Raw genomic sequence first — 144,179 nt, 5'->3', positions numbered from 1 at the left:
GATTAGACTCAAATGAGCAATATGCATTGAAACGCTGGGAGTAACCAGCGTTGCTCTCCATTGTTAGTGTTACCAGTAACGTTAACGTTATTTCTGACTGTTTGCTAGTAATGGGAGTGTTTTGCTAACTAGCCTAGCATGAGAGGGAACGCGTTTGAAGTTTCCATAGTAACGCAGTCGGGTCCAGCCCGGTGAGATCACTTCCGGCGAAGCGTGACTGTCCGATAGCCATACGCCCATTTCACGCCGTGGCCATCTTGGATTTTTAAAAAACCAAGTGGTGGGAATTTAGCCACGCCCCCTTCTTACTCAATCGGAAATCAATGCAGCCGGGGCCAGCAGCAAACATGGTTTGGACTTCCAACCTCGAGCACCTACCGTCATTTACCACAAATGACATCGAAAAATGGGCAGAGAACGGGCGTCGGATCCCAAGGGATGGGGAATGGGAGAATATGAAAACTAAGCTGGATCTTTACTTTTTCGAGTACTTTCTGCCTCTCCTGTGCCAGTGAGGAGAGATACACACACAGGGCTGTATTCAAAGAAGCTGTTTAATCACAATAAAATAAAAAATAAGATACATTTCATTTTTATACTGTAGTACATTCAATATTTATACATTAGATTGTCCCATCTACAATATTTTCATTCTTTGTCCTTTAACAAAACTGTTGGTTCATTTTAAACTAAAATATGTTCGGTCAACTGTAATTCTGTTGTAGTAAACTGGAACTCGCTACCAACTCAAATCATCAATTGTTTACTAAACTAAGATAGTGATTGCTCATCTCAAGGTGTGGGCTAAAAAATGGGGCTACTGAAATGAAGTTAAATATGTTTCAATCTATCTAAGGTTTGTGTGCACTATTTTCTTGTCAGCTGAATTTAACAAAGGTTTAAAACAGTGGTCCCTGAAAATTTGTTAGGAGAGCACACACAGTCCACAGTTGGTTGACTGTTCCACTTAGTGAAAGGGGTATGACTCCATCAAAAATGTGGTACTCCTTTATGCGTCTTATTGACCGTTCGACGTGTATTCTCAAGCCAGCAATACTCTGTGTGTCTGTGAGCTCATCACAGCTAAACTGTCCACTTGGGCCTAAAAATGCAGGGATGACAAGTTTTACATCTATTTCATCGAGCAGGTCTTTGATAAGGAAGCCCTTATCGGCCATGACCTCATCACCTGACTCTAAGAGGTCCAGAACACCTGACCTCTTAGTTATCTCCTTATCAGAAATACATCCTGTGTATAGATTACTTACCAGGCTAACTGACCCTGAGGGAGTGATCCCAATTAGGGATTTCAGTGTAGTGTTACTTTTATAATGGTAGTATGTCATGGTGTTCAAAACCTTCGAACTAGCTGTCTCGATGCGGATCTCTGTGCAGTCTAGTATCACTCTTGTGTTTGGGTAGAATTCCCTGAATACTGGTGGCATTAGCTCGTCTACTGCTGCTCTACTAGGCCATATTGGGAGGGTCCCTAACATAAAGAGCAAATGGTTGGCCCACGTCGTACAGTTCCTGCTGACTGTGGCCGGCGACACATTGAATCGTACAGATAAATCCAGAGCAAAAAAGCCCTGCCTCACACGGCACAAGAATAGGAAAAACTGATCAATCAGCGATAAATGCTCTGCATGGAAGCCAGACACAGAAATGTGTTCTAGGTTATGGCTGTTCCTTTGCATTTGAGTCCATCGCACCACGGATTCTGCAGTAGGCTGTAAAGCTAGGAAGAGTGCTTTGAGGGTGTGGTAATCCTTAAAACCAGTGTAAAACCTGATCAGATTAGGCGCACACTGGAAGCGTTCTAGACCAAAACGCTCACTTTTCAGCTTTTTATGTTCGTCCTCCAGGAAGGCGATGCGTTTCTTTACTGCATCAAGCTGGTCTTCCACAGAAAGGGGCTTCACGTCGTAGTCATGATCAGGTAGAGTCGCCCAAACCTCACTGGACACATGAGGATATGTCATACATGTGGGAAGCAATGTAAATCCACACATTTTCCCTCTTATCAAGATGATGTGTCAGAACAGAGCTATCCACTATTGAAAGATTAGTGAATATATACACTACCGTTCAAAAGTTTGGGATCACCCAAACAATTTTGTGTTTTCCATGAAAAGTCACACTTATTCACCACCATATGTTGTGAAATGAATAGAAAATAGAGTCAAGACATTGACAAGGTTAGAAATAATGATTTGTATTTGAAATAAGATTTTTTTTACATCAAACTTTGCTTTCGTCAAAGAATCCTCCATTTGCAGCAATTACAGCATTGCAGACCTTTGGCATTCTAGCTGTTAATTTGTTGAGGTAATCTGGAGAAATTGCACCCCACGCTTCCAGAAGCAGCTCCCACAAGTTGGATTGGTTGGATGGGCACTTCTTGCGTACCATACGGTCAAGCTGCTCCCACAACAGCTCAATGGGGTTCAGATCTGGTGACTGCGCTGGCCACTCCATTACCGATAGAATACCAGCTGCCTGCTTCTGCTCTAAATAGTTCTTGCACAATTTGGAGGTGTGTTTAGGGTCATTGTCCTGTTGTAGGATGAAATTGGCTCCAATCAAGCGCTGTCCACTGGGTATGGCATGGCGTTGCAAAATGGAGTGATAGCCTTCCTTATTCAGAATCCCTTTTACCCTGTACAAATCTCCCACCTTACCAGCACCAAAGCAACCCCAGACCATCACATTACCTCCACCATGCTTAACAGATGGCGTCAGGCATTCTTCCAGCATCTTTTCATTTGTTCTGCGTCTCATAAACGTTCTTCTTTGTGATCCAAACACCTCAAACTTGGATTCATCCGTCCACGACACTTTTTTCCAGTCTTCCTCTGTCCAATGTCTGTGTTCTTTTGCCCATCTTAATCTTTTTCTTTTATTGGTCAGTCTCAGATATGGCTTTTTCTTTGCCACTCTGCCCTGAAGCCCAGAATCCCGCAGCCGCCTCTTCACTGTAGATGTTGACACTGGTGTTTTGCGGGTACTATTTAATGAAGATGCCAGTTGGGGACCTGTGAGGCGTCTGTTTCTCAAACTAGAGACTCTAATGTACTTATCTTCTTGCTCAGTTGTGCAACGCGGCCTCCCACTTCTTTTTCTACTCTGGTTAGAGCCTGTTTGTGCTGTCCTCTGAAGGGAGTAGTACACACCGGTGTAGGAAATCTTCAATTTCTTAGCAATTTCTCGCATGGAATAGCCTTCATTTCTAAGAACAAGAATAGACTGTCGAGTTTCAGATGAAAGTTCTCTTTTTCTGGCCATTTTGAGCGTTTAATTGACCCCACAAATGTGATGCTCCAGAAACTCAATCTGCTCAAAGGAAGGTCAGTTTTGTAGCTTCTGTACCGAGCTAAACTGTTTTCAGATGTGTGAACATGATTGCACAAGGGTTTTCTAATCATCAATTAGCCTTCTGAGCCAATGAGCAAACACATTGTACCATTAGAACACTGGAGTGATAGTTGCTTGAAATGGGCCTCTATACACCTATGTAGATATTGCACCAAAAACCAGACATTTGCAGCTAGAATAGTCATTTACCACATTAGCAATGTATAGAGTGTATTTCTTTAAAGTTAAGACTAGTTTAAAGTTATCTTCACTGAAAAGTACAGTGCTTTTCCTTCAAAAATATGGACATTTCAATGTGATCCCAAACTTTTGAACGGTAGTGTATATATATATATATATATATATATATATATATATATATATATACACATATTATACAATGCAGTAATCTACATGTTTGAAAAATTGTATTGTACTGACAGTAACAACTCACCTATCTCCCTCATGTTCCTCTTCATGTTCCTCTTCATCTTCTTCCGCTATTAAGTCACCAATGTGACTACAAACAGGAGCAAACATTTTTGAAACGTCAAGGATTTATCTCTTTCCCTTCTTTGATAGGAGTTGCAGGATGGTACACAGCAGTACGACATGTTACTTCCAGCAGTGTTTTCAATGAAGTAAGAAGGGGGCGTGGCTAAGTTCCCACCGCTTGGTTTTTTTTTAAATCCAAGATGGCCACGGCGTGAAATGGGCGTATTACCCTGGGTCTGGCGAAGGCGACACCTGCATTATTCCTTATGTCCAGCAGGGGGAGACTCCACGAAAAATCAGTGATAACGGGCTTTTTTGGGGGGGAGTTGTTCCCTATCCGAAGCGAGGGTCTAAGGACAGGATGTTGTGTTGCTGAAAGCCCCCTGAGGCAAAGTTGTGATTTGTGTTATTTGGCTATACAAATAAAATGGACTTGAAATATGAAACAAGTTGTAACAATAGGAACTATTGTTAGGAACCATTGTTTAGTTCCTTGTTTACACAGGGGTCGTTTAGGTTGTTGCACCTGGAATAACGGACCGAGCATGATGCATAACCTTACGTGCCGAAGTTATTATTAAAGTTTATAGCCCCGTGGGGTTGAAACTAGTTGTAACGTCTCATTAGTAGAAGGTAACAACACACTTTAACATGGTGGCAGCGGCGGACGACTCGGTTTGAAGTTTGGTGCGGAAAAGTTTCTAGGAGCGGGAGAGCGGTTAGTGTTCCTAAGCAACGTTCAGTATATGTTAGCATTAGCTGCTAGCGTGAGACTGCCGTGTGACATGGATGGGCTTAAACCACCGCAAACGTTACGTCTGGACTCAAGCAACCTTTCGAGGACATGGAAGACCTGGAGGGACGAGTTTGCTCTGTATGTGGATTTAGCCATGGCTGACGCCGATGACAAACAGAAGGTGAAACTGTTCAGCTATCTTGTCGGGGAGAGCGGCAGGGAACTTATGGACACGTTACTGGGCGACACACCGAAGGATGCATGGACGTTAGATGACGTTATCGAGAAGTTTGATGATCACTGCGACCCCAGCGTTAACGAGACTGTGGAACGTTATCGTTTTTTTACAAAAAACCAGGGCACCAGTGAAAATATAGACCATTATGTCATGGAACTGAGAGTGTTGGCAAGAACATGCAACTTTGGGACAGTGAGAGACTCGCTCATTCGGGATCGGATTGTGTGTGGAGGTAACAACACAATCGTAAGAGAAAGACTGCTCCGAGAGAAAAACTTGACACTGGACACATGTTTGCAGCTGTGCAGAGCCGCTGAGCTCTCAAAGGACAATGTGAAAACCATCTCGGGATCGATGGTGGAAGAGGTACATGCAGTGCAAGGAGCACAGTATCGGAAACAGACGAGCAACACTGTGGAGTGCAGATATTGTGGAAAAACGCATGAGAAAAGTAAACAAAAGTGCCCAGCGTTTGGGAAGAAGTGCACAAAGTGTGGAAGAGAGAACCACTTTGCAGCAAAATGCAGAGTAAAACCGGAACTAAGGAAAAAGAAATATGTGAGTAAAATAACAACTGAATCTGAGAGTGATGAATATGAAGATATTATCACCTGTGTAAAAGAAACTGAGAAAATGAAGAAAACTCAGCTTCTCTATGCTGGCATGCTTCTAGGCAAGGACATGATCAAATTCCAAATAGACTGTGGTGCCAGTTGCAATATCATCCCAATTAACCTGCTGAATCCAGATGCCAAATTAGAACACACGAAGAGTGTACTAGTAATGTACAATAAAACCAAATTAAAACCACTGGGAAAATGTAAAGTGAAAATAAGAAACCCGAGAAACAACAAGCTATATCGCTTAGAGTTCCAGGTGGTGAATGCAGCTGGTACAGTGCCTCTGCTGGGTAGGAGAGCAAGTGAGGCCATGAAATTGATAAAAGTGCAATATGAAAACATCATGACAATAGACAGTATTGTCACAACAGAAACAACAACAGGACAGTGGATAATGGGACAAATTAAAGATGAGTATGCTGATGTGTTCATTGGCGATGGCTGCCTCGAGGGAAAATACAAAATAGAGGTGGACAGCACAGTGAAACCAGTACAGCTGCCAAAGAGGCGGGTCCCAGTCGCCATGATGAAACCACTGAAGGACGAGCTACAGGACCTACAGCAAAGAGGGATCATAACACCTGTGGAATGCAGTACAGATTGGATCAGTGCAATGGTGGTGGTACAGAAACCAAGTGGGAAACCAAGAGTGTGTATCGATCCCAAGCCTTTGAACAAAGCTCTAAAGCGCAGTCACTTCCCACTGCCAACCATTGAGGACATTTTACCGGACTTGTCAAAAGCAAAAGTGTTCACAGTGTGTGATGTCAAGAGTGGATTCTGGCATGTGCAGCTGGAGGAGGAGTCCAGCTATTTAACAACATTTGCCACTCCATTCGGACGTTACAGGTGGCTGAGGATGCCAATGGGGATAAGTCCGGCCCCAGAAATCTTTCAGAGAAAGCTCACACAAGCGCTGGACGGTGTACAGGGCTTGTACATTATAGCTGACGATGTACTGATCACAGGCCAAGGGGAAACACAGGAGGAAGCTGAGCGTGACCATGATGGAAAACTGAGACTGTTTCTTGAAAGATGCAGACAAAAGAACATCAAGCTGAACAAAGACAAATTCAAGCTGAGACAAAAGGAGACCACATACATTGGACACCGCCTGACGGCTGATGGACTCAGGGCGGATCCAGAGAAAGTGCTTGCCGTTGAGAAGATGCCGGCACCGACTGATGTGAAAGGAGTGCAAAGGCTGCTAGGTATGGTAAATTATCTAGCCAAGTTTTGTCCCCACCTCTCAGACCAGTGCATAGTGTTGAGAGATTTGACACACAAAAACAGGGAGTGGAACTGGACAGCACAGCATGAGGAGGCTTTCCTCAAATTGAAAGAGACTATAGCAAAGGTCCCAGTACTGAAATATTACAACCCAGATGAGGAACTCACAGTGCAGTGTGACGCTTCAGACACAGGTTTAGGCGCAGCGCTCATGCAGATGGGTAAGCCAATAGCATTTGCAAACAGAGCACTCACTCAAACAGAGCGTGGGTATGCACAAATAGAAAAGGAGTTCTTAGCAATGGTTTTTAGCATGGAAAGATTTCACCAGTACACATACGGCTGAAAAGTGACGGTGCAAAGTGATCACAAGCCGTTGGAAACAATAGTGAGAAAACCTCTACTAAGTGCACCCAAAAGGCTGCAGGGAATGATGCTGCGCATACAAAAGTATGATCTAGATGTAGTATATGTGCCAGGTAGAGACATGCTGCTAGCAGACACTCTGAGCAGAGCTTATCTTCCTGAGAGTGCACCGGATGCAGAACTAGAGACTGTCAACATGGCACAACACTTACCTATCGCAGCAGACAGGCTACATGATATACGATCTGCCACAAAAGAGGATGAAACACTGCAGCTTCTCATCAAAATGATGCAGCAAGGATGGCCTGACGATAAGTCAAAAACACCAAGGGAAATCAAGCCCTACTTCTCATTCCAAGAGGAGTTAAGCCACCAAGATGGAATAGTGTTCAGGAGTGAGCGCGCTGTCATTCCTGATGCATTGAGGAAAGACATCACTTGCCGCCTACACGCATCACATCTGGGTGTGGAAGGATGCCTACGGAGGGCTAGGGAGTGTGTCTATTGGCAGGGCATGAACGACCAAATAAAATCATATATAGCAAAGTGGGACATCTGCAGATCAATGGACTTAAACAACAAAAAGAAACACTAATGTCACATGATGTGCCAAGCAGGCCGTGGGCAAAGGTGGGCACGGATCTGTTCATGTTTGAAAACAAAGACTACCTCATAATTGTTGATTTTTTCTCAAATTTTTGGGAAATAGATTACCTGGCAGATACCAAGTCAACCACAGTGATACGGAAGCTGAAAGCTCATTTTGCCCGCCAAGGTATCCCAGATATTGTAATCTCGGACAATGGCCCACAGTATTCGTCACAAGAATTCCAGAAGTTCAGTCAACTGTGGGGATTTCAACATAAAACCTCATCACCAGGTTACCCGCAAAGCAACGGCAAAGCTGAGTCAGCTGTTAAGACAGCAAAAAGACTCTTGCTCAAAGCCAAGGCTGCTGGACGGGATCCTTATCTCGCCCTTCTGGACCACCGCAACACACCATCACAGGGTACTGATACCACACCAGCACAGCGGCTGCTCAGTCGCCGTACCAAAACACTACTGCCAACCAAGGCAAGCCTGTTACAGCCGAAAGTTGAGCAGGTGAAACAGGATTTACAAAATAACCAACAACGGCAGAGGGCATACTACGACAGGTCGGCTAAAGACTTGGACACGCTTGCCCCAGGTGAATGTGTGAGAGTTCAGCCTCTCGCACCCCACACTGGCTGGAGAGTGGGCAAGGTGCTGAGGCCGGTCGATAGGAGATCCTATGAGGTCCAGCTGCACACGGGTGGTGTCATCAGGAGAAATCGCAGACACCTCAGGCATGCACCAGGGGCAATCTTCACTGACACTATGGACATGGAGATCAGCAGCCCCAGTCAGCCAGAGAGTGTTGAACCCGGACATTCAGAGAGTGTTCCTTCTCGCAGTGTCTTAGCAGGAAACAAAACCAAGGACACTGGTGACAGGGCCAACCCTGTTACCACCAGATCAGGCCGCTCTGTTGTGCAGCCGCAGCGATACAAAGACTTTGTGACCTCACATAGATGAATGGATCTGTAGCACTAATGGACTTTGGGGGGGGGCATGAATGAAAAAGAAAAAAAAGTGAATCACAAATGTTGTGCAAATGTATTAAAGGTTCTAAAAAAAAAGAAGAAACTGAAAAGAGAAAGGATGTAACAATAGGAACTATTGTTAGGAACCATTGTTTAGTTCCTTGTTTACACAGGGGTCGTTTAGGTTGTTGCACCTGGAATAACGGACCGAGCATGATGCATAACCTTACGTGCCGAAGTTATTATTAAAGTTTATAGCCCCGTGGGGTTGAAACGAGTTGTAACGTCTCATTAGTAGAAGGTAACAACACACTTTAACACAAGTGTCCAATATAAATCAAGTGCGACAAAAACAAATAGGAATGTATATATATTTTTTGTATATATGTGCAAATATCAAATAACTACAAGGCGAGGTTATTTCTGAGCCACCCCTGGCATAGGTATCTCAGTCCTGTTATCCGGTGTTTCACTGCATTCGAGCAGGGATGGCGTGTCAAACTAATGACGCCGTTTACAGGCTCCATCTGGGAGCCGTCAGCTCCCAGTGTGTGTGGTGGTGGTGGTGGGGGGGGGGTCTTCCTCCACGTCATGCTCTGAAGAGGGGCTGGGGGCCTTTGAAGCCGGGGGCGGTGGACCTGGGTGGGGTGGAGTGCAGTGATGTGGTCTTGGCTGTCACACTGTGCGCTTTACTGGAGCGTTGTAATCGCATGCAAGGTGAGAGCAGGATGCACAGCACCAGAAGCAGATGCCATGGTCCTTCAGCTAAGTTTTACGCTCCTCTGATGTCTTCATCCTGAAGCCCCGACACTTCCTCAATGGATGAGGTTTATTGCGGACTGGGCAGTTTTTACTAAGACCATCCTTGCTGACGGCTGAATCTGTGCTGGGGGAGGCCTTGGGGGTTACCTCCATTTTGTGGACAGAGATGGGCATTCTCCGATGGCTGTGCTTGGATGTGGGTTTCTCAACTTTTGGATAGTCGTTGCTGGGAATGGCAAAACTGGGGTCGTGGCCTTTGCCTCATAACAGATGAAGTTAGTGAAATGCCAGAATGGAGGGAAGGAGGTGTTTTCTTCTTTGTATTTCATGCCTCGAGAGATCCACTTCTTTTGCAGATATTTGGGCAGTTTCTCCTCTGTAGGGCTGATACCTCTGGCAGTGTCCAGTTAGGCTAGGCCAGGTAGGTAGCCATCTTCTCTCGCAGCCTGGAGATCCATTAGGAGATCTCCCAGTTCCCTTAACTTGGCGGAGTCTTTATTACAGATTTTAGGGAAGCTTTCTAGTTTTTTTTGAGAAGAGCATTCTCAATAATCTCAGAGGCGTCATAACACTCCACTACCCTTTTCCAGGCCATGTCTAGTGCTGTACTGTCTTTGTCTAGCTCAGCGGTCGGGAACCTATGGCTCGCGAGCCATATATGGCTCTTCCGGTGACGGCATATGGCTCCCAGACAATTTTGAGTTGAAAATTAATTTTTTTTCAAAAAAATCAGTTTGGAACTGATTTTAAAATACTTGTGATATTTCTTAATAATACTGTGTCATTTTAAAGTAAACAGAAATTAGTTTTGAAGATAAATTTCACGGGTCACGGGTCACCCGTGGGTCGGGTCGGGAACCAATGGCTCGCGAGCATGTCCGGGTCATTGTAAAGGTGAAGAAATCAATTTTATCAGATAGCCAACTAGTTTATCCGCTTCAACCCTTGTAACGGAAAAGATGGCGAAAAGACAAAAAGACGATGATTACCGTGCATTCCAGGCTGCGTGGACAGAGGAATTTGCATTTGTGGAGAGAGCAGGATCTGCGGTATGTCTAATATGCAATGATAAAATTGCATCGATGAAACGGTCAAATATAAAGCGGCACTTCGATACGCACCATGCTTCATTTGCATCGAAATATCCAGCGGGGGACAGCAGGAAAAGGGCATGCGAGGAGCTACAGCGGAGAGTGCAGACGAGTCAGCAGCAACTACGTGTGTGGACCAAGCAAGGTGACGGGAATTCCGCTAGCTTTGCGGGGGCTTTGGCAATAGTAAGGAATGGAAAGTCATTCACAGATGGCGAGTATGCCAAAACATTCATGCTTGATGTGGCCAATGAACTGTTTGATGACTTCCCAAATAAAGACAAGATAATCAAACGAATAAAAGACATGCCCCTGTCAGCAAGAACTGTGCACGATCGTAGCATCATGATGGCAAATCAAGTCGAGGAAACACAAATTAAGGACATAAACGCCGGGACATACTTTTCTCTCGCGTTAGATGAGTCAACAGACGTTAGCCATCTATCTCAGTGCAGTATCATTGCCAGGTATGCTGCAGGTGACACACTGCGTGAGGAAAGCTTGGCTGTTTTGCCAATGAAAGGGACAACAAGAGGAGAGGATTTATTCATGTCTTTCATGGAGTTTGCTAAAGAAAAAAAACTACCGATGGATAAACTTATTTCTGTCTGTACTGATGGTGCACCCTGTATGTTGGGGAAGAACAAAGGATTTGTAGCGCTTCTCCGTGAACATGAAAAGAGAGCCATCCTAAGTTTTCATTGCATCCTGCACCAGGAGGCGCTTTGCGCTCAGACGTGTGGCCAGGAGCTTGGCGAGGTGATGTCTCTGGTCATTCGAGTGGTCAACTTTATTGTTGCCCGAGCTTTAAATGATCGCCAGTTTAAAGCTCTGTTAGAAGAAGTTGGGAATCATTATCCCGGTCTGCTTTTACACAGCAACGTGCGTTGGTTGTCAAGGGGGAAGGTGCTCAGCCGTTTTGCAGCTTGCCTGAGTGAAATCCGGACTTTTCTTGAAATGAAAGGCGTCAAGCATCCTGAGCTAGACAACACTGACTGGCTCCTGCAGTTTCACTATCTCGTGGACATAACTGGCCATCTGAACCAGCTCAATGTGAAAATGCAAGGTATTGGAAATACAATCTCATCCCTTCAACAAGCAGTGTTTGCATTTGAAAGCAAGCTGGAAGTCTTTCTCAGGGACATTGAAACAGGTCGTCTTCTGCACTTTGAAAGACTGCAACAATTTAGAGATGCATGCTTAGCAAGTGACTCCACTCAACATCTGGATCTCCAGCAGCTAGCTGGCTTTACGTTCAATCTCCTGCAGTCATTCAAAGCACGTTTTGGAGAATTTCGTGCGCGCACTGGTCTTTTCAAGTTCATCACTCATCCACATGAGTGTGCAGTGGACAAAATCGACCTGACATGCATCCCCGGGGTCTCTATCGGAGACTTTGAGCTGGAAGTTGCTGACCTGAAGGCATCAGACATGTGGATGAGTAAGTTCAAGTCACTTAATGGAGAGTTGGAAAGTCTTGCGCGACAGCGAGCAGAGCTGGCGAGGGAACACAAGTGGACAGAAATTAAAAATCTTCAACCTGAAGACCAGCTGATTCTTAAAACTTGGAACGAGCTTCCTGTGACATACCACACAATGCAGCGTGTGAGTATTGCCGTATTGACCATGTTTGGCTCTACATATGCATGTGAACAGTCTTTCTCGCATATGAGGAACATTAAGACCAACCTACGCTCACGTTTAACTGATGGAAGCCTCAACGCCTGCATGAAGCTCAACCTCACCACGTATGAACCAGACTACAAGGCCATCAGCAAAACCATGCAGCACCAGAAGTCGCATTAAAAGTAAGACATATTTAATTTATTATACGTTAAAAATACTATATGGCTCTCAATGAAATATATTTAGAAATATTTGGCTTTTATGGCCCTCCCAGTCAAAAAGGTTCCCGACCCCTGGTCTAGCTGGAGGGTCATCTCTAATCGGATTTTGTCTAACTTAATTGCATTCGCTTTCTTTGTAAGCTATATGCACGCGCCCGTGCAGCTTCCGCTCGTGCACGTCGCCTATACTGTGGCTGCCGCTATGCTGGCTGACGATGCAGACCAGGATGATGATCGTGATGAACCGGAATGTCTTGAGCCTGACACTGATGCTTGGTCTATCGTGGTCATGTTTCCCTCCGCGGTGGTACTGGGCTTACTTTCCTCTGCAGGGGAATTGGCTTATGGTCTTGGTACATGGTGTCGCAGAATCCGTTTGCAGTCTCCCACCATGAAACGTGTTTTTGCTTGTAGGACTTGTCGTCTTTTCACTGCACTGTTCTCACTGTGTGCACCAGCACCACTTTACCAGCCGGTCGAACTCCACCCATTAAATGCAGAAGAGTCAGGATTCGTCTAGTTTTCAGCTTTAACAAGATGCCGGGGTGCAGTCACGAATGAGGAGAGAAAAGAAGATGCTTTCACATGAGCCAAACAAACGATGGCAGCAGGTTAAAGAAGAACAGGTCTGTCACGGGAGAAAAGTGGTCAGCACTGAACTTGCTTCGTTATTTCACAGCTCAAGGGAGGGTCATATTACCTACTACTACTTTCGGCTGCTCCCGTTAGGGGTCGCCACAGCGGATCATCCGTTTCCATTTCTTCCTGTCTTCTGCGTCTTCCTCTGTCACACCAGCCACCTGCATGTCTTCCCTCACCACATCCATAAACCTCCTCTTTGGCCTTCCTCTTCTCCTCTTCCCTGGCAGCTCCATATTCAGCATCCTTCTCCCAATATACTCAGCATCTCTCCTCCACACATGTCCAAGCCATCTCAATCTTGCCTCTCTTGCTTTGTCTCCAAACCGTCCAACCTGAGCGGTCCCTCTAATATAATCGTTCCTAATCCTGTCCTTCTTCGTTACTCCCAGTGAAAATCTTAGCATCTTCAACTCTGCCACCTCCAGCTCCGCCTCCTGTCTTTTCGTCAGTGCCAATGTCTCCAAACCATATAACATAGCTGGTCTCACAACCATCTTGTAAACTTTCCCTTTAACTCTTGCTGGTACCCTTCTGTCGCAAATCACTCCTGACACTCTTCTCCACCCACTCCAACCTGCCTGCACTCTCTTTTTCACCTCTCTACTGCACTCCCCGTTACTTTGGACAGTTGACCCCAAGTATTTAAACTCAGATGTCTTTGTCACCTCCACTCCTTGCATCCTGACCATTCCACTGTCCTCTCTCTCATTCACGCATAGGTATTCCGTCTTGCTCCTACTGACTTTCATTCCTCTTCTCTCCAGTGCATACCTCCACCTCTCCAGGCTCTCCTCAACCTGCACCCTACTCTCACTACAGATCACAATGTCATCCGCGAACATCATCGTCCATGGAGACTCCTGCCTGATCTTGTCCGTCAACCTGTCCATCACCATTGCAAACAAGAAAGGGCTAAGAGCCGATCCTTGATGTAATCCCACCTCCACCTTGAACCCATCCGTCATTCCAACCGCACACCTCACCATTGTCACACTTCCCTCATACGTATCCTGCACCACTCCTACATACTTCTCTGCAACTGCTGACTTCCTCATACAATACCACACCTCCTCTCTCGGTACTCTGTCATAAGCTTTCTCTAAATCTACAAAGACACAGTGCAACTCTTTCTGGCCTTCTCTATACTTCTCAATCAACATTCTCAAAGCAAACATCGCATCTGTGGTGCTCTTTCGTGGCATGAAACCATACTGCTGCTCGCTGATCGTCACCTCTCCTCTTAACCTAGCTTCTATTACTCTTTCCCAAATCTTCATGCTGTGGCTGATCAACTTTATACCTCTGTAGTTGTTACAGTTCTGCACATCGCCCTTGTTCTTGAAAATCGGTACCAGTATGCTTCTTCTCCACTCCTCAGGCATCCTCTCACTTTCCAGGATTGTGTTAAACAATCTAGTTAGAAACTCCACTGCCATCTCTCCTAAACATCTCCATGCCTCCACAGGTATGTCATCAGGACCAACTGCCTTTCCATTCTTCATCCTCTTCATAGCTGCCCTCACTTCCTCCTTGCTAATCCGCTGAACTTCCTGATTCACTATCCCTACATCATCCAACCTTCTCTCTCTCTCATTTTCTTCATTCATCAGCCCCTCAAAGTATTCCTTCCACCTTCTTAGCACACTCTCCTCGCTTGTCAGCACATTTCCATCTCTATCCTTGATCGCCCTAACTTGCTGCACATCCTTTGCAGCTTGGTCCCTCTGTCTAGCCAATCGGTACAAGTCCTTTTCTCCTTCCTTAGTGTCTAAGGAGGGTCATGCCACTGAGCCACTGAGGATGCACAAGCCAGTGCATCCTTAGTGCCGGTCCCAAGCCCGGACAAATGGGGAGGGTTGCGTCAGGAAGGGCATCCGGCGTAAAATCTTTGCCAAATGAAATATGCGGAGGGTCATATTACCTGCTGCTATGGAAATATCGCCGCTAGGGGGAGCCAAATACAAACGAAGGCACATAAATGGCCGGGCAGACTTGCGTCTTGGAAAAAAGGTATACTGCTTTTTGATGTTTACTTTCTCAGAAGGAGACGTGGTACCTAGGGGTGTTAACATTTATATAACTGATGGAACGACCTGAGTATGTGAATACCCGCAACCTTCACTGCTCTCACAAACACGTAAAAGTGACGTCCAAGCAATACACATAAAAACAAACCGAATAAACGTTATTATTCATAATTCTTCAAAGTTCTGCATTACACTGACCTGGGACAAGGCAAGATGAGCAGGAAACATCCCAGAGTGAGCAGTTACCTTTTCCTGCATCTTTTGGCAAGATATACTGAGGCTTTGTAAAGCCGCTTCTTTTCTTCACCGAGGGAAGCGGTGCGGCGAGCTGAGGCCTGAAGAGAAGCCTGGTGTTAAGCAAAGACAAGCGACGACTGACTGTCACGTTTTGACCGCGGAGTTTCAAGACAAGCAGGTTTTTCTGACACCAAACTGATCCTGAGCTCCTCCTTCCCAAGAAACCAACAACGAGGCACAGGCTATAGATAACCGACACCATTCAAAGTGCAGAAATATATCTGATTATTGGTTTTGGTAATAATAATAATAATAAACTTTATTTGTATAGCACCTTGGCTAGGCCACACACATACTATAGCCAAGACTGCAGCTTCAAGGACAGTATGCACCATGTGGGGGACTATGTTTACGTGGAGCCTGCTGGATCCAACCTCCGTATTGTATTTTTAAATCACGTCAGGACACAGCGCTGTCGCTCGACACAACCTCTCCGTGGCATTCTTTATTTAGACTGACACAGCATCAAAGGCAGACCCGATCAAACAACCCAGAGCCCGCAGGCATCACCAATCGATCCCAGCACAATAGAACAGCACCAAATCAAATGCAGCACTGTCGATGTGTGCATACATAACATTCCCCCCCCCCCGGCAGGATTTCAAACATGAAAGGTTGACACAAAGTCCTCTAGGTGGCCAGGGCGTAAACGTGTGCGAACAGGTCGCGGGGCGGCCTGAGGCTGAGCAGGCCGAGGTGGGGAGGGAGATGGCAGGGGAAGCTGAGGCCCAGAAATGTCTGGGGCCCATGTAGGAGCTGCATGAAGCCCCGGGGCGTCTCGCCATGCTGAGGGAATGGCTATGGTTGTGTCACCAGCTGTGTGTGGCGGAGCTGACACCTTCCGTAGACGACTGGAGTGCCACCGAGTGCCATCGCTGAGGAGGTAAGTGGCTGGGCCCAGCTGACGGGTGACTTGGAGAGGAGAGGACCGGTATGAAGCCATTTTATTGTCCCTGTGGGGCCTGCGGACCCTGACCCAGTCTGACACATTGATGTCTGGCACCCTGGTTCGTTTTGACTGGTCAAACCGTTGCTTCATCCGCGTCTGCTGACGAGTGACTGAGGCTCTGACCCCAGAGGGAGGTGCCTGAGGTGTGGAGGGGCGGAGCCTGTCAAGGGGCATGCACAGTTCCCGGCCTAGCATGAGAGAGGCTGGGGAGACGCCTGTGGTCGAGTGCTGTGTGGCCCGATAGTGCAGCAGAGTGTGACGGATGGCCTGCGTGAAAGAGCACCCTTGGGCCATGTGTGCTCTGAGGCCGTTCTTCAGTGACTGGTGAAAACGTTCAACGCCGCCATTGGCCTGGGGGTGGTAGTACGCAGTGCGTATATGACGGATGCCCTTGCTTTCGAGATAAGCAGTGAACTCAGCAGAGACCAGCTGAGGGCCGTTGTCAGTGGTGATGGCCTTTGGGAGGCCCCAGCGAGAGAAAAGAGAGTCCAGGAAGTCGATGATGATCTGTGAGGTCACAGTGCCGGAAGTGGTGAGTTCAGGCCATTTTGAGTGTAGATCGTAGGCGACCACCATGAAGCGTTGGTGGTGGGGAACTCCATGGATCTCACCACAAATGTCCAACTGCAGGTGTTCCCAGGGCTGAGAGGGCCAGGCGAGAGGTTGCAGGGGTGGGGGAGCCTGGTGGCCAGTCTTGCCACTCACAAGGCAGGCAGAACAGTCCTTCACCAGAGCCTCAATATCTCTGTCTATCCCCGGCCACCACACCAGGTCTCGGCAGCGCTGTTTCAGTTTCACAATGCCCAGGTGGCCTTCATGCGCCGTATTCAAAACACGTGCACGGAGAGCAGCTGGGACCACTGTGCAAAACCCACGTGCCACGCAGGTGTCGTTCCAGCAGGAGAGCTCCTGTCTGACTCGGGCGAACGCAGCCAGCTCCTCTGGGACCTTGTGAGGCCAGCCGTTCTGGATGTAGGTGCGGAGCTGGGAGAGGACAGGGTCCTGTTCGGAGGCTGCCCTCAGCTCCTGCAGAGAGACAGTGGCCTGGAGGGGTGTGTGTAGCATTTGGACAATGTCCTTTTCCACACAGTCAGTGTCCGTCTGTGGAGCTGGGGTGGAGACAGAGCGAGAGAGCAGGTCGGCGACAACATTGTCTCTGCCTGGGGTGAACTGCAGGCTGAAGTTGTACTGGCGGAGGCGGTCACACCAGCGGTGCAGCCTCAGGGGTTTGTGGCCTGTCCCAGATGTGGACAGCAGCGCTGTCAGGGCCTGGTGATCTGTCCTGAGGGTGAAGGAGCGGCCATAGAGGTAGAGGTGCCACCTTTCACAAGTCCAGATACAGGCTAACGCCTCACGCTCACCCACGGAGTACCGCTGCTCGGTCAGGTTGAGGGCACGGGAGGCGAAGGCAATGGGCTTCTCCACACCGTTCTGGGTTTGAGACAGCACGGCCCCTATCGCTGTGGCTGATGCGTCACAGGTCACAAAGGTGGAGCTGGAGATGTTGAAGTGAGCCAACACTGGTGGTGAAGTCAGTTGAGTCTTGAGATCACGCACAGCGTCACTGCATGCCTTTGACCACACCCATGGCTCGTCCTTACGCAGCAGCTGGCGCAGGGGGGCTGTGGTCGCAGAGTACTGGGGAAGAAACCTCAGGTAGTAACTTGTCATACCCAGGAAGGAGGCGACCTGGGCGGCCGAGCTGGGCTCAGGGATGGCCTGAATGGCGTCCACGTTGGATTGCAGTGGAGTTACACCGCTCGCTGACAGCCGGAACCCCACGAAGTCGATGGCTGGCACAGAGAGGACACATTTCTCAGCATTGAGAGTTAGCTTGTGCTTGGACAGGGCTGCGAAGACCATGTTAAGGCGCATGGATTTCACTGGTGGGCCCGTGTACCACTATATCGTCCAGATAAATGGCCACGCCCAGTATGCCAGCCAGCACGGAGACCATGATTTTCTGGAAGCAGCTAGGGGTGGAGCTGAGACCGAAAGGCATCCTGGTGTAGCGAAACACTCCTGCATGTGTCACAAAGGCTGTGAGGTTTCGGCTGCTGGGGTGGAGGGGCACCTGTAAGTACCCCTGTCTGAGGTCGAGCTTGGAGAACACCTCAGAGCCATAGAACTGAGCAGTGAGTTCCTCTGAGGTGGGCAGTGGATACTTATCAGGGACCACTGCCTTATTTACTGCACGTAGATCGACGCAGACACGCAGGCCCCCCGACTTCTTCTTAGCCACCACGAGGTTTGAGACCCAAGGTGACGCGTCCACCGGTTCAATGATGTCAGCTTCCAGCAGTTGTTGCAGCTCGGCGGAGACCCCATCACGGAGAGCCAACGGGATGCGGCGCAGTGGTTGGATGACAGATTTCACAGCAGGGTTGAGGAGAGGTTGATGGGTGAAGGCGGAGAGGCAGCCCAGCCCCATAAACAGCGATGGCCACTTCTGCTGCCAAGGTGTGGCGACAGTCAGGATTGCTGCCCCCCTTGTGTCTAAGAGGGAGAACCCCAGAGCGGAGAACAGGTCCAGGCCCATCAGGTTGGCCCCACGGCGTGCCACATGAAAAACTGCATTGGGCACCAGCTTGGTTCCATAGCGGACAGTCACTTGGAGAGAGCCAACCAGATCGATTTTGGAGTCACCATACCCACAGAGGACAGCTGAGGGTGCGGACAGTGGCAGTGAACCGAAAAATTGACTGTAGGTATCAACATTCAGGAGAGACACACTTGCACCGGTGTCCAACAGCAGGGGGATGCACACATCATTAATGTTGACTGTGCATGATTTGAATGACACTGGCCCAGAGCTCACCTTGTGAATGACGGCGGTTGAAGACTGGGGGGTGTGGCCCTCTGACCCAGCCGGGGAAGATCGACAGACGTTGGCAAAGTGATTGTGCTTACCGCAGCTACGGCATGTCTGGCCACGGGCAGGGCAGTTCTGAGCCCTTGAAACATGAGACCGAGACCCACAGTTACCACAGGACTGTTGAGGGCGGGGCCGAGAACGCCGTCGTTGCAGTTGCAAGACGTCCCCAGTGGAGTCGGCGCCCGCCTCGCTCTGGTTGGGTTGCGTCCCGAGGGGCAGCCGTGAGTAGAGGGAGGAGTCGTTGGCAGCTTGACTGGAGGTGGCCACTTGCTGTGTATTTAGCATAGCAGCATACTCAGCTGCTCCCTCAACCTGTAGTGCGATGGTAATTGCTCTGGACAGCAGCAGATCGTCTTTTTCCAGCAGGAGAGTCTCACGCACCTTTGCGTTGTTGGTGTGTTCGATTAGCTGGTCACGAACCATCTCGTCCTGAAGCGCGCCAAACTTGCATGAGCTAGCTAGCCCTCGCAAATTAGCTACGTACTGCCGCACAGACTCACCAGGCAGTTGGTGTCGCTGACGGAATATAAATCGCCGAAGGAGGGCACTCTGTGGAGCAGCGAAATGGGTGCTCATAAGTCCCACAGCTTCGGCAAAGCTTGTGACGTTCCCCAGAGACCCGAGCACACGATGACCCTCTGCTCCCAAGCAGTGTAGCAACAGAGCCATCTTCCTAGCCTGGCTCACGTCGTCGAGCCCTGAGGCGATGATGTAATTTTCAAAACTATGTAGCCAGCGAGTCCATGGTACCGGAGGCTCGCCAGGTAATGCCAGGAAGGGGGCAGGTGGTGGGAGGGAGATATCAGCCATCCTCGTCGCCAATATTGTATTTTTAAATCACGTCAGGACACAGCGCTGTCGCTCGACACAACCTCAACAACCTATTTACAACACAGAACAGACACATTTCGAGAGTTTAACCCCTTCCTGTCACATAGGCTTGGCAGCACAGGCTCCGAGAGCGACTAGGCTGCACACGGTAGGACTGACGGCTGCTCAGAGAGGCCTGTGTGCTACCTGTTTCCACCGGTCATCAAAGTCGTAAAATAGGTACCACACAGGACACAATCACTACTTTTTGGGTTCTTTATTTATTTATTTATTTATTTATTTATTTTTTGTGTTATCACTCTAAATTGCATTGAGTAATTAAGTTCCGCTTTTATGGTTTAGGCAGAAAGATTTAATGAAAAACAAATACAAAAAAACCAAACAAACAAATCAAAATATGACCACAAAAGCCCACTGGACAAGGAAATGAGGTGACAAAAGGCAGGAATTCCATCCATCCATCCATCCATTATCCAAACCACTTATCCTGCTCTCAGGGTCGCGGCAGGGATGCTGGAGCCTATCCCAGCAGTCACTGGGTGGCAGGCGGGGAGACACCCTGGACAGGCCGCCAGGCCACCACAGCCCCCCCCCCCCCACACACACACACACACACACACACATTCACCTGACCTACATGTCTTTGGATTGTGAGAGGAAACCGGAGCCCCAGGGGGAAATAATGATAATAATAATAATAATAATAAGACCTGGAGATTGAAATCAACAGGATGTGGGGAATGAAGACCGAAACAGCACCAGTGGTCATTGGAGCTCTGGGACTCATGAAGAAGGGAATGGGAAAGTTCACCAACCGTATCCCAGGCCGTATCCACATCCATGCAGTCCAGAAGGCCGCCCTACTCGGACCAGCCCACATATTACCACGAGTACTGTCAATCAAGTGGCATCTGCCCTATAGTGCCTCAGGTCCATAGTTTGGACCCGGCTCTACAGGATGTAAAACAGGAAACATGAAAGAAATAATAATAATAATAATAAGAAGAAGAAGAAGAATAATGATAATAATGATAATAATAACAATAATAATAATGACAATGATAATAATGATAATAATAATAATGATAATAATGATGATAATGATAATAATAATAATAATAATAATAATAATAAAAATAATTCATTTATTGTAGAAATTGCAGGAAAGTGGAGACGGCCAATTTCTCTCATTGACTACACGAATGCAGGTGTCATTTATTGTCCCGTACACATAGACATATAAAGAGTAGACGCCGCATTGGCTGTTGGGGCGCGAGAAATACGGCCACCATCTTGGACCGGTCAGACCCGCTGGCTAGCGGGTCTGACCCGCTGGCTAGCGGGTCTGACCCGCTGGCTAGCGGGTCTGACCCGCTGGCTAGCGGGTCTGACCCGCTGGCTAGCGGGTCTGACCCTTTAGTCTAGCGGTTAGCGATGTCTCCTGCAGTGCGGGCGATACGGGTTCGCTTCCCGGTCGCGGCAGTTCCTGTGGTTACGTTGTCCCCCGAATTCGCTACATTGGTGTCAGAAGTGGATGGAGCGACCGTAAGGCCATCGGAAGCGTATGCGCCCTGAGGCGTGAAGGAGCTGATATGCTAAAGCGCAGGGACGCGCTTCCCGGAGGAGGGGGGTAGTGTAACGTGCATGGATAAGAAGACACGCTGGCCGCTAGCTCGCGGGTCTGACCCTTTAGTCGAGCGGTTAGCGATGTCTCCTGCGGTGCGGGCGACACGGGTTCGTTTCCCGGCCGCGGCAGTTCCTGTGGTTGCGTTGTCCCCCGAATTCGTTACAATATTAACGTTACTGATATTATATTGACCAGCGAATTTTACACAGGTGGCACAGACTGTATTGTAACATGCATGTATAAGTAGACACGCTGGCCGCTGGCTCGCGGGTCTGACCCTTTAGTCTAGCGGTTAGCGATGTCTCCTGCGGTGCGGGTGACACGGGTTCGCTTCCCGGCCGCGGCAGTTCCCGTGGATGCGCTGTCCCCCGAATTCGTTGCAGCATTATTCCCATGTAATCCATCCTAACAACAGTAAAATACGGGAGGACCGGGCCGGAATTAACACGCCGCGAAATTAGCACAGAGCTTTTTTCCAAGGAAACAAAACAGGTGATGCAGTTAAGTCAGTGTGTGTGTTTATAAGACCTCTCCTTTCCCCCCAAACACTGGCGCGATACGCAGTTATTTAAAACAGTTATAGAGCGAAAGCTGTCCTGTGACGTGTGCCGTGCCATCATCACGTGACGAGAGCTGCCCGCCCGCCACCTTCTGGCCCTGCAACACAACGGCGGGCGGCGGCCTAGTGATTCCATCACAAGGCACAGGGAAGGTCTGATTTCATTATCTTGTTTTAAAAAATATTTTTAATCTTTGTATATTAAAGTTGCATTGTTATTTGTTCTTATTTTCTCTGTTCTGTGAAGTGTCTTTGAGCACTGTGTAAAGCGCTATATAAATATAATGTATTATTATTATTATAAGGTGCTGAGAGCTGCAGAGAGGGTGGTTCGCCAAGCTGCAACAAAGCAAACTCCAAAGCTGTCTACAGTCACCCACATCGTCCGAGAGGAGATTGGCACGGAGGAGGATGTTTCTCTGCTTGGGGAGACACACTGAGGAGACACAGTTTGGCATCGACAACCACCACTACAACTTGTCGTCTTCGGTTGTGTCTGTGTTTCTCAAGATAAGGTTGCACCACATTGCAAAACTCACCTCGCTTGACCTGCAGAAAGGGAGCACGAGAAAGAAACTCTGCAAAACAGGTCTCTTTCAAGGGTTTTAGGGGTTTCATGTCAAACTTTAATTAGCAACTTTTATTTTTTCCCCTACATTGTTATGCTACATTGTTTATATATTTATCTCTCTTTAAAATATATATGTATATCTGTATTTATTTTTTATTATTACATCATACTATTGGATATAACTACGATATTATTACAGTATTATACCACTTTATTATACACACACACACACACACACACACTGTATACTTCCTACCCTCACATGTAAATATTTTGTGTTGTTGTCAGTGTCTACGTTTGTCCATTGTGTGTAATGTACTGGTCACCTATGTAAGCAACTTTGTACATGTGTAAATATGGTTTGGGGTGGGGATTTATATATATTTTCATTTTCTCTGATATATAACATATATTGTTGTTATATATACTGTAGATATACACTACCGTTCAAAAGTTTGGGATCACCCAAACAATTTTGTGTTTTCCATGAAAAGTCACACTTATTCACCACCATATGTTGTGAAATGAATAGAAAATAGAGTCAAGACATTGACAAGGTTAGAAATAATGATTTGTATTTGAAATAAGATTTTTTTTACATCAAACTTTGCTTTCGTCAAAGAATCCTCCATTTGCAGCAATTACAGCATTGCAGACCTTTGGCATTCTAGCTGTTAATTTGTTGAGGTAATCTGGAGAAATTGCACCCCACGCTTCCAGAAGCAGCTCCCACAAGTTGGATTGGTTGGATGGGCACTTCTTTGAGCAGATTGAGTTTCTGGAGCATCACATTTGTGGGGTCAATTAAACGCTCAAAATGGCCAGAAAAAGAGAACTTTCATCTGAAACTCGACAGTCTATTCTTGTTCTTAGAAATGAAGGCTATTCCATGCGAGAAATTGCTAAGAAATTGAAGATTTCCTACACCGGTGTGTACTACTCCCTTCAGAGGACAGCACAAACAGGCTCTAACAGGTACTATTTAATGAAGATGCCAGTTGGGGACCTGTGAGGCGTCTGTTTCTCAAACTAGAGACTCTAATGTACTTATCTTCTTGCTCAGTTGTGCAACGCGGCCTCCCACTTCTTTTTCTACTCTGGTTAGAGCCTGTTTGTGCTGTCCTCTCAAGGGAGTAGTACACACCGGTGTAGGAAATCTTCAATTTCTTAGCAATTTCTCGCATGGAATAGCCTTCATTTCTAAGAACAAGAATAGACTGTCGAGTTTCAGATGAAAGTTCTCTTTTTCTGGCCATTTTGAGCATTTAATTGACCCCACAAATGTGATGCTCCAGAAACTCAATCTGCTCAAAGAAGTGCCCATCCAACCAATCCAACTTGTGGGAGCTGCTTCTGGAAGCGTGGGGTGCAATTTCTCCAGATTACCTCAACAAATTAACAGCTAGAATGCCAAAGGTCTGCAATGCTGTAATTGCTGCAAATGGAGGATTCTTTGACGAAAGCAAAGTTTGATGTAAAAAAAATCTTATTTCAAATACAAATCATTATTTCTAACCTTGTCAATGTCTTGACTCTATTTTCTATTCATTTCACAACATATGGTGGTGAATAAGTGTGACTTTTCATGGAAAACACAAAATTGTTTGGGTGATCCCAAACTTTTGAACGGTAGTGTATAATGTGTTCATATATTGTTTATATATTTATATAGCCTAATCATATATTGTTTCTTCAACTTATTAAAATAGCTGACTTTACTGCCACTATCTGCTTCTGCCTCTCTATCATATTTTAGCGTGTGTAGGTGTGTGTGTGTGCGCGCGCGCGCGCGCGCGCGCGTGTGTGTGTGTGTGTGTGTGTGTGTGTGTGTGTGTGTGTGTGTGTGTGTGTGTGTGTGTGTGTGTGTGTGTGTATTTATAGTGAGTGTTTTGCTAAATACCGTATTGTTCCGAATATAAGACGACCCTGATTATAAGACGACCCCCCCTTTTTTCAAGACCCATTTTTGGAAAAATACCTTTTGAAGAGCAAATATTGGTTTTATAAAGAAAAACATTATATTTGAAAATAATGATAATAAAAACACATTGAATAAAAAGAGGCAGTCTGTTTAACAGCTTTTAAATAAAATTATGTTTTCAATATATTTTAGATGGAATTGTCACATTTAAATAAAAAAATGTAAACACATTTGTAAATGAATGACTTATGGTATTTAAATAGCATACAAATGAAAATAAACTGTAGTCTATTGAGACTATCCATCTCATAGTGAAAAAATAACCATTTCAACATTTCAATAACTGCATTAACCATGGAAGTGGTCTAATTTTAGAACGGTCTTGAAACAAGTCTGACTGAGTGAGAATGTATGTTGACATTCAAAAGTCTAGACCTCGAATGTAAGACGACCCCCACTTTTTCATACGTATTTCCAGGGTAAAAACCCCGTCTTATATTCAGAACAATACGGTAGCTACCTATCATACGTCACACATATCATATATCAGAATATTCTATTACTGTCAAGCCAACTATGAATATTAAAATACGCCAAACTGTTAGAAGACTAGACTAATACTTTATGTCTATCTCTGCGCAGATGAAGTGGATTATTAAACCGTTATAAAGAATCGTACTGACTACCGAACTTCTGCTGGAGGGAAAAATGCAGCCTCCGTTTATTCGGTAGTTTTGGGAGAAGAAGAAAAATGAACGGCGTCTCAGTGACGTAATCAATCCGCGCATGCAAGTGCAACACCGCCCACTTGTGGACAAACAAAGTCGTAAACAAAATAATAGTACACAGTAACACATAGTCATACAAATACGCTGGTGTCATATCTCAACACAAACCATGTGTCCTGTATCATAGCTACATGTATGACGTTTTCAGCAACAAAAAAGGTGTGGAAATCAGTTTGGTATTCAGCGAGTTATGCTGGATTAACTGCGCTGACAGTTCATTTCGCCTGCCAAACACATTACACTGAGTGGAGCGGGTGACCGCTCCAAGATGGCGGCCCCACGGCTCGTCAGCGCCAGTAGGCAGCAGCGGTCGATGCGGCGTCTGCTCTTTATATGTCTATGACTGTAACCTACAAAAAGACTCCCTGGCCGACTGCCAATGGGGTCGGCCCCCTGTAGTCGAGCGGTTGGCGATGTCGCCTTGTGGTGCAGTACACTCGGATCGAATCTCGCAGCGTGCGGAAATGTGCTTGCTTATAGTAATTACGAAAGTAAACCAAGCCCAAAGTTTGGAGGTCATTTGCTTCGGATAAACTTTTTGAAAAACGCGCAGTAGTTAGCCATGTCGCCTCGAAGTATGAAGGTCCTGGGTTCGAGCCCCGGGGTAGTCCAAACTGGGGGGGTCGTCCTCTTTGTGGAGTTTGCATTTTCGCCCCGTGTCTGTATGGGTTTCCTCCGGGGGCTCCGGTTTCTTCCCACAGTCCAAAGACATGTAGGTCAGGTGACTCGGCCGTAACAAACTGTCCCTAGGTGTGTGTGTGTGCAGGGGTTAAAGTGGGATTTGGTAAGTGGGGGATCTCTGTATTAGAGAGGTGGGCAAAAGTGCGGGAGTGATAGGTAGCTAGCTAACGTTAGGCTAGCTAACCACTGGTCCAGTAGTCCCGACGTTAGCATTGTTAGCTAATAATAGCTACCGGTAGCTAACGTTTGCTAGCTAGTTAGTTATTTGAATGAAAATATTGCATGGCCAGAGCTAAGGTTGGACAAACATAACTAGCTAGCTACCGGTAACGTTACCGGACGCTACCGATAGTTAGCTTGCCTAGCAGCATTCAAACAACTAGCCAGCAACGTCAGCAACTAGCTAGCAACGTTACCGGGTGGAAGATAGCTAGTTAGCTAGCTAGCTAACGTTACGTTCGCTAACGTTAGTTGCTTGAATGAAAACCACAGCAGAGCCAGACAAAACTATTGGAAATACTATTGGAAATACACTGAAGATACTCACTCTTTATGCCCCCCAATCCAGGATAATAGTGCAGATATCAGGTTGACGCTCTCTCGAGTCTTGTCTGCCTGGTGCGGTGAACTGACCCTGACCCGTGAGTGTGAAGCCAGTCTCTTTTGATGTCAAGTCTGGTGAAGCCAGACAGCAGGCAGGTGCGGGTCACGTGAGGACGCGATATCATTCAAACTTTTAGAAAAAGTAAAGTAGTATAAAAATAGAAGAACGACTTCATTTGCGAGTTATTTTGTAATGCTTGTGAATTGGCTGCATCATGTTTTTTGTTTTAAATTTTACCGTGACAAAAAGGTTGAAATTACTCCTGTCTACAGAGTGCCGGATCTCAGCTCCGGCTGACTTGGGGGAGGAGGAGGGGAAGTGCCGGTGTCGGGATCCGGGTAGCTCCGGCCCACTTTAATCAGTGTGTGTGTGTGTGTGTGTGTGTGTGTGTGTGTGTGTGTGTGTGTGTGTGCGTGCGCGTGCGTGTGCGTGTGCGGTGTGGGGGGCGTGGCCTGGCGGCGTGTCCGGGGTGTCTCCCCGCCTGCTGCCCAGTGACTGCTGGGACAGGCTCCAGCGACCCTGGGAGCAGGATAAGCGATTCGGCTAATGGATGAATAATTCTAGAGGATAATAATCAGACATAGCTGGTTGGATCATTTTGATCCCAGATCTAACAGGGAATAAACATCTCCCATCACTAAAACCTGCGAGAAAAAGGGAGGCCCATAGTCACGTGAGGTATCATTTTAACACCCCCCCCACACACACACACACACAATGTCTCTGTGGAGTGAAATCATACTTCCACTACCGATAGGCTTTTTATTGACATTACTCTAAGTGTGATACGACTGCAGGCGGGCTCAGAGGACAAAACCGGTCCACTCTTAACTTGGGTTTACACAAGCAGGACTGGGGGCGTATAGGATGAGGCCGTGCTTTCGACATAGCTTCTTTATTTTAAAGCAGGCCAATTTGCTCAGGGCACGAGGGGAGATCTCCGCCAAGTATTTGGGTCAAAAACAAAAAGCAGAGGCTGCAGCATAAGATGGGGAGGGTGTAGCGAGAGAGCGAGAGCGAGAGAGCGAGCGAAAGAGCGAGAGAGAGAGACAGGGGGTGGATAAGAGGATGAGAGGACACCACGGCTAACAAACAAAAAGGCTTTAGAAAACATGGACTTTACCCACGTGAATCAATATTCTAGCCCTGAGCTTCCTGTTGAGCAAAGAGGCCAACTTAAAGAAGAAAAAGAAAAAGAGGGAGAGCGCTGAAAGACAGAGGAGGTGGAGGGAGGGCTGATGGATGTCATCTGAAGGAAAAAGGTTCTCATTGGAGGCAAAGAGAAAAAGAATCTCTCCGCACGTTTATAGTTTGGGACAAAAAACCAAAACCGCAACAAACCCATCCAACAAGCTGCAGGAGTCTTAGTCCGGCCTTCCAGCTCGGTACCGAGGATCAGGCTCTTACGGTAGGTGTTGAGCAGATAGCGGGATGATAAGACAAGATAAAGGGTAAAATGACGTGATGAATTGCTGAAGTTGTGGGTGAAAAAAGACATCTGCTACGCAGTGTGGTTCTGTTGTTCTGCACAAGGGTTTCCTTGGATTTGTCCGTGTAAGAAATAGCTCCGGGTCTGTTTTCCCATCTGTTGTTTGTCAGCAATTCCACAAAGAAGAACCATTTGAAGTCAACTTATGCTGATGCACAGACCCACTTTAAGTTAAATGTTGTGTGATTTCTTAGCGCCAAAATTGTTTTTGCTTGCTAAACAAATAAATGATTAGATTAATAATGTCAGAGGGCATGATGTTTTCTATCACCAGGTCAAAAGTCAAGAGAACCCATAGGGATTTTTTAAAAATTTAGTTTGTTTTTCAATATTTCTCATGAGAGAAACCAGAGTCAAAATGTTGGATATTTCTGCAGACACTGAGTTAAGAAATTATTGTTGGTTACATATTTAAGATACTGAAGTTAGGAAATGGGACCCAGTACCAAATAAGGATTTGGGATGCGTGTGATGCCATCTTCACGCTGTCCTGTAGAGGAAAAGGGGCCAGAAACAAAGAAGGCTCAGTGAACCGTTTGGCGAACAGTCAGTTAATCTCTGTGCAAGAATATACTGGTTAAAAATTAATGAAGGAATATCAAACAAATAAACTTCTTTTTGCATGATAATTATCATACAAAAGGAGCTGTAAAAATCTGACTGAAATTTAGATTCTTTTCAAAGTAAGACCATTTTATCATGAATAAGTGTCTGCTGTTGGCTGTTACTATTTTCCAGACTCTGGTGTTGGGTGCAGTGGTGTTGGATTAGAGCTCTTACAAGCAGAATGATGCACTCCAAGCTGAAGTGGCTGATCCTTATCCAGCTATTGCTAAATGAGCAGGCTCTGTGCCGAGCACCTCCTCCTTTGGCAATGAAGAACACTCTACTTCCCAGCACCACGGCTCGGGAAGCAGGGGGAATGGCCAAACAAGGCCAGCAGTCTCTACTGGGGTCCCAAACCCAGCTTGGTCTCCAATCTGAAGAGAAGGGTAATCCTAAATACATGGCTGCACAAAAAGACGACAGAGTCCAGTCAGCCAGTCTCATGGTATCCAATCTCAGGGCAAAGCTTGTGGCCCAGATGCAAGATTACGTCCACATTCATGGGAATGTTAACTGTGAGGACTTGATGTCTGCTACCACCATTGGTGAACCATCCTCCAGCTTGTTCCCCAAGGGGCTTCTGGGCCTCTCTCTGGTGCCCGTGTTGGCAGTTGCAGGCTGCCAGAATGAGGCGCAGACGCTGGTTCTCGAGCTATATGACCTGCTGGGAGTGAGTGATGCACAGGAGCTTCTAATGGAAGTGGAGGGTCTGATAGAAAGAAGGATAACCCATCCTACAGCCACAGCAGCACCCATCTCAAGAATGTTGCCTGCGGAGAGGGTACAGACAGACCACCACTTGGAAGCTGTGATATTCAACATCCAGCAGTTGGCCGCGGCTGGGGAGGACAAGATGGGACAGGAAACATCTGAAGATGGGCTGCAGATAGAGCTGTGTGACAGCTGGACTAGGCTGAATGGAACTATGCTGATGGGAAAGGCTGTGGAGGGAGGTGACCTGGATGAAGCAGTGCGGGCCTGCGAGAGTCTTGGATACCGGTGTGCCGGTGTAGCCCATGGTGGACTGGGCAAACCTGGCAGGTACAGGGTGGTGCTGAAGAAAGGCAGCCGCATCATGCCCTCAGAAACCTCTGAGTCCGAATGTTGGATTCTCCAGTGCAACATGGAGGTCGAAGAGTCACCCCATGCGGCGGCAGGCAGACGGGCAAAGCGAAACTCCCATAGGAACTGCATCAACAGAAGGGAGGAGCGTGTCTACAATGTGGTTGAGTGGATCCCTGCGGTCAGTACCCTCTACAATCTGGGCACAGCTGTGTACTATGCTTCAGTCAATTGCTCTGAGACAGCCAAGGAGAGGGCCATCCTGAGCGCTGTAGATTTTGGCACCGATGCCCTCATGGCTGTGACGGGGGGTGCTGCCGGGGTAGCGGGCTATGCTCTCGGTGCAGGGGTGAAGACCGGTGTGAAGGCGGGTATAAAGTATCTGCTCAGCTCTATGAAGCAAGAAGAGGACCTGATGGTGAACCAGTACAGCTGGGAGGAGGGGTACATCACCATAGAGTAGACTGAATTCCTATTAGACCAAGCTCAATCTGACTTTCTTGTAGCTAGCTCCTGCTTGGAAACATTTCTGAGGCCATTTTTACAAAATGAGGTCACATGGTAATTTGTTTGTTTTTTTGTTTTTTGTTTTTTGTTTGGTCAGCTGATACAGTACAATAATTTGCTGGTTGTGGGAAAATGGGTCACCTTTACAGATTTTATATAATCAAAAAATTGAGAAAAAACAATTGGATTTATGATCACTAATTCATTGATTATTAATTGATTATTCAGCAGTGTTTGATATGGATTAAAGCTTTTTCTTTGTTTGCATGACAGCAGACACAAACTTGATTTTTATACTGTTTGTAACAGTTATATGCAGTTGCAAATAACAGAAATGCTGTTCAAGTATTCAGGTTCCAAACTACATTGCCCGCTTTACGTCATCCATCCATCCACCCAATATCCAAGCCGCTTATCCTGCTCTTAGGGTCGCGGGGATGCTGGAGCCTATCCCCACTGGCATTGTAGTGGGGGGGGGGATGGACCTACTAGGGCCCAGAAGGGAGAGGGGGGGGGGGCTGGGGAAGCCTGGAATTAAAAGTTTGTTTCGGTTTGGAAATTATTTCTATTTTCATTTCCAACTAATTAGTGTCATAACTTCAGTTAAAATTGGCTCAATGCATCAGTTGAGGGACTTAAAGAAAAGAGTGGAGGCTCTCTGAGGCCCCTCTCACCCCTTACAAAAGGTGCAAAATGGTTTAGTCCGCCTCTCACGAGCATCTCTCAATGCAGCTCATCTAGTCCTGTTGCGAGTGACTGCTGATACAAGCACAAGCACAGAGTCACTGTTGAGTAATTTCTTCCAAAAGAAAGGTGAGCTAGGAGCTTTTGAAATAAAGGTGGCTAGCTAACTCCTACTACCACAGCTAGGTAGCAGCTAGCTAGCTAACTCTTGACTCTTACGACATGAACACAGTAGGAGTTAGCTAGCTAGCTAGTACTGTAACACACACAGTATCCTACATTTATCAGCATCATAGCTACAATGTCATATGAATTAATATCTATGAACATCACCTAGCTTAACATGAAACACATAATATACAGTATGCTAGAACTAAAAAAAGTGATGCGTGAGAGACAAAAGAGGAAAGGGGCCCACAGAGACTGCTTATGTATTGTATAGGGCCCAGAATTTTGTGCTACACCCCTGCCTATCCCAGCGGTCACTGAGTGGCAGGTGGGGAGACACCCTGGACAGGCCGCCAGGCCACCACAGTCATGTGTAAAGGTTTTAGAGGCAAGCCAATCCACAAATAAATGGAAAATAGTTCTGCAGTGTTAATAGCAGATAGTAAAACTAGTTTGTAATAATAAGCCTGTATATGAAAATATACTTGGAAAATAACCCACTCATCCCAGCTTTTGGAACAATAATAACATTTTGTGTGGTCATTAGACAGTAGTTGGTGAACTATTCTGACTTTTAACATTAGAGAAGAACTGGTCTCAGGGAACCAGGCCCTCCTGCCTTCCAGACCTATGTTGTGCTGCCCCATCAACACTGTCTTTCTGTATCCCTGCCCACTCCTCCCACCCTGTGCATACAGTCACCAGGTCTGACTCAGTTACCCACAAGTGGTGTAACTGCAGGGACTTGTGTATTAGTACTGCCTTTCTGTGTTTTATTTATCGGTCAGAAATGTTGATAAAGTGCATTTTAAAACTGTGTGTGTGTGTGTGTGTGTGTGTGTGTGTGTGTGTGTGTGTGTGTGTGTGTGTGTGTGTGTGTGTGTGTGTGTGTGTGAGTATCTATCGCTCTGGAAATGTTTCATCATCGTCATCATCATCATCATCCCTACAGAATGTTCATGAGCACAGTCATTTTGGTTCTTTCCTGCCTCGCTAGTTTTACTTATTTCTCATCATCAGGGATCTGCTTTAGGCTCCCATTCCTTTAAACGGTGTTTAGCTGCCAGTATTACATTATAATGTAGAATGTTATTTTACATATACTTAAATGTTGAATAAATATTGAATTGAGTACACCCAGTCTGTCAGAAGTCTCTTGACACAGAGAAATTTGATGTTAACTTGTTCAGGCCGAAGAGGATAATGGAAATTCATTAACCAATGAATAAATTCATTTTGAATTGCACATATCCATATCTGATCAATCCTCTAGTTTTCTTTATATCAAGAGCCAACAGCAAGCATTTATCAGCAATACTGCTATGCACCTGCTTTCCATCCATCCATTATCCGAACCGCTTATCCTGCTCTCTGGGATGCTGGAGCCTATCCCAGCGGTCATTGGGCGGCAGGCGGGGAGACACCCTGGACAGACCGCCAGGCCATCACACACAAGCAAACACACACACACACACACACACACACAGGGAGAGCATGCAAACTCCACACAGAGGACGACCCCCAAGGTTGGACTACCCCGGGGCTCAAACCCAGGACCTTCTTGCTGTGAGGCGACCGCGCTAACCGCTGCGCCACCGTGCCGCCCCCACCTGCTTTCAAGAGACAATTTTCACTCCAGGGTTATTAATTTGGTGTTCATCCTTAAATATTTTAAAAACAGCAATGACTCCATTTCAAAAAATATTGCAATTTGTAAGCAAAACTCAAATGACAGCTAGCCACAGTCCCAATCACAGTTGTTCTCGTTTGTCCTGCTGACACTTGCGGTGATAATAATAACCATGCGTATATGACCACTCCAAACCCCAGAGATCCATTCGAAGTTAAACATTCACCGCTGGTTATCATTTAAGAGTTCGATCAGAGTTGCCAATTCTCACGCCTTTGGTGTGAAAATCATGCTTTTGGGTTCACTCTCACACACTTTGCAAACAAATCTCACACCAGCGGCTCCAGTCAAGGCTGCAAGACTCAACCAACCTCAGAACACACAGGCTGGGAGGGTTACTTTATAAATGTATTGTAACGTGCATGGATAAGAAGACACGCTGGCCGCTGGCTCGCGGGTTTGACCCTTTAGTCTAGCGGTTAGCGATGTCTCCTGCGGTGCGGGCGGTACGGGTTCGCTTCCCGGCCGCGGCAGTTCCTGTGGTTGCGTTGTCCCCCGAATTCGCTACATTGGTGTCAGAAGTGGGATGGAGCGACCGTAAGGCCATCGGAGGCGTATGCGCCCTGAGGCGTGAAGGAGCTGACATGCTTAAGCGCGGGGACGCGCTTCCCGAAGAAGGGGGGTAGTGTAACGTGCATGGATAAGAAGACACGCTGGCTCGCGGGTCTGACCCTTTAGTCGAGCGGTTAGCGATGTCTCCTGCGGTGCGGGCGATACGGGTTCGCTTCCCGGCCGCGGCAGTTCCTGTGGTTGCGTTGTCCCCCGAATTCGCTACAGTATTCTGTTACGATTACAAATTACCTGTCGAAAGATGTATTCAGTAACTTACTCTACTCCCGCTACTCCCGGTCCTTGTATAACCAAGTTGAAAGCTGCATTCTCGGCACAAAGTTAGACATGATTTCGGTGGGCGTTGGAGTCCGCCAAGGTTGTCCCTTGTCTCCAATTCCGTTTGTGATATTCACGGACAGGATCTCAAGGCGAGGACCCAAGGTGAGGAGTGTGTCCGTTTTGGGAACCTCAGAATTGCATCTCTGCTCTTTGCAGATGATGTGGTTTTGTTGGCTTCACCAGAAAGCAACCTTCAGCGTGCGCTGGGGCGGTTTGCAGCTGAGTGTGAAATGGCCGGGATGAGAGTCAGCACCTCTCGAGTCTGAGGGCATGGTTCTTTACCGGAAAATGGTGGATTGCTCCCTCCGGGTTAGGAGATGAGTTGTTGCCTCAAGTGAAGGAGTTCAAGTACCTCAGGGTCTTGTTCACGAGTAAGGGTAGGATGGAGCGGGAGATTGACAGGTGGATTGGTGCAGCATCAGCAGTAATACGGACGTTGTGCCCAACCATTGTGGTGAAGAGGGAGCTGAGCCGGAAGGCAAACCCTCAATTTACCAGTCAATCTTTGTTCCCTCAGCTATGGTCATGAGCTTTGGGTAGTGACCGAAAGGGTGAGATCGCGGATACAATCGGCTGAAATGAGTTTCCTCCGTAGGGTGTCTGGGCTCAGCCTTAGAGATATGGTGAGGAGCTCGGACATCCGGAGGGAGCTCGGAGTAGAGCCGCTGCTCCTTCGCGTCCAAAGGAGCCAGCTGAGGTGGTTCGGACATCTGATTAGGATGCCTCCTGGGCGCCTTCCTTTGGAGGTTTTCCGGGCACGTCCAAGTGGGAGCAGACCCCGGGGTAGACCCAGAACTCACTGGAGGGACTACATGTCCAATCTGGCCTGGGAGCGCCTTGGAGTCCCCCGGGAGGAACTGCAGGGCGTTGCTGGGTAGCGGGACGTCTGGAGTGGCCTACTTAGCTTGCTGCCATCGCGACGCGCCGCGACCCGACCCCGGTGGAGCGGCTGATGATGAATGAATGAATAACTTTAAGTATCACAATATTAAAGTAATGTAATCTGGTTATTCAGTTACTTTTGGATTACCTCAATGCCAAATATGAAAAAAGACAAAAATATCAATAACATGACTTCCAGTTAAGTGCATCTTGTCAGACAACAAAACAATGGTAACCTTAGAAAGGACAGTGGGGACACCAAACTTTTGAGCGTCAAAACATGTAACAAAAAGGCAAACAGACAATGCTGTTTTATTTTAATACATAGATTAAAGGCACCTACACCCACCCTGTCTGTTGGGCCTGCTACACGAATTACGACCGGGATTTCACTCCTACCTAATACGACCATGGGCGATGAAAATGACCGGCAGTTATTGAACTCTATAGTATGTAAAGATAAATACCCAATTGAGATATTAATGCATTACATATGTTAGCATGTCTGTTATGAAACTAACTGACACCAAAATTAACATTTTAACAACTATAATACTATTTTTAAACAATTTAAACTTCAGAGAGACATGGCTGAACTTGAATAGCAAACTTGAAAAAAAAATTACCTGAAAAACAAATCCGAAAACATATATTGCTAATCTAACAAACGTAACAAGGCCTATAAAACATGACAAGTAAAAAAAAAAAAAAAAACGGAAAATAAATATTAAAACAGTCCCAAACAACGACCGGAACTTAAAAACTACTAGAACGACCGTGGGCGGTCATTTTGACCGCCGCGGTTTTTAAACTCTATTTTCTTTCAAGATAAATACCCAGTTGAGATATTAATGCATTACATATGTTAGTATGTCTGTTATGAAACTAACTGACACCAAAATTAACATTTTAACAACTTTAATAATATTTTTCAAACAATTTAAAATGGCGGCTGTCCAATGCCTGTAGATGCTGCAGCGCCTCGGTGGTAGTCATGGTGCGTCTGTAACGGCGTCTGTAACCAGACATGTTGGACATCATCACACATCAAGTTTAGACTATTTCTTTCCACTGGAGGGCGCTATTGTGTTCCCAGGACATAGCAACGAACTTCACGAAGGAAATCACGCGACAACACACGTCATACATACTGACATGACGCGCACGATCACGCGCAAATTACGAGACGGTCATGTTGACCGCTCATGGTCGTTTTAGGTAGATGTTATCGTAACTTTTTTGCGCGATTGATCTAAAACTAATTTTAATGCACATATATGCAATTTTAGGAGAATTTAGGGAGCGGCAGGTCTGTATCTCCCCCCCCCACAAAGTTATTAAACTTTGAAAATCCAAAGCTGTCATAATGACCGTCTTGGTCGTTCTAGTGTTAAGAGTATCCAGTGTTTTATTTTTTTTTAAATCAACAAATCAGGTGTCCACATACTGACCTGTCAAAAACAACATTATAAAGGCAATTCAGGCAGCAGGCCTCTAGATTCCAGATTAAACAAGCTATGTCTCTACTTATCCCACATTGTCCCACACAAACACTATTTGTCCCACATTTGGTTTGTTGTTGGAATGTGGTCACCCTACATGCAGGTTAGAGTAAAACGGTCCCAAAGAGACAAGTCTGGGCAGCTCGTTAGTACGGTTGCCTTACATACTTTGCTGCCACTCCCGACTTCATCATACAATGCCACACCTCCTCTCTTGGCACTCTGTCATAAGCTTTCTCTAATTCCACAAGGACACAATATAACTCCTTCTGGCCTTCTCTATACTTCTCAATCAACATTCCCAAAGCAAGCATCTCATCTGTGGTGCTCTTTCGTGGCATGAAACCATACTGCTGCTTGCTGATCATCACCTCTCCTCCTCTTCACCTAGCTTCTATTACTCTTTCCCATATCTTCATGCTGTGGCTGATCAACTTTATACCTCTGTAGTTGCTGCAGTTCTGTGTAACGGGGGCAGTCCTATGCTGTTCTATGCTGGTCAGCCTGCTGCATGCCCGTCACTCTCATCAGTAGCTCTGCGTTGTGTTCTAGTTGTGTGGGGCCCCAGGTGTTGTGGGGGGCCCTCAGTCTCTCATCATCATCATCATCATCATCATGATCAAGGAAGGAGCGGGGACACACAGGACTCTATTTGGCCCACCTTGCCATTTATTTTGGTTTCAAACCCTTCGACAACCGTCCAGTCCTCCAGCGGGAGCGGTGTTTCTTACGGACGTGGGGGTCGAAGTTCAACCACTGCCCGGACTCCACTCGTGTGCGTTAGAAGTAGAAACCGTCCACGGGACTCCGATGTAAGAAAGGATAAACAAGTATTTTATCCCACAGCTTGCAGTATCTTCTTACAGGGATACTCAAGGTTACGTTCTCCTCAACCAGCAAAACTGTCCCACGGTAAGAAACACGTGTGGCTCGGCTCGATTGCTGCTTGAGACTCCTCCCACAAAACAAAAATGGCCTCTCCCGCGTTCCCTCTTCCGTGTACCCACAAGACCTCTCTCTTAAAGCGACAGTACATGTATATGACGGTCGTTGGAAAACATACATAAAAGTAAATAATGACATAAAATAAAATGTAGTAAACACAAATAACAGCACACAGACAGGATTTGGTGATATTTCATACTCAAACAAAATAAAATAAAAACATTAATTTTAACCTGGTTACATCTGCACATCACCCTTGTTCTTGAAAATCGGTACCAGTATGCTTCTTCTCCACTCCTCAGGCATCCTCTCACTTTCCAAGATTGTGTTAAACAATCTAGTTAAAAAAACCCACTGCCATCTCTCCTAAACACCTCCATGCCTCCACAGGTATGTCATCAGGACCAACTGCCTTTCCACTCCTCATCCTCTTCATAGCTGCCCTCACTTCCTCCTTGCAGTTCCACCTCACTTGCCCCCACATCATCCAACCTTCTCTCTCTCACGTTTTCTTCATTCATCAGCCCCTCAAAGTATTCCTTCCACCTTCTCAACACACTCTCCTCGCTTGTCAGCACATTTCCATCTCTATCCTTGATCACCCTAACCTGCTGCACACCCTTCCCAGCTCGGTCCCTCTGTTTAGTCAGTCGGTACAAGTCCTTTTCTCCTTCCTTAGTGTCCAACCTCTCATTCAACTCACTATATGCCTTTTCCTGTGCCTTTGCCACCTCTCTCTTTGCTTTACACCACATCGCCTTATATGCCTTTCTACTTTCTTCATCTCTCTGACTATTCCACTTCTTCTTTGCCAACCTCTTCCTCTGTATACTTTGCAGTACTTCCTCATTTCACCACCAAGTCTCATTGTCTTCCTTCCTCTGTCCTGATGACACACTAAGTACCTTCCTAGCTGTCTCCCTCACTATTTCTGCAGTGGTTGCCCAGCCATCTGGCAACTCTTCACTACCACCCAGTGCCTGTCTTAACTCCTCCCTGAACTCCACACAACAATCTTCCTTCTTCAACTTCCACCATTTGAAGATTCCCTCTGCCTTCACTCTCTTCCTCTTCTTGGTCTCCAAAGTCATCCCACAGACCACAATCTGATGCTGCCTAGTTACGCTCTCCCGTCACCACCTTGCAGTCTCCAATCTCAGATCGCGCCTCCTGCATAAGATATAGTCCATCTGTGTGCACCTTCTTCCACTCTTATACGTCACCCTGTCTTCCTCCCTCTTCTTGAAATATGTGTTCATCACAGCCATTTCCATCTTTTTCGCAAAATCCACCACCATCTGTCCTTCCACATTCCTTTCCTTGACACCATACCTCCTCATCACCTTTGTTCCCTTCACCAACATGTCCATTGAAGTCTGCTCCAATCACCACTCTCTTCTCCTTGGGTACTCTCTCCACCATTTCATCCACCTCACTCCAGAATTCTTCTTTCTCTTCCATCTCACACCCAGCTTGCGGAGCATATGTGCTGATAACATCACACCTTAGATTTCCAGCTTCATACTCATCACTCTGTCTGACACTCACTTCACCTCCAGCACACTGTTGACACACTCTTCCTTCAGAATTACCCCTACGCCTTTTCTCCTCCCATCTACCCCATGGTAGAAGAGTTTGAACCCACCTCCGATACTCCTGGACTTACTGCACTTCCACCTGGTCTCTTGCACACCGAATATCTACCTTCCTTCTCTCCATTTTATCAGCCAGGTGTTTCCCTTTTTCAGTCATAGTGCCAACAAAGAGCCAACATTCAATGTTCCAACTCTCACTTCCACACTCTTACCCTTCCTCCTCTCCCACTGCCTCTGGACATGCCTTCCCCCCTCTCCTTTTCTTTCAGCCAACAGTAGCATAGTTTCGACCAGCAGTACCTGTGGTGGTCATTGGTAACCCAGGCCTCGACTCATCTGGTATGAAAATCTGATTAATGATCTGCATATTTGATTTGGCAAAGGTTTTACGTCAGATGTCCTACCTAGCACAAACCTCCCCATTTATCCGGACTTGAGAATGTACTGGCTTGTGCATCCTCAATGGCAGGGTTCTGTAACTATTGGACTACAGTTAGTTTTTTAAAAATCCTGATTACGTATCGCCTGTTACTGTATTCTGTTACTCCCCAAGCCTGTCAGAACATACTTCTAAACAACTGTTTTTCCATTTTGCATGATAAGATATGATAGAATAACCATAATTATGAAAATACCGTGGACTGGCTATTGGAAGGTAAAGCTGAAATGACATCTGTGAGGGCAATTTGTCTGCCATATAATCATATACGATGTTTGCTTACTTTTAATATTTGACCATGTTTAACTTTAGTCTATATTGCTTGGATAGATGTTTAAAGCTCGTGTGTAGCAAATTGAAGCTAATGCTAGAAAGTGTCTTCTCCATGCGAACTAACAAAGGCCTCTTGTTTAACTGTGAGTAGCTACTCAAAGAAGGTTGAATCAGTTCACCTGGATACAACTTTTATTTTTATTTTGTATCATATCTGTCAATCAACGTTGTATCCAGAGGAACTGATTCAACCTTCTTAGATTTTCTTTCCTGGATTACTGAGCATGCATCAAGACACTGTGAGCAGCTACTGGTGGCTGATAGAGGAATGTATGGGGAGCTCACTCAAGTGAAGGTCTGAAGGAACAGCCCTGGAGAATTATGAGCTGGAAAATAAGGTGAAGAGGAGACCTGACCTATGAGTTCATTGAGCAAGTTCTGTTATCCATTAGGATGACAGTCTCACAATAAAGATGAGCTACTTCCTCCGCACAGTACTAGGGATAAACTCTGTGTACATACCATTGTGACCGTGACAGTAATCATGTTTTTGCTGCAGGGAGTGCGCTCTGAGATCAGGGCAGGGTTTTAAGCCAGCAGCCATACCAACATGTACTCTGGTTCTGCTGAACGACAGAAGCTTGGCTAGTACTTGGATGGGAGACCATCTCGCTAAGTCTTATGCACTATTGGCCTGTCCTGTTAATGTAATTGCCACTCGCCACATTGGTCCATCCACTGTAGCTGCATTGTCCAGCAGCTGCCTGAAGTCTTGGCTCCTTTCACTGTTAGAGACAGACTCGTGAAAATCTCACTTGTAACTTAAATGTGGCCCTCTTTACTCTCGTTGATCCAGTTGTAGCTCTCACTACCAGAGCTAGGTGACTAAAAAGGCCTACATCCTGGTTTAGCGATAAGTCATGTGCTCTTAAGCAGGTCTGCAGGACACTGGAACGTAAACGGCACACATCAAAACAGGAAGTTTTTATCTATCTCCACATGATTGTTTATTGAAATACAATCATGCTTTATCTGCTGCGAAAGCAGTGTAGCTCTCTCGCTTAATCAATATTAATAAGCATAATCCCAGATTTCTCTTAGACACTGTATCTAAACTTCCTAAAAAGCAGCCGTCTACTAGCTGCTTATTACTCATGGCCGATGAATTTCTAGAGTTTTTCTGCAATAAGGTTGATGAGATCATACACAAAATTGCTCCTTTATCCAGCTACTCCTGCAGATCCTGTCTTACCAAATTCATATCTATACAATGAGTCACCGATAGTCCCTGTTATTGCAGCTTTTGAGACTATCTCTCTTGATACTTTGACTAAACTCCCGTCAGCTTCTAAAGCAACCACTTGCTTTAGAAGTAAGTAGTTGCTTTAGAAGCAGCTACTTACTTCTGAAGACCCTTTACCAGCAAAACTTTTTAAAGACCTCTGGCCTTTCCTGGGACCTACAGCTCCTGAAATGTCGTCTCTGTCTCCAGGGTCCAGTTGAGCGGTGTCAGGGTAGTGATGGGGGCTGCCAAACAGCTGTTGTTCTTAATGAAACGCCGATAGAAATTGACAAACCCCAAGATACATTGAATCTTCTGGCGACTAGCAGGAGCTAGCTAGTCTGCTGCTGCTGTGACTTTGGCAGAGTCCATCCGCACCTGTCCCTGTGCAATGATGTTACCTAAAAAAGACATGCATGTTAGGGTTAATACTCCTGCCTGTGCCCCTGAACAAGGCAATGGAAAGAAGAACTGGAATTGGTCCCTGGACGCTGCAGCTGCCAACTGCTCCTATAAAATAGTATGGGTGAAATGCAGAGAACAAATTTCGTTATAACCTGTGCAATGGCAAGGAAAACAAATATTAAAGTAGCTTAAAAACGACACGGTAGCAGCATGAAACTCACATTTCTCAACTTTGACAAAGTTTATTCTTCACCAGACGATGGAGTTCTTGGTGACTGTGGAGCTGGTGCGAGTTGTGGTCCCTGGAATAGATTAACATATCATCTAGCTATACAAACACAAAATGTCCAATCATGTCTCTAGAAACATCATTCACTGGGGCCTGGAAAACAGCCGGGGCTTTAGTTAGACCAAAATGCATCACTAAGTGTGGAGTGTTGACGAGATCATACACAAAATTAGTCCTTCATCCAGCTACTCCTGCAGATCCTGTCTTACCAAATCCATATCTATACAGTGAGTCACTGACAATCCCTGTTATTACAGCTTTTGAGACTATCTCTCTTGACACTTTGACTAAAATCCTGTCAGCTTCTGTGGCGGACACTAGGGGCTGTGCCTCTCACCCAGCAGGGCTGTGAGCTGGGGGCGTGGTTTACGTTGGGGGTGTGGTTTACGTTCCCGGGCTCTCTGGCGCAAGGTTGTTCCTGTTTCAGTTTGGTTTTGGAGCTGAGGAATAAAGTTCAAACTCGCCTTCGTCTCCTGTGTTTTTCCTCATCCTGCCACAGTATCAAGGACAAAACCCAGCATGGATTTAAAATCCACCACATTGTTCTGGCTGTAAACCTGTCACAGGTAAAGGCTCACATCCCACCGGTGGGATGAGGGAAATGTAAGGGCTGCCTCGCTGTTTTTATCTTGGTCTTTTTGTTTCACGTTTCTATCTCAAAAGTCCATAATCATTAAAAAAAACACACACAGGAGACGAAGGCGAGTTTGAACTTTACTCCTCAGCTCCAAAACCAAACTGAAGCAGGGACAACCCTGCACCAGAGAGCCCGGGAACGTAAACCACGCCCCCAGCTCACAGCCCTGCTGGGTGAGAGGCACAGCCCCTAGTGTCCGCCACACTACTTGCTTTAGAAGTAACTACTTACTTCTAAAGAACCTTTACCAACAAAACTTTTTAAAGACCTACAAACACAAAAGGTCAAATCATGTCTGTAGAAACATCATTCACCGGGGCCTGGAAAACATGTTCTCATCCCCCTCTTTGATGCTAACTAGGTGGTAGATAATGTGGACATCCAACTTAGACAATATCTTGGCTCTGTGAAGGGGGGCAAAAGCAGAGCTAGATAGAGGCAACAGATATTTGTTCTTAATGGTAATATTATTTAGCCCATGAAAGTCAATGCATGGTCTGAGTGAACCATCTTTTTTACCAACAAAGTAAAAACCTGCACCCACCAGAGAGGAGGAAGGCTAGAGTGCAGCCAGGGAGACTTGGATGCATCTCTCCATGGCCTCTTGTTCTGGCTGGGAGAGGGTGTGTAGCTGGCTGATGGACAAAGGTGCTGCGGGTTGCAGGTCGATGGCACAGTCATAGGGTGGTAGGGACATGACATGGTGTTTGCTGAAAACAGGGGCTAAACGGTGATACACAGAGGGACCTGTGGAGAGGACTGGGGGCTCAGGAAGCGACTGGGAAACAGAATGAGCAGGGACAAGAGCAGAGCGTAAACATCTGATAAGACAAAATGAGCTCCATGACATTGCCTTACCGGTAACCAGTCGATCTGAGGGCTGTGACGTTTCAGTCAAGGGTCGCTGAGAACCAGGGGAGCATGGGGGCTGTCAATTAGGTGGAAACTAATTCTCTCCTGGTGGTTTCCGGAGAGACAGAGGGCAGGAACAGTCTTTTCTGTGATGCGGGCAAGGAGTTGGCCATTTAAATAATAATAATAATAATAAAATAATAAATCAATCTTATATAGCGCATTTCTAACACTCAAAGTTGCTTTACAATAAACGGGGTGAAACAAGACAACAGATAAACATGACACAGACATACAGGGGTGGATGGGAAGGGGGGCTACGAGAGGGAGAAGCGGCAGCAACACACGATGCCAGCAGTACTCTCCCACTTGAACACATACAAAGGGGCAAGAAACACAAACAACAACAGCACTGTGGACGTTGATGTTGTGTATGGGTTTACTCCCGTAGCCTATTCCTCTCCCGGGTAATCCACTAGGTGGCACTATTTAACCCATAGCTGGGGGCTGGTTCGTGGGCATCAGGGAATATCCACACACCGGTGGGCCTGTGTACCGCACGTCTAGGGGCCAGACCTCCTCCGAGTCCCTTGTAGTTCAGCCAAGGTCCAAGGTGTACCCAGTTACTGTGTGTCGCCACGGGGAGGCGCTACATAGGGCTTGCTGTTGGAGAGGCTATGTACTGGAAGAGAGAGACTTACATACTCGGCTCTCCTGTCCGCATTTCTTCTTGCCAGCGGTGAAGGTTGAGAGTGAGATGGGACAGGCACAGAACACCACACCAACACCCTAGACGCTTCACAACAACCCCACTTCTTACACAAGTTTGTCACGCACACATTTAGGGAATTGACTTCCAGTGGTGGGTTGAGGGTAACAGTGTTCAGCACTAGCTGCTTGGCCAGCTCTTGATCCAAGAAACTTTTGTTGGCAGCCGAGTCCAGGAGAGCTGTCAGCGGCCCTGCCACATCAAAGTAGCGTCCAGCTGGGGGTGAGTGGGAGATGAGCAAGTGGTCCAGCTCAGCAGTATTTGTCCCGCTACTGCTGAGCCATTTCTTTTGCTGGGCGTATGGGACATCCAGCTATGAAGTGGCTGGCCAGGCCGCAGTATAGGCAGCTCTGGGTGTTGAACTGCTGCTGATGTTCCTCCGACGAGAGGCGAGTTTGGCCCAGCTGCGTGGTTTCAAGGTCAGGGAGAGTCTGGGGAGCAGAGGCAATCAGTGGAGAGGAATGAGGTTAGGAGGCAGAAGATGGGACAAAGGTGGAAAGCTTACACGTCTTCTCCCGCCAACGCCCCTGAAGGCGGTTGTCGATCTGGATGGCTGATGCGATTATCTCATCCAGCCCACTGAGCTCCTGTCGGTACACCAGCTCATCCTTGATGTCCTCGTTGAGCGCGTGTGGAAATGCCCCCTGGAGAGATCCATCATTCCAGCCACTTTCAGTGGCGAGGGTCCGGAACTCAATAGCTATGTCAGCCACACTGTGGCCTTGTCAAAGGGACAGGGGTCTTTTCATGGCGTCTTTGCCACAGACATGGTTCTTCCATTTCCAATGAGAAGTTGCCATACGAGGGACAGGCAGCAGATTTCTTATCCCATATTGCTGTTGCCCAGGAAAGCACTTGACCATGCACAATCACTGGTGTAGGAGTGGGGCTGTTGTTCAAAAACCACAGAACACAGCATCAGGAAGGCTCTGCAAGCCCTGGGGTTGCCCCGGAGTGGGAACAAAAAGCTCATGGGGCAGGGGCGGGGGACTGGAGGCTTCTGGGGAGCTCTGGGTGACCATTTGGTTTTGGACATCTGTGAGAGACTGAGTGACGGTTCTGACTTAGTCCGTGGTGGTCTTTAGGGTCTAATCATGCTGCTCAAGTAGCAAACCTGGTTTGGGAGTGCTTGCTGGAGCCTGTCTGTGTTAGATGGGTTCATACTGGCCAGATTGTACTGTTAACGTGACAGAGGCTGAACCCAATTTGCTTACAGATAACTCAAAGACAGGAGTAAGATAAAAGCAATGGCTTTTATTGCCAGGGTTGGGAGCAGGTAAGGAACTGGGATTCCAGTGGAGACCGCAGGAGAGGGATTAGCTGGGGCGAAGCCAGGTGGAAAAGGACTAGTGAGGGAATCGAGGCGCAGAAAGGGAACACAGAGTCCGGGAAGATGCACAGGGGAGGGGGCCAAGACCAAGGAGGTGGGAAGACAAGCGGGGCTCCACGGAGACAAACTGAAGACCAGAGACAAGGGCTGACAGAGCAGGCAGGATGAGCAGGCACTATGATCTGGCAAAGCGGATCTGGTAAGGCTGGATTGATAAGGAGCGAGTTGATTATGGCTGATGAGGTGGAAGTAGTGGACCTCTGCTCTGCCTGCAGCACGCACACACACACACACACACACACACACACACACACACACACACACACACACACACACACACACACACACACACATATTGGCGGCCACTCGGGGTCGAGTATGACTGTCCTCCTTCTAGGTTCTTGTGGATGTCCTTGTGGGAGGACGCCTGGGCGTGACAGTTTTTTTTACATGGAGAGGCTGATGTGCCTGAAGCCACCACTCGGTCCTTGGTAGGGGGTGGCTAGAGTCTAATGGCATGGAGAACCAAGACAATTGGGGACCACTCTCTGCTGCAGCCTTCATCCGCCCTCACTATCGTTGCCTCCCTCCGATTCCGCTGTTGAGGTCTTTGTTGGATCGTGCTTCATCTGGAACCTCCCCCGTAACCTATCCACCTTGGGTGACCCTACCAGAGGAGCTAAACTCCGGACGCCATAGTTTCATATGCAAATATGGGCGTGACCACTAACTAGAGTTTCAAAGGCCATGTGTACTATTAACAGAGGTTTGGGGAATAGTTGCAATCACAGCATTGTAAAATTGTGAAATGGTGACAGATGTACTCCCCCCCCCCCAGTTCAAGGCCACCATCCAACATCAGTAGAAATGAGAGGAATACTCTCCAGCGGACAAAGGCACTGTTGTTTTAAACCAGACAGACTATCATGAGGAAGTTATGACGTTACTTAGCGACATAAATACTTATGAGCCCCTCAAACGAGATCCAGGCAGTGGTTACAAGAAAAAAGGTGATAGATTGTCTGAAGCTGTTAGAAGAGGACAATGCTATTGACAGAATGTTGTACCACAGATTATACCCAGGGGGCGCTACACCTAGTCTATATGGTTTACCTAAAATACATAAACAGGATGTTCCAATACGGCCTATTGTTTATATGAATAACTCAGTGACCTATAACATCTCTAAGTTTCTTGCATCTATTCTCAACCCGTTGGTAGGCAATAGTGAACATCTCATTCATAACACTATGGATTTTGTGGATAAGGCCATTATGGCGAGGGATGAAACAATGATGTTAAGTCTCTCTTCACGTGCCTTCCTGTTGATGAAGCAGTGGAGGTAGTCCATATGAAATTACAAAATGACCCCACCCTTAGCAATAGGACCACTCTTAACACTGACCAAGGGTGTCTGCTCCTGAAACTGTCTTCAGTCCACGTACTTCACATACAGGGGGCAGTACTAAAGGCAGAGGCATGGGTGTGCTATGGGTTCCCCAGTCTCACCTGTAGTGGCCAACTTGTACATGGAGGAAGTGGAAAAGAGGCTCTGATGTCCTATCCAGGGACACCACCTAGCCATTGGTTCAGATTTGTGGACGACACCTGGGTTAAAATTCAATCTCAGGATGTAGCGCATTTCACCGACCACATGAACTCTGTGGACACCACATCAAGTTCACCAGGGAGGATGTGGAACATGACAGGTTAGCCTTCTTACACTGTGACATTGCAGTTGTGATGGGGGACATTTGATCGTTGATGTTTACTGTAAACCAACACATACTGATCAATACTTCAGGTTTGACTCTCATCATCTACTGGAGCACAAACTAGGAGTCATCAGGACGCTGCACCACTGAGCTGACAACGTGCCCATCGACACGGTGGCCGGGGAAGAGGAGAAATCCCACATTAAACAGGCCCTGGTTAAGTGTGGTTGTCCTAACTGGGTGTTTGTCAAAGCAAGGAAGACAACCAAACAGTGCACCGGCATCAGTAGAGAGGAGAAGGACAACAGCTGTCTAAGTGTAAACCAGTGGTGATTCCGTATGTGGTGGGAGTGTCTGAAAAGCTGAGATGCATATTTTCCAAACACCACATCTCAGTTGCTTTCATACCCCAAAAACACGCTGTGCCAGAAGATGGTCCACCCCAAGGATCAGGTCCCCCGGCACAAACAGAGCAATATAGTATACACTGTTAAGTGCCAGGAGGATTGTCGTGACTTGTACATTGGGGAAACCAAACAGATGCTGGCCAAGAGGATGGCACAACACAGGAGATCTAACACGCCAGACCAGGACTCCACAGTCCACACCATCTGCAGGCCCATAACCACTCTTTCAGGGATGAGGATGTGCACATCCTTGATAGGGAGGAACTCTGGTTTGGAACTGGTTTGGTTTGGAACTCTGGTTTGGAGCTCTGGTTTTAATGGGGAGTCAAAGAGACCATTTATGTGAAGAGGGAATGACCATCCCTGAACCGGGGGGGGGGGGACTAAGAGTACAACTGTCACCATCTTACAATGCTGTGATTGCAACTATTCGCCAATCCTCTGTTAATAGTACACATGGCCATTGAAACTCTAGTTAGTGGTCACACCGTATTTGCATATGAAACTGGGCGATGGTTTTGGTCGTAGGCAACTGTATCGTACTGTATTGTTATAAGGGGTGGGGATACCTGCAGTCAGTTTAGCCTGAAGATGTTGAGTTGAGTGATGAAACGAATCTGTCTGTAAATATTGTACCCAGATGAACTGACTCCACCTTCTTTGATTCCCAGGTGGATGTATGAACTGGAGAGAAGTAGAACTGTAGCGGTCATTGTTGCTTGTGTGCCGTTACTGTCACAGCCTCTCGCCCTTGACATCAAAGCGATCGCCCTTGACACCTGCTACACCAGCTGACACCTGCTACACCAGCTGACACCTGCTACACCAGCTGACACCTGCTTACCCCCCCTTCACCCCGGCATGCCAGCTGGCCATCAAGCAATCGCCTTCACCCTTAAAAGGCCTCCACTATGGACCAGTCTTCGCTGGAACATCGCCATTCATGGACTTCTGCCTGCCTGCCTACCTGCCACTGAGCCAACTCCTGCTCTACCCCCGGGATCGGTCACTTCAATAAAGACTTGATTCTTCCCTTACCTGGTTGTCCAGTCTGCTTTTGGGTTCTTTCCTGATACGTGACAGTTACCTCAACAGTAAACAGTCCACAGCCTTGTAAAAGGTGTATCTATGGACCAAAGCTAATGCAGGCAGTCTAATGTGTTACAAAATTCATCAAACTATACCATAACACTGTTGTGCAGTAATATTGATTGTTTGTTCAACAGACGCATCAGCACATAGGCATCACGTTTCAGTAGTTTGTTCGGATGGAGTTGTTTCCAATACACGTGTTTACCGCTGCACCAGTTGGTGCGACCCAACCGATAAATGTGAACAGCATAGTGATACCTACCGTACCACTGTGCTGACATACTATCCAGACTGGCCGTTGTGGCTTTATGGTAGGCTATGTGTAATTATCAAAAGCTTAAATGCACATTTGTTTTTTGTTTTGTTTTGTTGTTGGGTTTTTTTTTCCTCTTCAGGGACTCACTGCATGGAACACACTTTGATATGAATCCGATCATCTAAAATGGAAAACGTTTGTTGTCGCTATCGCCGCTCCCTCTCTTCATTCATTCCTCTAGCTCGCTCGACCAACGCTGCTCTCCGTCGCTGCCCGCGAGCGGGCGTGACTCGTATCTACCGTTCACTCAGACCGGGCAGCGACGGGGTCGAAACCAAAACATCACGTATTCGGCTGAGCGTTGAAAGTAAACGAGAAGTCGATCATATTTCACAAGGCAGCAAACCATTCACTGCTGATCTCAGCGCAGGAAAACTGCAGGGACCAAATGACCCTGTTTACACTTGGTTTTAGGATGTGTTTTTAGGCGATGGGCTCACAAGTGGACAGTGAGACGCATCGCCGTTTACACCTGTGTCTACCGGGCGTCTCCAAACGCGTCCTGCTGACCACTTGTGATCAGATTTCCATACTCGGGAGAAGAAGAAGCAGAAGAAGAACAAGAAGATCTCCTGTTGCGTCCTTGTCGGGGACGCACCAGGACGCATTAGCGTTTACACGACAAAACGTCAAATGCGTCCCAGACCACCTCGGCAAGTGGTTTGAGAAACCGGTTGACAAAACCTTTTGGTGGTTGTTTACGCTTGTATTTAGCGCTGTCCACTTGTGATCCGATCGCAAAAAAAACGCATTTTAAAACCAAGTGTACACGGGGTCGAAGATAATCCTGTTTATTCACCTCACCACCACGCGGACGTGCCATAGTGTCCAGTAAAATTGTCAGAGTAGGATTAATCACAGTCACAGCTGGAAACCGTCATCACAGTAGCTGCAATAAAATGGCTGAGGTGTTTTCTTACCGCCATTTTAAGAATGCAAGTCAACCAGATGAGCAGCCATTCATCTTCATTCATTTTATATCATGAAAGCCACGACATTTATTTCTTTTTGACAGGCCTGGAGGCCTGGAGGAACAACAGTGCAGGTTTGATTTTAAATACGAAACCCAGGTGGAAGATGAGCCAGTTGACATTTGTGGGTTTACTTGCAGGTTCTGAGTAATGCGGAGGACTGTCTCAAACCAAGGATGCTGGTTAGTGTGTAACCTGCCTCCCCCAGATGGCTAGCCTAAAATGACAACCTATTAAGGGAGAAAAGTTGCAGATTTCAAATTTAAGCTCCATTCAACTGATAATGGTAACAGTTGGCGTTAAACAGCAGCCTAATGACAAGATAAAGCCTACTGATTAAATCTGGACTAAAACATCAGTCACTAAAACTAGACTAGAATTAAAATTAAGTTCCACTGACTAAAACAAGACGAGAACTAAGGTAAAATAAATGACTAAACTATTTAAATGGCTAAAACTATTTATATATTTCAGGAAAAGACTGAGACTACAGCGAAATCGAAAATGAAACCAAATAATCTTTGGTGAAACGACGTAAAATAAGATCAGATCAGATCAGCTCAGATGTGATACATTATTGTCATTGTGTACACACAACGAAATTTCGTTGGGTTACTCTGAGACCAGCAACACTAGAGAAGGTAAGCGATTTAAAAAAAAAACAAAAAACAAAATAAAAACAAGGACAAACAGCATTTAGTATGAATAAGTGAGGCAGTAGAAATGATGACGAGACAGGAGAAGACAGCAGCGGCTTTTAAAGTTCATAGTAGTGCATGGGGTTACTGCACATAAAATGGTCCATATTGCAGCGGCTTTAGTAGCAGTTAGTCCTCAGCAGCTACAGGCAGGTGTGTATGTGTGTGTGTGTGTGTGTGTGGGGGGGGGGGGAGGCTACAGCTCTGGGGAAGAAGCTGTTCCTCAGCCTGTTAGTCCGGGTTTTGATGGTGCGGTATCTTTTCCCCCATGACAAGGGAACGAACAGACCTGGGTCTGTTGCGTCTTTGCTGATGTTGCTGGCTTTCCTCTGTAGGCGGCCAGCATACACCGCGTCCAGGTCCGGGAGCACAGCTCCCACAGTCCTCTGTGCTGTCCTTACCACCCGGGCCAAGCCCTTCCCGTTCTGTGCTGTGCAGCTGGCCCACCACACTGGGACACACTGACAGAGGATGCTTTCTGTGGCGCTTCTGTAGAAGTTGACCAGCAGCTGAGAGGGGAGACCGGCTTTTTTCAGTTTCCTGAGGAAGAAGAGCCTCTGCTGCGCTTTCTTCACCAGGTGGGAGGTGTGGAGTGACCATGTGAGCTCTTTGGTCATGTGCATTCCCAGGAATTTGACGTTATCCACAATATGCACCTCTTCGCCGTTTATGTGTAGTGGGGGTGGGGTGGTCATCCTGGATCTCCTAAAGTCCACAACGATCTCCTTTGTTTTACTGGCGTTCAGGACCAGGTTATTGTCTGAACACCACCCAACCAGATGTTGGACCGCCTGTCTGTAGTGTGTCTCCTCGTTGTTGGTTATGAGCCCCACTATAGTGGTGTCATCAGTACAAGAGATGTTTCATAGACATATGGAACCAGGAACACTTCAGGAATCAGGGACACTTCAGGAACCAGGAACACTTTAGGAATCAGGAACACTTTATTCGTCATTTCACGAAACACATCCAAAAACTACAAGAACACACATATGAAACACATCTATCAAATTAGTTGTATCGATTTGTAAAAAAATAGGACCCCACCCCTACCCCCGAAAAGGCCATTAGTTGGCCCATAAATCTTCAGGATTGCAGCTTTTATTACATTATTATTATTATTATTACTATTGTTATTGTTGCTGTTGTTGTAACGATCACGGAACTCGTGTATTCAGCACCGCGGGCGACTGCGTTAACCAGTCAACTAAAGGGTCCGACCTGTTAGCCAAGGACTACCGAGCCTATATATATTGTAACGTGGATGGATAAGTAGACACGCTGGCCGCTGGCTGGTGGGTCTGACCCTTTAGTCTAGCGGTTAGCGATGCCTCCTGCGGTGCGGGCGATACGGGTTCGCTTCCCGGCCGCGGCAGGTGTGGTTGCGTTGCCCCCCGAATTCGCTACACTGGTGTCAGAAGCGGGATGGAGCGACCGTAAGGCCATCGGAAGCGCATGCGCCCTGAGGCGTGAAGGAGCTGATATGCTTAAGCGCGGGGACGCGCTTCCCGAAGAAGGGGGGAGGAAGGGGGAAGACCCATACAAACTTGTGTCTTTTCTGACTTGTTTGACTTGCAGTCATTAAAAGCTTACTTGTTAACTCCGAAAGGGTGTCTAAGAAGTCCATTATTTAACCACGTCACAATATTCATCCGTGATCGTTACATTGTTATTATTATTATTGTTGTTGTTGTTGTTGTTGTTGTTGTTGTTGTTGTTGTTGTTGTTATTGTAGCGAGTTCGCGTCTCGGCCGCGGCAGTTCCTGTGGTTGCCTCCCGAATTCGCTACATTATTATTTAACTGAATAATAACAATTTAACAATAATCTCCATAGCCTTTTTAACCTTTTAAAATGCGAAAATCTCAATTTGAAATTAAACTGATGTGCATATTTGAAAATCACTATAATTCGGAATACGTATCTGAGCTAAATTCGATGGTCCGGGTCTGACAACGCTCCAGCATACTACACCTGTCTTCTGGAATATTCTAAACGACCGGAGCAAAATACAGATGGGCGCCGAGTTTTATTCCACAAAGATCGCGGCGGGCTGGCGGCCATCAAATGAAAACACCGTATTTCCGTTGTCTTGTTTCGGAGACGTCGCTTTCACAACGTCATTTCTGGGAAATTTTCAGATAGAAGTCCTATAAGTTTCTATTTCGGTATACCCGCCCCTTTCCTGAAGATTGTCAAGTGAATCGTCCAGTAGTGCTTGCGCTTTTTTGCACGGGGACAGCCAATCAGCTATTTACAATCCCCTCGTTGGAAACCGTGTGCGTCGTCCTGAAACCATTCCGGCGCTTGACTGACGTTAATGTCACTGAGCCAGGATCCAAAATGGCGCCCTAACACGCTGGCGAAGAAGCAATTGGGCGGGACAACGGCACAACCAATCAGGCAGTGGCCGGGGAGAGAAAACAAGGAAAATCATATTAGACGAAACCAGACGTGTGTCGCCTGTCGGGCCAGTGTCATCAAAACGTTGTCTACGCCGGACTTTGAAAATCCCGCGTCGTCTAAGCCGGACTTTGGAAAGATCCAAGTGAAACGTCGGTGCGCGGGTCGGTGTTGACTGAGGCGTCGGGAGCGAGGTGAGTAACGGTCTTCTTGTTGCTGTAACGCGAGTCTCTCGGCATAACACGTATCGGCCTGTCCGCACGCCAGGCAGCTCGGTGTCGGGCCTAATAGTGACGTTTCTGAAGTCTGACCGTAGCTTCACAGCACGAAAGAGCAGCCTCGCACCGGAGCCACGTTTTGCAGCATGGGCGGCGCTATTAAGAGGCAACATTATCACTGAAAAAAAAAGGGTAACGTAGATCAGTGTTTCTCAACCCAGTCCTCGAGGACCCCCTCCCTATCCTTCAGATTGTCATTGTAACCCTGCATAGGTAGCTCTGCTTGTACTTACTCAACCAATCACCTCACAGCACTTAATTATGCAAGGTGTGCAAACTCTTGACATTCACTGCTGAATTACTACAAACAGGTACCTATTCAGGGTTGCAAAGAAAATCTGCAGGATAGGGGGTCCTTGAGGACTGGGTTGAGAAACGCTGACGTAGATCCCCAAAATCCCAATGCATCTGTGACAGATAGCTCTCATGTCTGTCGTTAAACGCGTCGTTTCACACGCGAATGGACCACTGAGGTGCATATGCGGTCATGTCTTTATAAGATGGGATACATCTCCCGTATGGAAATCCATCCTCTGCGTTTAACCCATCTTCTCACACCCACGCTGGAAGCCGTGGGCAGCTGCAGTAGTTCTTTCCGTCGCCTTGGTCAGCCTGACATGCGTGTCTCTTAGATCAGTGTTTCTCAACCCAGTCCTCGAGGAACCCCTATCCTGCAGATTTTCATTGTAACCCTGCATAGGTAGCCCTGCTTGTACTTACTCGACCAGTCATCTCGTAGCACTTAATTATGCAATGTGTGCAAGCTCAGACATTCATTGCTGATTGGTTGAATAACTACAAACAGGTGCCTATTCAGGATTGCAAAGAAAATCTGCAGGATAGGGGGTCCTTGAGGACTGGGTTGAGAAACACTGTCTTAGATGGTGGGAGGAAACCGGAGCACCTGGAGGAAACCTTTTAACCTAGGACCCTCTTGCTGTGAGGCAACATTCATAACCCCCGCAGGGGTGTAGCACAAAATTCTGGGCCCTATACATAGGCAGTCTCTGTGGGCCCCTTTCCTCCTTTGTCTCTCACGCATCACTTTTTGAGTTCCAGCGTACTGTATATTATTTACAGTCACAGCACACTGATCTATTTTAACCTGACTTAACTATATGGCAGTGACTGAAGAACTGGACAGTATCACTTGAAACTTTGGTACATCTTAGGGTACTGATGCTGCTGACACCCACGATGTTTACTCCACAGTAAATGCCCACTGTCGGGACGTCTTGTTTGCGGAGTCATTGAGTCATGTTGTCTTCTCTCCCTTTCCTTTTCCGCTTTTCTTTTCTGGAACCCAGATTTTGCTTTCCTTGGGAAAGACACGACTCTGTGCTTGTATCAGCAGTCACTCGCCACAGGACTAGATGAGCTGCACTGAGAGATGCTCATGAGGGCCAGACTAAACCCTTTTGCACCTTTTGTAAGAAGTGAGAGGGGCCTCAGAGAGGGCTGAGAGGGGCATCAGAGAGCCTCCACTATTTTCTTTAAGTCCCTCAACTGATGTATTGAGCCAATTTTAACTGAAGTTATGACACTGATTAGTTAGAAATAAACATTTCCAAACCGAAACAAACTTTTAATTCCAGACTTCTCGAGCCCCCCCCCCCTTCTAGGCCCTGGTAGGTCCTTCCCCCTTTTCCCCCTCACTACATTGCCGCTGAACCGCTGGGCCACCATACTGCCCATTTATCTTTTATTTTCCCCTGCACTCGGGGTCACGGGGGTGCTGGAACCTATCCCAGCAACCATTGGGCGGCAGGCGGGGGGACACCCTGGACAGGCCGCCAGGCCATCACAGGGCCCCCCCCCCGACACACACACACACACACATTTACACCAAGGGAAAATTCAGCACGGGCGAGTCACGTGGCCTATACATGTCTTTGGACTGTGGGAGGAAACTGGAGCCCCCCGAGGAAACCCTCAGCTCAAATTCTCCCCCTTTCTTCTGGAACTGTGCATTGTCCCAGCGACGTACTTGTTATACTGTTTACTGAAGCAAAGAAAACTCATATGAATGCAAACTATATGGGTGTATTACTTAGATGACACACTTTACAGTTAAAGAACAAGAAGTAAAGTTTGTACGACACTCTTGATAGACCAGCTTTGAGGATGTCTCCTAAGCACGTCTGGATTTTTGCAGGTGAGTTATGTTTTGAGATCAACAGTTTATTTGGTGACTTGGGGCTAATCCAAAACCTAACCATATTTCTCACATGAGTCAAATTGGGTAAATGATATTACAACTCATGGACATCTGGTCAAATGTTGATCTGGGAACATTTTTCACTTACTTTTATTTATTTATTTTTAGCGCTTGGGGCAGTAATTTAAATTTCCCTAACATTCCGGTTCAGTTTAACTAACATTTTTCCCTGAGCGACGTAAAGGAATTAAGTATATGTAGGAGTGATGCCATAATAAAAAAATAAAATAAAATAAAATAATTTGGGTTTAAAAGAGTAAAATGTCAATCGAGGTGAAGTTGTGAACTGACCTAAATTGACCGTAAGTTGCAAGACTTTTGCAACTGGACAGACTGGTGATCAGACTGGTCCTTTGAGGTGCGCACCTTGCGGAGGAAAACAAGTCAAGTCAATTTTATTTGCATAGCCTATTATCCTAAATTTGCGTCTGAGCTTTACAGCAACACAACATTCCGCCCTTTGACCCTCGCATCAGATAAGGAACAACTCCCTAAAAAACCTGTAACAGGGAGAGAAACTAGGAAGAAACCTCAGGGAGAGCAACAGGAACAATCAGGAATCAGGAACAGTTTATTGTAATTTCTTTCATGTGCTTGAGTACACAAAGGAAACACAATTCCATTTCCCCCAGCCCGCAACAGGGCGACACAAAAGACAAAAACACACAGGCCAAATTTCCCCAAAACGACACCACCAAAAACATAGAAAAACAGAGAACAAAGCAAAAAATAGGAACAGCTCAGGACCTGAGCCACATGACCAGCATCACTATGTAGGCCTGACAGGAGGACGGACTACACATGCACACAGGGGAGACTCACATCACACCATTCACATAGACAGGAGAAGAGACGAGAGAAAACATTAGTCACACATTGTAGTGAGAGAATGATATAGCATTGGAACAGCATAAAAAAACATATGGATTTATAAGATGTATATATATATATATATTAAAAAATGTGATGAGAAGGATGTCAAGCAGTGTTCAGGTGGCGACCACCCTATCACCTTGGATACTTGAGAGGAGGACAGACGGCATGTGCACACCATTCACATCATGTGCACACCATTCACATACACAGAAGAGAAAGGAGAAGACGTCATTCAGAGAGAGAGGAAAGACGTGAGAGAACACAACAGTCTGCAATAGTCAATAATCTATACTCTATAATCTCATCAGCAGAACAGTGGTTGGTAAATTCATTGAGACAGAAACCGACCCACCATGCAGTACAGGTTGTGAAGTAATTGCTCAATTTAAAGACAACTAATTGTAGGTTAAGGGAAAAAGATGAGTTTTAAGTTTGGATTTAAAGGACTCAACAGACTCTGATTGTCTGATGGCAGCAGGCAGGTTATTCCATAAGAACGGGGGCCGGACAGGAAAAGGCCCTGCTGCCACCAGCTGACTTCTTTTTAACTTTGGGTACACACAGGAGCCCTGTATTTTGAGAGCGAAGAGCTCGAGATGGCATGTAAGATTTAAGGAGATCAGACAGGTGAGATGAGGCAAGCCCATTAAGGATTTTATAGGTCAGCAGAAGCACCTTGTATTCTGATCTAATATGGATAGGAAGCCAATGAAGGGAGGCAAGAATTGGTGTAATATGGTCAAATTTCCTAGTTTTAGTTAGGATTCTAGCAGCAGCATTCTGAACCATCTGAAGACTTTTAGTACCAGCATGTGGCAGACCTGAGAACACAACATTACAGTAATCAAGTCTGGATGAAACAAAGGCATGTATTAGAGTCTCTGCGTCAGCCATGGACAGGAAAGGCTGAATTTTCGCTGTTATGTAAGTGAAAAAAGGCAGTCTTGGTGATTTCTTTAATGTGCTTATCAGAGGAAAGGCCGGGATCAAACGTAACACCAAGATTTTTGGCTGCCACAGTTTGCGAAATCACTGAGTTGTCGATTGTTATTGTTACTTGATCAAATTGGTGTCTGTGTCTAGCAGGGCCAATGACCAGCATCTCAGCTTTATCTGAATTTAAAAGCAGCAAATTTAGTGACATTCAAATTTTCCCAGCAGCCAAGCAGGCATCCAAATTAGTCATTTGAGTATGATCATCAGCCCTTATAGGCACATACAGCTGAGTGTCATCAGCATAGCAATGGATATTTATTCCATGACTGCATATAATTTGGCCAAGAGGTCAAATATAAAGAGAGAAAAGTAGAGGACCAAGAACTGAGCCCTGACATATGCCATATTTATCGTCAGAGAATTTCAATCTAATCTTACTATAGCAGACATAACGTGTCCTTCCAGATAAGAAGGACTTAAGCCAAGGGAAAGCTAAGCCAGAGACACCAAAATTACAATTTATTCTGTTTAATACTATCCTCAGGTTAAGGTCTAGTGTCCTCAGGTTGAGGAGAGCCTGGAGAGGTGGAGGTATGCACTGGAGAGCAGAGGAATGAAAGTCAGTAGGAGCAAGACGGAATACCTATGCGTGAATGAGAGGGAGGACAGTGGAATGGTGAGGATGCAAGGAGTGGAGGTGATGAAGGCATATGAGTTTAAATACTTGGGGTCAACTGTCCAAAGTAATGAGGAGTGCAGGAGAGAGGTGAATAAGAGAGTGCAGGCAGGGTGGAGTGGGTGGAGAAGAGTGTCAGGAGTGATGTGTGACAGAAGGGTACCAGCAAGAGTTAAAGGGAAGGTTTACAAGGTGATAGTGAGACCAGCTATGTTATATGGTTTGGAGACGGTGGCACTGATGAAAAGACAGGAGGTGGAGCTGGAGGTGGCAGAGATGAAGATGTTAAGATTTTCATTGGGAGTGATGAAGAAGGACAGGATTAGGAACGATTATATTAGAGGGACAGCTCAGGTTGGACGGTTTGGAAACAAAGCAAGAGAGACAAGATTGAGACTGTGTGGACATGTGTGGAGGAGAGATGCTGGGTATACTGGGAGAAGGATGCTGAATATGGAGCTGCCAGGGAAGAGGAGAAGAGGAAGGTCAAAGAGGAGGTTTATGGATGTGGTGAGGGAAGACATGTATAGGTGTCTGGTGTGACAGGAAGATGCAGAGGGCAGGAAGAGATGGAAATGGATGATCTGATATGGCGACCCCTAACGGGAGCAGCTGAAAGTAGTAGTAGTAGTCGTAGTAGTAGTAGTAGTATACAGTGATTAATGGTGTCAAAGGCTGCACTGAAGTCCAGCAGTAGAAGCACAGAGGTGGAATCGGAGCAAGTAGAAAGATACCCCACACCTGATGCCCTAGCGCCGCCTATGTTTTCTGGTGACAAATGAGGGCTGATTGCCTTCTTTTGTAGGTCTGCCTTTTGTATTTCTGCAGCTGTGACAGGTAGGCTATTGCATTTTACTTGTTCCATCCATCCAATACACTACACAACCGCTTACCCTGCTCTCAGAGTTGCAGGGATGCTGGAGCTATTCCAGGAGTCATTGGGCTTTTTACTTGTTGTGTATCAATATTCAAAGACGATGCATATTTAAGAAGCACGTCTGAAGCGAGGCGATACATACATGAACTACATTTATTTGTGTCTCTTTACCCCCTAACAATATGTCATGTTTCATAACTTTATTCACTCCAAAGGTGTATATAAGGACAGAGGACAAACTCTGTCTCTGTCACCGTCACAGACTCACTACAACACACACAGAGTTTCATATGTGCTGTACGTCAGTCTGATGTAGGTGTTTTGTGTGCTTGCTGTTGTGTTTGTGTGCAGTCTCTCTACCAGGATGGCCCAGTGGCAGCGACTGAATCAGCTGCATGCTGTTTACCGGCAGCAGTTGCACGAGCTCTATGACAGAGATTCCTTCCCCATGGATGTTCGGCATTACCTAGCTTCCTGGGTAGAGAAACAGCAATGGTGAGACAGCACTTCGTCTTTCGTTTCCGATGTTACTGCCCCCTTCTGTAGTATCTGTGAAGGGTCATCCGATAATTGAAGAGCCCACTGTATCAGTTGGTGTTTGCTTACTGTCCTTTAGGCTACGTGCGGCCCGGGACCATGATTTGGCCATGGTACTGTTCCAGGTGCTGTTGGAGAATCTGGACATCCAGCACAGCCGCTTTGTACAGGAGGAGTCATTTCTGATGCAACATAACATCAGACGCTACAAACAGAACTTTCAGGTCCGCCCAGTGGCTTCACTCACTGCCTGCCAGGCCTTGTGCCGTAACAGCAGCATCACCTCTTTCCTTCTATGGGCTGTAAACATGGAAAATGCGCTTTGAATAAGTAGCAGTTTTTACTGATTTTGATCATCACCTTTCTCTCACAATAGTAGTTGATAAATAGTAACTGGTAGCTCTTGTTTCCCACTTGCTTAAAAACAGAGTCTAGAGAGCGTCCGGGTAGTGTAGCGGTCTATTCCATTGCCTACCAACACGGGGCAACATCATCAGTTCGAATCCCCGTGTTACCTCTGGCTGGGTCGGGAGCATCCCTACAGACACAATTGGCCGTGTCTGCGGGTGGGAAGCCGGATGTGGGCGTGTGTCCTGGTCGCTGCACTAGCGCCTCCTCTGGTCGGTCAGGGCGCCTGCTCGGGGGAGAGGGGGAACTGGGGGGAATAGCGTGGTCCTCCCACGCGCTGCGTCCCCCTGGTGAAACTCTTCACTGTCAGGTGAAAAGAAGCGGCTGGTGACTCCACATGTATTGGAGGAGGCATGCGGAGCCCTCCCCAGCTCGGCAGAGGGGGTGGAGCAGCGACCGGGACGGCTCGGAAGAGTGGGGTAATTGGCCGGGTACAACTGGGGAGAAAGGAGGGGGGGAATCCCCCCCTCCCAAAAAAAAATGTAGAAAAAAAATCAGATTTTTTTTGGGCAAACCACAGCATTCAGTCTTTAGAAAGCAATTTATGAATTCATCGAAAGTTGTTTTTTTCTTAGCGCTTGATCCGAGATGTGATCTGATGCTAGCGTCTGACAGTTGAAGTGGATTTTTTTGCCTGTATTTGTGGAAGAAATCAGTTCCCTCCTCAGTATCCACCCATTCCCCCCACAGAGGTTCCAGGAGGAGCCGTGTACCTTGGCTGGGGTAATCCACTGGTTCCTAGAGAAAGAAAAGGAGATCTTGCAGAGCGCCGAGCTGGCCGAGCAGGTAACGGTACCAGAATTTGGTGACTTTTGCCACTAGTCAATAAAAATACCAACTGAAATATTCAAACCTACGAATATTACAAAGCCATAATGAACTCAATTTGCCTATTTTTTTCTTACGTTGACATATTACCGCTCATTAACTAGTAAGACTACGCGCTTGAGGCCCTGTACTCACTCACGAGGGAAACTGTCTCCCTGAAGTGGGATGCCGTATCAAGTTGAACCTTAACTTACACTCTTAGCTTTAAGACTCCGTGTCATCATCAAAACCCCACCCTTCAATTCTCGGGCCTTCATTTTGTCCTAGGTCCAGTTGCTGCATGTGGAGCAGGAACACATGGAAACGGACCACCAGAACCTCGAGCGTAAAATGGCAGGTCTCAAAAATGACGTGCAGGTATCGCGATTCTCTCTGACTGCTCATTTGGATTGTCTTGCCATTCTGAGATTTCTGGAAGTTCTGGATTTATGGTATATTATTACATCGTGCAATTATCAATAATTAAGTGCACTTCTTTTCCCTACACATTCGGACTTTCAGTGCATGGAACGTACTTTGATTTGCCTAGAGGAACAACAGGATGAGTTTGATTTTAAATACAAAACCCATGAGATGGAAGGTGAGCATATTGAGATTTGTAGATTTACTTGTATGGTCCGAGTAATTTTCCACTAGAGGTTAAGGATTTTGCTTACCTGATTTTGCTGTGTTTACTTTGGAAAGTGTGATTCATCTAACATACTGAACTGTGCTGCAGCGTTGGCAAATGAGGCCGCAAAGAGAGACCAGTTGGCGGTTGTGCAGATGCTTCTCAACAGGGTGAACACCTGTAGAAAGGTATGATGAAACTCGTGTTTTCACGCAAGGCCATCACTTTCAAGCCTCAGATTTTCAGATCTCTTTTCCTGTCTAGTTCTTCTGATGTTTTTTCAATTCTTCCCTTCCTTGTGTTTTTTTTGCCCTCCAAGACAGTGCTGTCAGATTTCACCAAGATTTTGGACAGGTCCGAGGAGCTGAAAGTGATGTTGGTGCAGAAGGAGTTGGTGGAGTGGCAGAGGAGGCAGCAGAGAGCCTGCATTGGAGCGCCAGACAACACCTGCCTGGATCATCTCGAGAAGTGGTATGGTCCACTTGCCCCTGTCTTAGTGCAGCCTCTCCACTGCCTGTCTAACACTTACACAGTTACACAGTGTACCGACACACCCCCGTCTTAGTGAAACAGTTTCCCTCACAATGTCCTGGACCAACATTTATAGACCTGGCCCCGTATTCCATATAACTCAATGGAAAATGCATCGCGGCAAGAAAATCCAGCGATCAGAGCTCATTCCTAAAAACACCTTGACGGTGGTTGCTGCTGACACACAGGTGACCCGCAGGTCATCAAAAGGAGGCAGCATGGAGTCCGCGGTGGTGTAGCGGTCTAAGCATCGGCTTTGTGTCGATGCAGTTGCCCACTGGGGACCGGGGTTCGCGCCCCGGTCTCGTCAGATCCGACTATGACCGGACTCGATGAAGCGGCAATAATTGGCAACGCTGTCTTCGGGAGGGGGGCGGAGTCGGCTTGTGTTTGTCACATGAATGCGTCTCTGTGTGTGTGGGGAAAAAGCAGTGGTTTGGCCTGGAGTCGCCTTGTCACGAAAGTGGGGAGGCGGTCTCCTTTGAGACTGCCGGCCGGAGAGACGCAGTTGGCGAACGCACACAGTGCGAGGGTGGGTGTTTGAACTAGAATAGGGATCGATTGGCCACTAAATTGGGAGAAAAAAGGGAAAAATCAGAAATAAATAAAAATAAAAAAAAGAAGGCAGCATGGTCAAAAATGTGCAAGCAGCAGTGGCGGCTGGTGCGACTGTGTGGACATTAAAGCGGCTGTCAGGTGTACTGCGCCAAGGTAAATTGCACCCCCCCCAACAATTGTTAGCACCAGCCGCCACTGGCAAGCAGTATAAACAAAATGAGACGCTATTACCCACTATATATTTATAGATAACGCCTCGTGTTGCGTTGAAGCGCTTCTTGGATATCCTGGTGAATTAATATGTACCCTGGCCTACTCCCATTGCTAACATCCCTGCTATGTTCTCCCCCTTTGTCAGCTTACAGCGGTGGTTGCTTGTTGAATTGAGTAATTGTACTTCCAGGTGGTGAACGGTTGATTTTAGTGAGTGTATCGACCTTGATCAAGGGAAGAACAGAGTACAGTTCAGAGGCACGTCTGTTTTCTTCAGATTAGAACAAAAAATGCAACAGTGTTTATAGTATGCCCCTTACAAAAAACCCTTATACAGGTCTGTGAATGTTCTCATTCATCCAGGTCACGGTTATCCAAAGGAGTTGAATCAAGTGCAACTGGATATATACCAAGTACAGTTGCACTTGATTCAACTCCTTTGGACCCCTTATACAGGCATCCGGGTGGGATAGCGGTCTGTTCCGTAGCCTACCAGCACAGGGATCGCTGGTTCGAATCCCCGCGTTACCTCTGGCTTGGTCGGGCACCCCTACAGACACAATTGGCTGTGTCTGCGGGTGGGAACCTGAATGTGGGAACGTGCCATGGTCGCTGCACTAGCTCTCCCTCTGGTCAGTTGGGGCACCTGTTCGGGGGGAGGGGGAACTGGGGGAATAGCGTGATCCTTCCACGCATTATGTTCCCCTGGTGAAACTCCTCACTGTCAAGTGAAAAGAAGCGGCTGGCGACTCCACGTGTAGCAGAGGAGATGTGGTAGTCTGCAGCCCTGCCCGGATCAACAGAGGGGTGGAGCAGCGACCAGGGCGGCTTGGAAGAGTGGGATAATTGGCCGGATACAATTGGGGAGAAAAAGGGGGAACATTTTTTTTAAAACACAAAAAAACCTCCTTCTACAGTGATTACATGTCAGTGGTGTTATGTCAACGATTATCATTTTGAATTGCTTCCATAGTTTCCCCCGTTTTGATTACAAGATTGAAACCACAAAGGTAACTCAAAGGAGTTTTCAAAGGTAACTCGGACTTTGCCAAAAAAAAAAGCATTTCACTGCTCATTGTACTTGTACATGAAGCATGTGACAAATAAACCTTTGAAATCTTGAAATCAAGGACCTATCAGACGGGACACAAGTCTGGTCATAGGGGAACGTGACACACAAGGGCACAATTGGGAAAGCTCCTCCGAGAATCACCACCCCTCCGAGAATCGCCACCTTAACGTGGTGGAGGGGTTTGGGTGTCTCGGTGATCCTGGGAGCTGTGTTGTCGGGGGCAGTAGCTCCTGGTAGGGTCTCCCATGGCAAATTGGTCCCAGGGCAGGGGCCAGACTAAGAGCGATTCCCAAGAAACCCAATGAAAGAACACCAGCAGAGCTACTGCACCTCGCCTGTAAAAGGGAAACCGGGGCCCCCTCCTGGAGCCAGACCTTGGAAGGGAGCTCACTGGCGAGTGTCTGGTGGCCGGGCCATGGCCCATGGGGCCTGGTCGGGACCAGCCCAAAAAAAACAACATGGAGCCCCCAAACCGTGGACCCACCACATGCGGGGATGAGCATTGGGGTAGGGTGCAGTGCAGGCCAGGCGGCAGGTGGGGACTGGGGCGTGCCAACTTCCGGCATCACAGATTGGTCCTCGGGTTCTGGAATATCGCCTCTCTGGCAGGGAAGGAGCCTGAGCTGGTGCGGGAAGTGGAACAGTACCAACTAGATATAGTTGAGCACACCTCCACACGTAGCATGGGTTCTGGTACCAAATTCCTGGAGAGGGGCTGGACTCTTTACTTTTCCGGAGTTGGTTAAGGTGACAGGCGTCGGGGCAGGTGTGGGGTTACTCATAAGTCCCCGGTTGAGCACACAGGGCCGACACATTCACACCTAGGCACACTTGGTGAAAAAAAGAAAAATGAACAGAGAATAAATCACAAGAATAAATCCCAGCAAAATGTTCACTAAGGTTTCCCATATGGGGCCTAAGCAAACAAAAGGATCCCAGTCACCTGAACTGTAGCATTCTTCTTTTGATGTGTCAATCTGTTTTTTTGTTATTGTCAACGCTATTGGTGATATTTTTGGTCTGTTTTGGAGCACCGTTAGTCTGGTCCCTGACAGTTGTACTTGTAGAGCTGTGGTTGTACCATGTACTGACAGATCTGTAATTTAATCCAAGGAGGATGGCACTTCATAAATAGGAATTAAGGCACCTAAGAATCGTGTCCAGGAAGTTTGGTGGTGATTGTGGAATATGTTATCACTTCTTTTACATCTGGTAATTCTCATGAATTGGTTGTGAGGTCTAAGGGCTGGTCCAACTGAGGATAGGGCACATCTACCTGTCCAGAGAAGAGGTAGGGAGGTGTAAGGTGGTACTCCACACACACCCAATACTTTCCTATTGTATCAGTAATGGAGCAATTGTTATCAATGCTGCCTGAAAGTCTACCTATGGCAGTTGGAGATATAGTACATACCTGAGAGTTACCTCTCCCTGTACCCTTGTAATCTGATATATTAAATATCCGAGAGCATGAGTATTTATCTACCATTCCCACCGCAGCACACGCACCTGTGGCATTATGATTTTTGAAACATGTAACATGTCTAAGGCCAGAAACAGTGATTCTAAAGCCTGAGTGATAATCAGTCCTTGGGAGAGTATGTAAGCCAGGGGTGCCCAACTCCAGGCCTCGAGGGCCGCAGTGTCTGCGGGTATTTGTTCCAACCATGCACTACACCACCCGATTTAACTAATTAGCTCACCTCTCGAACCAAGGAGGGAAAGGAATTAGTTAAATCGGGTGGTGTAGTGCATGGTTGCAACAAATACCTGCAGACACTGCGGCCCTCGAGGCCTGGAGTTGGGCACCCCTGATGTAAGCCATGTGCCCTGGTGGGCAAAAGATCGACAAAGTCAGGGTTTGAAAGAGCCTTCGGGATTCTTTTCTAAATTGACTCTCTGCCCAACCTCCCACCATTCGCTGAATTGAAATCTTGGTTTGAGGAGCGATTTGGGACACTGCTCTACCATCAGGGTGCAGCCACGAGCCCGACTTGCTCTGTGCGCATCCTTTCCTCAACCATAACCAGCGCATTGCCCTTAGAAACGGGATCATCAGCACCTGTGTGTTCAGCACATTTAACAATAGCCAATTGAGTAGGTAACAAGATTGCCTGAAGAAGGATTTTTGATAAGCGTGCCATGCTCAAAGGAGGTGCTGTAATGTGTGGGCTTGAGAGAATTGACAGTTTCATAGCAGAGAATGACAGTTTCATAGCCAGATTGTCTGGAAGCAGCTGTTTGCATTAGTTGGACTACAGCATGAGTGGCATAGACTACGCAGTCATGTGCTCAGAAAATAGGCGTTGACCTCTCAATCATTTCAGAGATGGTTGCAACAGACCTATGACAGGCAGGCACACCCCTTACAACAGGTGATATCTGAACTCTGAACGGAATAGTAGGCTACAGGTCTGTGCTGAGAACCATGCTTCTGAACAAGAATCCCATTAGCGAAGCCATTTGTTTCTTGCAAATACAGATGAAAGGCCAGTGTGTAGTCAGGCAGACCGAAGGCTGGAGCAGAAGTGAGAGCTGCTTTGAGTTCTAGGAATGCCTTGTCCATGTCAGTGATGCACGTAAAGGTCTTTGGGAGATGAGGGTGGCAGCTCTCGAAACACTGTTCGCCATTCCCAGAAAAGAGAGCATGTGTTGCTTGGTGGTAGGTTTTGGGGCAGAGAATAGGGCTTTCACTCCATCAGGTGGCTAAAGTCTTTGTCCTTGTGACAATAGGCGACCCAGATATGAGACAGTGGGGAGGCAAAACTGAAATTTAGGCAAGGAGGCTCGGTAACCAGCATTGGCTAGATGAGTGAGGCGCTTTATTGATTATCCAGCAAATTTTTATAGCTAGATGGAATCGGATCAACACTGTAAAAGGCAGTGCAATGAAATAAATTCAACTGAAACATTGGCATGAGTTGAATACCGAGTAGAGGGGAGGTTTTACATAGTTGTATAATATTCTGGCTGAGAATATTAGAGAGCCTTTGAGACTCTATTGGCCATGAGTACAGACTGTAGTGTTGTCACGATACCAAAATTTTGACTTTGATACCAATACCAAGTTTAGTATCACGATACTCGATACTGAAACAATGCTTGAAACTGAAATGATACTGATTCGATACTCGACACCGAATAGGTCAGAAACAGAATGTCCACAAGGGTTGACCACGTTTTTGAATTCACAGTTTATTAACAACTTTGTAACAGTCAGATTGCTGGGAAAGTCCAAAACAAACTTGTTTTTCGCTGGATCTACAAGTCAGAAAAACATTTAGTGTCAAGTTCAGAACACTTTCAACTTGTAAGGGAAGGTGCGATGTTTACCTCAGTTTCAATGGTAAAGAAAATAATGGCTGCATAGAACCTCTACAGCTCTCATTGGAGTGAATGGAGTCTGTTCCTGCTCTAGTCTGCTAAGATGGAAGGACAGTAAGCCCGCCAAGGCCGCACTTTGTGTAGCTCACATGACAAATGACAGGAAGTGAGAAGGACCTGGATGGTCTCTTGAGATGTCTCTGGTGTAAGTTGGAGCACCACATTACTGCGAGGCAATAATGGTGCCGCAGCCGCCAAGTGTCATGGGAGTAAAGTAACGAGCACGAAACCGTCCAGACCCACGGCGGTGTTACACCGAAATCTGTGATCCTTCAGATTATGTGACCATGCTTTTAAAACACGCAACACACCGGCAGTCACTGAACTAATATCCGCGGGGGCAGTGTGTATTTTCGGAACAACGGGCCTTCGGAGCCATGGCCGTTTGTTTTTGGGGTACCGGGCTGTCGGACAAATTGCCTTTTGGTCCAATGGGACATTTTTCGGACTATTGGGGTTTCGGAATAATGGGCCGTCGGAACAATGGCATGGCAGCACATGTAGCTAGTAGCCCTATACTGTTTAGCTATTCAACCGTTTTAACAAGCACCAAAATGACACCCCCAAATAAATGTAGCTTGATACATTTGTCGTTTTGGAACTCGGATTTTCTAATGCGTTTGTCCTGCTACTTATGATACAGAGTAGACCTGACACTGATACGCTACGTATCTCATATAACTCAGCAGCTCATCACCATCCTACCAGCTGGCTAGCCAGCTAGCTTATTCTCTCTAACCTGTCGTGTTTTGTACTCCTTGGAGAGGTCTTGGTGTATGTCACTGAGGCGCTTGGCGAGGTTTGAAGAGTTTCCTCCTTTGCACGACACTGTTTTATAGCATCTTTTGAACACAGGCCTCGTTATGTCAGTGGGTTCACCGTCAGTGCTTCACCCAGTACTTCAATGAGTTTCCGGTGTGGGAAGATGGCGGCGTGAACTCACGTTTGCAGCGGCTTCACCCAGTACCGACCATGCGGTGTCTTTGTCCATGTCTACGTCTAAGTTTGTGAAGTATTTATTTTGATCTTAAATTTTACTTTCTTTCTTTTTTTTGTTTAATGGCTGGGCGAGTTGGCGTTGGATCGGCTGGGAGAGCTTGGTCTGCCGCGTCCAGTGGGCCCAAGGACCACGGCCTTGCCTGGAACTGTGCACGGAAAGGAAGTGCCGAGGGCGGTCTGACGGGACGCAGAAGCAGGGCAGGCTAAGCTAACTGCTAGCCCATACAGACTGGCAATTTCGATAACACAGAGGGCGGTCTGGCGGCGGCCTCGCCTAGCATTGACTGTGTTTTAGTGTCGTCGTGTGGAGTGCGGGGAGGTGTGTCGAAGGTGTCTGACTGGGGGAGCCGGCGTTGGATCGGCTGAGGGAGCCTGGTCTGCCATGTCCGGTGGGCCCAAGGACCGCGGCCCTGCCTGGAGCTGCACCAGAAGAGGAAGCACTGAGGGCGTGCGGAGCACCCTCGACAGCGGGGCAGGCTAAGCTAAGTGCTAGCCCATGCAGACCAGCAGGTCATCCTGGCTGGTGGCTTAGTTAAGCAGTACAGGGCGTGGAGGGGTTATTTGTAACTCTGAAGATGGACACGATGTTTGCAGTTGTGAGTCAGGGGCGTTGCTTCTCTCTTGAGTCGAAGCTGAGGCTCACGCTGCATCAACGGTGACGGACGCACAGGCGCGTGTCCCCTGACCATAGACCGTACATGCGCCTGACCGGGCTACCTTGCTAGTACTGCCAACTAGTGGAGATTCAGACAAATTATACATGTCATCCTCTCGTTCACCTTCACTGGAGACACATTTGACCTACAACAAGTACCGAACGTTGGGAAATTCTAATACCGAACCGTTTTTAATAATAAAAAAAAATGTTGATAAAGTACCTAAATTTTGGCAACACTGACAGAATGTACCTTAACAATTAATTTGGAGGCTCGGTGCAATTTGCCCTGTGGTATATCTTAATATCGACTATCATTCGTTCATCTTCAGCCGCTTCTCCGGGATCCGTCGCTGTGGCAGCAAGCTAAATAAGGTACTCCAGACATCCCTCTCCCCAGCTCCTCCTGGGGGATCCCAAGGCATTCCCATGCCGGACATGTAGTCCCTTCAGCGAGTTCTGGGTCTACCCCGGCGTCTCCCCCCAGTTGGCAGTGCCTGGAAAACCTCCAAAGGAAGGTGCCCAGGAGGCATCCTAATCAGATGCCCGAACCACCTCAACAGGCTCTTTTCGACATGAAGGAGCAGCGGCTCTACTCCGAGCTCCCTCTGGATGTCCGAGCTCCTCACCCTCTCTCTAAAGCTGAGCCTAGACACCCTACAGAGGAAACTCATTTAAGCCGCTTGTATCCGCGACCTCACCCTTTCGGTCACTTTTGGTCACTATTGACCATCAGGCGTACAATAAATGACTGCGTTCAACTTGCGCAGTGCATCTGCCCCCAAAAGGCCATCCGGTGAGGTTTCGGGGATTAGAAAGGTTTGATTAAAATGGTTACCGGAAACATTAGCCGTTGCTGCTTGGGATATAGGCTCTGTAATAGGAATACCAGCCACGCCTATACTGTGGTAACATGTTGTCTTTTCACAGCATCTTTTGATTTATGGTTGAAAGGGTGGCCCCACTCTCCACCAACATCTGAACTCCTTTGCCATCAACTTCAGTACTCGTTACATGGCAGTGGCTATCATTATGAATTCCTTCCACGTCATCGATGCAACTTTTTACCTCTGTGATAACCTCCTAATCAACACCACTCTACCGCTTGTCTTTTAGGTTTACCTGCGTAGCAGAGTGCCTGTTCCAGGTACGCAAGTTTCTTATGAAGCTAGAGGAGCTGATGGGAAAGTTGTCCTATGAGCATGACCCCGTAAAGGCCAAGAAACCGATTTTGCAGAAGAGAGTTGATGCCATTCTGACAGATCTACTGAAGAGGTATTCCTCAGAAAGACTGTCAAGTTGATATTTTTCCTTTCGGTCTTGCTCGTGCCTCTTGTAGTACAGAAAATGATTGAATACACTTTGCTGGTATCTGTCAAAGCGCTTTCGTGGTCGAGACTCAGCCGTCGATGCCTCAGGGTAAAGGCCCCTTGGTCCTGCGCACAAATGTCCAATTCTCTGTGAAGACCAGGTCAGTGTCACTCCTTCAAGACATCCCCGTAACTGCATATTAAGCTGTTGTTCGTACAGGACCTCTTCTAAATGATTAATCAATTTCCTTTCCAGACTTTTGGTTAAATTTCCCGAGCAGAACCATGCCATGAAGGTGAACGTGTCCATGGACAGGTAGGATAAAACCAGTCGTTCTGTTCTTATCAGCGCCTTCTTTTTACCACACACAGACTAGACCTGGCTCCTGACTTGGAGCAGTCATAGACTAATGATATTTTAATGCCCCCATGTGGTTGCTTTCCTCTGAAACGTGTCTGTGTTCTGTCCTCCTCTGCCTTAGGGAGGCTCCCCAGATAAAAGGGTGAGTAGTCTTTTTAAACAGCTGCTGTCATAAAAAGTCAGATCACAGATGAGTCTTATGCCCCTTTTCCACTGCATGGTTACCAGCTCAACTAACTCTACTCTACTCGTTTTGTGTGTTTTTTTTTTGGTTTTCCATTGGGCCAAAGTTAGGGATAGTACGTGATACCAGGTACTTTTTTTGGTACCACCAAGTGAGCTGAGCCGATATTAAAAGGTGACATGAAAATACCACTATAAATAAATAAATAACACATAAATATATGTATATTTATTTGAATAACTTTGTTAAAAGAAGCACTCAATGGTAGGGAAAGTGTTCAACAAATAAGGAGCAAAATAATCTGGATTATTTGCTTATCTTAATCCTTCAAATCCTTAATCCTTAAAATAATCTGGATTATTTATTTAAATATAAATAAAATCTTAAAAAAAAAGTAGTCAGCATGCTTACAGATGACCAGCGGGGCTTCGCCGTGAGGGGATTCTATCTGCAGTGGAAAACCACATCCCCAGAAATAAGGCGAGTAGAGTGGCGTTGGGCCGGTACCACGCAGTGGAAAAGGGGCATCATACAGCTGTTGTGTTGGATGTGGCAGACTTTTGACAAAGCCGTGCGTGCCTTTAGGTACCGGCGTTTTAATGTCCTTGGAACGAACAGCAAGGTTCTCAACATGGCAGAGAGCCACAGCGGAGGCATGGTGGCCGACTTCAGACATTTGGTTAGTGGTGTTACATTTGATTGGTTTAAAAAGCTTCAAATGATGGTATCAAATATGGACTGATCACATCATGGAATCAAACGAAGCCTTGAAACGCTCAGTGATGTGATGCATGGCATCACCTCAACTGTTTATTTCTTTTACAAAATGCACTTCTGCAGCATTAGATGAACAGGTGATGGTGTGTTGCTGGTAAACAAGTCCCTGTGTTCTGTGCTTTCCTAGACTTTGAAGGACCAAAAGTCTGGAGGAGGAGGAAAGGGCATCAGTGAAGTGAGTTCACGTCATCTCTCTTTTTTGGGGGGGGGGATTTCCCCCCTTCTCTCCCCAATTGTACTTGGGCAATTACCCCACTCTCCCGAGCCGTCCCGGTCGCTGCTCCACCCCCTCTGCCGATCCGGGGAGGGCTGCAGACTACCACATGCCTCCTCCCATACATGTGGGGTAGCCAGCCACTTCTTTTCACCCAACAGTGAGGAGTTTCACCAGGGGGACGTAGCGTGTGGGAGGATCACGCTATTCCCCCCAATCTGCCCCCCTCCCGAACAGGCGCCCCGACCGACCAGAGGAGGCGCTAGTTCAGCGACCGGGACACATACCCACATCCGGCCCACGGTTTATTGTGTCTGTAGGGACGCCCAACAACGTCGGAGGTAACACGGGGATTCGAACTGGCGATGCCCGTGTTGGTAGGCAACGGAATAGACGAGACTGTTCTCCACCAAAAAACGACCCCATAGGTGGTTTGTACAAGCAGATTATTACAACCTATAGTTACGTGTTAAGCTACTTTCTCTCGGTCCTCCGTAATGATAATACTGTGGCGATACACAGTTGAGGGTAGATTCACCAGGGGCTGCTGCTCCTTTAAGGCGGACATTCAGAGTGCTGACGTAGGCACTGCTTAGAATTTCTGGGGTGGAGCCAGGTTTGCAGCAGCCTAGCGGTTGGTTAGCTGGTTGCCAGCAGAGATTGTGCTGTATCGGTGTGGTTTTGTGTGGCGAGTAAACGGAATTGACTCGACTCGCTCTCTCCGTCTCCTCATCCCTGCACTCCCACAGTACGTTACTTTCCCTGTAACAATAAGCATCTCCTTCCATAAGCTGTCGTGAGAAGGAATATTAATAACAGCATGTAATGTCACATAGCGGTTATAATGTCCACGCTAGCTGGCTTTCTAACTTGTGGCTAACGTTAAGTTAGCTCTTATAACATCATTCATAGGTAAACATACCACCAACAGCAGCCTTACTTACTATACTAGTCGGCGAAACAACACAAAAACACACTGACTACATATTCTGTTGTTCTCACGTTGTTTTAAAACCCACAATGCACCTGGCGAAACGTACGTGGCATATCTCCTGCCACCAGTAGGGGCGCTATTCTAGGAAACGGTCCTGTGGGTCGTATTCAAGGCTCAGCGTTTTCGGTTTTTACCGATCTTCACTGAAAAATACCCATATTTTTTTAAAAGGAGCAGGTCGGTTTAAACTGATTTTCACCCGGATTTGATGTTTCCACGGATCCAAAAGTTGTTCCTGTTCGTGTGAGGTTATGTAACAGTGACCTCTCGTGGCAAAATTTGGCATGTTGGATGGCTTTGAAAAATAAAAACTGAAGACACTGAGCCTTAGTCGTATTAGAGGGCAAACGACCTATGTGGTCGTATGGGTTGGAGGAATTGTTGGGATAGACCGCCACGCCACCCGGACGCCGCGCGCACATCGTCAGTCTTGACGTCAACCTAGCATGCATCTGAATTGTCTATAAAGCAGACAAATGAGACCTGCGTATTGTGTGTGTGTTTGCATGTGTATAATTGTGTCTTGGTGCGTCCGTGTGTCCTGCTCTGTCTCCAGATCTGTCTCAGTATTACAGAGGAGCTGCACATCTTCACCTTTGACACTGTGTTTGAGCTGCACGGCGTGATGGTTGACCTGCAGGTGCGGTCCTGTTGTTCTCTTTCCAAGTTGTTTTTGTTTCTTCCTTGTCGTCAGAGACATAACGAGTTTTAGGACTGCGAGTGTTGTTCAGATGGTGCAGCTGTTCCCTAAATGTGTCCTTCCGCAAACTGTCCCCCCCGTTCAGACGTCCTCACTTCCTGTGGTCATCATCTCAAACGCCAGCCAGCAGCAGAGTGCCTGGGCCTCCATCCTCTGGTTTAACATGCTGTGTCAAGACACGAAGGTGAGCGCTACCGCATCCCTTGCGCACACTGGTGAGAGTAGAAATGAAGACAACAGATGCCCCCTTTAAAAGGTGCAATCCGCGGTTGCCGCGGCTTCCTCGACACTTCCTGCGTTGTTTCGGTCGGACCTCGGAAACACGGTTCGCTTCATGACTTGCGAATGGGAAAAGCAGTCAGTGCTGCATCGCTTTCAGCTCCTGTTGAGGCTTTCCGTTGTCTCCGCTTGGCAAACGAACACAATGTTGAGCCTCGGGAGAGATGTCGCGTTTCCTGCTGTCAGCAGCAGAACTCCACAGCCAAGGCAGCAAATCCCACTAGGGGTTTCAGCTTTAGTCACCAAGATTTATTTGTTGTTTCATTGCACGCACCTGCGCACATGAAATGAAATGAAATATCACTTCCCCCAGCCCACAGCAGTGCAACACAACGACTAAAACATATATAGCCAAACTACCAGAACACATATAGCCAAACTACAAGTACACACATGTCGAAACTACAAGAACACATATAGCCAAACTACAAGAACACACATATCCAAACTACAAGAACACATATAGCCAAACTACAAGAACACACATATCCAAACTACAAGAACACATATAGCCAAACTACAAGAACACACATGTCCAAACTACAAGAACACATATAGCCAAACTACAAGAACACATATAGCCAAACTACAAGAACACATATAGCCAAACTACAAGAACACATATAGCCAAACTACAAGAACACACTTATAGCCAAACTACAAGAACACATATAGCCAAACTACAAGAACACACGTCCAAACTACAAGAACACATATAGCCAAACTACAAGAACACACATATAGCCAAACTACAAGAACACATATAGCCAGACTACAAGAACACATATATAGCCAAACTACAAGAACACATATATAGCCAAACTACAAGAACACACATATAGCCAAACTACAAGAACACACATATGTCCAAACTACAAGAACACATATGTCCAAACTACAAGAGCACATATAGCCAAACTACAAGAACACTTATAGCCAAACTACAAGAACACATATAGCCAAACTACAAGAACACACATATAGCCAAACTACAAGAACACACATATAGCCAAACTACAAGAACACACATATAGCCAAACTACAAGAACACACATATAGCCAAACTACAAGAACACATATGTCCAAACTACAAGAACACATATATAGCCAAACTACAAGAACACATATGTCCAAACTACAAGAACAAATATAGCCAAACAACAAGAACACATATAGCCAAACTACAAGAACACATATAGCCAAACTACCAGAACACATATAGCCAAACTACCAGAACACACATATAGCCAAACTACAAGAACACACATATAGCCAAACTACAAGAACACATATGTCCAAACTACAAGAACACACATGTCCAAACTACAAGAACACACATGTCCAAACTACAAGAACACATATAGCCAAACTACCAGAACACATATAGCCAAACTACAGGTACACACATGTCCAAACTACAAGAACACATATGTCCAAACTACAAGAACACACATGTCCAAACTACAAGAACACATATAGCCAAACTACCAGAACACATATAGCCAAACTACCAGAACACATATAGCCAAACTACAAGAACACATATAGCCAAACTACAAGTACACACATGTCCAAACTACAAGAACACACATATCCAAACTACAAGAACACATATATCCAAACTACAAGAACACACGTATAGCCAAACTACAAGAACACACATATAGCCAAACTACAAGAACACATATAGCCAAACTACAAGTACACACATGTCCAAACTACAAGAACACACATATCCAAACTACAAGAACACATACAGCCAAACTACAAGAACACACACATAGCCAAACTACAAGAACACATATATAGCCAAACTACAAGAACACTCATATAGCCAAACTACAAGAACACACATATAGCCAAACTACAAGAACATATATAGCCAAACTACAAGAACACACATATCCAAACTACAAGAACACATATGGCCAAACTACAAGTACACACATATCCAAACTACAAGAACACACATATCGAAACTACCAATATACACATATCCAAACTAAAAGTACACACATATCCAAACAACAAGTACACACATATCCAAACTACAAGAACACACATATCCAAACTAAAACTACACACATATCCAAACTACAAAAACAGGCGGGGAGACACCCTGGACAGGCCACCAGGCCATCACACAGGGCTGACACACACACACACATTCACACCTAGTGACAATGTAGTACGGCCGATTCACCTGACCTACATGTCTTTGGACTGTGGGGGGAAACCGGAGCACCCGGAGGAAACCCACGCAGACACGGGGAGAACATGCAAACTCCCCACAGAGGACGACCCGGGACGACCCCCAAGGTTGGACTAACCCGGGGCTCGAACCCAGGACCTTCTTGCTGTGAGGCGGCTGTGCTAACCACTGCGCCACCGTGCCGCCCATGGCTGTAATGGACCAGTCAGAATTAAAGAGAGACTTGCATGGGAAATCTACCCATACCCGCGTCTGATATGCTGAGACAGTAGACGATAAACATGCAGGATTATAGGCAGAGGTGTAAAATCCAGGTCCAGAAAGTAAAAGTCCAAACCATGTATTTGCTCTGCTCATGCACTACACCAGCAGATTCTTTTCAGCACCCTTCCTCAACTAGGTAGGGAAAACTAGTTAATGAAATCAGCTGGTTTAGTAAGATGGTTGGAGGTTTGGACATTTACTTTCTGGACGTGGTTTTTACACTTCTGATTACAGAACATAAGAAGTTTATCAAAGTTACATATAGAAAGATGACCGGTAACATTCAGCATTGAAGATATTAACAGATGATGTGATGGATAGAACTGAAAACATTTTATCCAGTCATACACTCACTCACACACACACACACACACACACACACACGCACACACAATTACCCCTCTCTTCCGGGCCGTCCCGGTTGCTGCTCCACCCCCTCTGCTGATCCGGGTAGGGCTGCAGACTACCACATGTCTCCTCCCATACATGTGGAGTCGCCAGCCGCTTCTTTTCACCTCACATTGGGGAGTTTCACCAGGGGGACGTAGCACGTGGGAGGATCACGCTATTCCCCCTCCCCCTGAACAGTTGCCCCGGCTGGCCAGAGGAGGCGCTAGCGCAGCAACCAGGACACATACCCACATCCAGCTTCCGACCTGGAGACACGGCCACTTGTGTCCGTAGAGACGCTAGACCAAGCCGGAGGTAACGCGGGGATTCGAACCAGCGATTGCTGTGTTGGTAGGCAACGGAATAGACCGCTACGCCACCCTGATGCCCCGGGTTTTACTTTTTAAAGTCTTTAGAGTTGTAGAAAACACTGTGTGTGTGTGTGTGTGTGTGTGTGTGTGTGTGTGTGTGTGTGTGTGTGTGTGTGTGTGTGTATTTGCGCCTGCCTGCCTCTAGGACATTTATTTCTTTGCCAACTGCCCTGTGGCCAGTTGGGAGCAGCTGGGGGAGATGTTGAGCTGGCAGTTCCTCTCTGCTACTGACCGCGGTCTGGATCATCTGCAGCTGGAGATGATTGCTCTGAAGCTCTTTCGTAAGTCTGGCTCCTACACTGCACTTCCTTCAGCCTGATCAGCTCTCGTCTGTCCCATGTCAAACCACCGTGTCCGTGTCCATGTCCAGTAGTGGACAGCTTGCTGGGGCGACTTGTTTCTCTCTCTTACCGGTGGTTGTGAACTAACGCCGCCTACATGGCACCCTGGTCAAGAAGGACGAGGTGAATGCTCAGTCAAGTGTGGGAATGTGATACAGAAAATCCAGATGTTTTGGAAATGGTGTTAAATTACCAAGATGGTGGTAAAGTCTCTGCTGCTCTGCTCTGACTACACCTTAACCACACCCTCCTGGTTCCTGTCCCCGACGGTGCATGTAGTGTTTTGTTTTTTGTTTTTTTTGTTTTTTTGGATTTTCCCCCTTTTTCTCCCCAGTTGTACTCGTCCAATCACCCCACTCTTCCGGGCCGTCCCGGTCGCTGCTCCACCCCCTCTGCTGATCCGGGGAGGGTTGCAGACTACCACATGCCTCCTCCCATACATGTGGAGTCGCCAGCCGACTCTTTTCACCTGACGGTGAGGAGTTTCACCAGGGGGGCGTAGCGTGTGGGAGGATCACGCTATTCCCCCCAGTCCCCCCCCCAAACAGGCGCCCCGACCGACCAGAGGAGGTGCTAGTGCAGCGACCCACATCCGGCTTCCCACCCACAGACACGGCCAATTGTGTCTGTAGGGACGGCCGACCAAGCCGGAGGTGACACGGGGATTCGAGCCAGCGGTCCCCGGACGCCCTATAGTGTCATTTTTATACGCCATTAATTTGAGGCCCCCAGTGTGTCCCAGTCATGAGCAGCAGCATGAGAGCACGTCACGTCCATGCGCTGGGGCGGTGGCATGGCTGAGCAGACGGGGCTTGTTGGCAGTAACTGATGAGCCCATCATTTCTTATGTCTTCAGGGAAGCAGCAGGACTACTCTGCATGCAAAATCACTTGGTCTAAATTCAGCAAGGTAAGAGTTTCTCTTATTTCAGCAAGGTTAGATTTTTTCTTTATTCACGGACCTGAGATCAATTTTCCGATCTTGGCTCATTCTCTTTTACCATTTCATGTGCCATAGGAGAATGCGCCCGATGTCGGCTTCACCTTTTGGGTGTGGTTCGATGGCATCTTGGTGATGGTGAAAATGTACTTGGAAAAGCTCTGGAAAGATAAGTATGTGTACTCATGGCAGTCGCTGTCTACACCTCACAGCAGTATTGGTGCTAGTCGCAGGAAGTGATCTGGGGATGAGTCTTACAATTTTATTGGTGGGGGTGAAATAACTCAGAAAGAATGGTGACATTACAGAATACTGGTGTGGACATACTGGAATATGTTTAATAATAATAATGATAATAATAATAATAATAATACATTTTATTTGTTGGTGCCTTTCAGAGCACTCAAGGACACCTTACAGAGCACAATAAAAAACCAGCAGCACTGTGTCAGACAGCATAAGATCAAAACAAAGCAGGGTAGACAATAAAAAGTTAACACAACAGATGAGTATAAAATCATCATCTGCACAAAACTCAGTGAAGCGTGGATCAGGCTGAATATGCCAGTTTGAAAAGGGGCATTTTGAGATGGGATGTGAAGGCTGAAAGAGAGTCGGTGTTGTGAATGTCTTGTGGGAGAGAGGTCCATAGGCGGGGGACAGAATGACTTTTTTACACACTTCGGTGTCTGGCAGCATGGATTAGCAGTAGACAGCAGGGCAAAAGAGAATTTGGGATTTTTTTATTCATAGGACCAATCCAAATTAAGAGGGGGTGTGGGTCAGCAAGATGCTGTTTCAACTGGTCGGCCCACACCGTGGTCCTCCGCATGTGATGAGGACCGGGCAAGTAAACACAGCAAACCGTCTGCATCACCCATGGTATTTTTTTCAGTGTAATTTTATGGCTAAATTCTGTCCCCCACCAAAACCACACACATATATATATATATATATATGTGTGTGTGTGTGTGTGTGTGTGTGTGTGTGTGTGCATGTATTTAACCTAAAAAGTTCAAAAAGTGGCATCCCTTTACTGTAACGCAGCCTTAAAGACTAGGGAAGGACAACATACGTATACATTATGACACCGTGCACAATAACTAGAGTCCTGGATTACATTTAGTCTCACATCACAATATCAGTACTATTGATATATTGACCAGCTCTGTAATACATATATGAAGTATTAATCGGTGACTTGTTTACTTGTGCATTCTCCTGTAGCTGTATCATGGGCTTTGTTTGTAAAGCCAAAGAGAAAGCCCTCTTACAGAAAAAACAGAGAGGGACATTCTTGCTGCGCTTCAGTGAAAGCATCAGAGATGGAGGGATCACCTTCTCCTGGGTGGATTACTCACCAAAAGGTACAACACACAATGAAAGCCATGTAACTCTGTAACCGTTAAGAATGCATGTACTAAAACTACTGGACGAAGTACCAATCACGTTGATGTTCTTTTTAATACCATCCTGTGACTCTCCTCTACGTGCTCTACATAGGTGTGCCTATTGTCAGGTCAGTGAGGCCCTTCACCAGGGTAGACCTGTCCCAGATCCCCTTCCCTGAAATCATCAGAAATTTCCAGATATTCGAGGACGAGAACGTTCCAAATAATCCTCTGATTCACCTCTACCCTAACATCCCCAAAGATGAGGCTTTTGGAAAATACTACTCTGAGAAAACTGGAGGTGAGGACAATGTGTAGACTTTTAGCCTGTGGTATTTTTGAAGAATTCCCACCTGAAATACAATTCAGGAATCGGGAACAATTTATTGTCGTTTCTTACACGCATTTGCATACACGAAGAAATGAAATGTTGCTTCCCCCAGCCCACAGCAGTGCAACGCAAAAACACACGTATCCAAAATGTCCTAAAAATGACACCACCAAAAACATACAAAAACAGGGAGAACAGAGCAAAAATAAATAAAAAGTACTAACGGTTAACAACCCAGTCCATCCAGGGGGCAACGCAGTCCAAAAAATTCCTCCGTCCAGAGAACGAACGCCATCCAGGACGACTGTCGGAACTGCCAGTCTGCATAAGCTAGCCGTTAGCTTAGCCTGCCCCACTTCTACATTTTGCCAGACCGCCCTCAGTGTTTCCTCCCCAGGCGTAGCTCCAGGCAGGGTCGTGGTCCTTGGGCGCAGCAGACCAGGCTCCCTCAGCCCATCCAACGCCAGCTCTCCCAGCCAGACACCTTCGACACACCTCCCCCGCACTCCACATGACGACTTAGACGCAGACAAAAACACTGCACAGTCGATGTTAGGCGAGGCCGCCGCCAGGCTGCCTCAGTGCTTCCTCTTGGGTACAGCTCCGGGCAGGGCCGTACAGCTCCGGAAAGGGCCGTCAGCTCTCTCAGCCGATCCCACGCCAGCTCCCCTAGCCATTAAGCGAAAAAAAAATCAGCGAACAAAATAAAAACCTCACACAACGACACATACTTAGACGTGGACAAAGACACTGCATAGTCCACACTGGGTGAGGCCGCCGCAAACACGAGTTCATGCCGCCATCTCCCCATCAATTCCTATATGCTGTCCCTTCTCCGCTTGAAGTGACTAACATATGATATCTATAGAGTTGCAGGAAAGTAGAACATGTGACGTGTGCGACACATGTAAAGCGACGCTTCCTTGGTTAGCTTTGTTGCCAGATGTGTGGGAGGCTGACTCGCACTTCTCAATTTAGGAACACTTTCAGCTCTCAACCACAAATGTATCCTGTTCAAAGAGGCGTTTGCGTCGCTGTGTCCGAGCGTCGGTTTATGCGGCTAGACCAGTCAGTGTGCCGTCCGTGTGCAGGCCCCAGGTGTCATCGCTGAAATACCTCTGCGTTATGTGAAATCCAAACTTCAATTCATTTGTTTACCCGCTGAGGTTTGCGATCCTGCAGCAACCAGTTTAACCTGCTTAGTGTGTTGTAAATCCATCAGCAGTTTGTGACATCTTTTGTGAGAAGCTCTGCATTATTTGTTTGTCTTTGCACGCGAGCCTACATTCAGGACACCGGGCACGGTAATGTAAGTGCAAAGTGGGATGATTTCACCTGAACCCAACTCTTCTTCCTCTTTCAGATGACAGCCCATATATCAAATACATCAAAACCAAGCTGGTATTCGTTTCTAAGGAGTGAGTATACATTTCCAGTTCTTTTTTTCACTATCATGCCTGTTTGAGGAAAAAGTGAAATCCGCTCATGAGGATTTAAAGGTTTATCTGTCACATACTTCATCTACAAGTACGATAAGCAGTGAAACGCTTATTGGTAACTCTGACATTGTGCAACACAAAGAACACAAGTAAATAGGAATAGAATTTAAGGTTTATTATGAGCACTAATCCTGTGCTCCTTGGCACTGTTGCCCACCTGTATGTGATCCAAACAGGTGCTTTCGAGACAAAAAGCCTTAGAAATGCTGAAAACACCGCCGCTATATCTTGAACTGCCAGTCCCAACCCTTAACATGTCACATGAGCAGCTGGTTGCAAAGACTACTTGTCATTGGTCACTGTAGGAAGAGAGTGGAGGCTGAGTCATCTGTGGATTCTGACATGGCGGCGGCCGATGGCGTGATGCTTGAGAGTGAGCCATGTGGTGAGGGGGATGGTGAGTCATGGCTCTCCTCACTATCCCACCTGGGCTAAATCTCAGATAAAACAAAGCCCTTCCTCCTGCATGCCAGTCCCTGTCTTGCCCTCTATATTCTGGCTTTACACCATAAAAGCAGCTTGATGGAATACATTTCATGTACCAAGGCGTCTTTGAGGTTTCCTCATTTCTGATTACTTTCCTGTGATACCAATGCGTCATCTGTGCATGTGTGATCCAAATTCCCAAGTCTAAAATCTAACAGGTGTGGAGTTGCATCTTTGTGCCATCTTTCACTAACCATTTCTGGATTCTGTTGCCTTGTGGAACTGACTTGTAACTGCATGGATGCATGTTATATGGGTGCTAAGCTAAGCTAGTACATACAGAGTATTAAAAACACATTGTAATAGGTCGTCCGGGTGGCATAGCGGTCTATTCCGTTGCCTAACAACACGCGGATCGCTGGTTCAAGTCCCCATGTTACCTCCGGCTTGGTCGGGCGTCCCTGCGGACACAATTGGCCGTGTCTGCGGGTGGGAAGCCGGATGTGGGTATGTGTCTGATCGCACTAGCACCTCCTCTGGTCGGTCGGGGGTGCCTGTTCAGGGGGGAGGGGGAACTGGGGGGAATAGCGTGATCCTCCCACGTGCTACGTCCCCCTGGTGAAACTCCTCACTGTCAGGTGAAAAGAAGCGGCTGGTGACTCCACATGTATTGGAGGAGGCATGTGGTAGTCTGCAGCCCTCCCCAGAGGGGGTGGAGCAGTGACCGGGGCGGCACGCAAGAGTGGGGTAATTGGAAATGTACGATTGGGGAGGAAAAGGGGGGGATCTAAACCCCCCCCCCAAAAAAAACACATTGTAAAAGGAAGAAAACAACAACAAAAACAGGAATTATGCAAAAATCAGTTTTGAGCAATTCCAGCAAAACAGTGTTTCTGCAAACCCCCGGTCATGGCTGAGATGTGTGTCGACGCATTCCACTTCCTTTCCATCGTAGAATTTGAAAAGATCTGACACTGCAGTTTTTCAGCATAAAAAAGTCAACAACAAAAAGTTGTACGTATATCCAAAAGTTATTGCATAATACTTGATTCCGTCAAGTGTTTGTTGTTCGCTATGGCAGTATGCGGATGCCATGAGGCAACATGTGGATTCCATGTGGATGCCATGAGGCAGCATGTGAATGCCATGTGGATGCCATGTGGCGGCATGCGGATGCCGTCCGGATGCCATGTGGCAACATGTGGATGCCATGTGGATGCCATGAGGCAACATGTGGATGCCATGTGGATGCCATGAGGCAACATGTGGATGCCATGTGGATGCCATGAGGCAGCATGTGGATGCCATGTGGATGCCATGTGGCGGCATGCGGATGCCGTCCGGATGCCATGTGGCGGCATGCGGATGCCGTCCGGATGCCATGTGGCGGCATGCGGATGCCGTCCGGATGCCATGTGGCGGCATGCGGATGCTGTCCGGATGCCATGTGGCGGCATGCGGATACCATGCGGATGCCATGTGGCGGCATGCGGATGCCGTCCGGATGCCATGTGGCAGCATGCGGATGCCATGTGGCATCATGCGGATGCAGGTACCGTTTTAGTTTCTTAGTGACAGTTCTACGTGAAAGCTGTGGCTTGCCATCGGGACATTCAAATCAACCATTGAAAATAAAAAAAAAAATGTATAAACCCCCAACTGCTTCTGATGGGCAGGTTGGCGCCCTGCATGGAGGCCTCCGTTAGTGTGTGAGTGTGTGTGTGACTGGGTGAATGTGAGGCATCCATTGTAAAGCACTTTGAGTGGTCGGCAGACTAGAAAAGTCCTGTGCAAGGTCCATTTAAACCGGTCAAATTTTAAAAAAAAATACTGCCAACAAATTTAGACGGTGACAGTGATGTTTGTAATTTCAAACGCCTCTGCTCAATGGAAAACCTCTAGTATGAATGTATTACCAATGATATTAATCATCATCATAATGAAAATCACTTCGTAATGATAAAAAATGTGTCAGTGAAAGCAAAACCAGCACCTTTTCTTGTCTGTTCCACTGCCCTCAGACCTAAATGGGGATCTGCATGCTATGGAGCAACACCTGATGCCTCATCCTGACCCCATGCTGTGTGATACGGTGGAAAACCCGGGTGAAGAACTGCCCCAGCTCCAGCTTTTTGATGCCATTGACTTATTAAATTACCCTGATGATCATTTCCCGTCTTATGGGCAGGAGTTCCCTGATGTGAGTTTGCAAGAGTTTGCCATCCCCCCCATGCAGCCATGCGGAGGCATGTACCAGTGAGCCGCCACCATCGCAGTGGGCATGATGTTAGTCTGAATCATATCATTCCAACTTGACATCTCTATCCATAACCACTTCCGCATCTCTCTGTCCATAACCACTTCCACATCTCTGTCCAGATCCACTTCCGCATCTCTATCCATAACCACTTACGCATCTCTGTACATAACTACTTCCGCATCTCTGTCCATAACCACTACCGCATCTCTATCCATAACCATTTCCGCATCTCTATCCATAACCATTTCCGCATCTCTATCCATAACCACTTACGCATCTCTTTCCATAACCACTTCCGCATCTCTGTACATAACTACTTCCGCATCTCTGTCCATAACCACTACCGCATCTCTATCCATAACCACTTACGCATCTCTGTCCATAACTACTTCCGCATCTCTGTCGATAACCACTACCGCATCTCTGTCCAGAAACAATTCCGCATCTCTGTCCATAACCACTTACGCATCTCTGTCCAGAACCGCTTCCACATCTTTCTATCTATAACCACTTCCACATTTCTATCCAGATCCACTTCCGCATCTCTCTGTCCAGAACCACTTCTGCATCTCTATCCATAACCACTTCCACATCTCTATCCATAACCACTTCCGCATCTCTGTCCATAACCGCTTCCACATCTCTATCCAGAACCACTTCCACTGCAACATACGCATCACACAGTTGAAGCCTGCACGGCGGCTCTAACTGAAGCTATTGTCTTTTCTTTTCTTGTTGCTGAACAGGAAGTGATACGTGATGCTTTGGATGTCACGTGACGTTCAGCAGGGTGTTATGAGCTTCCGGAACTGATACACTAAACCATCTGCTTCTGCTGCTAAGAAACGCTTGTTTAACAGTCACTGGTTCTGGTTACAAAGTGAACAGTCCAGAACAGTCTTTTGTAACCAGGTAGTTGTGTTTGTTGTGCTCCTTCTGAAACCACATGCTGTACACGGGTAGGCTCAGCTGCACATCCTGGTATTTTACTTTTCTAGTCGTCTCTCGTGTTGGTCAGGACAGGGAGCAGTTTGCTTTGCTGTGTAACTTGCTCATTTTGAAAGACACAGTATAAACGGGACGGCACGGTGGCACAGTGGTTAGCGCGGTCGCCTCACAGCAAAAAGATCCTGGGTTCAAACCCCAGGGTAGTCCAACCTTGGGGGTCATCCCGCGTCGTCCTCTGTGTGGAGTTTGCATGCTCTCCCCGTGTCTGCATAGGTTTCAGGTGAATCGGCTGTACTAAGTTGTCCCTAGGCGTGAATGTGTGGGCCCTGTGCGATGGCCTGGTGGCCTGTCCAGGGTGTCTCCCCGCCTGCTGCCCAATGACTGCTGGGATAGGCTCCAGCATCCCCGTGACCCTCAGAGCAGGATAAGCGGTTTGGATAATGGATGGAAATGGACAGTATAAACAGACACTTCTCATGGATCACCTCCCAAGAAAATGTGTGTGGTGTCCGGGTAGCGTAGCGGTCTATTCCGTTGCCTGCCAACACGGGGATCGCCGGTTCGAATCCCCATGTTACCTCCGGCGTGGTTGGGCATTCCATCCATTATCTGAGCCGCTTATCCTGCTTCCAGTCGCAGGGATGCTGGAGCCTATCCCAGCAGTCATTGGGCGGCAGGCGGGGAGACACCCTGGACAGGCTGCCAGGCCATCACACAGGGTCGACATACACACACATTCATACCTACGGGCAATTTAGTACAGCTGATTGGTCGGGCGTCCCAACAGACACAATTGGCCATGTTTGCAGTTGGGAAGCCGGATGTGGGTCTGTGTCCTGGTCGCTGCAGTAGTGCCTTCTGTGGTCGGTCGAGGCACCTGTTCGGGGGGGAGGGGGAACTAGGGGGGATAGTGTGATCCTCCCATGCGCTACATTGCCCTTGTGACACTGCTCACTGTCAGGTGAAAAGAAGCGGCTGGCGTCTCCCCATGTATGGGAGGAGGCATTTGGTAGTCTGCAGCCCTCCGCGGGTCGGCAGAGGGGGTGGAGCAGCGACAGGGACGGCTCGGAGAGCGGGGTAATTGGTCAAGTGCAATTGGGGAGAAAAAGGGGGGAAAAGAAAAAAAGAAAATATGTGTGACCACTGAACCACCTGTACACCCTTTTATAGTGTGTCTCATCATCACTTCATTCAAGCATTTCTTGAGATGCTCATCACGTACCTTTCTAGTGGGCAGGAAGACTTAGAGTATGGCTTCACCTCAGTTGCTGAAGACTGTTTGCAGTGACTGCACATGTTCTGCACAGGTTCTGAAGGTCTGCTCTGAACTGTGAAGCTGTTTGTGAAACCGCCATGTAGCCTGTCAGACAGCTTATAGGGCTCTTGTGGCAAATGCACCTTAAACATTGTACTTCCTCGTTTCTGCGGCACTTTCCCTTTACTTCCCCATCCTGTTAGAAAATGAAAGCTAAGACTGTCTTACTGGAAATAAAGTTGAAAGATTGAATAAGTTGAGTAATTGGAGGGGTGGGGTGTTTGTTTACTAATAAAACAATGGTACTTGCTTAATTAATGAAGTGGTAATGTTTAAAATGTCCAGCCCTGGTGACCTTTAACCTTTTTGTGATTGCAGTAGATGAGTTTTTTTTTTGTTCCCTTGGAGAGCAGCAAGTAAGCCCGTCTTCTCTTTATCTAAGATACCTTGTTACAACACCAACACCCCCCATTGTGCGCACACAGACACACACCTGACATGACATCTAGTCGTCAAAACTCTGGAGGCAGGTTGCAGCCTGGCGAGCCTGAGGATTTTGCAACTTCCCTTGTTACTGAAATAGGTGCAGCAGGAATAACCCACATGACATCGTGTTGTAACGCTGGGCTTTCCCATGCGTTACTGCAGATCATGATGTGGACATTCTGCATGTGTCTTCCCCCCTGAAATAATTCAGCTGTTGTGTTCATCACCTCTCAGATTTTATTTGTCATCCGTATGGGTACAAGTACATAGTACAATGAAATTCTTACTTGCTGTGCCCCAGCTCATGTTAAAAGGAAGTATACAAGTATAAAAAAGTAAGTATAAAAATGTGAAAGTATAAGTACAAAAGTATAAACGGAACAGTGAGAGAAAAGCAGAATAACACATTGACCCCGTTTACACTTGGTTTTAAAAGGCGTTTTTTTTGGCGATCGGATCACAAGTGGACAGCGCTAAATACAAGTGCAAACGACCACCAAAACTTTTAGTGAACCAGTTCCTCAAACCACTTGCCGAGGTGGTCTGGGACGCATTTGACCACATGTCTTTTGTAGTGTAAACGCTAATGCGTCCTGATGTGTCCTCGACAAGGACGTAACAGGAAATCTTCTTCGGAGTAATGAAATCTGATCACAGGTGGTCAGCAGGACGCGTTCGGAGATGCCTGATAGACACAGGTGTAAACGGCGATGTGCCTCGCTGTCCACTTGTGATCCCATCGCTCAAAACGCATTTTAGAACCAAGTGTAAACAGGGTCATTGGTAAAAACGATCAAGATGTTTAACACAAACTGAGCAAACATGATAAAAATAGGGAAACAATGTGATGGTAAAAGCCAATATCAATATGGTGAGATGCACATCGCACCTCAGGGCAAGTAAAAGGGCAGCCGAAGCTAGCAGGGGTCCCAGTCTGTGCGTTGTATCAACATATCAACATTACGTGCTTCTTCGTTTCATGAGAACGTCAGCAAAAGCTTTTTTTATCATGACCAGTTCATCTCGTTTATGTCCCGTAATCATGTGACGGGCAACTCAAGAGCCTGGAGCCGTTGGCCAGGCCCAGAGGCAGGCAAAGGGCGCGGCAGCCCTACTGAGCAGCATGCGGTAGGCCTGTCGAAACTGCCGGTTCATGACGGCGTAGAGCAGAGGGTTGATGCAGCTGTTGAGCCAAGTGAGGTTTGCACAGAACATGTGCAGCACCAGGGGGGCGCGGTTATGCTTATCAGCTATGTTGAGTAGCATGAACGGGACAAAGCAGAACACGAAGCACAAGAACACGGTGAAGCACATCCGGGTTACGCGTTTAAACTCGCTGTCGTCCCCCGAGGCCGAGTGGGTGGAGGCAGAGGGTACTGCAGGGGCGGGAGCCGGTCCAGGGGAGGGGGACACTTGCTTGGAGCCGTGGGGAGACGCCGTGATCTCTGCGGGCTGTGACGTCTGAGTGGAGCTCAGGGTCGAGCGGGAAGACTGGGTTTCCCCGGGGGACTTCTCCCATGACACCATGGCCTTGTTTGGGGCCAGTTCATCCTGGCTGCTCATTTCACAGCTGCATGTGTTGGCCAACCCACTGTCGACGCCACTGTCCTCCTCAGTCCCATGCGTCGATGAAGCTGGTTTCCTTCTGGAGGAGCGGCGGCTGAGCCTATATCGGGTGAGAGCCTGTGCAGCAACTCGGACCCGTCTGTAAATCAGGAGATAGAAGAAGCCGACACAGCCGAGGCCAATGAAGAAGTAGAAGAAGAGCAGGATAGTGGTGTAGGGGCGTCCTCTTGTCCGGTGGAAGCTGCATGTGCACACTTGTGGGGCGAACACAAAGACGGGCCAGAGTGGGCCAAAGCTGGCTAGCCCCAATACCCAGGTGGAGGGCAGGAGGAGGCTTAGGCCAGGGACTGAGAAGACACGATCAAACACCCTCCTTTTCTCCACCAGGAGGTATCGGCTCACAGATATCAGGCAGAGGGTGATAATTGAGACGGAGTTGGAGAGGAAGAGAAGCAGCCCAAAGGCATTGCACCAGAGCGAGCCTCCACGCCAGCGGAGGTGGAGGTAGGAATCTACCGAGATGGGCTGCAGCACGGTGCAGTATAGAAGATCAGTCAGAGCCAGGTTGATGATGAGCAGGTTGAAGCGAGTCCTCAGGCGCGAATCAAGCGCAAAGGCCAGAATGGTCATCAGGTTGCCCACTGTACCGACAGTGGTCACAACGCACCCCCACAACACGCCAAAATAGCGGTAGTTTACCACTGAAGGGTGATAGCAGGAGAAGGAGTCGTTTCTCGGATCCTCCGTAACATTCATTCTGTGAATGAGAATACATTAGAATAGATTAACTCAGTTTTAATACATCTCTTCTTCCACACAGCACCTCTGGTTTTGTTTAGCAGGGGTTATTTTGGATACAGGTACAACTCAGAACCGCTTTGTTTTTTTTTGCAGTTGAGGTAAAAAAGGGAAGTTTCATGTGAGGTGGGAATTTCAGTTGCTTTGCCCACTTCCTTTTCAACACCATATAGATTTGTTTGATAAACAGCGCGTGTGGTCTTTGTATGTGGCATTCAAATATTGGCATCATGCATGAGCCGTGATATTAAGGTTGATTATTTATTCATTTGTATGTTTGGCTCCTCCCCTCCCCTTTTTATTTATACTAGAACCAAGTGTACCAGGTAACTTAATATAGTATTATGTAGGACTGTTGGATTCATGATCCGCCAAATAAAATGCCCCGTACCATTTTTTTCCACATTGGCAAGTTATAACTTTGAGAACGCTTCTTTCAGCAGGGATCGGGGTTGTCTCAGGTGTTTTAAGTACCTGTATGACTATCTAATGCCAGTTTTGCTCAGGTGGAAATGCTCCCAGCTGGAGCAGAGTAATACTGGCCCAACTCATACTTTGCTCCGCAAGCATGAGTTGTTCAAGGACTCTAATGCTGGGATCAGCCTACGCGATTTCAGCCCGATTTTGACAAGATTTTGTCATTGCTGGCAACTTTACAGCGTCGGGCCCGATTATGAACATCGGGGGCGACGAACGGGCGTTTTTACCCCGTGTCGTGTGACATAATCGAAGAAGAGGTCGAAGAATCGAGGTCCTGACTCACTGTGTTCATTAACGATCCCATGGCACTCATCACAAAGAGTGCGGGCTCCTTGTTGTCCTGGAAGAATTCGCAACCTGGCTCTCTCCACCTGGCCACCTAATCATCCCCCATGTAATTGGCTCAATGATTCCTCCCTCTCCACCCCAAGCTGATGTGTGGTGAGCGTTCTGGCACAATAGGCTACATTGTCCTTCTTAGTAACTCTACATCGTCCTTCTTAGTAACTCTTTATAGGCTACATCGTCCTTCTTAGTAACTCTGTATAGGCTACATTGTCCTTCTTAGTAACTCTGTATAAGCTACATTGTCCTTCTTAATAACTCTACATCGTCCTTAGTAACTCTGTATAGGCTACATCGTCCTTCTTAGTAACTCTGTATAGGCTACATTGTCCTTCTTAATAACTCTATAGGCTACATTGTCCTTCTTAATAACTCTATAGGCTACATTGTCCTTCTTAGTAACTCTACAGGCTACATTGTCCTTCTTAGTAACTCTGTATAGGCTACATTGTCCTTCATAACTACAGGCTACATTGTCCTTAATAACTGTGTGACTCAGTGGACATTAAAGCAGCTGTCAGGTGTGCTGCGCCAAGGTAAATTGCGCCCTCCCCCAAAAAACAAACAAACAAAAAAATTAGCGCCAGCCGCCACTGCTTGTAGTGTTGCCAGTCTCCTGGCCAAGACACGGCAAGAATGTATGGCAGTATGATTGGCTAATCTGACATGGTGACCTTCGTAAAAGGCAAAACATCGAGTAGTCTGATCTAAATGTGAGCGTAATCCTTACGCAGCCCTGGTAAACACGTGGTAAAGACTTCCGTTCGTCGTTCATAATTGCGCCCGTCGCTGGAAATTCGTCGGTGACGACAAAATCGTGCCACGATCGGGTTGACATCGTGCAGTCCGCTCCCGGCATAACTCGGGTTACTTTGAATGAACTACTTAAATTTGGCGATAACACTTTAGTATGGGGAAGATAAAAAACACTTAATTACTAGTGAATTAGTAATGATCAAGATGTCGCTTTAGTATGGGGAACATATTCTAAGTAACAAAAACTTAATTTAGAGTAATGTAACACTATGAACACTTGTAGTTTTGTGTGTTGTTATGTAAGAACAAACCATATTCATTAAGTGTTAGTAAGGGAGAATAACGCTTCTTGTGGTACTATCACCTTATAAAATCCATACTAAGCAAAGCATATTGAGATGGTACTACTAATAAGCAATACTTCTGAGGTTATAGAGGGAAAACTCATAGTTCATGGCTTACTGGTTGTATAATAAGGCCATGCAGAATAAGGCATTAATGAGTATGTAATAATGACCAATTAAGAGCCAATATGTTGCTAATTTGCATGCTAATAAGCACCTAATTAATGGTGACTACGTTCCCCATGCTAAAGTGTTACCAATTTGGCATCTTTTAAATAGATTATGTTTTCCTCTGCAAATTATCTCTCCCCATCAAATAACCTCTAATAATCTAATAATTATATAATTATGTATCACAGAATGGAGCTTGGCAGTCTAACACACACACATATATATATATATATATATATATATATATATATATATATATATATATATATATATATACACTACCGTTCAAAAGTTTGGGATCACCCAAACAATTTTGTGTTTTCCATGAAAAGTCACACTTATTCACCACCATATGTTGTGAAATGAATAGAAAATAGAGTCAAGACATTGACAAGGTTAGAAATAATGATTTGTATTTGAAATAAGATTTTTTTTACATCAAACTTTGCTTTCGTCAAAGAATCCTCCATTTGCAGCAATTACAGCATTGCAGACCTTTGGCATTCTAGCTGTTAATTTGTTGAGGTAATCTGGAGAAATTGCACCCCACGCTTCCAGAAGCAGCTCCCACAAGTTGGATTGGTTGGATGGGCACTTCTTTGAGCAGATTGAGTTTCTGGAGCATCACATTTGTGGGGTCAATTAAACACTCAAAATGGCCAGAAAAAGAGAACTTTCATCTGAAACTCGACAGTCTATTCTTGTTCTTAGAAATGAAGGCTATTCCATGCGAGAAATTGCTAAGAAATTGAAGATTTCCTACACCGGTGTGTACTACTCCCTTCAGAGGACAGCACAAACAGGCTCTAACAGGTACTATTTAATGAAGATGCCAGTTGGGGACCTGTGAGGCGTCTGTTTCTCAAACTAGAGACTCTAACGTACTTATCTTCTTGCTCAGTTGTGCAACGCGGCCTCCCACTTCTTTTTCTACTCTGGTTAGAGCCTGTTTGTGGTGTCCTCTGAAGGGAGTAGTACACACCGGTGTAGGAAATCTTCAATTTCTTAGCAATTTCTCGCATGGAATAGCCTTCATTTCTAAGAACAAGAATAGACTGTCGAGTTTCAGATGAAAGTTCTCTTTTTCTGGCCATTTTGAGTGTTTAATTGACCCCACAAATGTGATGCTCCAGAAACTCAATCTGCTCAAAGAAGTGCCCATCCAACCAATCCAACTTGTGGGAGCTGCTTCTGGAAGCGTGGGGTGCAATTTCTCCAGATTACCTCAACAAATTAACAGCTAGAATGCCAAAGGTCTGCAATGCTGTAATTGCTGCAAATGGAGGATTCTTTGACGAAAGCAAAGTTTGATGTAAAAAAAATCTTATTTCAAATACAAATCATTATTTCTAACCTTGTCAATGTCTTGACTCTATTTTCTATTCATTTCACAACATATGGTGGTGAATAAGTGTGACTTTTCATGGAAAACACAAAATTGTTTGGGTGATCCCAAACTTTTGAACGGTAGTGTATATATATATATATATGTATACACATGCTCAATATATCTTGATACATATAGCATATATGTTATATATGTTATATATAGTGTTTCTTTTAACAAAGTTTTATATATATACACTATAGTGAATTTGTTAGATGACGCTTGAACATGAAATTTTAAAATTGGGGTTTTCAGTAACACGTTTATCAAACATGTATCATAAACACTCGAGGTGGGTCAAACATATAGTATTTCACACAAGCGATAACAGAAAGCCTGGCGTCTCACCTTCAGGTCGTGGTCTCCTGCAGGACTGTGGGTGACGTGGGGAGCAGCTAATTCTCCGTGGGGCTGTGTGTGGTGCCCTACATATCTGCTCTCCGGGGTTTTTTGTTTTTTTACCCACTTCCTCTGTTGAGCAAGTGCTGGCGTCATGATGACCGTGGGCTTCCTTATTTCCTCAACAGGGCTCCGTATTTTCCAGTTGGGAAGTTCTGATTTCCCAACAGGTAACCAGAAGCTGATTCTTTCACAGACCAAACCATCATCATCCTCATCATCATCCTCATCATCCTCATCATCAGCCACTCAGACTAGATTCCCAATCCGTTGTCACCGTTTAAAACGCGTTTCAAGTCAGTGGGGGCTTTATGTTCTGGTCACTTCCTCCCTCCTGTGTTACTGTGCTACAGCATGACGTAATGAGTTGGGGCCAGCTCACGGCGCTACGCAACGTGAAGTTATTTTTGTCCTTCTTACGGTTGCTTTCACTTTTATTGTTTACTGATGTGTAAAATACAACTATTCGTTTATTTATTGTTCAAGGAAAACAAATTGAACTTAACAATTACAGTTGGAAGTCTCCTATCTTTTAACCTTCCCAGATGTCGTTTAGCCAGACCCTGCTGCCCGCCCCCGCTCCTACCCCATCCCGCAGGCCCCTTCTCGCCACACGGGTAAACCACAGTACAGTAGGCTGCATATAAACACGGACACAAAACAAATTAGATAAGTAAATATGGTAACACTTTAGTATGGGGAAGATAAAAAAACTAAATTACTAGTGAATTAGTAATGATCAAGATGTCACTTTAGTATGGGGAACATATTCTAAGTAAAAAAAACTTAATTTAGAGTAATTTAACACTATGAACACTTGTAGTTTTGTGTTTTGTTATGTAAAAACAGACCATATTCATTAAGTATTAGGGAGAATAACTCTTCTTGTGGTACTACCACCTTATAAAGGCCATACTAGGCAAAGCATATTGAGATGGTACTACTAATAAGCAATACTTCTGAGGTTATAGAGGGAAAACTCATAGTTAATGGCTTACTGGTTGTATAATAAGGTCATGCAGAATAAGGCATTAATGAGTATGTAATAATGACCAATTAAGAGCCAATATGTTGCTAATTTGCATGCTAATAAGCACCTCATTAATGGTGACTACGTTCCCCATACTAAAGTGTTACCCAAATTGGATATGTAAATATATATTGTAACGTGCATGGATAAGTAGACACGCTGGCCGCTGGCTCGCGAGTCTGACCCTTTAGTCTAGCGGTTAGCGATGTCTCCTGCGGTGCGGGCGACACGGGTTCGCTTCCCGTCCGCGGCAGTTCCCGTGGTTGCGTTGTCCCCCCGAATTCGCTACAATATATATAAATAAAGGAAGATAAGGAAGCGAGTAAATCAATGAAGGAATATCTACTGTACTAACACCTGAGCCATCATACACAGGACCAGGCACAGCGCTCTACTCGGGAAAAGGAATGAAAAAAAGACTACCACGCTGACGTCACAGTGTGACGGGAAATGAAGAGGAGGCTCCAGCGTTTCTCCTGTTCGGTTCCTTTAATAATCTACACATACAGGACACTTCTCTGACACAACAGCTAAATACATTGTTGTAGACACGTTCACTTCTTTATTTTATTGCAGTTAACAGGAGAGGTGTAAGTATTGGCACAGTTTCCCTGCCCCCCCCCCCGCACCAAAACCACATCCCAGTTAAAGGACGGGGGTCAGGGGTCGACCTGCCACAGCACGCGCTCGTCGGGCTCAGAGGTGGGACGGGCCGGGGCACGTGGGGAGGGGAGCAGATTAATGCAAAGAAAAAAAAAAGGCGGACCACGTCCCTGTCCCAAAAGAAATATGGCTCGCCGAAGCAGCCTAAACACCATTCATAAAGAAGAGGAGACTTCAAGAGATGACGTAATACTACTACTCATCATTACCTTGAGATGCAGTCGTGAGACTGAAAAGGTGTGTGCGTGTGTGCGTGTGCGTGTGCGTGTGTGGTCTTCTCTGTCATATATTGCTGGGTTGAACACAGTTTGCTCAGGTTTCCGTGAGACATCCGCTCCTGTCCTGTCTCGATGTAACACGTCACCCGTTGTATAAACGGTCTCACTGTGACGTCACAAAAAGAAGCCAGCCAGTGTTTAGGTTGTTTGCATATGACGTCACGAACTACAGGTGGAGGGCAGGAAGTGATTTTCTACATAGGAAGCACTACCACAAACTTATTGAGTATCAAGAGTTGTTCATGAGAGGGGGAAAATGCAAGAAATTGACCGGAAACCCCGGAAAAAACGGCTCGCGAACCGTCGTCTGCGGGCGGAAGGGGCGGAGTCGGATAACGCGCGTGTGTGCAGTGACCATTTCCTCAAAAACAAATCCCTCTACATAACATAAGATCATGTCCAACATGTCTTACTTTCTGTTTACACCTTTCTCTCATAATATCGTCTCAACCAGCACAGTTCGGGCTAAACTAGCTCCACCTCCTCCATCCTGCTTTTCACTTCCTGCCCTCCATCTGAATCTCGCGCGTCATCAGAATCACGAGACTGCAAACAAGCTAATATTGATGTAACACGTGACCCGTTTTGTAAACGGTCTAACTGTGACGTCACAAAAAGAAGCCAACCAGTGTATAGGTTGTTTGCATATGACGTCACGAACTACAGGTGGAGGGCAGGAAGTGATTTTCTACATAGGAAGCACTACCACAAACTTTCGACATGCCTGTGTTTGGCGTCATTAATTTGAGGAACCACAAGGAGTTGTTATTGAGTACCAAGAGTTGTTGTTCATGAGGGGGGAAAAATGCAAGAAATTGACCGGAAACCCCGGAAAAAACGGCTCGCGAACCGTCGTTTGCGGGCGGAAGGGGCGGAGTCGGATAACGCGCGTGTGTGCAGCGACCATTTCCTCAAAAACAAATCCCTCTTCATAACATAAGATCATGTCCAACATGTCTTACTTCCTGTTTACACCTTTCTCTCATAATGTCGTCTCAAGCAGCACAGTTCGGGCTAAACTAGCTCCACCTCCTCCATCCTGCTTCTCACTTCCTGCCCTCCATCTGAATCTCGTGCGTCATCAGAATCACGCGACTGCAAACAAGCTAATATTGACGTAACACGTGACCCGTTTTGTAAACGGTCTCACTGTGACGTCACAAAGAGAAGCCAGACAGTGTATTGATGCAGCTGGAATACCTCGTAATAAACACCCTTCACGTTTGCTCACAGTGTTGAAACAGATTGATTAAGACGAGAACACGACATACTTTTTTTTTTTAGACTGTGTATTGAGGCTGAAATGGAAGTTTAAATGTAGAGTAATCCTCACGGAAGCTAAATTTTACTCGTGTGTTTTGTCTGACTCTTTCTTGATTACACAATGACATCCAGCCGCTTAGACTGGCCAGATGAAGAAATGTGAGGAACGCACACGGGACACCAAGTAACCCCCCCCTTCTTTTTTTCGCCCCGATTGTACACGGCCCATTACCCCACTCTTCCGAGCCGCCCCGGTCGTTGCTCCACCCCCTCTGCCGATCCGGGGAGGGCTGCAGACTACCACATGCCTCCTCTGAGTCATGTGGAGTCACCAGCCGCTTCTTTTCACCTGACAGGGACGTAGCGCATGGGAGGATCACGCTATTTCCCCCAAATTCCCCCTCCTCCCCGAACAGACGCCCCGACCGACCAGAGGAGGCGCTAGTGGAACGACCAGGACACATACCCACATCCGGCTTCCCACACGCAGACACGGCCAGTTGTGTCTGTAGGGACGCCCGACCAAGCCGGAGGTAACACGGGGATTCGAACCAGGATCCCCGTGTTGTTAAGCAACGGAATAGACCGCCACGCTATCCAGACACCCACTAAATAACTCCTGATATCACTGGAGGAACCAAGACAACGGTTTCTCTCTTTCTCCTTTCATTCTCCCGTTCCGCCCGGTCGGATCTTTCAGACGATATGATCGGTGCCGATATGATCGGTGCCGATATGATCGGTGCCGATAACCGAGCCCCGATCTTCTCATCACAACCCGCTACCACCTGTGCATTGATCAAATGATAGATGAGTTTGCCGTGGTAGATACATCGATAAATATCTACTTTAAGACAATGTATTTTTCTAACCTCTTGGCATTCCTCGTTGACTTCCCGTTCCTCTCCCAGAGAGGTACATGTAGACTGGCATCTATTAGCAATAGTTTGAGAGCAGAAAGTTGAGACAAATAATACAAAGGCAACTGTGCCAAGAACTGCAGACGAGGTACAGAGGAGAGTCTAAAATCCCAAACAACAACGTAAATGAATTATTGTTGACTTATTGTGTTCATCCCACAAAACAGGGCCAAGCAGTGCCCCCCCCCCCCTCGTGTCATGACAGATACAGCATGATACCGTTTAATATGAGAGGCATACACTTCGTCTGGCTTGGTAGATGTGTTTCTGATGCTCGGAGCGCCTATGCTGTGGGTAAGTAAGCGATGAGTTGTTAGGAGATGGAGCTCTGCGTTGGGGGGGAAGGTAACAGAGGTAGGGTTTTGAAACAGTCAAGATGGAGTTCAGTGAAGATATTTCGGAAATTATTTGCAAGGTCATTTGCAGGTTAGATGATGCTTAAAAAAGCTCTTGCTTGCTTGACAGGATGAACCATGCACTTTCAATTCCTCCTCCGACTGACTGGCGGGAGTGCAGGCCGCGGTTTGCAGAAAGCTGAGTGATGAAAGCTGAATTGGTGAAAGACGCAAGTCTGTCGTCTGTAAAGTGTCGGAAATGTACTGCTCGTCAGTGGTTCTCCCTGCTTACGTCACAGTGTGCTTCTTTCCTGATTGGTCCTCATTCCATTACTATCAGTACGGGGTGAAAAGGATTGGCCCGTGTGTGGTACGAATGGGCCCGGGGGCGGGCCTTAACAGGCTGAGAGGTGTGCCCTGGAGGAGGTGGGAGTGCGGGTGCGGGTGAGGGTGGGGGTGAGAGGTCGGGCCCGCTGGACGGAGTGCAAGCTGATTGGAGGACACTGCGGCCGCCATTGCTGCTGCAACGGCCAGGGGGTTTGGTAAGAGTCCAGGCCCCAAAGATTTTGGGAGGTCCTTTGAGAAAGCCAGGGAGCACTGCAAGACAGAGTCAGAAACACCAGGTGCAGAAAAGGGGGAAATGTTAATGATAACACTGTTGAGAAGCACAATAACAGTATTTAGCACTACTACTGTTACTTTTACTACTAGTACTTCAGCTGTAAAAGGAGTACTGAAAATTCCTCAAGTACAAGTCTGCTACTGTACAGAGATACTTGAGTACTTGTAAAAGTAATAAGAAGATTGCTCAAGTAAGAGTAAATGAGTTTGCTTGCTGAAAAGCTACTTGAGCAATTACTTTTGAGTTATTTTTGTTCTTTTCATGTCGACAGACAAACGGCTGTAGCTCTAAAATATGGAAATAGCCTGTAGTTATCATTGTCTGTCGTTGGACACTACCTCGACAAAAACACAGTATCCGTAATACTTCAGAATTATTCAAGCAAATTCTTCATTTAGCCATTTTTTTTACTCTTAACGGTTATTAGAATAAAATAGATAATAAATCAACACAAAGTAAAAGTACTGTGATTTTATTACTGTCAACGAAGTGCCATTACAGGGAAACATTTACTCATGTAACGAGAGTTGTATGTGTTCCTTTCCCACATCAACTGACTTCCGGTACAGACAATATCTCAGTTAAACTTGAATCTATGTATATTTCCCCTGAAATCGGCTATTCTGTATGACGTACATCCGTTTGATACCGTTTACTTTGATGTATACTAAGAATTTATGCAACGTCAGCCCTAAAAAAAGGCGGGAAACTTGGACGCATTTACCCTACACCACTAATTGCTATTGTTACTACTACTACTAGTACTACTATTACCAATACTACCAATACTACTAGTAGTACTACTACCACTACTACTACCAATACTACTACTTATAATAATAACGATTATAAATAATGACGATTATCATGATGATGATGATGACGATGATGATGATGATGATATGACCCCCAAGTTTGGATTACCTCGAGGTTCGAACCCAGGACCTTCTTGCCTCACAGCTCTTGGGGCTCCAGTTCGAGCCCCAGGGGAGTCCAACCTTGGGGGTCGTATTATCATTCTTAAATTTATTTCAGATTTTTCCCTTTTTTCTCCCAATTTAGCGGCCAATCGATCCCTATTCTAGTTCAAACACCCACCCTCGTACTGCGTGCGTTCGCCAACTGCATCTCTCCGGCCGGTAGTCTGGAAGGAGACCGCCTCCCTACTTCCGTGACAAGGCGACTCCAGGCCGAACCACTGCTTTTACCCCACACACACACACACACACACACACACACACACACACAGAGACGCATTCATGTGACGAACACCAGCCGACTCCGCCCCCCTCCCGAAGACAGCGTTGCCAATTATTGCTGCTTCATCGAGTCCGGCCATAGTCGGATCTGACGAAACCGGGGCGCGAACCCCGGTCCCCAGTGGGCAACTGCATCGACGCAAAGCCGATGCTTAGACCGCTACACCACCGCGGACCCATGGGGGTCGTATTGTTGTTATAATAATGATAATTAGTAATGATGATAGTAATAATTAATGATGATGATAACTCTAATAAATAATGATGACGGTAACAAAGTTTAGATGGAGCTTCACAGTCAGGTCCAACAACAGGAGCAGGTTTACACAGGATGAGAGAGAAGCAGACAGAAGCCACCTACAACCGCAGTGGCGCAGATGAAATACGGACCCAACTGAACGACTTAGACTAATGGATAAGAGAGACTAAATGACGCTGAACAAAGGAAGAAATGAACAAGATCGTGATGTTTGGAAATAGCCAAGTTCAAAATCCTCACCAGGAAATCCGTTCGCTTCTTGTGCCGACTGAGAAGAGGATTGGGTTTTCCGGCAACTCCATCTCGATGCCTCCGGCTGGATATATGCTGAAACGGAGCAGGTAAAGGAGGCTGAGGGGGATACTAATGCGGGGTACTCAGGCTTTCAGTCGACTCATATACCCCCCGGGTGTCCCAACCGTCCCCCTGCCGACCTCTCACCTGTTTAAGCTGGAGCTCTGAGTTGACCCTCACGTTGCAGATCTCACAGTGGAAGGTGCGTTCCTGAGAGTTGGGGTCAAAGGACTGCCCACCTCCCGGCTCTGAGCTGGGTTTTGGACCCAGCCTTGGGTATGCCTTGATAGGACCCAGCCCGCTCCGAGCCTCCATGATAGTTTTGTGTTTGGTACCTGTGAGTGACGAAGAGGAGGATATGCTATAGCCACCGCGAACTGAAGAACAGATGTATTGGTAAATGGCATGTGAGGAGGGATTATATATTCATCAGAGCCGCTTGGGGGAAGCAAAACATGCATATGGGATACACACAAGCTGTGAACACCAGCAGCTTCAGCGATGCGTTGCTTTGCCTCTGAACACGGTGTAGAATGGATGCCTGTGTTTGTGTGAACCGAGCTGATTGTTAGCCCGAGAGGAGCGTGTCTGCCCTCTCACCCCAGTTGTGTTGTTTTCAACAAGGTTCTCTTTCACCACTGGGGGGCAGCAACGTACCAAATTCATTTACATGGGAACGAAGCCTTAATCGACCCTGTGCATAACTGTAGTCCACTGACTTCCGGTTTCCGCTGCAACGGTCATGCCAGTTTCCTGTTTGTTGGCGCGCGCTACTGACAATGGCATATTTTTCGCGATGCCTGCAAGATTTACCATGGAGAAATGTCAACCACACGCACATCCTTACAAAAAAGACGTTTATTCAAGTGTACTATTAGTATACCTATTTTAAACTGAAAATCAGTGGGTATACTTTCAGTTTACTTTTTAAGTACTTATCAGACATACTAAAAATTATACTTAAGTATATTTACAAGTATACTACTAGTACATATACTTGAACTTTCTTGAACTTGTACTTTACTTGAAGTTTACATAAGTTTACTTAATGAAATAAACTTCAGCTATACCACACAAGCTTTCAGCTGCACCTACCAGCAAACGAAGTTGGACATATCAAGTTACGTCCCCAATTATGAGGATCAGCAGACGGACAGACGGAATTGGGGACGTAACTTGATATGTCCACATCTTGATGTGTCCACAATTATGAGGACGAGTATCAATTATGAGGATGAGTATCAATTATGAGGATGAGGATGCTCATCCTCATAATTGTGTACGTAACTTGATATGTCCAATTTGAACCTCTCCGCCCCTGTGCTGGCAGGTGCAGGTGAAGGTGTGTGGACAGTTGTGTGCATGTGGTTGACATTTCTCCATGGTAAATCTTGCAGGCATCGCGAAGGCATGCCATTGTCAATAGCACGCGCCAACAAACAGGAAACTGGTATGACCGCTGCAGTAGAAACCGGAAGTTGGTAGACTACAGTTATGCAGAGTCCATTGATGAGCACTGAGGGCAGAGGTCTCTAAAGCTGCTTGCTTCAGACGCTCTATACTGCAGCTCTGACAGAGAAACACTGTTTTGAGGAAAACATTTTTCACAAATGATGGGCTGATGGGCTTAAGCGAAGCCAATTTGTATGCATCACTAGCACTGATTCACTCCGGAAGGGGCCTCACCTTTGTTGTGCGCCTCCAGCTGGGAGAGGGAGTTGACGGCTACTTTGCACAAGGAGCAGTAGAGCAGCTTCTTGGCTTTCTCCTCTTCGGAGTCTGCTGATGAAGGGCTGGGTGCTGGGGACGCTGCGTCAGGGGGCACTGCCACTGGCGCATCCCCAGGCAGGACGCCGAGGCCGGTGGAAGGGGAAGGGGTCGGGGAAGAGGGGGAGGGGGCCAAAGGTGCGCTCAGAGGTGGGAGGAGAGGATACTCCGTGTCTGCCGAGCTGAGGACGAGTGGGGGGAGGCCCGTTGACCCGTTAGAGTTGGGGCGGAATTGGGCGTCATCTGGAAACAAGCGCAAAATTACGAGTTGATAAGTATGTATCAGTCTATGTACATGCAGTACAACATACACAAGCCCTGGAAGAGTGAGATTTGTGTGTGTGCAGGTTTTCTTTCAGGCCCAACCCAACACCAGCTGACGCTCTCTAAGAAAGTTCTAAAAAGTGAGCACGGGGCTGAGGGGGGGGAGTGGGAGGGGGGCTGACCCACCTCCCCTGTGATTAAAGAGCGTTAACATTCTTTCCCCCCCTATTACGTAGATAAGTCCCAACGACTCTACGTCAGCCCTGGCCCTGCAAGGTCCAGGGCTGATTTAAAACAGTCGATGGTGTGTTGAGGCATTTTCAACCCTCGAAATGATGATGTGTTTCATCACCGTACCGCCATATCATTCAGTTTACAGCTCAAAAAAACACGTTTAAGTGTTTAGCACCTCTTTAGTGGGCCGGTGATTTGCATATAAAACCGATCACCGGTTTCGATGGTTCTGCAGCTGTGCTGTTTATAAGACTGGGGATAGCTGGAGTCAGCTGAGACTGAAGAACTCACGAAGCGTTTTTCCTACTAAACGTTGTGTCCAGATGAACTGATTCAACTTTCTGGGACCAGCTGATTCCGATGAATACTCTTGTCCTGTCTGGCTGAAGGGGTGTGAGATCAGATGGGGTGGTTTGGGGTTCGAATTAAAATCTGCGTGCACGAGGCCCTCCCTGGTACATAGTTGGTTTTACATGCATGCTTAGAACATGGTAGATAATGGACGCTTGGTATTCTGAGGATGCGCTGCTTTTCCAGCACCAGCTCTGGGTTTAAACCTCAGTCCCTTCAAAGTCGGGGCTGTCCCCCATGGGACAAACAGCGGCTGCTGCTCCGTCTGGACTCAGGTGATGGGAGACTTGTAAGGCTGACCAGTCCAGGATTGCTGTGCTTCAGACAGCTGGACAAGGTTCGGTAGCAGCCAGAACCGTACCTGCAGCTGTCGCCCAAGATCTATCGCATGCAACACTATGGGGAACTAACTCTTGGTCTATGATGAACACCGTGCGCTGTGCAGGAAATAAGAGCAACCAACCTTTGTCCATGGCCGACGTACTTCCGCTTTGTCTCAGCAGGGTAAAGATTGGTTCTTCCCGTTACACGCAATGTTAAAAAGCCTTCGACTCTGTCATCACTGTTGTTTGTTTCAACATGTGTATCATGTAACACAGTGCAGTTGTTTTCCATTGACAGAGCAGGATAAGCAGTTCACATAATGCATGGATGGATGCATGGATGGATGAATGCATGGATGGATGGATGGATGGATGGATGGATGGATGGATGGATATCTTAATGTTTCTGTTGTCAGACAACTGCATGGCTATAAAAAAGGGATTTGATCGGGGGGTCACAGAATGCTACAAGCCCTGACATGACCATTAGCCTTGTTTAGCCAGGTAGCATTTGTGACCCTTGATCAAATCTCTTTTCCATAGACGTGCGTCACCTGACAAGAGAAACATAAAGACAACACCGGTGTTGCGTTACACACTGTTTTGGAATGCAAAATAAGCAACCACCGATGGAATCGAAAGCGACAGAATGTTGACCGCCCCCCCCCTTTTTTTCTCTCCAATGGATTTTGTGCACAACTGTAGTCCACTGACTTCCGGTTTCTACTGCAGCGGTCATACCAGTTTCCTGGCACGTGCTACTGACTATGGCATTTTTTTTTCGCGATGCCTGCAAGATTTACCATGGATCAATGTCAACGACATGCACACAACTGTGCACACACTTTCACCTGCACCTACCAGCACGCGGGTGGAAAGGTTCAAGTTGTACATATCAAGTTACGTCCACAGTTATGAGGATGAGGATCCTCATAACTGTGCAATCTATTGACACTGACATTCGTCGACAGTTGTGTGCATGTGGTACATGTGGAGTCTTCAGCCACTTCTTTTCACCTGACAGTGAGGAGTTTCACCAGGGGGACCTAGCACGTGGGAGGATCACGCTATTCCCCCCAGGCGCCCGACCGACCAGAGGAGGCGCTAGTGCAGCGACCGGGGCACATACCCACGTCCGGCTTCCCACCCGCAGACACGGCCAATCGTGTCTTTAGGGACGCCCGACCAAACCGGAGGTAACACGGGGATTCGAACAGGGATCCCCGTGTTGATAGGCAACGGAATAGACCGCCACGCCACCCGGACGCCTCAGAATGTTGACTGTTTAACATTAGGGGCAATGGGGAGAAGCGAACTTTACCTTATGGCAAAGCAGCAAAAAGGTCTTGTCAGTTTCGTTTGGCAGGTGGCTCAGAGATGTAATGATGTCATCAAGTCACAGCATAACGTGGTCTAGGTAACTGACTGTGCTGTCAGCATGGGCTGCAGTTGCCTGCGGGTTCTATGGCATCATAATCTGGTCTGGACGATCCGGATTACTGGAGGCTGATCCAGCAAGTAATGACAGAGACCTTTCTTGACTGACAACATGGAAACATGTTGACTGACCTTTGACCCAACAGGTGTCCTCAACATGACAACGCGTCACCCCCGTTCCCAGTGAAACAAGCATCTGTGCAAGTCTATGACAGGCGTGTGTGTGTGTGTGTGTGTGTGTGTGTGTGTGTGTGTGTTTCTGCATGCGTGTCCTATGCCGCCGGCAAGGTTTACCCTTTTTGCTGGTGTCGGGCTCAGGACTGGACGGCAAGGGGCCAGACATCGAGGGGCCGGACGGCGTGGGGCCAGACGGCAAGGGGCCAGACGGCGAGGGGCCGGACGGCATGGGTGAGGCGGTAAGGGGAGAGTGTTGCTTGTCGCCCTCCTGGGGGCGAGTTGTCTTGGATGTCTCGATCCCCTTCACCCTCCGTGCATGGCGGTTCCCCTTATAGTGTGCCTCAGCCTGACTCTGTCCGGAGGAAGAGAGGTATTACAACACTGTGATCAACATAATGTGGAACCCAGTGAGGTTCCACGTTCCACAAGCTTCACCACATGGCTACACAGTAACCCGAGTGTTGTGTTCAAATCGAATAACAAACAGGAGTTGCATCAAAATGTGGTCATAGATCATTCAGCATGCCCTATCCTGGAGTCCTACTGAAGGTCCCCCGTCCTACTGACAGTGGTCTCCGCGCGGCCGGTGAAGTCTACCCAGTTTTGCTGCGTGCAGTAAATCTGTCTCGGCAGATGCCACCGGACTGTTAGACAGCTCTAAAATACCCTCGCACACTACCCGCCCACCTCTCAAGGCCAAGAAGCATCACGCCTCCGTGTTTGCCGTGTCAGTGTGTGTATTCAGTGCCTTTTCAGTGCAACGTGTAAATCCTGCCTGAATGCTGACCAGACCACTGCCATTCAGCAGTGGCCATAACGGCCGCAAATCGAAACAGGCACATGGCTTGGCAACCCCCCTCGAGAGGTCTTTCAAACCGCAACAAAACCACTCATCCGCACGGCTCCCGTCTTTTGGAATGCAGGAATCTGACTCACCACGACTCATCCACCCGTGCTGATGTTTACAACACATAGGAATAATATGTAAGATTATATATATGGTAAATAATATATAGTGCAGCTTAAGTAAGTAAAGTAACGTAAGTAAAGTAAAAGTAACTAAAAGTAAAAAAGTAAAAGTAGTAAGCGTGCTTACTGCTGCCAGAACCCGGGGGTTACTCAGCACCCTGACGTGTCATGCAGCAAGCTGAGATTAAACTGCTCAAACAAGACAGTTGTTTCTTTCAGTTGAAAAGGGGGCGACAAATGTAACCCCCGTTTCCTGGCTATACCGTGTAGAAACCACACCAGTCCTCTGAATGCAGGGTAGCTACCGCAGGCCCATTTGTTTTCGGTACAACTCAGTTCTGGCAAAATCAAGATTAACATATAGATGTTGTGGTCATGTATTGTCAGCCCAACTCTGTCGCCGTCGTGTGGTGCAGAAGACTGACGTTCACTTTCATTTATCGCCGAAAACACACTGATGTGCATGGAGGTCAGAATCAGAGTCATGTTCATTGGTTTATTTGGTCTTACTGGTTTGCACATACATGGAACGTGACTTTGGTGTCGTGGCTCTCTCGGTGTACTTAACACAGAACAACAACACTACAACACAACAACCTGCAGGTGTCAGATTCAGAAACACTTAATCTGTTGTTTCATTTCATGCACTTGCACACATGAAATGAAACGAAACATTGTTTCCCCCAGCCCACAGCAGTGCAACACAAAGACAAAAACACAGATCCAAAAACTACAACAACACACATATCCAAACTAACACAATATATCAAAGCTAAAAAAAATCACTGTCCAGGAAAACAGCCAGGATGACTGTCGGAACTGCCGGTCTGCATGGTCTTGCAGTTAGCTTAGCCTGCCCCACTTCCACGTCCTGTCAGACCGCCCTCGGTGTTACCTCTTTGGGCACAGCTCCAGACAGGGCCGTGGTCCCTGGGCCCACAGGATGCAGCAGATCAAGCTCCCTTAGCCGATCCAACGCCAGCTCTCCCAGCCAGACACCTTCCACACACCTCCCCGAACTCGACACGACGACACTAAAAACACAGTCAAGGCTAGGCGACCAAGCTCTCCCAGCCATCAAACGAAGACAAACTTAAACGCAGATGTGGACAAAGACATCGCATCGATGGCACTGGGTGAGGCCGCCGCAAAAGTGAATTCGCGCCGCCATCTTCCCATACCGGAAGCAGAACATATATACACAATATATACACGAGGATTGACTATATACAGGTGAAATAAGAGGTGATAAGGTGAATGGTGCAGAGAGTATATGAGAGGTGCTGTAATAGATGTCAGCAGGTTACTTACATACATGCAGATTCGGAGGGCGTGCTGTTTTGTGACAGTGTTTAATATATGGTGTCATTAAAGTTTCACGACTAAAAGAACATACCAAATCCCACAAATAACCTAATGTACTTGAGCCTTATTCTGCCTTGAGGACAGAGGTCATTTGGGAATTATTCTCACAGAAACTGTCTGTGCACATAGTTTTTTTTTGTTTAAACACTACCATTCTTGCCCCCCCCCCCGTGGTGTTCCAATAGAAATTCACAACCTACAGAATAGAACGTTTCACCTCCCTGCATTTTCTGTGCTTTAAGCCTGTTCAGCTGAGTCGTTAGTTAATCGGGACTGACATTGGGATGAGGCTGTTACTGCAGAAGAGTTGTCCACAGTGTTCTCGCTGTCTGTCACTAGAGGGTCATCACTGAACCTGTCTATCACTAGAGGGGCACGAATGAACCTGTCTGTCACTAGAGGGACATCGCTGAACCTGTCTGTCACTAGAGGGACATCGCTGAACCTGTCATTAGAGGGTCATCACTGAACCTGTCTGTCACTAGAGGGACATCGCTGAACCTGTCTGTCACTAGAGGGACATCGCTGAACCTGTCACTAGAGGGTCATCACTGAACCTGTCACTAGAGGGACATCGCTGAACCTGTCACTAGAGGGACATCGCTGAACCTGTCACTAGAGGGTCATCACTGAACCTGCCTATCACTAGAGAGTCATCACTGAACCTGTCTGTCACTACATGGTCATCACTGAACCTGTCTGTCACTAGAGGGTCATCACTGAACCTGTCTGTCACTAGAGGTTCATCACTGAACCTGTCTGTCACTGGAGGGTCATCACTGAACCTGTCTGTCACTAGAGAGTCATCACTGAACCTGTCTGTCACTAGAGGGCCATCACTGAACCTGTCTGTCACTAGAGAGTCATCACTGAACCTGTCTGTCACTAGAGGGTCATCACTGAACCTGTCTGTCACTAGAGGCTCATCGCTGAACCTGTCTGTCACTAGAGGCTCATCACTGAACCTGTCACTAGAGGGCGCATCACTGAACCGCTCCCGTCGGGCTGACGATCACTGGCGAGATGATCTGACACAGCCCCGGACTGTTTGTGGCGATGAAGAGTGGAAAAGGAGAGAAACCAGGAGAAATTCAAATTGTGTGTGTGTGTGCGTGTGTGTGTGTGTGTGTGTGTGTGTGTGTGAGTGAGTGTGTGTGTGTATGTATGTGTGTGTGTGTGTGTGTGCGCGCGCGCATGTTTGAGGGTGTGACTCCACCCCTCTGGGGATCAGATTGGTTAGTTGTGTAAATAACAATGCTAAGGAGAGTGATTAGAGGGGGGGGCTGCAGGGCGGGGTGGGGGTGGGGTGGGGGGGCAGCGGGACGTGGCAGGATGCCTGTCTAAGCTGCAGGCACAGACTGCTGATGGTGTCTGCCAGTATAGTCCACGTCCTGACTGGCATGACAGAATGACAGAGGCAGATATAGCAGCCCGTCTAACCTTACTCCACTGAGAGCATTAGGCCGACGCCAGTCCAGCACCCCCAAACACACACACACACACACACACACACACATGCGCGCACACGCCACAAGCCCTTCAATTAGCCGTGAAAGAGAAGAAGCTGTATGACAACGCCGAGCGATGACAGTGAAGAGGCCTGGAGGGACACATAATAAAGCGAGAGAGAAAAACGCGACACTCCATCTTCCTCCCTTTGCATCATTCCCTCTGCTCCTGTTCCTGCTCCTCCTCCTCCTCCTGTCCATTCCTCGAGAGCTTCCTTTACTCCCGCCGTCCCCCCGACCTTCACTTATCTGGTTTCTCAGAGTCGGCCGAAGGTCAAATATCACTTTACGGCCATAAAACAAGGCTGGCGGTGTGCTGAGGAGCGCTGAGGGGGGAGGGGGGTACTTTGCCCCACCCTTAGCGGCAAACCCCGACAGAAAACCTCTGGAGGGAGGGGGGTACTAAGGGTGGGGCAAACCCCGACAGAAAACCTCTGGAGGAGTAACCCCCCGCGTAGATCAATTACTATGGTCCACTTGAACGTGGACATGTCCTGGTAATTGAGTCAAGGTTACCCCAGTTACGGGTTGAATAACAAAACGTACTACTACCCTGTAGACGCCCTGGGAGGGGTAAAGGCTATGGGACCAACCCAGACAGAAATTTGTAGACGCCCTGGGAGGGGTAAAGGCTAGGGGACCAACCCAGACAGAAACTTGTAGACGCCCTGGGAGGGGTAAAGGCTACGGGACCAACCCAGACAGAAACTTGTAGACGCCCTGGGAGGGGTAAAGGCTACGGGACCAACCCAGACAGAAACTTGTAGACGCCCTGGGAGCGGTAAAGGCTACGGGACCAATCCGGACAGAAACTTGTAGACGCCCTGGGAGCGGTAAAGGCTACGGGACCAACCCAGACAGAAACTTGTAGACGCCCTGGGAGCGGTAAAGGCTATGGGACCAACCCAGACACAAACTTGTAGACGCCCTGGGAGGGGTAAAAGCTACGGGACCAACCCAGACAGAAACTTGTAGACGCCCTGGGAGGGGTAAAGGCTATGGCACCAACCCAGACAGAAACTGGGTTCCGAAGGAGTTGCGACCTCGTCTACTATCAGCGAACGACAAGCGTTTACTGAATAATGTGGAAGTGTGAAACGATGGTTAGGGAAAGTGGGTGAAGCGGACTGAGAAAAGCTGGGGAAAAGAGCCTACAGAAGGAGGGGGTTTAGATGAATGGAGCAGCAGAGGAGAGATTTGAGGGGGAAGGCAGACGAGAGGAAGAGAACGTCCCTGAAATCCTTTTCTCTCTAAGCAGGATGTGCTTTGATGTTTTATCTATAACGCGACAAAGGCACAGAAACCAGAGAGCTGGTCTGAGAGCCAAATCTACTGTACAGCCCACAGGGAGCGTAAAGGGATGAGGGGGAGGAGAAGGAGGATGACAGGGAAGAGCGGAGCAGAGGAGCGAGCGACAGATGAGCCACCCTACAGAGGGAGAGGCAGAAACATGAAAATTGATGAGATGCAGCGTGAGAAAACTATCTCGCTCAGCAGACAGAGGCAGCGAAGGAAGCTGAGAGTGGGATGCGGGCCTGAAACCCGAGGAGAATGAGAGGAGTGAGCGAATAAAATGGACAGAAAGAGAGAGAGAAGGGACAGAGAGAGAGAAGGGCCAGAGAGAGAGAAGGGACAGAGAGAGAAGGGACAGAGAGAGTGAGCAAGAGAAGGGACAGAAAGACAGAGAGAAGGGACAGAGAGAGGGAAAGAGAGGACAGAGAAAGAGCGAGAGAGAAGGGACAGAGAGAGAGAGAGAAGGGACAGAGAGAGAGAGAGAGAGAAGGGACAGAGAGGGAGAGAAGGGAGAGCGAGAATGAGAGCGAGAGCGAGAGAGAGGAAGAGAGCGAGAGAAAGGACAGAGCGAGAGAGAGAGCTAGAGAGGAAGGACAGAGCAAGAGAGAGAGAAGGGACAGAGAGAGGTGTCCACTGTTGTGGTGCTGCAGTGGTGACGGTGGCTAATGCAGCACGATGTGACGTCAGTGTTGCAGCAGAGCCGGGCTGAACACTGACAGCCTTAATGTGTCCTCTGTGGTCTGAAATGAAGTGCAATCTTGTAATTACAATCCGGGGGTCTACACAGTCCGCTAGCAGCCCCCACATGGCCCCTGTCAATCATTACATCCACCTGACCTCACTTACGCAGTGTGCAGTTCAGCTCCAGCTGTTGGTTGCGTGTTGTTTTTGTTTGAACTCGTAGTTCATCCTGGGGTCTCCCTGACCTTGACTCGCCGCTCGGTCCGCATCTGAATTAATGCTGTCTGGTCATGATCTTCAGTCCTCGAGATGGGGAGGTCAGGGAGAGGAGCGTCCATCCGCGTGACCTTGCTGTTAGAACGCGGCGTTTGGGCCCAGTGCGGTACTGAGCCCGGCGTTGGGCCCAGTGCGGTACCGAACCCGGCGTCGGGCCCAGTGCGGTACCGTAGGCAGAGCGTTGGGTCAGTATGTAGGAATGTCCACGCTGCGCTAAGCCCCGCGTCCCTCGGGTTCCGCTGGGAAGCGCTGCGGAGCCGCGGCGGAGCGGGGCTCTTCTGAGGCTCGGCTAGCGGGACCAACAGGTGGCTCCGCCGGATGACTTATTTGACAAGACCACAACAGAACACTTGCCGCGCGCGCCAGTCATGTGATTATGAACGCACACGTGTACGCACATCATGTACGATATGCGCATACGCGCAGCAACACACACGCACGCAAACACACACGCACACACACGAACACACACACACACACACACACACACATACACACACACACACACACACACACACACACACACACACACACGTCCCTGTGTACTTCACCTCGTGCTGGCAGGGTGGGGGCCAGCGGCATTACGTGAGTGTAGGATCATGTGCACTTTGTGTACAAGTGTGTACGTACTGGTCACACAAATGGCACCAAAGTTGTTTGCAAACAACCTCCATGCTTTGCGGCCCGCGTGAGAACGTGGGGGGGGGGGTCGGGTTCGACATGGTAAATATAATTAGGCCCCCCCCCCAGGTGGCACAGGGCGGTGTTGCAGAGTCTCGGGTGACCCTCCCGCCCGCGTCCTGAACACCGCGCAGTGTCTAGAGGAAACACCAGTCATTCCGTGCTCACCGGCTAATTTTAGGCAGGCTTAAATGTCAGACGTGTGTTTGACGAGGCTCGTGTTTGGTTTAGGGGTGACAGCAAACGCCGCAAGCCGTAAACACGCGCCCTCCCCCGAAAAGCTGTCTTCATGCTGCCGGTGCAGCCATGACTTACCTGCTGCGGTACACCTGAGACAGCTGGACAATACTACACACCGCAGTTTACAGTTATACTACACGATATCTATGTGTCATAGTTTACAGTTAGACTACATGATATCTATGTGTCCTATTTTACAGTTATATAATATGATATCTATATGTAACATTTTACAGTAATATTACATGATATCTATGTGTAATATTTTACAGTATTATTACACGATATCTATGTGTCATAGTTTACAGTTATATAATATGATATCTATGTGTAATATTTTACAGTTATATTACATGTTATCTATGTGTCATACGTTACAGTTATATAATATGATATCTATGTGTAATATTTTACAGTTATATTACATGATATCGATGTGTAATATTTTACAGTAATATTACATGATATCTATGTGTAATATTTTTCCCTCTGATGTACTCACACTTTGCATCTGTATACGAGCCTTTTGGTTAATTTAATTCAGAAGTAGGGTTGGGAATCATTCTGATTTCGGCAATGGGGCAGCGGCCATGAGCTATTTTTAGCCCTGCCCGAGCGGAAGCGGAAGCTTCGCAGCAAACGGAAGTCAGACATCGGATGCACTAGACTGCATTAGAAGTAAGCAGATTGTTGTAATTTTCTTCGTTTTTTGCGTCATTTAGTATTATCGGATATGTGGCAGCATGTACGTGAGTTGGTGTTGTAAACACAGCCATGCTGTACTGTCTAACGTGCTCCGCATGTCTGACTTCCTGTGACGCGTCCATAGCGACAGCGATGCTGTGACACCACTTGGACGCTGCCCCATTCCAATGGACTCTGTGCATAACTGTAGTCCACTGACGTCCGGTTTCTACCGCAGCGAGCATACCAGTTTCCTGTTTCCGGATGAACAAACTTTCACCTGCACCTACCAGCAACTTTATTCACCCGTCTGCTGGTAGGTGTAGGTGGAAGTGTGTGGACAGTTGTGTGCATGTGGTTGATATTTATCCGTGGTAAATCTAGCAGGCGTCGCGAAAAATATGCCATCGTCAATAGCACACGCCAACAAACAGGGAGCTTTTATGACCGCTGCAGTAGAAACCGGAAGTCAGTGCACTACAGTTATGCACAGATGTGGGTATGCGTCCTGGTCGCTGCACTAGCGCCTCCTCTGGTCGGCAGGGGCGCCTGTTCGGGGGAAGCGGGAACTGGGGGGGGGGGTAGCGTGATCCTCCCACGCCGCGCGCTACGTCCCCCGGGTGAAACTCCTCACTCTCAGGTGAAAAGAAGCGGCTGGCGACTCCACATGTATGGGAGACATGTGGTAGTCTGCACCCCTTCCCGGATTAGCAGAGGGGGTGGAGCAGCGACCGTGACGGCTCGGAAGAGTGGGGTAATTGGCCAGGTACAACTGGAGAGAAAGAAAGTGCGGGGGGGGGGCAGTCTGCAAGTATTGACACACAACGTTACCGGTGATGGAGACGTTAATAAGGTCCTGACACACGAGTTTTATAGACATTTTTAATGTTCAATCTATTTCTCAAGTTTTATAAATGCCACTGAAATGCCTTCAGGATTTGATAAGCACCTCTTTGGTCCGATTCCAAGTTAAAACCAGTATATACCCAACTCTATACAGTAGCGAGGTTGGAAGTGCACGTTATGGCTTGTTTAACATCCCTGCCTCCTGAACGGGAACCCTTAAGCCGCACCACTAAAGTTTCATCACTCATGTCCTATTCAGTCACAGTCCATCTCAGCCATGTTGGCAAGGTGTGGCCTTTAGCCCGCAGAAACGCCGAAAACGTGGTTGAGCAGTATTTGATGACAAGATTACATTTGTCAAGGCTCATCCTCCTGCTTCACAGATGGCCTCTGACAGCTCAAATCCTCCATTTAACCCTCCTCGGAAGGTGCCAGTTGCTGGACAGCAACAGTAAAGTAAGTGTAAGTTAAGTGAGGGAGGCTTTCCTCTGAGTGTTTACCTCTACTTTCCCACCCCTTCCCCATCCGTCCGCTCTCCAAGGGCTAAAAACGGAGCTGACAAACTGCTGATCACGTTCTCACTTGCACCAGGAGTGCAATCAGCAGCGATATGTTATTGTACATTTAGGTCAGGGTTGGGCAGTCTTATCCAGAAAGGGCCAGTGTGGGTGAAGGTTTTTGTCCCAACCAAGCAATTACACACCCGTGTCTCCTAATCAAGTTTGCCAGCAAAGACTCTACTGGTTGATTAGTGGGATCAGGTGTGTAACTGCTTAGTTGAAACAAAAACCTTCACCCACACAGGCCCTTTCTGGATAAGATTGCCCACCAATGGTTTAGGTCATGGTTTGATGTAACCGAAGCGCTGGTACAGAAATCTGCTCCTCATGGGTACCTCACAGGATCAACAATATGGAACCATCTCCGTTTTAATGCTGATGCAACCCAGCTCATTTCCCAGGCGTGCATTCTCTAGTTAATCAGCTGAATTAAAGGATATTAATAAACAGACTCCTCCGTGGCACCATCTGTATCCTGAGTCTTCTGTGTCTCGTGATCATCGACATTCATACCTCTGAGTTGAAGCGTATTTGACAAACGTTGCAGGAAATGATTGGCCGCTTTGTCTTCACCACCGGAGGTCCAAACGTGTGGCTCATGACAGCCTTCTGGACAGGGTCCATCTGCAGGAAAGAACCCAGAGATGAAAGTGAGCGTCAGTATAACGGGTTGTCGGCCTAGTCCGCATGCATGCAGAGGTGGAGGTGTTCTGTGAAAAAAGGCATCTTACGCCTGAGAGCACAAATAAAACAGAGACTGATAGGGAGGGAGAGGTGATGGACCGAAAAAGAGACAAAAGAAGTAAATGATGGGGAGAGGTGATAAAAGGGGAGAACGTGTAGTTCAGAAGAAAGACCTGGTGGATGTGGACACAGTGTTTTTCCTCCTGTAGCCAGGTTAGAAATACTGTAACTGAGCAAATAACCGCCCGCTGCGGGATTCGATCGTTGGTTGTGCTGCACCACGAGACGACATCGCTAACCGCTCGACTAATGAGGGCCAACCTCACCCGCCTGGCAATCGGCCAGTGAGTCTTTTTGTAGTTTACAGTAGGTTACATCCTCGCGCTTCCGGGAAGCGCTTTCTTTATTCCCGCGCTCCGAAGAGACTTCTGAGGATCTGCACGCTTTCGGACACTTCCGCACCCCACCGCTGCCACCAATGTAACCGAGCATATTTCCGCCCTCTGCGGGATTCCATCCGGAGTTGTACTGCACCACAAGGCGACATCGCTAACCGCGAGACTAAAGGGGGCCGACCCCCTGGCGATCGGCCAGTGAGGGTTTTTTTCTTTCTTTCTGTAGGTTACAATACCATACATGGTAATAAAGTTGATGTACAAGAGAAAGTTAATTATGGTTAAAAGATGCTTCGTTGATAGGGTTTAAAAAAGCTGTTTCACAAAAGATTAAAAGGTGCAGCGGAGTAAATACTGTAACATGCATGGATAAGTAGACACGTTGGCCGCTGGCTGGCGGGTCTGATCCTTTAGTCGAGCGGTTAGCGATGTCTCCCGCGGTGCGGGCGATACGGGTTCGCTTCTCGGCCGCGGCAGTTCCTGTGGTTGCGTTGTCCCCCGAATTCGCTACACTATAAAACATCTATTTTATGAATGTCGGCACACAGCAGGATTCTGGGAAAAAAGGGGGATTATTTTATTGCTCAAACCAGTCATTCAGTTAAGCTGGGCGCCAAGGATGTAGTACTACATTAGGAAAACAAAAACCAGAAAGCTCAGCAGACTGTAAACTTATTAATTCTGCTGGGGAAATACCATATCCATAAAGCAAAGTCGTCGGGGACTCGCCCATCATTTGAGCCCTTTCAGGATTGAAGTCAGAATTGAGTCTATCCAAATTATAAATAATACATGTGCTCATACGGTTAGTATGCTACAACAATATTTTTTTTTTGGAGAAACTTGAATTTTATGCTTACCTCTGTTTAATTATTTTATTGTCTTTTTTATTTATTTATGTAACATTTACCGTACGTCTTGATAACCTATGGATTGTAATGTCGTACTGACAATGGAATCCTACTATACTATCCTTACTTTATAATGATGCCTTAATATGTTGTTTTTGTCTCAGTGTTTGTCGAATGTTTGTTATTGTAATACTCTTGTAACCGGTTATTTTCTTGCCCGGTGCGGGATTCGATACGAGTGTACTGCACCACAAGGCGACATCACTAACCGCGCGGCTAAAGGGTCGGACCCGTAGCTAACGGGCCTTATTAGTAGTTTACAGTAGCCACCCTATCCCGGAAGCGCGCCCTCGCGCTTTGTTATTCCCGCGCTCCGAAGAAACTTCTGAGAATCTGCGCACTTCCGGATCCCACCGCTGCCACCAATGTAACCGGTTATTTTCTTGCCCGGTGCGGGATTCGATACGGATGTACTGCACCACAAGGCGACATTGCTAACCGCTCGGCTAAAGGGTCAGACCCGTTAGCTAGGGGATTAACGTGTTTTATTAGTAGTTTACACTCTTTTATTCAATAAAGAGACAGTGGAAAAATATATCGTACAGTCTGCATGCATCAAACTTGATGTCGTACCTATTGTATTTAGAAATCACGTCAGGACACAGCGCTGTCGCTCGACACAACCTCTCCGTGGCATTCTTTATTTAGACTGACACAGCATCAAAGGCAGACCCAATCAAACAACCCAGAGCCCGCAGGCTCCACCAATCGATCCCAGCACAATAGAACAGCACCAAATCAAATGCAGCACTGTCGATGTGTGCATACATAACATTCCCCCCCCCCCCCGGCAGGATTTCAAACATGAAAGGTTGACAAAAAGTCCTCTAGGTGGCCAGGGCGTAAGCGTGTGCGAACAGGTCGTGGGGCGGCCTGAGGCTGGGCAGGCCGAGGTGGGGAGGGAGATGGCAGGGGAAGCTGAGGCCCAGAAATGTCTGGGGCCCGTGTAGGAGCTGCATGAAGCCCCGGGGCGTCTCGCCATGCTGAGGGAATGGCTATGGTTGTGTCACCAGCTGTGTGGCGGAGCTGACACCTTCCGTAGACGACTGGAGTGCCACCGAGTGCCATCGCTGAGGAGGTAAGTGGCTGGGCCCAGCTGACGGGTGACTTGGAGAGGAGAGGACCAGTATGAAGCCATTTTATTGTCCCTGTGGGGCCTGCGGACCCTGACCCAGTCTGACACATTGATGTCTGGCACCCTGGTTCGTTTTGACTGGTCAAACCGTTGCTTCATCCGCGTCTGCTGACGAGTGACTGAGGCTCTGACCCCAGAGGGAGGTGCCTGAGGTGTGGAGGGGCGGAGCCTGTCAAGGGGCATGCACAGTTCCCGGCCTAGCATGAGAGAGGCTGGGGAGACGCCTGTGGTCGAGTGCTGTGTGGCCCGATAGTGCAGCAGAGTGTGACGGATGGCCTGCGTGAAAGAGCACCCTTGGGCCATGTGTGCTCTGAGGCCGTTCTTCAGTGACTGGTGAAAACGTTCAACGCCGCCATTGGCCTGGGGGTGGTAGTACGCAGTGCGTATATGACGGATGCCCTTGCTTTCGAGATAAGCAGTGAACTCAGCAGAGACCAGCTGAGGGCCGTTGTCAGTGGTGATGGCCTTTGGGAGGCCCCAGCGAGAGAAAAGAGAGTCCAGGAAGTCGATGATCATCTGTGAGGTCACAGTGCCGGAAGTGGTGAGTTCAGGCCATTTTGAGTGTAGATCGTAGGCGACCACCATGAAGCGTTGGTGGTGGGGAACTCCATGGATCTCTCCACAATTGTCCAACTGCAGGTGTTCCCAGGGCTGAGAGGGCCAGGCGAGAGGTTGCAGGGGTGGGGGAGCCTGGTGGCCAGTCTTGCCACTCACAAGGCAGGCACAACAGTCCTTCACCAGAGCCTCAATATCTCTGTCTATCCCCGGCCACCACACCAGGTCTCGGCAGCGCTGTTTCAGTTTCACAATGCCCAGGTGGCCTTCATGCGCCGTATTCAAAACACGTGCACGGAGAGCAGCTGGGAGCACTGTGCAAAACCCACGTGCCACGCAGGTGTCGTTCCAGCAGGAGAGCTCCTGTCTGACTCGGGCGAACGCAGCCAGCTCCTCTGGGACCTTGTGAGGCCAGCCGTTCTGGATGTAGGTGCGGAGCTGGGAGAGGACAGGGTCCTGTTCGGAGGCTGCCCTCAGCTCCTGCAGAGAGACAGTGGCCTGGAGGGGTGTGTGTAGCATTTGGACAATGTCCTTTTCCACACAGTCAGTGTCCGTCTGTGGAGCTGGGGTGGAGACAGAGCGAGAGAGCAGGTCGGCGACAACATTGTCTCTGCCTGGGGTGAACTGCAGGCTGAAGTTGTACTGGCGGAGGCGGTCACACCAGCGGTGCAGCCTCAGGGGTTTGTGGCCTGTCCCAGATGTGGACAGCAGCGCTGTCAGGGCCTGGTGATCTGTCCTGAGGGTGAAGGAGCGGCCATAGAGGTAGAGGTGCCACCTTTCACAAGCCCAGATACAGGCTAACGCCTCACGCTCACCCACGGAGTACCGCTGCTCGGTCAGGTTGAGGGCACGGGAGGCAAAGGCAATGGGCTTCTCCACACCGTTCTGGGTTTGAGACAGCACGGCCCCTATCGCTGTGGCTGATGCGTCACAGGTCACAAAGGTGGAGCTGGAGATGTCGAAGTGAGCCAACACTGGTGTTGAAGTCAGTTGAGTCTTGAGATCACGCACAGCGTCACTGCATGCCTTTGACCACACCCATGGCTCGTCCTTACGCAGCAGCTGGCGCAGGGGGGCTGTGGTCGCAGAGTACTGGGGAAGAAACCTCAGGTAGTAACTTGTCATACCCAGGAAGGAGGCGACCTGGGCGGCCGAGCTGGGCTCAGGGATGGCCTGAATGGCGTCCACGTTGGATTGTAGTGGAGTTACACCGCTCGCTGAAAGCCGGAACCCCACGAAGTCGATGGCTGGCACAGAGAGGACACATTTCTCAGCATTGAGAGTTAGCTTGTGCTTGGACAGGGCTGCGAAGACCATGTTAAGGCGCTTGTCGTGGATTTCACTGGTGGGCCCGTGTACCACTATATCGTCCAGATAAATGGCCACGCCCAGTATGCCAGCCAGCACGGAGACCATGATTTTCTGGAAGCAGCTAGGGGCGGAGCTGAGACCGAAAGGCATCCTGGTGTAGCGAAACACTCCTGCATGTGTCACAAAGGCTGTGAGGTTTCGGCTGCTGGGGTGGAGGGGCACCTGTAAGTACCCCTGTCTGAGGTCGAGCTTGGAGAACACCTCAGAGCCATAGAACTGAGCAGTGAGTTCTTCTGAGGTGGGCAGTGGATACTTATCAGGGACCACTGCCTTATTTACTGCACGTAGATCGACGCAGACACGCAGGCCCCCCGACTTCTTCTTAGCCACCACGAGGTTTGAGACCCAAGGTGACGCGTCCACCGGTTCAATGATGCCAGCTTCCAGCAGTTGTTGCAGCTCGGCGGAGACCCCATCACGGAGAGCCAACGGGATGCGGCGCAGTGGTTGGATGACAGATTTCACAGCAGGGTTGAGGAGAGGTTGATGGGTGAAGGCGGAGAGGCAGCCCAGCCCCAGAAACAGCGATGGCCACTTCTGCTGCCAAGGTGTGGCGACAGTCAGGATTGCTGCCCCCCTTGTGTCTAAGAGGGAGAACCCCAGAGCGGAGAACATGTCCAGGCCCATCAGGTTGGCCCCACGGCGTGCCACATGAAAAACTGCATCGGGCAAAAGCTTGGTTCCATAGCGGACAGTCAGTTGGAGAGAGCCAACCAGATCGATTTTGGAGTCACCATACCCACAGAGGACAGCTGAGGGTGCGGACAGTGGCAGTGAACCGAAAAATTGACTGTAGGTATCAACATTCAGGAGAGACACACTTGCACCGGTGTCCAACAGCAGGGGGATGCACACATCATTAATGTTGACTGTGCATGATTTGAATGACACTGGCCCAGAGCTCACCTTGTGAATGACGGCGGTTGAAGACTGGGGGGTGTGGCCCTCTGACCCAGCCGGGGAAGATCGACAGACGTTGGCAAAGTGATTGTGCTTACCGCAGCTACGGCATGTCTGGCCACGGGCAGGGCAGTTCTGAGCCCTTGAAACATGAGACCGAGACCCACAGTTACCACAGGACTGTTGAGGGCGGGGCCGAGAACGCCGTCGTTGCAGTTGCAAGACGTCCCCAGTGGAGTCGGCGCCCGCCTCGCTCTGGTTGGGTTGCGTCCCGAGGGGCAGCCGTGAGTAGAGGGAGGAGTCGTTGGCAGCTTGACTGGAGGTGGCCACTTGCTGTGTATTTAGCATAGCAGCACACTCAGCTGCTCCCTCAACCTGTAGTGCGATGGTAATTGCTCTGGACAGCAGCAGATCGTCTTTTTCCAGCAGGAGAGTCTCACGCACCTTTGCGTTGTTGGTGTGTTCGATTAGCTGGTCGCGAACCATCTCGTCCTGAAGCGCGCCAAACTTGCATGAGCTAGCTAGCCCTCGCAAATTAGCTACGTACTGCCGCACAGACTCACCAGGCAGTTGGTGTCGCTGACGGAATATAAATCGCCGAAGGAGGGCACTCTGTGGAGCAGCGAAATGGGTGCTCATAAGTCCCACAGCTTCGGCAAAGCTTGTGACGTTCCCCAGAGACCCGAGCACACGATGACCCTCTGCTCCAAAGCAGTGTAGCAACAGAGCCGTCTTCCTAGCCTGGCTCACGTAATCGAGCCCTGAGGCGATGATGTAATTTTCAAAACTATGTAGCCAGCGAGTCCATGGTACCGGAGGCTCGCCAGGTAGTGCCAGGAAGGGGGCAGGTGGTGGGAGGGAGATATCAGCCATCCTCGTCGCCAATATTGTATTTAGAAATCACGTCAGGACACAGCGCTGTCGCTCGACACAACCTCTCCGTGGCATTCTTTATTTAGACTGACACAGCATCAAAGGAAGACCCGATCAAACAACCCAGAGCCCGCAGGCATCACCAATCGATCCCAGCACAATAGAACAGCACCAAATCAAATGCAGCACTGTCGATGTGTGCATACATAACAGTACCCAAGTTAATTAGATCCATATCGCACAGTGTGGCTTGCAGTAAACGTCTAGGATCGCTTAAGCCGTGTTCACACCCAAAGACACTAAATAGTTTCGCGCGACGAGATTACATACAAAGTCAATGCGGACGCGCGACGAGGCGCGACAAGTCGCTCTGTCGCTCCGGGCGACGCGACTCGCGCGAGCGACGCGATGACGCGGAGCGACAATCGCTCGAGGCGATTTCAACTACAGCGACATTTTCGCGCTGACGCCGTGCGCGAAAGCCAATCAGTGTCGAGAGTCGAAGGACGTCACGATTCCCGCTCGTTCGTTCGAAAGAACCGAGAGAAGCGAGGCGGGGAAATTCCCCGAGCTCTCGGCGTCTCATGAACCCGCCCACGACGGCGTTTGGATCTCCTGAGGAGGGACCTTCTCAACAACACACACAGAGCAGCAATTCGCAGTATACCGGCCGTGGTTGATGACGGACACAAATGGCGGAAAGACGTTGTTGGTATATATGACATTAGCCCCTCCTCCTTTTTCCCGTTCTGTGGCGCGAGTGTTTTTGTGGCGCGACAAAATAAAAGTCTGTGCGACGTCTCATTCGCGCGAGTAGAGCGACGCGAATTATTTTGTCTTTCGGCGTGAACACGGCGTGAGGCTCCGACAGGCTTCGACAGGCTGCGACAGGCCGCGACAGGCTGCGACAGGCTCCGACAGGCCCTGACAGGCTTCGATAGGCTCCGACAGGCTGCGACAGGCCGCGACAGGCCTCGACAGGCTTCGACAGGCCCCGACAGGCCGCGACAGGCTCCGACAGGCCCCGACAGGCTCCTCCTCCTACATATTTCCCGTGAGCAGCTGGAGACATTTCTGCTCGGAAGTTCGTTGTGCAGTTGTTCACGTTTGACGTGTGCGTTTGTTAGCATTCATTAGCAAAGTGAATGGACTCATAGCCACTGTATAGCTAACCCAGCTAACGCCATGGGCTTTAGTTCATCGTTTCCGACCTGGAAACCCCACGTAGTGCTACGAGCTAGCGTTATCAAGTCAACGCCCCGAGTCTCTGCGACGACACGGACAAGGCTCGCCGCCGCCATCTTGTTCCTCCCTGGAGAATGGGAGACCGGTATTGGCTGCAGACTGGACTCAAGAGATCGTTAACAAGGTACAGTGGAGTTAGAGGACAACGAGACAGGAGACGTGAGAGTAGACGTAGTCGAGGTAGTTTACTAGCTCCAACTTTGCATGTCATACGTTCGACAACGACACTGAACTGACTGTGAACCGGAAGCGGAAGTGCATTATCTGACCCCTCGCCTCTTCCCTTAAAGGTACACCGTCCTCTTAGGTGAATGTCTCGATATATAGATGTGGGTCACCACACAGGCCCCCCCAGAATTCACCTAAACAAAACAATGCAAAACAGCAAAAGTGCAAGTCATGAACATAAAAATAGACTCTACAACAGAACAGTCAATGACATAGTGCAAAGTCACGGGGAAAACAGGTGACGAGTCGGAGGGCGGACCCTGCGGCCATAACGGCTGCGCTTCACAGGAGGGGAAACAGATGGGGCCGAAACCCGGGCCATAGGCGGGGCCGAAGCAGGAACAGAGGCAGGTGCCGGGGCCGACCTAGGAGGGCGCCCCCGCCGCGGGGGTAGGGCCAATTGCATTGGCTCCCCAATGTCCAAGTGAGCGGGCTTGAGACGGTCTATAGCGACCCGCTCCGGCCTGCCCCCCATGTCCACCACAAAGTTCTTATCCCCCGCCTCCAGGACGCGGAAGGGCCCGTCGTATGGGGGCTGCAGCGGGGACCGATGGCTGTCGTGCCTAATGAAGACGTACCTCGCCGATGGCAGATCCTTGGGGACGTAGGACCGGGGGAGGCAGTGTTGAGACATCGGAACGGGAGCGAAGGTACCGGCAGCGCTCCGGGACGCACTGAGGTGAGAGGCGGCCGACCAGGGAGCCGTAGCATCCGGAAGAAACTCCCCCGGAACCCGCAGGGGCTGGCCATACACCAGCTCAGCGGAGGAGGTCTGGAGGTCTTCCTTCGGGGCCGAACGCAGGCCGAGCATGACCCACGGGAGCCGGTCCATCCAGTCGCAGCCAGTGAGGCTTGCCCGCAGAGCGGCTTTCATGTCCCGATGGAACCGCTCACAAAGTCCGTTGCTCTGCGGGTTGTACGCCGTAGTGCGGTGGATCTTCATCCCCAGGTGCTCAGCGACCGCCGTCCAGAGCTCCGAGGTAAACTGGGAGCCCCGGTCGCTCGTGATGTCACCAGGCGTGCCGAAACGGGCCACCCAGCAGCCGATGAACGCCCGCGCTACCTCTGCTGCCGTCGTGGAGGACAAGGGAATAGCCTCTGGCCACCTGGTGGCCCTGTCCACAATAGTGAGGAGGAACGTATAACCACGGGAGGGGGGCAGGGGACCCACCAGGTCAACATTGACGTGGTCAAACCGCCTCTCTGGAACCACAAACGGCGCCAAAGGGGCCTTGGTATGGCGGTGCACCTTGGCGCGTTGGCACGCCACACACGAGCCGGCCCAGGCTCTAACATCCTTACGGAGCCCAGGCCAAACGAACTTGACGCTCACCAGCTTGGTCGAGGCATTCACTCCCGGGTGGGAAAGGCCATGGACGGTGTCGAAAACTCGGCGCCGCCAGGAAGTAGGCACCAGGGGGCGCGGTTGACCGGTGGAGATGTCACAGAGGAGGGTGGTGTTGGCCGAGTCGAACGTCACTTCCTCCAGCCGTAGCGCCGTAGGGGTCGACCGGTAGTCTTGAACGGTCGCGTCCTTGGCTTGGTCCGCTGCCATAGCGGCGTAGTCGAGTCCCAAGTGAACGGCGTTAACAACTGCCCGTGAAAGGCAGTCGGCGACGAAGTTATCCTTGCCCGACACGTGTTGTATGTCCGTGGTAAACTCGGAAACCGCCGCGAGATGGCGCTGCTGACGCCCAGACCACGGTTCTGAGGTTTTGGCCATACAGAACGTCAGCGGTTTGTGGTCCACGAAAGCGGTGAACTGTCGGCCCTCCAATAGGAACCTAAAGTGTCTGGTTGCGAGGAAGAGACCCAGTAGTTCCCTATCAAAGGTGCTGTATTTGCGCTCGCTCTCACGGAGTTGTTTACTGAAGAACGCCAACGGCTGCCAGCCCCCCTCCACCCACTGCTCACACACGGCCCCCACGGCGTAGTCGGAGGCATCCGTTGTAAGGGCTATGGGGCGGCAGGCGACGGGTGAGCTAGCAGCGCAGCGTTGGCCAGCACGGTCTTGGCGGCCACAAAAGCCTCGTCCATCCCCGAAGACCAGTCCAGCTCGTCCTTAGACTTCTTACCCCGCAGGGCCTCATACAGGGGACGCATGATGTGGGCGGCACGGGGCAGGAAACGATTATAAAAGTTCACCATGCCCAGGAATTCCTGCAGCGACTGTACAGTGCGGGGGCGGGGGAACATGGTGACAGCCTCAACCCTGGCAGGGAGGGGAACGGCCCCCTGTGGAGTGATGTGGTGCCCGAGGAAGGTGATGGACGACTCCCCGAACTGACACTTAGCTGGGTTGATGATGAGGCCGTGTTCGCTGAGCCTGTCGAACAGCTGTGTGAGGTGCGTCATGTGTTCCTCCGCCGACGCGCTGGCCACGAGGATGTCGTCTAAGTACACAAACAAAAATGGCATGTCGCGGAGCACAGAATCCATAAGGCGCTGAAACGTCTGCGCCGCCCCTTTAAGGCCGAAAGGCATACGTAAAAACTCAAAGAGCCCAAAGGGTGTGATGACAGCCGTTTTTGGGACATCCAGTGGGTGGACCGGCACTTGGTGATACCCCCGCACTAAGTCGATTTTGGAATAGATGGCAGCGCCCGCCAGGTGGGTAGAGAAATCTTGTATGTGCGGTATGGGGTACCGGTCGGGGGTCGTGGCATTGTTTAGGCGACGGTAGTCCCCGCACGGGCGCCAACCCCCGTCGGCCTTAGTAACCATGTGAAGAGGGGAAGCCCACGGGCTGTCAGAACGGCGGACAATGCCGAGGCGCTCCATAGTCGAAAACTCCTCCCTGGCTATTGCGAGCTTGGCCGAGTCGAGGCGTCGGGCCCGGGCGTAAACTGGGGGGCCCACTGTGGTGATATGATGTTCCACGCCGTGCTTGGCCACCGCCGAGGAGAAGGTGGGTGTGGTGAGCTCGGGGAAATTTGCGAGCAGGCGTTGGTATGGATCCCCGGTGGAGAGTGTGTTAGCGAGGCACAGCGCTCCAGCGCCCCCAAGCGTGCAGGGGTATGACGCAAAAGAGACGGCATCAATCACGCGACAGTTTTTAACATCCACCAGCAGGTTGAAAGCACAGAGGAAATCCGCACCTAGGAGCGGGGTGGATACAGCAGCCATCACAAAGTCCCAGCCGAAACGTCGGCCGCCAAAACACACGTCCACATGTCCATCTGGGGGCCGTGACTGTCGGTCATCGTGTCCACAGCTTGTGCTGGTAGTATGCTGCGTTGAGCGCCAGAGTCAACCAGCAGCCGTCGGCCCGACAAGGAGTCTCTGATGAACAACAGCTTGCAGTCACGGCCGGCGCCCATAGCCGTTAACGAGCGCCGCCCTTGGCGTTTCCCTGAACCCTGTAATTGCAGGGTTTGCGACACTGTTTTGCTTTTGCCCCAAACCTGGCATGGTAATAACAGAGCCCGTCGTCAGGTTGGCGGCGGGCTGTCACCGCAGCCGCGGTGTCCATATAGTCGTACACAGGTGGTGGTGGGGTGGTCTGGTGGGGTAGCAGGGCATGCACAAACTGTTGCCGGTTGGCCAGGAAAACCCTGTCTGCTTCAGCAGCCAGAGAACGGTAGTCCTTGGAGGCGGCGAGAGGAGAACTGGCCAGTGATGTGCGTACAGGTGCGGGGAGCTGCCTCAGAAAAATGTGTTTGAAAAGAAAGGCCGGATCAGCCGAACCCAGCACAGACAGCATTTTTTCCATTAACTCAGACGGTTTGCCGTCGCCGAGGCCATTCGGGGACAGTAAACGGTCTGCCTTCTCCAGCTCCGACAGTTCAAATAGTTTCAGGAGGAATGTCTTTATAGCATCGTACTTGCCAGCAGCTGGCGGAGCTTCCAACAGCGTCATTGCTCGCGCCGTTGTCGATGCGTCTAACGCCGCCACTACGTAGAAGTACTGCGTTGCATCCTGCGTTATCCCTCTCAGCTGGAACTGGGCTTCCACATGTTGAAACCACGGCCGTGGATTATGCTGCCAAAAGTCGGGTAGCTTCACAGTAGCGGTGTAAATGCTAGCGTTAGCAATAGCCATGTTGTTAGCACCGGCGTCGTCGTTGTCAGACTCGTATTAGTAGTTCGATCACGTCGGGGTCACCAATGTGGAGTTAGAAAACAACGAGACAGGAGACGTGAGAGTAGACGTAGTCGAGGTAGTTTACTAGCTCCAACTTTGCATGTCATACGTTCGACAACGACACTGAACTGACTGTGAACCGGAAGCGGAAGTGCATTATCTGACCCCTCGCCTCTTCCCTTAAAGGTACACCGTCCTCTTAGGTGAATCTCTCGATATATAGATGTGGGTCACCACAGTACCACACTTTTGTTATGTTGCTCTATTGAGTGAAGCGGCCAAATAGTTTTGGGGCCTCTTCGCTCCCAAGCGTAGAATCAGGCCCACAGCAGGGGTTTAGTTTAATATCTGCCGGTGTGTGTGTGTGTGTGTGTGTGTGTGTGTGTGTGTGTGTGTGTGTGTGTGTGTGTGTGTGTGTGTGTGTGTGTGTGTGTGGCGAGCAGCGGCGTCGTAGGTGGGGGGCTACCAGGGCCCAGAAGGGGGGGGGGGGCTCGGGAAGCCCGGAATTAAGTTTCTTTTGGTTTGCAAATTTTGATTTCTAACTAATTAGGGTCATAACTTCAGTTAAAATTTGCTCAATACATTGGTTGAGGAAGTTAAACAAAATAGTGGAGGCTCTCTGAGGCCCTCTCACCCCTTACAAAACCTGCAAAATGGTTTAGTCCGCCCCTCACGAGCATCATCTCTCAATGCCGCTCATCTATTCCTGTCGCGAGTGACTGCTGATATGCACAAGCATAAAAGCCCACAATATCTTATGACGATGAATCGGCTGTGCATTGCTATAACACCTTTACCATCAGCGGCGTCGTAGCAGGGGGGGAAAGGGGGAAGGACCTAAAGACGTACCAGGGCCCAGAAGTGGGGGGGGGGCGCTCGGAAAACCTGGAATTAAAAGTTTGTTTTGGTTTGCAAATGTTTATTTCTAACTAATTAATGTCATAACTTAGTTAAAATTGGCGCAGTACATCGGTTGAGGGACTTCAAGAAAATAGTGGAGGCTCTCTGAGGCCCCTCTCACCCCTTACAAAAGGTGCAAAATGGTTTAGTCCACCCCTCACGAGCATCTCTCAATGCAGCTCATCTAGTCCTGTCGCGAGTGACCGCTGATCCAAGCACAAGCACAGAGTCGTGTCTTTCCCAAAGAAGGCAAAATCTGGGTTCCAGAAAAGAAAAAAAAACGAAAGGGAGAGAAGGCAACATGAGGCGAAAACAACTGTTGAGTAATTTCTTCCAAAAGAATGGTGAGCTAGGAGCTTTTAAAAGAAAGGTGGCTAGCTAACTCCTACTATGACAGCCAGGTAGTAGCTAGCTAGTTAACTCTTAACTCCTACTACCTGAAGACAGTAGGAGTTAGCTAGCTAGCTAGTACTGGTAAGGTTAGCTTAAGATGGGTTACAATAGATTAATGTACTGTGATTGTAAATGATATACAGCATGCTAGAACTCAAAAGTGATGAGTGAGAGGCAAAAGAAATAGGGGCCCACAGAGACTGCTTATGTATAGGGCCCAGAATTTTGTGCTATGCCCCTGTTGGCAAGTGCGGGCCCGCTGATTTTGTTGTTAAGTTCCGTTAGACGAAATTTTATTTCATTTGTTTGTTTTATAACATTTAAAAAGTAAACAGGAATTCATTATTTTAAAACTGATTCCAGTGTGATGTTTGGTTATTCCTTTTAATAGAATTATTCAAACAGGAAATAGATATTAGTGACAGTTTCATAAAAGGAGCAGTACACTTATCTCATTGTATTAGCGTTAGTCTAATTGCTCAAAGGTTGATTACTGTGTATAGATGTGATAGGAGGATTAAGTAAACAGCCTAATAAACAGCTGTATTTTTTTCTCTGCAACCCAACAGCAAGTAAACAGCACACTGTGTTACCGTTCATTAGCGGTGCATAAAGGGACTCAAGACAATAAAAGGTTTATATAGGTAAAAGAGAAACAGGACCACGTTATCTAAGTAGTATTTATTGTACAGTAAGTTAAATGAATTAAAGAACTCGGGGCCCTTCCCTGATTAGACTAAGGATAGGTGGGCTACACTCAGGTGCTGCTGTCAGCTTCAAACCCTTTCATTCAAGATTGGGTGAAAGGGGTCTAATTACAGACCCTCTGTCTCAAAATACAAGTACTTAGTTGTTATGTGTGAGAATGCCAAAACATCAAACCATAAGTGTTAAATAACAAGCCCAAGCAGCTGGACCATGTTGTAACGTGTAATACCATATAGTCTACCTTCATGGGACTGGTAAAATAATTTGTTCAGCAATTACGAGGGCTGAAAACCGAACAGTCCCGGTCCCAACACAATTTCTAATGCAGTCTAAGTGAGACGGCTGATACCAACACATTGCGACTTAATGCGTGTATACTGTGACATAATACATGCACACTGTGACTTAATACATGTATACTGTGAAATAATGCATGCACACTGTGACTTAATGCATGTATACTGTGACTTAATGCATGCACACTGTGACTTAATGCATGTATACTGTGATATAATGCATGCACACTGTGACTTAATGCATGCATACTGTGACTTAATGCATGTATACTGTGACATAATGCATGCACACTATGACTTAGTGCATGTATACTGTGACAATGCATGCACACTGTTACTTAATACATGTATACTGTGACTTAACACATGTATACTGTGACTTAATGCATGTATACTCTGACATAATGCATGCACACTGTGACATAATGCATACAAACTGTGACTTAATGCATGTATACTGTGGAAATAATGAATGCAAAATGTGACTTAATGCATGCACACTGTGACTTAATGCATGTATACTGTGACATAGTGCATGCACACTGTGACATAATGCATGCACACTGACTTAATGCATATATACTGTGACTTAACACATGTATACTGTGACTTAATGCATGTATAGTGACGTAATACATACACACTGTGACTTAATGCATGTATACTGTGACCTAATGCACGTACACTGCGACCTAATGCATGTATACTGTGACTTAATGCATTCACACTGCGACCTAATGCATGTATACTGTGCCTTAATGTACACACACTGCGACTTAATGCATGTATACTGTGACTTAATACATGCACACTGTATGCACACTGACGTAATGCATGTATATTGTGACTTAATGTGTGCACAATGGGACTTAATGCATGTATACTGTGACTTAATACATGCACACTATGCACACTGTGACTTAATACATGTATATTGTGACTTAATGTATGCACAATGGTACTTAATGCATGTATACTGTGACTTAATGCATGCACACTGCGACTCAATGCACACACACTGCGACTTAATGCATGCACACTGCACAGCACACAAGGCCCCATCGGCATACGATAAGATGCCTTTGGAAAGGTTGGACCAGGGGACAAACTCTATATGACACCATTTGATGCAAAAAGTATGCCCAAATCCAGGAGCAGGGGCTGTCACGCTACCTTAAAAATACAGTTATGTTTATGGATGATAGCATGGTAGATGTGGAATTTCATTCAATCTGCTGGTTTCAGTTAACGGTGCTATTTGTTTCACCTCGTTTATTGTAAAGCGACTTTGAGGGTTATAAAAGCGCTATATAAGATTTATTTCTTCTTCTTCCTCTTCTTCTTCTTCTTCTTCTTATTATTATTATTGTTATTAATAATGCATTTATCTATGGAAAATGTATTGTTTCATGTGAAAATAATGACTTTTATGTGAATGAGTAATTTAGCCTTTTCTACGTTTTTTTGTTTTTTTTGTTTTTTACAGGTTCATAAGACAAATACAAATCCAGCACAAGCAGAAAATGTTTGTTTGAGCATTGCAAAGTTAGATTTTGGGATTTTTGCCCATTCTTCCATGCAGATTTGTTCCACTTCTGCCAAATGCCAGCGAGTTTGAGTGGACAAACATTTTTTTGCCACCGGCCGTGGTTTTGGTGGAATGCCATTTACATATATTTCAAATGACTTTGCAACACAGCAAAACAAGAGGACGCTAACTGATGGTGAATACTGTCTGAAGTGACTGTACACCGTGCACACACATGCGTGCACACACACACACACATAACATATAGGTATAAACATATCAGGTATGTAGTAATTGTATCGATATGGGGGTATCCATAAGGGGTACGCCAAGTCCTCAAAGAACTTATTATGACTTTCGGCTTGAGGGATTCAGTGTTAAAAATGAGCAGTGGAACAGAAGCCCGTCTCCTCCCTCTGCCCACACAGTACTTAGGTCTTAATGCAAGACAGTAAGACGTGTGCCCTGGAGAACGAGACGCGTCCGGCAGGTACTTTAAAAGCTGGTGAAGCGAGGCTAATATGAGCTCTCTAAGTAACCCGGCAGTAATTTGGGTTGCAGAGAAAAGTTTGTCCCGTAATTGGGTTTATCTAACACACTGCCACTGTGTTCGAAGGGTCACTCCTGTGTCCACACTTGTCCGTCCTTTCAGTGTTGTCGCTAGAAAGACGCTTCGTTTCATCATACGGGTTACAGTGACGTGTGTGCTCTGCATTGAACCCATCCTGCTGGACAGGAGCAGCGGGAAGCTGCAGCACCCGGGCACCACCTCCGGCTCCGCTGCTGGAGATGAACAGGCACCAGCAGGGCTTCTCCTGTTCAACTGACTGTTAACTGGTCAGTTGCCTCGTTCTGCAGTTAAAAGCCCCGCAGTATTTTTATGGTGGCGTGAAATGACTGTGCGAGGCAACGTGAGGTGGACCGAGGTACTTTGGGAGATTAGTGGCCCCACTAAATATCCACAGTGATGTAATTCATTACGGAAGGGCCATGCTGCCTCGGTATATGCAGATGAGATTGTGGTGTATGTGTGTGTGTGTGTGTGGGGGGGTACATGTGCATCATTGTTTGTCACCATGCTGACCTTCACATGAAACCCAATCTGGAAATGAGCTGGATGGGGCCACAGGAAGTGCTGACTGCGGGGAACCCGGCCTGTGCCCCTTTCTAAGATCGATTAGCTGTAAGTCATTGTGTTGCAATAAAACACTTGCCTGCACATTTTGTGAATATGCAGAGACTCGGACCGCCGCTTGGAACGAATAAATACTTCTCCCGGTATTATTTTGAGTTATGTAAACCCCGAGCACTTCCTCACCCGTCCCCACTTGCAGGGAGACCATTTTAAAACCGCCACTGATTACTTTTACCACCCGCCGTCCCTCACACTGTCACCAGACCATAACTCATCCCCGGTTCACCACTGCCCTTTTCTACATTTGCCCATGCACATTCATACTGTGTGTGTGTGTGTGTGTGTGTGTGTGTGTGTGTGTGTGTGTGTGTGTGTGTGTGTGTGTGTGTGTGTGTGTGTGTGTGTGTGTGTGTGTGTGTGCGTGTGCGAGTACTAACGGTGCTGAAGCTGGGGAAGAGGCCGATGCCGGCATGGTGAGGTGTTTCCAGGGGGAACTGGAGGAAGGGCTTCATGTCCAGGGGGGGAGGGAGGACGGCAGGGCTCCTCAGGAAGGCAGGGACCGGCACTGGTCGGTTTACACTTCCTGAAACAACAGGCAGACACAGGGACATGAGACACCAGCAGGGCTTCACGTGACTGTTGGCATGTTTAAGGGGTACCGTGGGGTTCTGCAGAGCCCAGCACAGCAACACACTTCTGCATGGATTCACTTAGACCTGCTCCCACAACCCCCAGCCCCATTACACCAGTCTGACAGAGAGACGGAGAGAGAGAGAGAGAGAGAGAGAGAGAGAGAGAGAGAGAGAGAGAGAGAGAGAGAGAGAGAGAGAGAGAGAGAGAGAGACGGAGAGAGAGATGGAGAGAGACAGACAGAGGGAGAGAGAAAGAGAGAGAGACTTTTTGACTGTTAAAATAACCTTTATTTACATCACAGTATGATATCAAAGAGAGAGGGCGAGAGAGAGAGATGGAGAGGAGGTGAGAGGGAGATAGAGGGAGGGGGAGAGAGAGAGTGGGTGATGGCACCTATTGCTATTGTTGTTGTTGGATATCATAATTGTTGTGTTGTGTTGTTGTTTTACATGCTTTGGCAATATGTACACAAACGTATGTCATGCCAATAAAGCACATATTGAATTGAATTGAGTTGAACTGAGAGCGAGAGGGAGACAGAGAGGGGGAGAGAGAGAGACAGGGAGCGAGAAGGCTAGAGGGAGGGAAAGAGATGGAGATAGAGACAGGGAGAGAGATAGAGAGGGAGGCATAGGGAGAGAGAAAGAGGGAGGTAGAGAGAGATAGAGAGAGAGAGGGCGATGGAACGAGGGTTAGGGAGCGAGACGAAGAGGGAGGAGTGGGTAGACAGAATGGGGACTGAGCAAGAGGGAGAGAGAGAGAGAGAGAGAGAGAGAGAGAGAGAGAGAGAGAGAGAGAGAGAGAGAGAGGAGAAGCTGACAGCTCCTCTCTAACATTCCTCTTAAACGGAGTGGAGTGACAGAACAAGCACACACTTCACAACAGCAACAGCCTGTACACATTGATTTCCCTGCATTGATCCCCCCGACCCTCCCCACTCTCCCCCCCCTCCTTACTTTCTCTCTCTCTCTCTCTGCAAGCTAACCGGTGGATGAATGCCTGCACTTCAGGAGTCTCTCTCGTATGACGGGCAGGGAGGCTAAGCCCCCTTAAGCCCCACAGCTGGGCCGCTGCAGATATCCTCCCTTTCTCTCCGTTTCCTCGCACTGAGCATCACTTTCTTACCCCCACTTCACAGCCTGGCTTCCTGTCGGTTTGCCTCTGCACCCCCCACCACCACCACCACCACCACCCCTCTCTGCCCTCACTCCTGCACAGCACAGTTTCACTGGCTGTTTTGTTCTCCATCTACCTCCTCCTCCTCCTCGCTTCATCCCTATTCCGCTGCCTGTGATTATCCGTCTCTTCGGCGTGGAAGCAGCGGGGGTGCTCACGGCGGCGGCCTCGGTGCGGAGGGTGTTAGTATAATCCTCCCCTACACACACACACACACACACACATTATCCGCCATTGTCATTCTGCGTTGTCTCTGCCTTCGAGATTGCGGCGTAACAACGCGTCATGTTTGAAACCAGTGTCGGTGAAAAGGCGCTATTTTAAGGGGGCGCGTGGGGGAGGAGGCCGCACACGGCACCAGCAGGGGACACGACCAGAATGCACTGTCAGTATCAGAAATGGATGGAGGGAAAGGTTGACGTGGCTCTCCCCTGTCCTGCCGGGGCGTCCCGTCAGACTCGCTGGCTGCACGGAGGACTGCTGGGACAGTGGAGGGCTTCTGGGACAGTGGAGGGCTGCTGAGACAGTGGAGGGCTGCTGGGACAGTGGAGGGCTGCTGGGACAGTGGAGGGCTGCTGGGACAGTGGAGGGCTTCTGAGACAGTGAAGAGCTGCTGAGACAGTGGAGGGCTGCTGGGACAGTGGAGGGCTGCTGGGACAGTGGAGGACTGCTGGGACAGTGTAGGGCTGCTGGGATAGTGGAGGGCTTCTGAGACAGTGGAGGGCTGCTGGGACAGCGGAGGGCTGCTGGGACAGTGGAGGGCTGCTGGGATAGCGGAGGGCTTCTGAGACAGTGGAGGGCTGCTGGGACAGTGGAGGGCTGCTGGGACAGTGGAGGACTGCTGGGACAGTGTAGGGCTGCTGGGATAGCGGAGGGCTTCTGAGACAGCGGAGGGCTGCTGAGACAGTGGAGGGCTGCTGGGACAGTGTAGGGCTGCTGGGACAGTGTAGGGCTGCTGGGACAGTGTAGGGCTGCTGGGACAGTGTAGGGCTGCTGGGACAGTGGAGGGCTGCTGTGACAGTGGAGGGCTTCTGAGACAGTGGAGGGCTGCTGAGACAGTGGAGGGCTGCTGGGACAGTGGAGGACTGCTGGGACAGTGGAGGGCTGCTGGGACAATGGAGGGCTGCTGAGACAGCGGAGGGCTGCTGAGACAGTGAAGGGCTGCTGGGACAGTGTAGGGCTGCTGGGACTGTGGAGCCGCTCTCACAACGGGGGCTCCCAGTCTTGACAAGTCTTCTTTACGGTGCAGGGGAAGAAGGAAGGAAAGTCCCGGTAGAAAGAGGTGGAACAGGAGCCCCCCCCCCGTGGTTTAAATTATCCCTCATGACATGCCAAGACTCCTGAGGTCTCACAGTGGTCATAATCACCCCGCTAAAGTATCTGCTGCGACTTGGCCAAACTGCAAAACCACCGGCAATCAAACTCCTTCCTTCGCAACAACGCCCGGATGCAGAGGAGCAGGTGAACAGTCGACACAGGAGCTCCCGAGCACCACGGTCTTCTGGAGATGATGATGTCATATCTCACCCATCCATCCATCACCCCAACCGCTTATCCTGCTCTCAGGGTCGCGGGGATACTGGAGCCTATCCCAGCAGTCACTGGGCGGCAGACGGGGAGACGCCCTGGACAGACCGCCAGACCATCACACAGGGCCGAGATACACACACACACATATTCACACCTAGGGGTAAATTAGTACAGCCGATTCACCTGACCTACATGCTTTTGGACTGTGGGGGGAAACCGGGGCCCCCGAAGGAAACCTACGCAGACACGGGGAGAACATGCAAACTCCACACAGAGGACAGCCCGGCACGACCCCCAAGGTTGGACTACCTCTGGGCTCGAACCCATGACCTCTCTGCTGTGAGGCGACCGCGCTAACCACTGCGCCACCGTGCCGCCCATATATGTCATATCTCAAATATAATTTTTTTCTTTGGAGGAGAATTAGACGCACTATTTGCATGACCCATTCAATCTTGACATGTCATTTACCTTTTTTTTACTTCCTTACTCCTCCTAAAATACAAAATAAAAGTCTGTTATTTCTTGTATTACAGTTTCTACCAGGCTTCCTGAAACCTCAAACAGACCAAAGACGTCGGACTCGGTCATGTGTCTGAGACGGCACTGTACATGTGTCTGAGACGGGAATGTATCAGAAGCGTCGCATCCACAGACGGAGGCCCGCGTCTCTGCAGAGGACACGATGTTGTGAGTGCGTGTCAGTCTTTTTACAGTCAGCCCTGTGGTCATTGTGTTTCCGCTGTGGTCGACCGGAGCCTATTCTGGTCCTGCAGCCAGTAAATCCACGGCTCATTTTACACCCTTTTAAAACTTAAAGGTCAAACTTTGTCCGCTGCTTCGTGTAAATCTGTGTGGCGGAGACCCGCATGACGCTGTGATGCACCAGCGTCATGTGAGACGCTGGTGCATCACACCAGAGAACACCGCTCGCTCTCGCTGTCTCTCTCATAGTCTCTCTTATAGTCTCTCTTATAGTCTCTCTTAAAGTCTCCAACATAATCGAACACACAGTCTCTCTCATAGTCTCTCACAGTCCCTCTCATAGTCTCTCATAGTCTCTCTCATAGTCTCTCTCACAGTCTCCCTCATAGTCTCTCTCGTAGTCTCTCTTATAGTCTCTCTTGTAGTCTCTCTCGTAGTCTCTCTTATAGTCTCTCTCGCAGTCTCTCTTATAGTCTCTCTTAAAGTCTCCAACATAATCGAACACACAGTCCCTCTCATAGTCTCTCACAGTCCCTCTCATAGTCTCTCACAATCTCTCTCATAGTCTCTCTCGTAGTCTGTTTTATAGTCTCTCTTATAGTCTCTCTCGTAGTCTCTCTTATACTCTCTCTCGCAGTCTCTCTCATAGTCTCTCTTAAAGTCTCCAACATAATCGAACACATAGTCCCTCTCATAGTCTCTCACAGTCTTTCTTAAAGTCTCCAACATATCGAACACAGTCCCTCTCAGTCTCTCGCAGTCTCTCTCATAGTCTCTGTTAAAGTCTCCAACATATCGAACACAGTCCCTCTCATAGTCTCTCGCAGTCTCTCTCATAGTCTCTCTTAAAGTCTCCAACATAATCGAACACATAGTCCCTCTCATAGTCTCTCACAGTCTCTCTCATAGTCACTCTCGTAGTCTCTCTTGTAGTCTCTCTCGTAATCTCTCTCACAGTTTCTTTTATAGTTTCTCACATAGTCTCTCTAATAGTCTCTCACAGTCTCTCTCATAGTCTCTCTTATAGTCTCTCTCGTAGTCTCTCTTATAGTCTCTCTCGCAGTCTCTCTTATAGTCTCACAGTCTCTCTCATAGTCTCTCTCGTAGTCTCTCTTATAGTCTCTTTTATAGTCTCTCGCACAGTCTCTCTTATAGTCTCTCTCATAGTCTCTCGTAGTCTCTCTTAAAGTCTCCAACATAATCGAACACATAGTCCCTCTCATAGTCTCTCACAGTCTTTCTTAAAGTCTCCAACATATCGAACACAGTCCCTCTCACAGTCTCTCGCAGTCTCTCTCATAGTCTCTGTTAAAGTCTCCAACATATCGAACACAGTCCCTCTCATAGTCTCTCGCAGTCTCTCTCATAGTCTCTCTTAAAGTCTCCAACATAATCGAACACACAGTCCCTCTCATAGTCTCTCACAGTCTCTCTCATAGTCACTCTCGTAGTCTCTCTTGTAGTCTCTCTCGTAATCTCTCACATAGTCTCTCTCATAGTTTCTTTTATAGTTTCTCACATAGTCTCTCTAATAGTATCTCACATAGTCTCCCCTATAGTCTCTCTCATAGTCTCTCCCATAGTCTCTCACATAGTCTCTCACAGTCTCTCTCATAATATCTCTCATAGTTTCTCATGGTCTTATAGTCTCTTTCATAGGCTCAGTCTCTCTCAGTCTCACATAGTCTCTCTTATAGTCTCTCACAGTCTCATAGTCTCTGTCTTAGTCTCACACTTAGTCTCACATAGTCTCATAGCCTGTCTCATAGTCTCCCACACAGTCTCTCATATAGTCTCTCTCATAGTCCCTCATATAGTCTGTCATAGTCTCCCATAGTCTATCTCATAGTCTCCCACATAGTCTCTCTCATAGTCTCTCACATGGTCTCTCAGACAGGCTGAAGGAGCAGCATCTTCTGACCACCATCCTTAATGACTGACTGGTTTACGGGGACATCAGGTCGGTGAACACCACAGCACCCTCGCAGGAGAGACAGCATCGATCCAACAAGTTCTGTGGGGGCGTCAGAGTGTTAAACAGATGCCAAACTCTATAAATCTGAACGGAGCTTCCCATCCTTCGCACCATCTCTCCGCTGAAACGAACACAACGGCTCGGCCTCACCCACTCCTCCCGCCTTATTGGCCTTTTTTATTTTGTTTCCAATGCAAATGTTTGGGTGTGAAACAGATCGATGCTAGTGTAATAGCTTATTGGATTTCACGCGGCTTGTGAGAGATAGCTGGTTGGCCAGGGATGAAGAGGCACAAGGGAGGAATGGGGAAAAAAAAGCCAAGGGGGAGCGAGAATCTGGTTGTTGTGCTGCATTTTCACGAACCCCCACTGTTGGGAGGTGCACGCAGGCGCACAGACGAACCCATATGCTGTGACTAAGTCCTCTAGAATTGGCAATTCATTTAGCCAATTCACACTTAATGATCACAGAGGTAATGTCAATGTCAGTGACGTCTGTGGCGCCTCTCAGCATCCCCTGCCTGTCTCGATCGCTGTGGGGACCAGAGAGAGGCGAGAGGAGAATTGGGTGGGGGGGGGGTTGAGATGTATTGTCCCCCAGAATGAAATCTGATGAAAAACTATGGCACTGCGGGCTAACCCCCCCCCCCCCAAAAAAATCGCAACCCGTCTCAGTCCTAGATCCTTCAGCCCATCGTCACCCGATGTATTGGCTCAGCAGCATGTGATGCCAGCTTGTGCACAACTGCATCTTAATGGGCTGCTGTGCACAGGCAGCTCCTAAATGAGCTGGCGCGGTGGATTAACCACCTTCCCAAGTGACAGAGTCACTCAGGCTGCCACCACACTGCAGCTGTGGAGACACGCGGCACAGAGGTGGCAGTCTGTGGTGGGAACAGCTCTGTTATCCGGCCTGCGCACCGCACGCGGCTTTCCCAGTCTGTCATTCCAGAAGGTTCTTCTGCTGTGATGAAGAAGAAAAGTGACAAGTTGATCTAAGGAAAAGCAGTTTGGTTGACAGATGACTGCCGTCATTAACATCACCACGACCACAGCCGTGATCACCCATCAGAATGGCTTATGGCTGAGCTACGTTCTAGCTGTTACTCGGCGCGTGCTTGTCAGAGGGGGATTGGAGCTGCTCCGTGTCGTGAACCATTTGACGCAAGAGTTTCATGATTTCTAGTTGAATCTGACCTCTGTGCTGCACAGACGCCCGGTGCTAACAGCATCATCACTGCAAGGTAAAGATGGCCGCGCTTTTGTTCCATAAACTGCTACTGTGAAGGACAGAGCATGAAATCATGTTTGCTGCAGCTCAGCTAACCTCCCCCTGCCAAAGAAAGCCAATCTGAGCAGGGGACAGGCAATCACACAAACACACACATAGCATACGTATACACACACCGACCTACAAATGTTGTGTGCTAAAAAAATGTTGACGTGAGGGGGAGACGGTTATATTTAAGACTCAGTGAGACTTTAACGTGGAAACCTGAAATATTCTCATCTCATCTCATCTCATCTCATCTCATCATCAGCTGCTTCTCCAGGGTCGGGTCGCGGTGGCAGCAAACTAAATAGGGCACTCCAGACGTCCCTCTCCCCAACAACGCCCTCCAGCTCCTCCTGGGGCATCCTAATCAGATGCCTGAACCACCTCAACTGGCTCCTTTCGACACGAAGGAGCAGCGGCTCTACTCCGAGCTCCCTCCGGATGTCCGAACTCCTCACCCTATCTCTAAGGCTGAGCCCAGACACCCTAAGGAGGAAACTAATTTCAGCCACTTGTATCCGTGATCTCCCCCTTTTGGTCCCTACCCAAAGCTCATTTACCTTCTCATGACCATAGGTGAGGGTTGGAACGAAGATATTCTCACTTAGAAAATATTCTCACTTGAATAAATGTCCGTTAAGTTGCTATCTTTCACCAAACAACGTGACACAATTACAATGGCTTTCAGGAAGTAGTTCCCTTTTCTGCATCATCGGTCCTGCCCTTTAAGCCTTCACCTGGTTTTTAACCCCTTCAGGGGAAACACTGAACTTCACCTAACCCAAACGTCTTCAAGGGACACACTGAACTTCACCTAACCCAAACTTCTTCAGGGGACACATTGAACTTCACCTAACCCAAATTTCTTCAGGGGAAACACTGAACTTCACATAACCCAAACTTCTTCAGGGGAAACACCGAACTTCACCTAACCCAAACTTCTTCAGGGGAAACAATGAACTTCACATAACCCAAACTTCTTCAGGGGAAACACTGAACTTCACATAGCCCAAACTTCTTCAGGGGAAACACTGATTCGCCTAACCCAAACTTCTAAAGGGGAAACACTGAACTTCACATAACCCAACTTTTTCAGGGGAAACACTGAACTTCACATAACCCAAACTTCTTCAGGGGAAACACTGAACTTCACATAATCCAACTTTTTCAGGGGAAACACTGAACTTCACATAACCCAAACTTCTTCAGGGGAAACACTGATTACTTCACATAACCCAAACTTCTACTGGGCAACCACTGGACTTCACCTAACTCAAACTTCTTCAGGGGAAACACTGTACTTCACATAACCCAAACTTCTTCAGGGGAAACACTGAACTTCACATAACCCAAACTTCTTCAGGGGAAACACTGATTCAACTAACCCAACTTCTTCAGGGGAAACACTGAACTTCACCTAACCCAAACTTCTTCAAGGGACACACTGAACTTCACCTAACCAAAAATTCTTCAGGGGAAACGCTGAACTTCACATAACCCAAACTTTTTCAGGGGAAACACTGAACTTCACATAACCCAAACTTCTTCAGGGGAAACACTGAACTTCACATAACCCAAACTTCTTCAGGGGAAACACTGAACTTCACATAACCCAAACTTTTTCAGGGGAAACACTGAACTTCACCTAACCCGAACTACTTCAGGGGAAACACTGAACTTCACCTAACCCGAATTTATTCAGGGGAAACACTGATTACTTCACATAACCCAAACTTCTACTGGGCAACCACTGGACTTCACCTAACTCAAACTTCTTCAGGGGAAACACTGTACTTCACCTAACCCGAACTTCTTCAGGGGAAACACTGAACTTCACATAACCCAAACTTCTTCAGGGGAAACACTGATTACTTCACATAACCCAAACTTCTACTGGGCAACCACTGGACTTCACCTAACTCAAACTTCTTCAGGGGAAACACTGTACTTCACATAACCCAAACTTCTTCAGGGGAAACACTGAACTTCACATAACCCAAACTTCTTCAGGGGAAACACTGATTCAACTAACCCAACTTCTTCAGGGGAAACACTGAACTTCACCTAACCCAAACTTCTTCAAGGGACACACTGAACTTCACCTAACCAAAAATTCTTCAGGGGAAACGCTGAACTTCACATAACCCAAACTTTTTCAGGGGAAACACTGAACTTCACATAACCCAAACTTCTTCAGGGGAAACACTGAACTTCACATAACCCAAACTTCTTCAGGGGAAACACTGAACTTCACATAACCCAAACTTTTTCAGGGGAAACACTGAACTTCACCTAACCCGAACTTCTTCAGGGGAAACACTGAACTTCACCTAACCCGAACTTATTCAGGGGAAACACTGATTACTTCACATAACCCAAACTTCTACTGGGCAACCACTGGACTTCACCTAACTCAAACTTCTTCAGGGGAAACACTGTACTTCACCTAACCCGAACTTCTTCAGGGGAAACATTGAACTTCACATAACCCAAACTTCTTCAGGGGAAACACTAATTACTTCACATAACCCAAACTTCTACTGGGCAACCACTGGACTTCACCTAACTCAAACTTCTTCAGGGGAAACACTGTACTTCACATAACCCAAACTTCTTCAGGGGAAACACTGAACTTCACCTAACCCAAACTTCTTCAGGGGAAACACTGAACTTCACCTAACCCAAACTTCTTCAGGGGAAACGCTGAACTTAACCTAACCCAAACTTCTTCAGGGGAAACACTGAACTTCACATAACCCAAACTTCTAAAGGGGAAACACTGATTACTTCACATAACCCAAACTTCTACTGGGCAACCACTGGACTTCACCTAACTCAAACTTCTTCAGGGGAAACACTGTACTTCACCTAACCCGAACTTCTTCAGGGGAAACACTGAACTTCACATAACCCAAACTTCTTCAGGGGAAACACTGATTACTTCACATAACCCAAACTTCTACTGGGCAACCACTGGACTTCACCTAACTCAAACTTCTTCAGGGGAAACACTGTACTTCACATAACCCAAACCTCTTCAGGGGAAACACTGAACTTCACATAACCCAAACTTCTTCAGGGGAAACACTGATTCAACTAACCCAACTTCTTCAGGGGAAACACTGAACTTCACCTAACCCAAACTTCTTCAAGGGACACACTGAACTTCACCTAACCAAAAATTCTTCAGGGGAAACGCTGAACTTCACATAACCCAAACTTTTTCAGGGGAAACACTGAACTTCACATAACCCAAACTTCTTCAGGGGAAACACTGATCTTCACATAACCCAAACTTCTTCAGGGGAAACACTGAACTTCACATAACCCAAACTTTTTCAGGGGAAACACTGAACTTCACCTAACCCGAACTTCTTCAGGGGAAACACTGAACTTCACCTAACCCGAACGTATTCAGGGGAAACACTGATTACTTCACATAACCCAAACTTCTACTGGGCAACCACTGGACTTCACCTAACTCAAACTTCTTCAGGGGAAACACTGTACTTCACCTAACCCGAACTTCTTCAGGGGAAACACTGAACTTCACATAACCCAAACTTCTTCAGGGGAAACACTGATTACTTCACATAACCCAAACTTCTACTGGGCAACCACTGGACTTCACCTAACTCAAACTTCTTCCGGGGAAACACTGTACTTCACATAACCCAAACTTCTTCAGGGGAAACACTGAACTTCACCTAACCCAAACTTCTTCAGGGGAAACACTGAACTTCACCTAACCCAAACTTCTTCAGGGGAAACGCTGAACTTCACCTAACCCAAACTTCTTCAGGGGAAACACTGAACTTCACATAACCCAAACTTCTAAAGGGGAAACACTGAACTTCACGTAACCCAATCTTCCTCAGGGGAAACACTGAACTTCACATAACCCAAACTTCCTCAGGGGAAACACTGAACTTCACATAACCCAAACTTCTTCAGGGGAAACACTAAACTTCACTTAACCCAAACCTCTTCAGGGGAAACACCTAACCTTGATCTCTTTTCAACTGACCAGTCTGATGACCGCATCCTGGCACAGGAGGCTGTGTTTGACATCTCCTGTTTCCATTTAGACACCACAGCGAAGTGCTCAAGTAGAAAAATGCAGTCCGTTACTTTCTCTGCTCATTTAATGATAGATGTTCTTCATCCCAGCTGCCAGCTTTGAGTGTTGACGGGTTTAGGGACACTGACAAGCTCTCTCTCACGTAGCATGTGTTTTTGTGTGTTGAGTGTGCGTGTGTGCATATGTGATGTGTATTTGTGCATGTGTGTGTGTGTGTGTGCCTGTGCATGTGAGCATGACAGCGCATAAGTGGTGGTTTCAAACACTGCACCAGGTGCGTTTCTGCATTCTGCCGTCTCTGATTTTGATGATTTCATCATCAGAACATGATTTTCCTTTCTGCTCCGGCACGTTGTGCTACAGTCATTTAAAGAGAAATCATTATGAAATGAGGGCATTAGTATGCATCATTTAGGACTTTCCTTGCATCATTTCTCACCCGCACATTTATTGACAAATTCTGTTCTTGCGACAGAGAGTCATTTGAACCCTTTGAATAAAAAGCTAATCCTGTGTGAATTCTGCACTTCACAGTGCAGAGTCCCAGTGCATCCAGCTGTGGTTTCAAGCAGAACAGGGCAAAATGAATTGAAAAATGATACACTCACGAAATGAATAGTGAATAGAAACTGAAGGTGAAGAGAGATAAAGGGGGCTTGGTGGTAGATAATGACGTTGGGACCAAGTGGAGCGAGTCAAGAAGGGGGGGGGGTCTAGCAGAGATGGAGGGAGAAGGAAAGCATTGGGGGAGGGGGAGGAACACTGCATCTTTTGAGGTGAATCCAAGGTGACCACAGGAGGTAAAGAGCCTTGTTAACCTGCACGGCAACGGGAGACACACCATCCACGCAGACGCCCATGTAAACCACGCTTGAGCCGAAGCTTCTGAATTCTCCCTGGTTAACCAAGGGTTAAAAGGGGTGTGCTTGTGCCACAGGCTTATTTTGCTTTTCTCTCATCATGGGTCACCTACTGTTTCCAAGTATGTCCTGCTGTCAGCATGTACAGTGATACTCTGATTGCTGTACGTATGTCCTCTGTATGGAATTTGTGTTGGTCCATTTTTAGGTCCTCTATAAGACACTGGAGGTGTGAATTCGTATCGTGTTGTGTTGGGCTATCATTGTGCGTGTCTGTGTGTGGAAATTGTCCTGTCCACCAAAAAACGACCCCATAGCTCGTTTGTACAAGCAGCTTAGTACGACCTATAGTTACGTTTAAAGTTATGCGACCTCTAGCGGTCGCGCTGCCAATAGCAGTCTTAGCACTAGACGGCGAAACAACAGGAAAGCGCACCGTCTACATATTCTATTGTTCTCAAATTGTTTTTATCACTATTTACTATGAGGCGTTATAAAAAGGGTGTCAACAATTAGATAAAAACCCACATTGCACAGAGGCGAAAAGTATGTGTGGCACATCTCCTGCCGCCGGTAGGGGCGCTAATTTGGGAAACGGTCGTATACCCTCTATTTACGAGCTATGTGGTCGTATGGGTTGGACTTGTAGATTTATGCCTAGATAAAGGCTGTGCATAAGAGACATTTTACCTAACCTAAGAGAGATTGGCGTGTAGTCAGGAACTAGGGGAGGGTTAGGATTAGCTGTAAGGGCGGAAGTTAAAATGTTTGCCCCCCGCTCCTTCAGATGGTGCTTCAGTGCAGCATCGTGGAAGTCCTATAGACTTCAATTGGCAGTGCTTTGTGGAGCGGCTGCTGGTGTTTATTATACAGTTAACTGGCTTTTTCTATTGCTCCCATCATCCCTCTAGCACGCTACGCAGACGAGCCTTGAACCAGCACGAGTCAATTGTTCCACTTTTACCGATTGTTCATTTTTATTATTATTATGATATACTTTATTAACCCCCCCGTGGGGAATTACGCTCTGCATTTAACCCATCCTAGCTGTGTGGCTAGCAGCAGTGGGCCGCCGCCGTGCAGCGCCCGGGGACCAATTCCAGTTCTTCTTGCCATGCCTTGCTCAGGGGCACAGACAGGAGTACTGACCCTAACATGCATGTCTTTATGATGGTGGGAGGAAACCGGAGCACGCGGAGAAAACCCACTGCAGACACGGGGAGAACATGCAAACTCCACACAGAAAGGACCTGGGATGTTCCCCCAAGGTTGGACAACCCTGGGGTTCGAACCCAGCTGGGAGGCGACAGCGCTCAGCCATCTGCCAAATGAATATTGAGCCATAAAGGGACCCACTGTTCCAACACTGCTATCAGCCCCGCGTCTCCTTCTCATTGTGTTGGTCAACCCATTATAATGCCCACACCTGCTGCGGGAGGACTCCACATACTGAGGCAGGGAAACCCAAGCACTTAAAACAAACACGGAAGCACTAAAACACACTTGCGCTCTTATGTGTGTGCAAACATACACACAAGCTCAAGTAAACACACACATACACGCAGCAATGAAACATGATACGTGATAAACTAAACAGGTGCACGCGACCACGGAT

The 144,179-nt window shown here is 47.8% G+C and overlaps 4 protein-coding genes across 5 annotated transcripts; 2 read left to right on the top strand and 2 right to left on the bottom strand.

The window, feature by feature from the left end:
- Nucleotides 1-27,728: 27,728 nt before the first annotated feature.
- apof (apolipoprotein F) lies at nt 27,729-30,790 on the top strand. Its single transcript, XM_056274643.1, has 2 exons — nt 27,729-28,084; nt 28,904-30,790. The coding sequence occupies exon 2, from the start codon at nt 28,953-28,955 to the stop codon at nt 30,294-30,296; it is 1,344 nt and encodes a 447-aa protein (XP_056130618.1). The 5' UTR covers nt 27,729-28,084; nt 28,904-28,952; the 3' UTR covers nt 30,297-30,790.
- A 21,845-nt stretch (nt 30,791-52,635) lies between these two features.
- stat2 (signal transducer and activator of transcription 2) lies at nt 52,636-85,983 on the top strand. Of its 2 annotated transcripts, XM_056275065.1 has the most exons (25): nt 52,636-52,768; nt 58,787-58,930; nt 59,052-59,196; nt 60,071-60,166; nt 60,476-60,565; nt 60,710-60,788; nt 60,927-61,006; nt 61,138-61,289; nt 69,347-69,505; nt 69,612-69,701; nt 69,797-69,856; nt 70,023-70,043; nt 70,671-70,764; nt 70,990-71,037; nt 72,627-72,710; nt 72,856-72,954; nt 76,432-76,567; nt 77,484-77,536; nt 77,645-77,739; nt 78,794-78,933; nt 79,070-79,258; nt 80,652-80,706; nt 81,093-81,184; nt 83,235-83,499; nt 84,220-85,983. In XM_056275065.1, exons 2-24 carry the CDS (start codon nt 58,800-58,802, stop codon nt 83,471-83,473), a joined length of 2,427 nt encoding a protein of 808 aa, XP_056131040.1. In that variant the 5' UTR covers nt 52,636-52,768; nt 58,787-58,799; the 3' UTR covers nt 83,474-83,499; nt 84,220-85,983. The 2 variants fall into 2 exon arrangements, with proteins under 2 accessions (XP_056131040.1, XP_056131039.1); XM_056275064.1 differs by having other exon boundaries at nt 83,235-85,983.
- A 405-nt stretch (nt 85,984-86,388) lies between these two features.
- Nucleotides 86,389-92,414, bottom strand: gpr84 (G protein-coupled receptor 84). Its single transcript, XM_056274670.1, has 2 exons — nt 92,358-92,414; nt 86,389-88,485 (listed from the first exon to the last, which is right to left on the bottom strand). Exon 2 carries the CDS (start codon nt 88,482-88,484, stop codon nt 87,219-87,221), a length of 1,266 nt encoding a protein of 421 aa, XP_056130645.1. The 5' UTR covers nt 88,485; nt 92,358-92,414; the 3' UTR covers nt 86,389-87,218.
- Nucleotides 92,415-97,233: 4,819 nt separating this feature from the next.
- Nucleotides 97,234-134,913, bottom strand: LOC130130669 (proline-rich protein 36-like). The gene is made up of 9 exons (XM_056300443.1): nt 134,748-134,913; nt 132,496-133,370; nt 130,766-130,996; nt 113,501-113,611; nt 104,002-104,236; nt 101,018-101,341; nt 99,479-99,666; nt 99,278-99,364; nt 97,234-97,473 (listed from the first exon to the last, which is right to left on the bottom strand). Exons 1-9 carry the CDS (start codon nt 134,911-134,913, stop codon nt 97,234-97,236), a joined length of 2,457 nt encoding a protein of 818 aa, XP_056156418.1.
- Between the last annotated feature and the right edge of the window lie 9,266 nt (nt 134,914-144,179).

The sequence above is a fragment of the Lampris incognitus genome, chromosome 2 (genome assembly GCF_029633865.1).
Source record: "Lampris incognitus isolate fLamInc1 chromosome 2, fLamInc1.hap2, whole genome shotgun sequence".
NCBI lineage: Eukaryota > Metazoa > Chordata > Actinopteri > Lampriformes > Lampridae > Lampris > Lampris incognitus.
Note: the sequence above shows the minus strand (reverse complement) of the source record. Positions and strands in the feature narration are given on the sequence as shown.

What these genes read in the sequence shown, in the direction of transcription:
- LOC130130669 (XM_056300443.1), bottom strand. Translation starts at nt 134,913, where the DNA reads ATGAGAGGGACTGTGAGAGACTATGAGAGGGACTGTGTGTTCGATTAT. An exon ending in GCTGGAGGCGCACAACAAAG is followed by an intron (nt 99,667 to 101,017) that starts GTGAGGCCCCTT and finishes CGTCACTCACAG; the next exon opens with GTACCAAACACAAAACTATC. An exon ending in CAGAGCTCCAGCTTAAACAG is followed by an intron (nt 99,365 to 99,478) that starts GTGAGAGGTCGG and finishes GCTCCGTTTCAG; the next exon opens with CATATATCCAGCCGGAGGCA.
- gpr84 (XM_056274670.1), bottom strand. Translation starts at nt 88,484, where the DNA reads ATGAATGTTACGGAGGATCCGAGAAACGACTCCTTCTCCTGCTATCAC.
- apof (XM_056274643.1), top strand. Translation starts at nt 28,953, where the DNA reads ATGATGCACTCCAAGCTGAAGTGGCTGATCCTTATCCAGCTATTGCTA.
- stat2 (XM_056275065.1), top strand. Translation starts at nt 58,800, where the DNA reads ATGGCCCAGTGGCAGCGACTGAATCAGCTGCATGCTGTTTACCGGCAG. An exon ending in GGGTGAACACCTGTAGAAAG is followed by an intron (nt 61,007 to 61,137) that starts GTATGATGAAAC and finishes TTGCCCTCCAAG; the next exon opens with ACAGTGCTGTCAGATTTCAC. An exon ending in GTGAACGTGTCCATGGACAG is followed by an intron (nt 69,857 to 70,022) that starts GTAGGATAAAAC and finishes CCTCTGCCTTAG; the next exon opens with GGAGGCTCCCCAGATAAAAG.